Source organism: Nyctereutes procyonoides, unplaced genomic scaffold (assembly GCF_905146905.1).
Source record: "Nyctereutes procyonoides isolate TBG_1078 unplaced genomic scaffold, NYPRO_anot_genome, whole genome shotgun sequence".
In the NCBI taxonomy this organism is placed as follows: Eukaryota; Metazoa; Chordata; class Mammalia; order Carnivora; family Canidae; genus Nyctereutes; species Nyctereutes procyonoides.
This window is the reverse complement of record NW_026575082.1, coordinates 20,871,128-21,015,306: the sequence shown is the minus strand read 5'-3', so window position 1 is coordinate 21,015,306 and position 144,179 is coordinate 20,871,128. Positions and strand designations below refer to the sequence as shown.

Here is a 144,179-nt window from a genome sequence, read left to right as displayed (position 1 = left end):
TCAGTTAAGTGTCCAACTGACTCTTTTTTTTTTTCTTTTTTTTCTTTTTTTTCTTTTTTTTTTTTCTGTCCAACTGACTCTTGATTTTGGCTCAGGTCATGATCTCATTGTTGTGGGAATGAGTCTCATATTGGACTCCCCCCTCAGTGGGGAGTCTACCAGAGATATTCTCTCTCTCTCTCAATCTCTCTCTCTCTCTCTCTCTCTCTCTCTCGCTCTCCCTCTGCTGCTCACTCACTCCCTCTCTCTCACACATAAATAAATAAATCTTTAAAAAATAATAATATAAATAAAAGTAAAAGTAAAAAATAAAAATAGTCATGATTCCTTCTGCTACCATCTACTCTGAAAATATACTTTCTATTTTAGCCTCAATCTCAAAACCTACACGTTAATATCCTACCATATATTCAACAACGACAAGGTGTAGTCTGACTTCATAAATATTAAAATGTGAAAAGTGACTTGTCTTAGAATCAGTGAGATGTGATATTTGAGATTTTCAAGCAAATCAGCCACAACTCTAGAAATGTTACTAAACCTTGGTGGCCAGTGTACTCCTGAGCCTACTATCTCATAATTGTTCTAGCAGAATATAAGACATTTTTCCTTAAATGCATTTTCTAAGCCCCAACTCTCACCAGGCTGATTTTGAAAATTAACTTGTCTCTCTGGAACTGCTTCTGAATTAAAATTAATGTTCCAAGTCTCTTTGACCCACACCCAATCACTCATACACACAAATGAGAGGACTCTAATGCTACGGAAGTATTTTCACACTCGGAATTTAAAATAGCATTACCTCAACATTTCCAATTACAGACAACTCACCGCAAGAAAAAAATAATAATAATTGGATGCTTATCCTGAAACAATACTTGGGACTGATTTAAACTCACCAAGTCTCATTATTTTTACCCTTGTCCTAAAATATAATAGGAGGTGCCAACACAACACAAGGAAATCCTTGAGAGGAAATGGTAAATCATTCATATTATGGCAGGGAAAGATTTGCAGGTGTAATGGAAAAGCATAAATTTAGCAAGTGCAAGATTAAAACATAGTATATATGAAGTTCACTTAGCATTAAACTCTGAGCTTAACTGCAAACAAGTATGTTGAAATTGTTAACTCTATAGAGATTGAAGAGTAATGGGTTACCAATGACAAGCAAAAAACCAGTTTTATATCATACCCATAGCAGGAAAACGTTAATCAATATACATTACCAAATTGTTCATGGTCCACAGTCCTTCACACAGGGAGAGGGTGTAATGGGAAATTAAGAGTCGTACGGTACAGCTTAGCAGTTAAGAAAACCAGGCTCATTTTGTAAAATTCCCTAGGTTCAAATTTCAGCTCTGCCACTTACTAGCTCCAAAAACTTTAATGAGATCCTTAATCCTTATGTCTCTTCATCTGTAAAATGGAAATAAAAATAGCACCTAATTAATACAGAGGATGGGAATATTTTAGGAAATAATGCAGCTAAGATACTAAACACACTGCCACGCATATAGGAACTTCTCAATGAATGTTATTTCTTTACATAATAAAAAATACATAAACTTTTCCTCAATAGCAGAAGTTTGGAAGAAATGCGTAAGTCATTTATCTAAGTTTTTTGACTCAGATTTCACTTGTTCTTGCCTATCTACATACCACCAAAGTAATCTCAAGTTAATGGACAAGTAGCTAGTTAATCTATAGCGGTGGTTCCCAAACTAGAGTCTTCATCAGAATTACCTAAAGAGTGTGTTAAAAACACAGATTGCTTAGCCTTATTCCCAGAGTTTCTGATTTAGTATTTCTGGAGCGTGCCTGAGAATTTGCATTTCTAACAAGTTCCCAGGTCCTACTAGTCTGAGAACCACTCTTGGAGAGCCCCTGGTCTACACAACCCTACCTCCACGACCACCACCATCTTCCTCTTCAGAGCTTTACTCCTAATACTCTTTCTGATCCCAAGGACTAAGCCTGGTTGCTTCACTCTAAAGGCGGGCTATCATTCTATTCTGATGGGTGGTTGATAACATGTTACCTCACCCATACGGAACTACCAGAAAAAGAGCAGCCACCTTCAGACTCCCAATCTGGATCCTGAGCCCAGGGCAACCAGGCCCCATGACCTGCTAGGAATGCTCACACTTCCCTCAGCAAATCCAGAGAGCCCCCACATGCCCGGGAATCAAGGCAGCAGAACCTGATTTTCTAGCACTCCCAATCAAATGCTCCTAGGTGTTTCCTTCTATGACAAGGTGACAATGTCACAGTGGCATGTTTCACATGCACACACGTAGGTGAAATGAATAACACTGTTTGTTAAGTGGAACGTGCTTGGAGATGTGACCTTAGGAGCAATGTTTCCTAACTCCCCTCCCCCTGACAGGACTGCTATCACTTCTTAGAATCTAGAGAGACACACGCATCAGCCAGAAAATCCCTTACCCAAAGATTACTTTTCTATCTACCACTGCCTTTATCCTTTGATTTGCTTTTAAATAAATTCCTTAAGGGCACTCAAGTGGTTTAGTCAGTTGAGCATCGGGCTCTTGGTTTCAGCTCAGGTCATAATCTCAGGGTCAGGAAATCAAAAATGATCTTCTTCCTCTCCCTCCCCCTCTGACTCCCATGTCTGCTTTTTCCTTCTAAAATAAATAAATAAAATCTTTAAATTCCTTAATAATAGGAAAACCAGAGTAACATACCTCTTTAACATTTTACTGATTCCGGCTCAGCAAGAGCACAACAAAATTTTTTTTTTTCTAGAGAAAGCATGTGCATGTGTAAACACTGGCAAGGGTGGGGAGGGGTAGAGGGAGAGGGAGAGAATCTTTTTTTTTTTTTTTTGAGAGAGAGAGAGAGAAACAGAGCAGGAGGAGAGTGGTGGAGGAAGGGAAGGAGAGGCAGATGGAAAGGGAAAGACAGGATCTTAAACAGGCTCCATGCCCCGCATGCAGCCTGATGTGGGGCTGGATCTCACAACCCTGAGATCATGACCTGAGCAGAAATCAAGAATCAGATACTTAGCTGACTGAGCCACCCAGACACCCCTAACAAAATTCCTAACAAAATTTTTTAAGTGCAGGAAATGTTTTAGTTGCCTACAAACAAGCATTTTTTCTGTAGAAAACTCTACTGGAAACCCCCAATTAGTTTCTATCAGTGCCTATATTATAAAACCTTCTCAGCATGGTGTTAGATGACATCCTCACCCTAGAACTGACTTGGGCTTCAGGGGTCTCTATAATGTCTGACACAGGAATATCTGAGTAGCCATCTCACACTGAGCCCAGCATACTTGAACCCACAACCCACACCTTTTGCTCAGATTGAACCTTTAGAGGTTTAACATTCAAATCTATCTGAAAGTGTCTTGAATTTGCCATCCACCACTGGATTCCAGGTCCAGTGTATGCTTCCAAGGCTCTCATCAATGCTCTCCCAGCAGCCCACAGAACAAAACTTGGACTCCTCTCTTCAGTAGTGCTCCAATAATCCCAAGACAAGGCTGGGTCATTATAAACACACATAAAAACTGATGCTATATAATTCCCCTAGGTCATTGTTTTCATGATAGTACAAGACTGAAATCATCTCACTCTTCTACCCCACTAGCATGGGGTAAGTCCTTGAAATACAGAGAAATTACCATTTATAAGAAATTATATCAATAGTTTTTATAATACAAATATTAAATCAGAATACACACACACTCAGACACATAGTCCAAGGAGTGGTCCTTTCCTCCATGCCACTGAATTTCAGACTGTTTCTTTTTCCTAGCAGCCAGTCAATAAATACTGTCTAAAGTTGATAAATCAATAAATAGATAAGCATGCTATTTAGAGCTACAATAATAACCAGGAGAACAAAGTTAAAAATCTATTTTAAGTGATCAATACTAGGGAATTTGATATGAGAAATGAAGAGTGGAAATGAGTCATACCAGAGATTTTGCTTTATATTTTATACTTTGCTGAACTGCCCATGTTTCTTATTACATGCATATATTATTTCTATAATTGTAGGAAACAAATATAAAACAAGTAACATCCTTATTAATAAATGTATTAGCCAAATAAATTAAATTAAGTATATGCTTGCATGTTGGTTCACAACCATGGGAGTTTCCTGGGTGAAATCTAAAGCTGGCCGCCATACTCAGAGAGCAAAGAGAAACCAAGAAAGAAATTGGTAGGTGACAGTTTTAATAAGCAAGGAATTTACTTACAAGGCTTGTCTGGGGTGGCAGGATGAGGAATAGTGGGAAGAATGCACATTCCAAGGACATGGGAAGGGGTGAGGAGCCTCTGAATGCCCCAGTCGAGCTCCTGGGTGAACTGGTGGTCACATGTCCTCTTGGTGACCTTCTCCAACAATGCCATGGAACACCATGCAGAGACTAACAAGGAAAAAATAGCACAATATATATAGTGACATAAAAAGATAACCTTGGAATGCCATTAAATTTTTAAAAATAGTTGCAAACAACTATAGCCTGGTTCAACTGAAGCAAAAACTACACACACGTGCATACAGGCATGCACAGACACACAGAGAGATTGTATAAGCATAGGGATACCTGGGAAATTCACCAAGCTATTAGACTTGGGAAAATGGAGACAGGAGGTCCTCCATCTTTTTAATTTTCTATGCTTTTGTAATTTGTGAACTTTATATGATGAGTAGATATTACCTTTGCAACTTAGAAGGTGAGGGTCTTTAAAGTAAGTATACACATGTGTGTGCTTTTTGAGATCAATACAAAGCAGAGGCTTAAGTGATGTTTATAAATTCACAGAACCTTGAGAGAAAAGGAATCTTAAAAGGCCCAGAGATGGGGCCTGGGTGGCTCAGTGGGTTGGGTGTCTGCCTTCAGCTTGGGTCTTGATCTCAGGGTCCTGGGATCTCAAGCCCCAGGGTCTACTTCTCCCTCTGACTCTGCCCCTTTCCCCACCTCCTCATTCTCTCTCTCTCTCCCTCTCTCTCTCTCCCTCTCTCTCTCTCTCAGCCTCTCTTCCTCTTTCTCAAATAAATAAATAAATAAAATCTTAAAAAAAAAAAAAAAGAGGCCCAGAAAAAATGAGTACCTTGCTCAGAATCACACTGCTAGAAAGTGTCAGACCACGTTTAGACCAGCAGAGGAAGACTACATTAGACTTCCCAAGTTTTAGAGTAACTCCTAACCACTGTGCCTTCTCACTATTCATTTATCAAATACTGTCTTAGTTCAAGCTGCTATAACAAAATGCCATAGACATTTATTTCTCATAGTTCTGGAGCCTGGGAAGCCTGAGATCAGGGTGCCATCATGATTGGATTCTGGTGAGAGCCCTCCTCTAATTTGCAGACATCTGGCTGCCTTCTTGCTGCATCCTTACAGGGCAGAGAGTTCTGGCATCTTCTTTCTCTTAGAAGAACGCTAATCCCATCATAGGGGCCCACCCTCATAACCTTATATAAACCTAATTACCTCCCAAAGGAGTCTACCTCCAAATACCATAGTATTAGGGGTTGGGGTTTTAATATATGAACTGGGGGTGGGGAGGGGACACAAACATTCTGTCCATAATTAATGCTTTTTCATGTAAACAGTAGGCAGAGCCAGGTCTCATCCATTTTACAGATGAATAAACCAGTGTCCAGAGAGAACAGAGACTCCCTCCAAAGTCATGTAGCTATGAATCAGCAGAACCAAGTCTCATCCAGGTCTGCTCACCCTTGATTGAATCTTGTTCAGCTACTACAGCATAAAATCAAACTTCCTTTAAAAGCAGAATATTATCCTATTCTGACACTACCCTTTCCTAGAAAAAAAAATTTTAATGAACCTTGAAGGAGAGTTTCCACTGAAGACATTAGGATATAGAAAAGGAAGAGTATTTTACAGGTTAAGAGGCAAGATGAGAAGCCTAATTAAGCCCTGATTTGCTCACAACCTCTCATTTTAAAAGCCTGTATCACTAAGCCCGTCAAAGTGATCTGTCATCCAAGGAAGTCTGAGGATTAATAAATAAGACTGAGGCCCCATCACACTCAGAAGCCAACAGGCTACCTTGCAGGTGGCCCTCAAACACAGTCCGGCTCCCCAGGGTTCTGGAGAAAACAGAGGTGTTTCCTACAGCTTAGCCACCTGTCAAGGGCTCAGTAGCCACATGCGACCAGGGGCCAAAGCACTGGAGAGCACAGCTCTAGAGCTCATCCAGGCCAGAGATTTTCAGACTTTTAAAGAACAGATGCTTACCAATTCCTGTGCTGGACCGCAACATGTAAAAGGCAGAAGCAGGCAGGAAGACTGTAGTTGCAGCGGGAGGCTGGGACACCCCCCCCACACTTGGGCCCCTGCCTTCCGATCTGTCCTGATGCCCCCAAGTGGCATGAAAGCCTCCCTGGGAAAGGCTTCCAGTCCAGGGAACAAAGTTTGAAAATCATTCCACTGTCACTCCACCCCCATATCTTAATGTGAGGGAGCTGAGAACCAGGTGGCTGAGGTGGCTGGCCCAGCGAACCTACTGCCTCTCAGCCCAGTTGTGGAAGGGGGGCGAGTCGGTCAGAAATAGTCAGGTATCAAAAAGACACCAATGTTCCTCCCCAACCAACAGCTAAAACCATCTCCACTGTCCATTTCAGAGAGGCAAGCACCAACACAGAGATATTTTCTCAGTTTTTGGAGGAAACAAATAGAGGAGAAAGAATAGAGTGAAAAAAACAAATTGGTGTCCATTCATATAAAATGCTTCATTTCAAGACACTATAAAAGAGGTCAAAGGAAGTACCATTTATTAAGCACTTACTATATTGGCTGGGAAGGCAATGTGGTTGGAGGGTGTTACTTCCTCCTTCCTCATCATATTGCCCCTCAAAAGGCCAGTGCCACAAAACTGCTGGTCCGTATATGAAATAGAGGGACCTGCTGTGCAGGAAAAGCCACATATGCCACACGCTCTCCTGTTCCGTGCTTGGGGGCTGTAACATTGAACCAGGACCTCCTTGCAGGTCAACCCTCCTGCGCTCTCTCATTTCTTCACCTTAGGCGGGGACATATGGTAACGAGATTGACAATTACTGGGCAAGGGAAGGGATGGTGAAAGAGAAGCCAACATGGGCCTTGAATCCAAATCACAAGTTGTCACCCAGATTAAAGGGTAAGCCTCCTGTTGGGAGACTTGGGAAACCACTGGCGATAAAAATGGCCCATCTATTCACTCATATATACTAAGTATCTATGAAAGATGTGACAACTCGGTAATCGCCACCCCCACGGAACTGTGTGCTCCATGTAATTATCTCCCTTAGGAACTCATTGAGAGGGAGAATTAAATGTGGGGCAGGACAAAAAGATTCCTCAATTCCTTGCCATAATTCTCTCATGATACCATGAAAACTCCACCATATGATTCCTGGTACTAAACATTAATTAGTCACTTTGTTAGCATCACCTGGTTAGCCCTTATAATAATCCTCTGAAGTAGGTATTAGTACCCCACACACACACATTTTAGGGATGGGAAAAGTGAGACACGGGGAAGCTAAGTAATTTGACCAAGTTGGAACAGCCAACAAATGATGAAGACAGATGCGACACTAAGTCTCTCTGACCTCTGACATTCCTGTGACTTCCCTTTTACCACACTTTTGTGTCTAGAACATTAATGATCCAAGAAGACACGCCTCCAAATGTAATCATTTCACTAGCTCCCAAAAGAGAGTGTTGCTCCCAAAGAGAAAATTGCACTATTAATGAATAGAGAATATAAGCACCTCACGAGGTCTCGCCAGGGCCATGACTGCAGGCCCTCAGTTCCTCAGTCCACACAGTGGCTCACACTTCTTACATGCTCCCCACCGCGGGGCTCTCCGGTATCAAAATGGGGGCTGGTTCCCTCAGCATGAAGGCAGCCTCTTTGTGCCACACACCACCAGTGGCCACTAAGTAAGCCCACGGCTTAGAACAGCCAACAAAGGAAAAAATAAATAAAATAAAATAAAATAAAATATAATAAAATTAAAATAAAATTAAAATTAAATAATAAAATTAAAATAAAATTAAAATTAAATAAATAAAATAAATAATAAAAATAAAATAAAATAAAATAAAATAAAATAAAACAAACAGTGAAAGTTCTAGGGAACAAAAGGAAGTCATGAAGCTCAGATTTGCTAAACACCTGCTCTACTCTACCCTATATCTTTACTATCCCATCGAAGTGGTTCATTGGGACATTCGTAAAGCTTTGTTGGAAATCACAGGGATCCAGAGCAGTGAAGAGCCGTGGGAAGTGCTGGCTGTAGTTCAGATGACACCACTGTCATAAGAAATAATGCAAAAACTCTAAGCTGAATGCATGCCCACAAGCTTAGGCATGAAAGCAGGTCCTCCTGATTCTGAATTAGAGGAGAGCTCTAAGTGAGCCCAAGAGGAACCCATTAGGTGGTTGAGAATAATTTCAACTAAAATGTTAATGACTGAAGAGAGCATAAGGAACATGCATACAGGAGAGGCCCCAGAAGAAAGAAATGCTTTCTGGGAGGGGTGCGCGAGTTCCTCCCCATTCCCAACAGCTACACCAATTGCTTGGGAATCTACTGCAGCACCCTCTTCTTGTCTTCCCAAGCCCCCATTTTCCTGCTCCCTCCATGGTATGAACATATCCAATTAACTAGCACAGCTCTTGCCCTACATCCAGACGAATCTGTGTGTTAGCTGCTCGTTCAACACGTATTTCCACGTTGCTTTGACTTGCCTGTTGTGCTGACATTCGCCATCTCTGAATTACCGCAGGTTCTTATAACTAATATCCAAAAATCCTACCCTGACTTATTATTTAGCTTCTTTGGGCAGGAAGCCTAGGTTGTGCCTTCCTGAGGTATTCCCCACAGCGTCAGCGATGGGCTGTCTGTGGATACTGGTGTGTATGTGCTGACAGAGTAGGTAACAGGGGGGGAAGGGGTCCCCTGAAATGCTTTTTTGAGGGGTGTGACATTAAGACTTATGGTAGTGGATGCAGCACCGATGCTCATGTTTCCAATCCCTCAAATTAAACTCAGCCCAGTCTCAGACAACCCAGACTTAGGTTCTAGCATGCTCTCTCTGAGAATCATTTTGTCTCAATTATCTTCGTTTTGTGTCGTGTTTCGGTTCTTGCCAGTATTCCCAGAGACTATTCACATTTTAAGAACCTTGGAAAATACAAGACCAAACACCACCCTGGAAGGATGTAAGCCCTATCATGGTCTCCCCTTGGAGGAGGATAAACACATTCGAACAGTCTCTTTGTTTCCATTCTGTTGAGTTTTGAGGCGAAATTATTCATTCCCTGCATCACTGAGGACTAACAGCAGATCCAAATGAACACCAGCTTCTTATAACACATTAACCAAATGTACGCGTTGACCTTTCCTAGTTTCTCTTCCTCGTACGTTCTTTTGGCTTACATTGGAACATTCTACGTAAAATGGAAAGCTTGGTTTCAAGCCTCACCACCTTCCATACTCGGTGTAATATGAGGCTGCGAGTTTGCACAGTGGCAAACTGCGGTGAGAGCTCACCTTTCCCCAGGCAAATTGCCCAAAACTCTACACCATAGGGAGGGGCCCCACCCTGAGGGCTCCCAGAGCACACCACCTGGGATTGCCTCCTCCCCACAAACCCATTATCCTAGGCAAGTCCCTGCATTGAGAGCAAACAAAGTCTCTTTACATTATTTTTCTCCATGTACATACAGTACAGAGCTGAAAAGCAAGCTGGAAGGAAAATTCTGGATTTGGTAATCCTATACCAAATCCTATATGATTTGCTAATCCTATAACATTAATAGTAATGAAAGAGAACATCTGTTGCACCCTCAACATGAACCAGGCTTCATGCTAAATGCTCTATTTAAGTAATGAGAATTTGAAGAGTCTCTCTTTGTTGGTTTTGTTTTGTTCTGTTTTGGTTTGTTTGAGGGGGTTGGCACTTATTTGGTTTTTCTGCCACAATTATGCTCTACTGGACTCCCCCATCCCCATGAAGTAGTAGAAAATCTTACCAATATCTCAGATTTACCCCTTAACTTCCTTAAGAACAATCTGTGTCTGGCTGGTTCTCAAGACAGACCTTGTCCTTTCATTTAAAATTGTAGACCCGCTTAAAACTAAAGCTCTCTGCTCTGCAGCCTGAATTTGAGGTTCCAGCAGCTGAGGGTGAGGGGTGCTGACCCACTCTCACTGACTTGCTCCTCACTCTTCCTGGGCTCGCCCCATAGGTGGGTTAGGGTAAGAGGGGATGGAAGAGAGGAGGCAGGTCTCCCTATGATGGCGCTGCAGTGTGGTGGGGTCTCCTCCCTACTGTCCCCGCCTCTCTGGGGATGGCCTTCTGGCAGGTGTTCAAGGCCAAATCTTGTCGAGGGATACCTGTATCATCAAGGAGTCCTTGGGCCTCCCGCTACCCAGGGCCTGACCTGAAGACCCCCCCCCATCCCCCCAGACACCACTTTTGCCCTGTCAGGGCAGCCCACACCAGGGATTCAAGCAGAAAGGCTCAAGCGTCACCACTTCCTTGGGAAAACTGACAATGGAAGAGAATAGGGCCATTTGAGGAAAAACTGGTGAAATATGGAAAAGGTCCAGAGCTTAGTTAATAATAATGAAACCAATGTTTGTTTCTTAGTTTTGGCAAATATGCCATGGTAATGTAAGTCGGCAACAGTAAGGGAAACTGAGTAAGGGGTATACAAGGATATTGTATCATTTCTGAAACTTATCTAACATTATTCTTAAAACAAATATGCTATTTTTTAAAGTTATCTAACGTTATTTTTAAATATGTTATTTTTTAAAGTTAATTAAAGTGAGGCTCAGTTGGTTAAGCAGCCGACTCTTGATTTCACCTCAGGAAATGATCTTGGGGTCAGGAGACAGAGCCCCACGTCGTCTCTGTGTTCGGCAGGGAGTCTGCTTGGGATTCTCCTCCCTCTCTCCCTCTGCCCCCCTCCTCGTGTGCACACACATGTACGTACACACTCACTCTCTATCTCAAATAAATAAAATCTCCTTAAAAAGTTGAAGTGAAAAATCTCCAAAGATAATGCATACATTCTTAAATACGCTATTTCCTCTAAAATACATATGTATTCATTACCTATCTTTAGAAATAAAACTAAGATAATTTCTTCTAATATGGATCAACTGACTGAACTGCATTTCTGTTTTCTTATATGAACTAAACCTAGATGATAATTAGTCATCTCTAATTTTCAATTTCAGTTTCTTTAAAAAGACATCACAATCTAAAAGGATTAGAAAGCATTCTGATGACAATGTTCCTCTATATTTAATATTTTTTGCAACCCTTTATAGCTAACATGTTATACTGAATAAGATTCTTTTCAACATTAATTAAAACTCATAAATGTACACAAAAATAGAGAGAATGTTAAAGTGAATATTCATGAACCCATTACTGGGCCCAGTAACTATCAATATCTCACCAATACTCATGCACATTTTTTCCAAAATATCTTCAGGCAAATCCTAGTCATTTGCCTTCCTACCCATACTTCTGGAGTATCTCAAAGTGATAAGGATTTTTTTATATATATATAACTACCATGCCCTTATCACAGCCAACAAATCATCTATAGTGCCACATCACCTAATTCTCCCTGTCCTGGAGAAGATGGGGGAGGGTAGAACTGAGAACTAGCAGAGGGAAAACTTTTTGAGAAACACTAGGATCCCTGGATCCTTCCCCCTTCATGCTGCTGGGGAAATGATGCTCACCCTTCCTAGATGAGATCTGGAGGTTTAAACTCTAAATTATGGTCTACGGTCTTGAGAACATCAGGTGCAGATTCTTTTAAGCATTCAAGAGGAAGTTCTGTTTAATGTTTTAGTTGCAAGAAAGAATACTTAGCAAATGAATAATTCTCATTCAGATGTTCTTCAAATGAAAAGATCTATGATTTTTTTTTTTGCTTATGACCATGTGACCAAAAGCACGGATGGTACTACTGTGGTTATTTATGTCCTTGGCTCCTTGCCGTAAAATTCATGGAATTTAAGTTATTCATTATTTCTATGTGTGAATTACCTTTGATGCAAGCATCAACTCTGACTTGCATCAACTCTGACTCGCATCAACTCATAGGCAATCTTTGGAGAAATGGGCTTATCTTGCCTGGTCACATCATTCCTTTGCCTGAAATCCTCACATTGTTGCCTTTATGCCTAGCAATATTATAGAATCAACATTGTTTGAATCAAGCTCAAGACCCATTCTTTCATGGTATTTATTACTTTTCAACCATATATATATCTGTTTGTCTCATTCCTTCTATCACCCACCCATCTGTACAAGTATGTACACATTTATAATAAAATATATATATTTAGACATATCACTTATTTTTATTCTGTCTGCAGTTATTCCCTAATTATTCCATGTGTACTATTCCTTGGTCCTCTGTCAAAATGTAAACTATTTGAATCCAGCGATCATGTTTCACATATCTTGTTTTTCCCACCATGCTTAGCACAGCTCTAAACTCACATTATACCAATATTGCACAAAATGTGGTGGGAATTCCCTGCTTCAAAATCACCAAGGGTGTTGTTTAAAAAGCAGATTATTAAATTCTAGAGATGGATAGTGGTGATGGCTGCACAACAAGGTGAATGTACTTTATCGAGCTATAACTTAGAAATGGTTAATATGGCAAATTTTATGTTATGAATATTGCCACAATAAAGCTTAATCTTCTTAAAAGCAGATTATTAAGCTCAATGGATCAATGAATAATAACCTGAGGGAATGAAGGGCACATGGGTGGCTCAGTTGGCTAAGCGTCTGACTCTTGATTTCGGCTCAGGTCATGATCTCTGCCCCTCCCCTCACTCGCTTTCTTAGAAAAAGGAAAAAAAGAACCTAAGGGAATGATACCTAGAAGTTGCATTTTCATAGTTCTTCCCCAGGTAGTTCTTATGTAACCTAGCTTGAAAAACCATCACATTGGATAGCCAATAACTACCAATGGTTTTCTCGTGTAATTGATTAATGGGAAATTTAATCTACATTTAGATTATATCTAATGCTGATTTATAAGTCAGGTCAAGTGGTTCAAGAGGCTTAGTAAAGGCCCAAGACAAAAAAATCTACCTCTACTGTCTAGAAATATTCTTTATAAGCCCTTTTTCTTTAAAAAATCCTTTTATAAGAAGAGCTTCCTGTACATATTCTCTAATTCATGAAGAGTTTATGAGGAATCATGGAAGAAGTATAAACTCTATAAAATAATATGCAACATAAATTATCAGCAGCATGACTATAGGCACCTGACATGCTCCTGCATGATTTTGACCAAGTTCACCAACCTTCAAACATTCAAGAGAAATGTTCTCAATAGGAGCAAAGCCATTCAAAGGCTCACTTATCACTCAAATTGCTATCATGAGTGCCACATGAGCAGTGGTTTGTTGAATTGAATGATCATAACCAGAAGTTTGCTGAATTGAATGATTCAAGGTTTTCTGAATATGCTCGATGGAGATTGACTACTGTATCAAACCTAGCATCTACTTTAAATGATTGAAGACCCTGAAACAGTGCCGAGACCATATTATTCTCCATCAAGCATATACTCAAGGCAGGATTCCATATGTTTCACTTTCCACTAGGCTTAATTACTTCCAACTGCTAAGAAGACCAATCTCTGTCAACGTGTGGCTGTAGGAAATGGCCTCAGACTACACCTGAAGAAGTCTGGCATCCCAGGATTCCTAATCAAAAGCCTTCAAAGGTAACCTGGGAAAATACTGTGAAATTCTGGGCCAGGTTGCCACCGAGGTTGAGGTAGGCAGAGTGATAAATATTGTTCTGGAAAGCAAAATGATGAGACTATTCAAGACATATAACCAAACAGTTACTTGACATGCATGATAAAGTCAGTGTGGGAGCTGAAGATAAATTGCAGAGATATGAGTTGAGAGAACTAGGTGAACAGCAGTATTGTGTATAGACCAAAGGAAATGAGCAGAAGGTGGAGGCTTAAGTAAAAGAATAATAAGCTTATTTAGAAATGGAAAGTAGAACGGTGGCCACCAGGGGCTGGGGAGAGAGGGGAAAGAGGAGCTGTTCTCCAATGGGTATTGAGTTTTATATTTGCAAGATGAAAGGGTTCTAGAGATCTGTTGCACAATGATGTACATACAGCTAACATTACTGTACTGTACACTTAAAGATGGTTAGGTGGTAAATTTCATGTCATGTATTTCTCACTACAATAAAAAAATAAATTTGTACATAGATTGACTTAGGGACAAGATACTGCCTTTCCACATGTACTATAATTCGGTATTCAACAGATTGATCTTAACTGCATAATATGCTCTGAAAAAAATAGGCAATTTTATATTACTGTGGTCTGACAGGAGTAAACATTTAGAAAAATAAATTCATCCTCATTTTCCACAAATATACTGAGCATCCACAGAGGTGTGACCATATATTTAGTGATATTGGATATATAATATTTGATAGGTAATAGTTCTGCCCGATAAACACTTAAAAGATCATAATTTTAAAAGTCATATTTTACCATTTGTCTGGCTAAAATTATAACTCATCCTGGACTGTGGGTTAAGTTGGCCTGAAATGAGAAGCCCCTCTCAACCAATAAACTCTCTCAACCACATCATTCCCACTTGAAAGAGATGTCTTGGCTGAAAAATATTCATGGCTATGTTCAAGTATTTTCAAGCACTAAACCAAAAATATTTGTGAGATCAGAATATAGTAATAACCCATGCCTCTATGCCACTGTTTGCTAAATTTAAACCCTTTGTTTTATAAACCTCAATGTCAATAAAATAACCAAAAAAAAAAGATCATAATAGCAGAAGACATAATTTCTTGACCACTTACTAAGCCTCACAACAACTCTTCAATCTAAGTATGTTAGGGATTTATCCATCTTACAGGAGGAAACCGAAGTTCAGAAGAACAAGTAACTTAATCAAGTCTTACAAGCCTAGAGACAACAGATCCCAAACTGAATGAAATTAGATCTGCCAAACTTCAAAGTCTATCCTCTTTGCATTTCTAAGCCCTGCTTAGATAGAAGTCAAAACCCTCAGAATCATGCATAGTGGATTAGGGCCAATAAGTATGAAATAATTTTTTATATCCATAAAACACCTAGTCATTTAAAAATTAAAAACATTTTAAACAATAGCTCAGAAATTGCAGGCATTGCATTCTTAAAATTGACTGAATAGTTTACGATCCATGTAGGTCTCTTCGCTGAACTTCGTAGTAAATAGAAAACTGAGAACCAAGAAATCATTCTCATGTATGTTGACTACATGAATCCCCTGTTACTTTAACTCAGTGGTTACTTTTGACCATGCACTCCCTTTGGTTTAAAAAAAAAAATAGCAAACTACTCCCATACTTAGTGCCTTAAAACAACCACCGAGTTGTTATAGTTCATGATTCTGTTGGGCCTGAACTAGAATAGGTCTCAGTGGGTAAGTCTTCTACTTCTTTGACTAGGGTCTCTCAGTGAACCTACTAATGGCTCAGCCAGACTGGCCTAAAGGATTCAAGACTGGGATGCCTGGATGGCTCAATGGTTGAGCATCTGCCTTTGGCTCAGGGCATGATCCTGGCATGATCATGGCTCAAGGCATGATCACTTGATCCCAGGATCGAGTCTCACATGGGGCCTCCCTGCAGGGAGCCTGCTTCTCTTCTCCCCCTACTTATATCTCTGCCACTTTCTGTGTCTCTCATGAATAAATAGATAAAATCTTTAAAAAATAATAATATTGTCACAGGGCATTCTTCAACACATCATTTGTATTGCCCTATTCATCTGGATGTTTTTGAGATACACGGACATAATCAAAACCTCTCGAAGAACCATCAACAAAGGGGAAGAAACAAACTACTTCCTTCTTGTTCCCACATACAATAAAGCCTGAAGTCATAAGTAACCCTCTTTACTTTCTTTTTTTTTTAAGATTTTATTTATAAGAGAGGGCAAGAACAAGTGGGGGGGGGCAATAGGAGAGGGAGAAGCAGACTCCCTGCTGAGCAGGGACCCTGAGGTGGGGCTTGATCCCAGGACCCTGAGATCATGACTTGAGCCAAAATCAAGAGTCGGACACTTAACCAACTGAGCCACCCAGGCACCTCTAACCCATCTTTACTTTCTGAATCTGCTGAGAAAAAAACTTGACAAAGTGGAGTTTGACTATAGCGTTACAATTAGAGATAGAATATTAGTATCATCATCAGCCTGTAGTTACTGAGCAATTAGAGCACTCAAGACACAGTGTAGCTATAGGCATAATAAAATTCTTGATAGAGTTAAATAGCAGAAGGAATTACTAAGAATGGTCCTTGAAGATCTTTTAGAGCAGCTTAGATAAGGCATCTGTCCAAAGTGATTTAAGTGGAGCCCTGCTTAGAAACAGAAGTGAAATGCACGGCGTTTCAGGACACCATCCTTGTCTCTAATTCTATTATATTTATACAGAGTAAGAAACAATTGTTGCTTTTAGGTCTGCAGGGGACATGAGAGATTATCATTCCAACTCTCTTCTCATTTCATGCTAAGGAGACAGAAGCCCACCCAGGTGAATTCACTTGCCCAAAGACACATGGCCCAGGTTATCAGATCTTCTGATACTTATTAGTTTCCCCATTTCCAGCACCAACTACCCCAAGCTGAACTGAGTATATGACTTTGAAGGATGCTAAGACACCTAGACTCTAAGAAGAGTCCTTACACTTGAGCAGAGTTTAGCACATATAATAGTCACCTCCAGCCTCATAAGACCTTCCTAAAAAACCACAGAACGTGCCTCCTAAGGAAGCCTGTGCTCACTTTTTTAGAACCAAGCATCATCTTAAATCTTGTAAGTGAATAACAGAATCTAAATAAATAGGTATTGTGTTGATAATATCCTAATAAATGTCTTTACATTCTCATTTTTTTATGGATTTCATGAGTGAGGTATCAATATACAGAAACCAAGTCTACACACAAACACACACACATGCACAAACACAGAGAGCTGGAAACCATTAAAAACCATTTAGCTCATTAAGTTTACTCAATTGTGAGTTAAGAAATTTATAAATAGGAACTATTAAGCTATAAATCTACAGCAATGGCTATAAAATTTACCTACAAATGTATCTCAAAAGCGGTTTGGGGGAAAATAGAAAAAGTGAATTATATCAAACAATTACTTTGATGATTCTTTTCAATGTTTTCTACCATTCAACCAACCATGTGCTTATTTGTTAGTTTTTTACATAGTTTGGATTTAGATTCAATTTAAGGTCAGTAATACACCAATATATCTACTGAACAGTATTTATAAAGAGGCAGGGAATTTCGAGGCTTTTTTTTTTAAGCTTCATTATTTTTCTTACTTTTAATGCTTTTAGAATATTTTCACCTGACTTTTCTGATTTTCTAATCAGTGTTAGCCAATGTGATTTTGCCTGGTGTTCTTTTTCTCTTTGCCTAGTTCCCCATTTAAACCACTAAGCTACTCTGTGTTTGTTGCCTCTGGGAAGGAATTTAAAGGCAGAAAACATAGTGGAGAAGGAGTTTCTTATTGATTTTTGAGTTTTGAAAGCGTATGGATTAGGAGAAAAAAAAACTCATGGTAAGAGTAAAACATTTAGTAGAAAATACAAATAAATCCCCCCAACCACTCCCAACTCCCTCTCACCACCAATCTTGATACAGATGCTAGACTGGAGGCAGGTGGGAGACGTAGGTCGAGCCCACAAACATGGTCCTGGAAAAGTGGAGCAGAATCAGAATTCTCAGGGCTCCAGTCATTCTTCACCAGCACCCCCCCCCACCCAACTCCACATGCTCTGAACAGTATCCTTCCAGTGGACATTCAACCAGAGATTTCCTACCACTGCAGCCAACAAAAACAACACCTGTCTGCACTCTAAGATTTTGTTTGATGCTCATCTGACTTACCCTGTGTGAACAACCTCTTGGACCAATCAAATGCACTTATAATTTCCAGAAGAAGTAAGCAGAATCCTGGACACCCGGTGGGTGTTAAAGGGAGAGGTGAAAGAAGCTGAATGGAACCAGCTCAAGATTCTCCTCTCATAATCAAGACCGTAAAATATATACATCAAGATAGCTAAGATATTAGGGACACCTGGAGGGCTCAGTGGTTGAGCGCCTGCCTTCGGCTCAGGGTGTGACCCCGGGGTCCTGAGACTGAGTCCTGCGTCGGGCTCCCTGCATGGAGCCTGCTTCCCCCTCTTCCTGTGTCTCTGCTTCTCTCTGTGCCTCTCACAAATGAATAAATAAAATCTTTAATAAAAGAAAGATACCTAAGGTATTAAGGGTTTTACCATGTTCTCTGGTACAATATCTTAGTTATTTTAGGATTTTTTATTTTTGAAGCTTCTTGGATGGATTACCAAGGAGAGAAGCATTTGGGGGAGAATCTTTTGCCGTTGGTTCTCAGTAAATTCTCAAGACTGTTAGGCTTTAATGTTATATCACTAAAAAGATTATCAGTGAAGCCAAAAGCTTTATTTAGGCCCTAATTCCTTTCCCTTTCCACCAAACTCCCATAAAAGTCTGCAAAATATCCATTACTGAAAATAGAAGATACTTTCTAGCAATACTCAGCTCTATTTGAATAAAAGGAACAGTAATTACAAGTTACAGGTGAACTAAATTACCAAGATTGTTGAAGGTAAAAACTGAATGGTCTCTAAGGTTCCTACTGGCTCTAAAACTCAGTGACTCTAGTAAGAAGTCCCATAATACTTTGCCTTAACAATGTAAAATGTTAATAAAAGAGAGCTTTAACTCTATTTTTTGAATTGAAAACTTTGAAAGCAAAACTGACTTTCTCTTTTCTCAAAAAAAAAAAACCTGCTACCATTTTTTTTCTATTTTATACACTTCCCTTACTTTTACTCCTCATATACAGTATCCTGCAAAACTTGCCAAAGATCTACTTTCTCCCTTCTTTCCATGACCTCACTGAGGCTTTCATTATCTTCTGTTGCATCATCTTTCACTCAAGCTTTTCACTGAAATCCTGGAAAGAGGGCACCTGGGTGGCTCAGTCAGTTGAGCATCTGCCTTTGGCTCAGGTCATGATATCAGGGTCATGGGATCAAGCCCCACATTGGACTCCCTGCTCGGCAGGGAGCTTGCTTGTATTTTCTCTCTCTCTCTCTCTCTCTCTCCCTCTCTCTCTCTTCATCAAATAAATAAATAAAATCTTTAAAAAAAGAAAAAAGAAGAAAGAAACTCCAGAAAGACTTCATTAAAAAGTAAGAACCATGTACCAGGCTGAAGGCTGTGTCCTAAGAGTAAAGGCAATATCAAAATAGACTCATATCAACAAAGCCTAAAATGAAAACTAGACAGATCCACATGATCCAGCCAATAATTTAGTTGCATACTAAAACAGTAATCAACATTCTTCAGAGAAACAGAATTCAGAATCTATTGCGTATCATTTACAATATCTAGTATGCGACCAAAAATTATGAGACATGTAGAAAAGCAGGAAACTGACTCATAATCAAAATATAAGGTCATTGATAGAAATATTCATAAACCTTCAATACATTTGAATTAGCAGATAAGACTTTTAATATAGTTCTTAAAATGCATTTAAACTTATATAAAAAGATAGATATAATAAATTAAAAGATAAGTGATTTCAGACGGATAGATAAAGAAGCAGTAAAGAGGAGCCAAATGAAATCCTAAAACTAAAAAAAGAAAAAAAAATCTGAAATAAAATATTTTCACTGCATGGAATTAAGATTGCACACTATAAGATAAAGAAAGGGTCAATGAACCTGATAAAGGGACAATAGAGAATATCAAAACTGAAACATAAAGGAAAAAAGATTTAAAAACGATGAACAGAATACCAATAGTCTGTGGAACAAAATAAAACAGACTATCATATGTGTAATTGAAGTTCCACAGAGAGGGAGAGAGAAGAGACAGAGAGAATGCAACAAAAAATAAATATTTTAAGTAACGTGGATTTAATTTTTTACAAATTTTATATATATATTTAACTCCATAAACCCCAAAGAATGGTAAATACAGAAAAAACTCACAGTAGGCATATCATAGTCAAACTACTTAAAACAAAGATAAAAGAAAAAAGCCTAAAAGAAGTCAGAGAAAAGGGACACCTGGGTGGCTTATCAGGGTTGAGCGTCTGCCTTCAGCTCAGGTCATAATCCGGGGCCCCTGCTCAGCAGGGAACCTGCTTCTCTCTCTACTTCTGCCTCTTCCCCTGTTTGTGCTCTCTGGTGCTTTCTCTCTGCCAAATAAATAAATAAAATCTTTTTTAAAAAGAAGTCAGTAGAAAAAAACACATTTCATACATGTAGAGAAATAATAACATACACAGCAACTTCTCATTAGAAATAATAGAAACTAGGGATCCCTGAGCGACTCAGTGGTTGAGCGTCTGCCTTTGGCTCAGAGCTTGATCCCAAGTTCCTGGGATCAAGTCCCACATCGGGCCCTCGGCAGGGAGCCTGTTTCTCCCTCTGTCTTTGTCTCTGCCTCTCTTTGTGTCTTTCATGAATAAATAAATAAAATCTTTTTAAAAAGAAATAATAAAAACTAGAAGGCAATAGTATGATATTTTTAAAGTATTGAAAGAGAAAAGCACTGTCAACCAAGAACTCTATATCCAACAACAAAAAATCCTTCAAAACTGAAGATTAAATAACAATATTTTCAGATCAGTTGAAAGCAAAAAGAACTTATTACTAGCAGATATACTCTATGAGAAGTGCTAACCAACGTACTTGAGGCCAAAGTAAAATGATATGATATGGCAATTCCAGGACAGAATAATACAGAACTGAAAAATTATAATAATCTTTGCTAAATCCATTTTCTTAACTTTTTGAAAGACAAAGGACTTTTTAAAGCAAAAATAATAATATCATAAGGTGAGGTTCATAACATAGCACAGAAAATATATGAGCTCTAGAGGGGATAACTTGAGTTATACTATCATAAATTTCCTATACAAGTTGTATAATATATACATTCAAGGTAAACTATGATAAGTTAAGGACACTTGTTGTAATTCCTAATCACCAAAACATAACCCTAATGTGTTTTTTTAAAAAGCAAATTGAATAATTATAATGAAACACTAAAAAAATACTCAACCCAAAACAGGAAACAAACAGTACATGAACTAAATAGAAAACAGGACAAATTCAAATATGTCACCAATTATATTAAATATAAATGCACTAGACACTCCAATTAAAAGGCAGATAATATGAGATTGGATTTTTTTAAAGTAACACTCCCCTATATACTGTCTACAAATAAACACTTTAATTGTAAAAACACAGGTAGGTTGAAAACAAAATAATAGAAAAACACATCATGTAAACACTGAACAGGAAATCTGCTGTGGCTCCATTAAAATCAAACAAAGTAGACTTCAAAGCAAGGAATACTAACAGAGATAGAGGAACATTTCATAATCATAAAAGAATCCACTTCATCAAGACATCGCTCCAAAATATATACGCATCAAATAACAGAGCTAAATTTAATAAAACTAAAGCAAGAAATATACAAATCCATTTTACATAGGCAATTATTTGATTAGCTTACTGAAACCTTAACTATGTTTACACTTACTGATGAGGTCTCCCAGCTACTATGATATCAAAGTTCCCATAGCTTATTATACAAATAAGACTAAGCATTTACAAGAGGAAAACATATAAATAAAACTAAAGCATGTAGTCTACTCATTGCTTAGGCAGAGGTGGTGATTGTGTCTGTAAAAAGCCTCTATTGATCTCATACAGATATAGCCTCTGACAACTTTATTACGGAAAAAAAATGGATTTAAACTACCCCCAGATTTTATTTCTTGGAATAAAACTTGTTATTTTTCAGCAATTCTTAAATATCATCACCATTTGAATAGGAATCTCAACATAAAATATCTTTTAAATCACCCTCCTTTACCCTCTATCCAGAATCTAACACACAATCACCACTGCTTTATACTATTCATAATTTGGAATAATGTACCATTCAACTCCATTTATTTTATATGATTTATTAAAAATACCAATACCATCAAACTAATTATTTTTTTACATTTGTTTTTATTTAAGTTCAGTTTGCCAACATATAGCCATCAAACTAATTATGAGAGGCAAATAGCTTAACCATACATTAATGTACCCAGCCTACCCCACCCCAGGTTAGTTATTATGTAGATTTAACAATTTTTTTCTTCTTGTATAATCACTTTCAGACGTGTGAAGGAACATAATTAAAAATAAGTAAAGGTTGGAGTTCTGAGATTGATTCATATGACCTACTTTTCAGTATTATTAGATATTTCTTAGTCTCTCTAAAGCTAACAGGACCTTTACGCAAGCAGCTTTGTGACAGATGGCAATAGGGCCAGCCCAAGGCAAAACTCTTTAAGCTCATCTTTCTACCCTCTTTCCCCCACTGTTGGCACCCCTTTGTACTTTTTCTCCTTCTCAGAGGGCCAAATTCTTCCACAAACATTTTGATTTATGTTACTGCTTGCAGCCTCAGAAGAGGGAAAGCAATGTCCTGTAGGATGAGTCCCAGGGACACAGAGAGCATCCAGTTTCCATTCAGGGTAAAGGATCTATGCAATGGTCACACTTACTGCTCAAAATTTCACTTTTGCAAAGATGTTTGTGGCAAGCTCATTCTAAACACAGCCATAGAGAAATGAACTCCAGTTCCCCAGCTACGGGCCAGCTATGTGTCTGTGACAGGCTATTTAACCCATCATCTGTAAAATCTGTAATATCTGATCTAATTCATTGATGTTTGAGCAAAACCAGTAGGAGTTATATGCTTAATCAAGAAGAAAACATCATGCAATGTAAAAATTGCATTACACAGCAAAGGAAGTTATAAAACCCTGTTACTTGAGAAGCTTAAGGTGATAGTTGTATAGTTATATCTACCCTTCAACAACCATTAAGATATTTTTTCTGTGCCTTCTCTTTGTTCAATTTTGTTGTAATCAAAGGAGTATGAACTGCAGAGTCAGGCAGACGGAGTTTGAATTTCAATTCTTACTAACCCAAACTGTCATATTGTAAAACAAGAAAAATAATCCCAAACTTCCAAAGTTATTCCAAGGATGACATAAGTTAATGCGTATAAACTGTCTAGCTAAAGGTCTGACATACAGCAATTCTGAATAAATGTCTTCCAATAGTATTTTCATTTATTCTGTTTCACCAACTTTAGAGTAAGTAAAACAAGGATTTTATCTTAGTCTTCTTTTAAAAATCTTAAGCTTTTGAGGAGGAGGGGTAGGGAGTAGTGGGGGAGCAGATGGAGGGGAAGACAGAAAATCTTTTTTTTTTTTTTAAAGATTTTATTTTATTTACTCATGAGAGATACAGAGCGAGAGAGAGAGAGGCAGAGACACAGGCAGAGGGAGAAGCAGGCTCCATGCAGGGAGCCCGACATGGGAGATCCCAGGTCTCCAGGATCACACCCTGGGCTGCAGGAGGCACTAAACCTCTGCACCACCGGGACTGCCCAGAAGACAAAATCTTAAACAGGATCCATGCCCACCCAGCATGAGCCCAAAGCGGGGCTCAATCTCACAATCCTGATATCATGACCTGAGCTAAAATCAAGAGTCAGATACTTAACCAACTGAGCCACCCAGGCCCCCTGGTCTTAGGCTTTTTTAGATAGCCCTCCAGAACCTGGAAAATGCCAAGACCACAACTGGTATGAAATAAATTCTAGGAAAAAAATAGATGGAAAAGGATAGAGAACAAAGGTATTAATCTAGAACATGAATTGGCTTTAAGGTAATGGTAACTAGAATGTGAAGACTTGAGGAAAAAAACGGAGGCAAAAAGAAGAAAAAGAGTCCAGAAGTTTCACTTTTGGTTCTAATTTCTTTTTTTCTTTCTTTTTTTTTTTTTTTTTGTTTTTTTAATGCAGCATGCTAAAAAGAAATGAGCTAGGAAGCCAGGAAAAGACATGCAAGAAACTCAAATGCATATTATAAAGTGAAAGAACCCAATCTGAAAGACTACATACTATACAATTTCAGTTATATGACATCTGAAAAAGATAAAACTATGGACACAGAAGAAAGGTCAGTGATTGCCATGGTTTGGAAGGAGGGAGAGATAAATAGGTGAAACATAGAGAATTCTGAGGGCAGGGAAACTATCCTGTATGATACTGTGATGTGGATGCTTGACTCTGTATATTTACTCAAACCCATCACATGTACAACACCAAGAATGGATTCTAAAATAAACTATGGACTCTGGGTGACAATGACATGTCACTGTAGGTTTGTCAATTGTAACGAATGTACCATTTTGCTGGGGGATTTTGATAATGGGGAAGGCCACGCATGTGTGGGGCAAGTAGTATATGGGTAATGTCTGTACCTGTTGCTCTATTTTGCTGTGAACCTATAGCTGCCCTAAAAACTAATGTCAATTTTTGAAATGCAACTGAAAGCACAATTTCTTGCTAGTCTCCTTTTATTGTTGTTGATGTGGACATTTAACATCTTCACCAGGGCCTGATACTTTATTTAGATATTTTAAGGCTAATTGTCTGGTTAAGATACAACAGTCTGAAAAAAATTCCCATGCTTTTTCTAAATCAATTCCTTATTTCCATTGCCTGCAGCAGAATCTGAGTTAGATAAAACTTGGGGCTGACCCAGGGTGACGTTTCTCAACTTGCCAAAGTAAAAGTTTCATCAGGAAGCAGATGCATCGGCAGGTCATTTAGTAATAGGAAGAAGTGTTCCAAGTGATGTCAGAAAAATTATTCTTCTCAAATGAGCGCATAAGCCGAGACCGCACACCACAATGCCAAAACAACTCACTAAAAACTAAAAATTAAAATTGATCAAATTGATTTTTTTGGCATAACTAAAGGACACACCCAAAATAGATAATCCCTCAACTGAATTCAACTACCTTCTAATGAATTGATTGAACACACCAATTTTGTTTTTGTTTTTTTATTGGACTTTAATTTGCCAACATATAGCATAACACCCAGTGCTCATCCCATCAAATGCCCCCCTCAGTGCCCGTCACCCAGTGGACACACCAATTTTGTACCTAGAGCACTCTTGGTAAACTTACCTGGAAACTTCAAGAAAGGAAATATAAATCCTATAAATGCCTTAAAAATATATATTCCAGGTCCTTGGGTTACTAAGTCTATACCAATCCCCATAAAGTCACATAGTGGTTTGTCAAAATAATGAGTTCCCCAGAAATTATTGACACAACTTCTGGATATTTCAAGCAAATGATTTTTAGGCTTAGATTATCCTGATAATTACTTCAAAATGCATTTTAGTTTTCAAAAAAATACAGAAGTTCATCCTAACATCCAGTTTGAATTCAACCTATCATGATCTGTCTGTTTTATCCTCTTTGTAGGAAAACAAGGAATGTTATTTCTAACATCTTTTACTGCAAGGATCACTTTTTATATATTATCAGATTTCTAAGGAAGTAATTGATTCATTTTCCTATCGTTTGTAACAGGTAAAATATTCAACTTAGGCTGACTTCATCAGATCCTAAAAATATCTATTTTTTCCCAGAATTCTTTATGCAGAAATGTCCATACAATCTACCATGGTCTGATCTCCAGGTACTAGAAAAAAATAGCAACACAAAAATACCTACAACTGGATGACTACAGTTGTATTCTTTTTTTCTTTAAGTTTTATGTATTTATTCAAGAGAAATACAGAGAGAGAGGTAGAGACACAGGCAGAGGGAGAAGCAGGCTCCCTGAGGGGAGCCCGATGCACCACTTGATCCCAGGACCCCGGGATCATGACCTGCACCAAAGACAGATGCTCAACCACTGAGCCACCCAGGTGCCCACTACAGTTGTATTCTTCAGCTTAAGAAATTCCTAAAAGGCAAATGTCTTTTGGAGAGAGACTTTTTTGAATTAGTGCTTTCAAAATTTATCATGCCTTATGTATACCTAAGAAATTTGATAACCTTTGGATTTCCAGGATATCCTGATGGAGTGAGAATGGAAATCTGTGTTATCAGCAAGCCTCTTAAATAACTCTAATGTAGATTGCTGTGGGCTGCATTTTAAGAAATAAGACATAGTATAATTGGGATATGGGTCCATTCCTGATGGCCTTTCTTGGGGAAAAAAGTAGAGGGAGTACAGCACCTCTGTGTTCCTACAGAGAGGGGAAAAATGGAGCCAGTAAGACTGGACAACGATTCAAAATTCAGTCTGGAAGAGTAAGTAACACAAATTTTACCCACTTCATAAGCTTGCCTCATGCTGGTGACACCCACAAATGGAGACCATATCAAAATTCCAAGAGGCTGACCCTTAAGACTCATACTGTCTCTCACACCACACCCTTCATTTCAAATTTAAAAACTGGGACATCTTAAATGCCAAACAATCTGGCACCCAAATATAAAACTCTGCTAATAAAAGTCCAGAATTTATAATGGTTTGGCTTCCTACATTAGAGTTTAGCACTAAATACCTTCTAGAATCCTAAGAAGCTTCTTATTTATGAAGAAAAATATAGATAAACAGAGGGACCAAAGTTGTGGCCAAGACAGTCTGCAAGTAAGATTTGTTTATGGAAGAGGCCAAATCTGCCTAACTTATTGTCCTCCAAACGCAACAATATTTACAGCACTACTCATGTTTTGCAACTAATAAAAATGACCGAGAAAGCATCCTGCACAGAACCCTATATTAATGTAAAGTTATTGGTAAAAAGCAAAGTGTAAATGAGTTAAGAAACTCAGGACTAGACAATAGCTTCAACAACACCTGGAACTCAAATATTGTGTCCCTTCTTTGGGTGGTTTTAGAAATATCTGGGCTTTGTACACAGAGAGATACCATATATCTTCTGCAGGTAATTGTGAATGATTGCCAAAGTAAAACATAAATTCAGGGGAAGCCTGGCTGGTAGAAAGCAAGGATTGTAAATCTTAACTTCCTGACAACAAAGGTTGAATTCTCAGCCATTGTATTTCATAGATAATTTTATAAAGAAAGGGAGTTATTTTTTAAGTTTCTTTATTAATTAAATACTTTAAAGTATTATAATAATACAGTAATTCTGTAGTCTGGCAACTTACTTAACCAAAAAAATACAAAATCAAAGGACACTAAGAATCTCAAAGAGTCAATTCAGGAATTCTTGTATGGATTTCTTCTATCAAAGATGAATGGTGTCCTGAAATAGGTGAGTCTGGAAACTAAACACAAAGGGTCTGCTTCATTAGTTAGCAGGCCACTGCCATAACATCTACTGGTGTGTCATTTGGTATGGGCAGCACTGAAGTTTCTAATGCAAAAATTAGAAGAGCTACTAGTTATCAAGACTTACTATTTGCCAAGTAAAGCACTAAGAGCTTGATAGGATCTACCTTAATCTTTGCAACATCTCTAGAAGAAAGAAGGTACCATTATCTTCTTTTTCTATAGGAGAATACTGAGCCTCTGAAAATGTAAGTAAACCTGGTCAGGCACACAAATATATATTTTTTTATTTTTATATATATTTATATATATATTATATTTATATTATATATATTATATATAATTTTATATTTAAATATATTTATATTTTATATATTTATAAATATAAATATATGTTTATATATGTATATATATATTTATATACATATGAAATTATGCTTCCTCAGTTTAGGGAAGCCAATAGTGCAAGTTTCACAAGCCCTTTAAGTAAATGCTTGGGAGGAAGAGCAGAAGTGCAACAAAATGACACAATAAATGAACTCATCAACAACTAAAAGCTGCATTTATACCTACAAACATTAAAATATGAACTAAAGTGGGGCATCCTAACAGAACTATGGCCATTCTTCCTCACTGATTCAAGATTTTGATACCTTGCTAAAGTATTTAACTCATGCTCAGCCATCATTCTGAGTGATTTCATTGTCCATATGGAAGGCCCCATGACTTCCCTGTTATTCAACCTCTTGCTCCCCAGTGACGTCCTCCACCATGGGTCTTCAGCCAACCATTTGCATGGTCACACACACCCTTAACAGCTTCACTTCCAAAATTATCAACTCGAATACACCACTCTGATCTCACCTCTTCTCCATGTAGTTGCTTCCACTTCAGCCTCCAAAGCATTGACACCCGCCCCTGCTTCCTCTGATCCATAAACCCTCTTTTTATTTCACTTCCATCCCTCCCTAGCTTAGATTATGTCACAGATCACTTTGATAACATCCTTGAGATGATGCTAAGTGCTCTGGTCCTCTCTTTTTCACTGCGTTTATCTAACAAAGTTCCAACCCTGGATGAACACAAGTACCCAGTCTACCCGCACCTAGTCCAAGCATCTGAATGCTGCTGAGAAAGTTTCACAACAAGGGGGACCAATGCAAAATCACCCCACTCAAAGCAACCTCAGCTCTGCCCTTCAATCCTATGATGCTAGACTTCATATACCTATTTTTAAATTTCTTTGCTCCCTTCAAACCTCTGAACTCTCTCTCCTCAAGCTCTCCTTTTACTTTCAACATTTGACTCAGCTGCTTTATAGAGCCATTAGAAGCCACCAGGCAAGACTCACTCATCCTCCAATAGCAAATAGACAAACCAGCTACATCCTATCATTCTTTTTACAGCCCCCATCCCACTTCCATTTGGATCCCACTCCCACTTTCTCAGGAATTCCACATAATAATCTGTTTTCTCCTTTATACATTCATTCAGCCTCTTCCTCCTCAACTATATTTTTTTCCTCAATGGCTTTCAAATATTGCCTATTGTCTCCAGTTAAAGAAAACTCACTTGGACTATTATTCTTGCCCCCAGCCTCAGCTTTTATATTTTCATTCCTCTTCAGGCCAAACTCTCAAAATAATTGTTAAGTATTCACAGTCCCTCTTTCATCATCTCCCACCCACTCCTCAAACTACCCCATCAGGCTTCCAGTCCCATTATGCCACAGAAACAGCTCCACATAAGACTTATCACTTAGCCCTTTACGAAGACCACACAAAGTTCACATAAATGCATGTTCTCATTTCCCAGGCTTCCAAAAATTATTGCACTTTCTCTTTATTGAAACACTTCTCTTTTAACTAATATGATACACTCTTTTGTACCTTTCCTCCTAAAGTTTTGACCAGCTTTTTCTATCTTCTTTTTTGATGCACACTCCTCTCCCTGACCAAAAAAAAGTACAAGAGTTCCTGAAGGATAGGTCCCAGGTCCTCCCTTCTCACTCTACATTTTTTCTCTCTGGGTGATCACATTCGTGTGCATGGCCCAACATACCAACCTGTATGTAGACAGATGAGTCACTATCATATTTCTTTCCACCTCCAAAAAGTCCACTCTAAATCCCATTCTGTCCAATTGCCAACCATTCACCTACACTTGAGTGCTTCAAAAGCACCTCAGACTCAGCTTTTTCAAAATGAAGGTCATGGCATATTCTCGATAATGTTTGTTGAATGAATGCTCAAAAATGACAACACCTATGAAAAATTCTATCCATGCAAGAAAACTGAGCTGGGTGGCTGTGTCAGTTAAGTGACTGGCTCTTGATTTCAACTCAGGTCATGATCTCAGGGTCATGAGAGCAATCTGGGCATGGAGTCTGCTTAGGATTCTCTCTCTCTCCCTCTGCTCCTCCCCCCACCCAGCCTCAGGCTGTCTCTCTAAAAATAATAATAATAATAATTTTTAGAATTAAAATTTAAAAAGGAGGGAAAGAGCAAGTTGCAAGAATCAACTACCAAAGATCAACCAAAGCAGTAGATCTCTGTGCACAAAGAAAGTTTTTAGACTAAACTGAGTAATGCATACACATCTCAATTTAACGAGAGCAATAAACTGATAATAAAAATGATGCAGATGAGGTAAAGGGGAAATGAAGGACTGAAAAAGAGACTGGATCTAGAGAAAAGAATAGTGTCCAGCTAAAGATGGGAAAGCTTATTGATATCACCTGATAATCACAAATGAACTTCCAATTTATATTAATCAACTGATACTGGCATGACCTATGTTAATTTAAAACTATTTTCATGGGACACCTGAGTGGCTCAGTCAGTTAAGCATCCAACTCTTGTTTTTAGCTCAGGTCATGATCTTGGAGCATTAAGCTCCAAGCTCAGAACTCAACAAGGAGTCTGCTTGCCCTCTCCCTCTGCTCCTGCCCCTGCTCACTCTCTCTCTCTCTCTCCAATAAATAAATAAAAATCTAAAAAAAAAAGGCAAGAAACTGTGTGGCATGTATCATACATCTGAAAACCACCAAATGAAAACACACACACACACACACACACACACACGTATGTGCATGCATATCCATACCTATACTTCCAAGCTTTATCCCCTAAGAAGGCAAGAAGGAGTGACATCCCATTAGCAAAAAGCATGTCTTGCATGGTTTTAAAGATCATTCTCCACCAAAATGACCCAGGACTCCTTGAAGAAAGGATGGTTCCGGAGCTGAGCCAGGGAAAGTACAAAATGCTCCTGAAACATCTTTTTTGTAGAAGAAAGTAAGGAATTGCTCTAACAAGGTCAAAAGGATGGAAATCTGGCAGCAAGGAGCTCCCACTAGCCAGATCTGGGATAATTGAGGGTCAAAATAAAATAATGATAGTGACTGATTACAATTCATTGAATAAACTAGGAATGAGTATATAGTGATACAGCCCTTCCTCATAGTAGGCTCCAAACTAATGACACTGTTTAACAGGTACAGCTTATGAACTTTGCAATGGATAAAACGTGAAAGACCCCATCCCCTGAGATGACACAGAATACATCCTTTCTGCAGCGCCCCTGACAAAAATGCATAATCTCACTCCTGAGGAAAAACAGATAAACCCAAATGAGGAACATTCTAGGATGTCCTTGACCAATACTCTTCAAAAAAGTCAAAACCATCATAGATAAGACTGAGGAACTGCCCCAAACTGCCTCTTAGTCAAGAGGCATCATTGCTAAATGGAGTGTGTAACCCTGAGTATGATCCTGGACATCATTAAGACAAGTGGAAAATTTTGAATGGGTTTAGTGAATTAGATAATAGCAACGTATCAGTGTAACCGGTAATCTTGACATCTGTGCGGCAGACAGTCCTTGTAGAAAATCTACCCTAAAGTATTCAGAAGTGACAAGCCGCACACTCACATAATTTGAGGAAAAGGAGAATAATGATACGTATATGTACCTACAGAGAGAGAGCCACAATATAAAGCCAAGTGGCAAAAAAAAATGGCGACAGTGGAGAATCCTAGTGAGGGGCATCCTTTCTGTAAGTCTGAACTCTTTTTTAAAAAATTAAAACAGCCTGCAAAACTGATATGAACAGAAATGTCAACCTCCAGTTCACTCCAAGTGAGATGGTCCCATTCTTGACCAAATTGGGTTGAAACCTACTTTAAATGACAGGAGAGAGTTGGTGTGTGGCCTTGACATTTCATAGGAAGTGTGAATTTTAGGCAGGATCCCGATGCAAACCTAATTTCTTTTTTGTTGCTGTTGCTTTATGCATTTTTCTTTTAACTTTTTTTCCTTTCCCTTTTTAAATTTTTTTACCTGAATATAGCTGACACACAGTGTTACCTGAACTTGATTTCTTTTTAATCATGGATAGATCTCTTCCTACCTAGATTTATTTCCAGGCAGAGCGGTAACGGTATTACTGTCATTAACATTTAAATGCTTACCCTTTCCAACTGTGAATCATAATTTGGAAAAAAAAATTTCCTTTCACACATTTTCCACTTATTAACAGTTTAATTCTGTAGCAGAATATGCAACATGCTACAGACAGATGGAAAAGTCATTTTCACTGTGGGCAGAGAAAGCACCTAAACTTCTCTCATTTTTAGCAATGTTATCATTAAGATTTTTCTTCTCCTTTGAGGGGAAATAAATATGTTTCTGAAAAACAACCCAAAAAGTACACATGCCGCCAACTCCTGTATATCTTGATGATTTGCTAGAGTTTTCTCCTAATCATATAGACAAATTTGTTCATTCTGCTTGCCAAAATAAAGGTTTATTATGACTTGCAATGTAGTAACTTTCCTCCAAAAAAATTTTACAGCCTTGCCCAACTATACATCTTTATGCACCGAGCAAAACACAAATCACTATCTTGGGAGTCACTACATAGAGATGTTAACACACCGGGTCACAGATACAATTGACTTAAGTATTTTTTTTTAATCTGCCTTGTAGATCCTGCCCTCTTTTTTATGCCCCTGTATCTGGAAATCATGTTCCTATAAATTTCAAATCCTGACATACACTAAGGAATAAAATATGCACACATGCAATTGTGATTCACTAGAATAGCATCTTAGAGGGGAGTATTTCTTTTTGTCATTGTTATTGTTTTGATTATTATTCTTAAGCTGGTAACAATTAATATACACTAAAGTTTGGAGCACCTGGGTGGTTCAGTTGGTTAAGCATATGCCTTCAGCTCAGGTCATAATCCTGGGGTCCTGGGATCAAGCGAGCCCCACGTCCAGCTCCCTGCTCAGCAGAGAGTCTGCTTCTCCCTCTTCTTCTGTCTCTGCCCCTCCTCCCTACTTGTGCTCTTCTCTCTTTCAAATAAATAAATAAAATCTGTTTAAAATATATTTATACACACACACACACACATATTCTGAAGCTTCTCTGTCCTTCAAACATTCTGCTCCCCCAGTGTCCCCAGTCCCAGCAAAACTTTTTAACCAGTTGCCCAAAAAGAAAGTTGGAAGTCATATATCTTCTTCCCTCTTGTCTATGGCCATGTCGTGAAAGGCTAATATCTGTTGATCTGTCTTCACAAGAGCTTTTTCATCTAGACTTTCTTCTTTATTCCCCATTGCCCTGATTTGGTCCAGATACTCATCATCTCAGCTCTGCATTAGCCACATGTCTCACCTTGTCCCAGCTGTCTGCCCACCCTCCACATTGGGGTCAGATTTTCTGTATTCTATTGATCACCTCAGTCCCTTACTTAAACATTTGAAGGAAGGACCCCCTTTCTCTACAAACCACATACTCCTTACCTGATATAATCTTATTTCCATTTCCCTCTCCAATCCTGGTTCTTACTGTATACAAGACCTTAAAGCCCTATCCCCTATGCCCTATGTATGACCTCAGCCATAATGAATATCTTGCCTCTTCTTGAATATGCCCTTTCCATGCTGTTAGTCTGTCTGCAATGATACGTTTGCTTTTTGTCTTAAGTCAGGCTGCTATGATAAAAGTACCATAAGTGGGGTAGCTTACAGAAAGAAAGAAGAAAGAAAGAAGAAAGAAAAGAAAGAAGAAAAAAGGGAAGGAAGGGAGAAAGGAAGGAAGGAAGAGAGAAAGAAAGAAAGAAATTTATTTCTCACAGTTCCAGAGACCAGAGGTTTAAGATCAGGATAGCATGTTCGGGTTCTGGCAAGAACTCTATTCTGGCCTATATACTGCTATCTAACTATGTCCTCACATGGCAGAAAAAGGGTAAGAGAGCTCTCTGGGGTCCCTTCTATAAGCTACTAATCCCATTCATGAGAGCCCTACTCTCACGCCCCAGTTCCTTCCCAAATGCCCCACCTCCTAATACTATCACATTGGGAGTTAGGATTTCAATACATGAATTTTGGAACACAAACATTCAATCCATTACATCCTTCATCACCAACCCCAGTCCATTTATATAGTTTTGTGTTACACCATTTAGTCTACTTTATTGCACCTAGAAAGTAAAAGTATCTTATCATCACTTTTTAATCTTTACTACCGATAACAGTACCTGGCATCTATTAGTCATTCAACACAGATATGCCACATCAATAAATTCTGGATCTCAAAGTCCAAGCTAAGCGTTCCCTAAGTGACACTAGTGCCAGGTGGGAATATAGAGAGTGGCCGTGTTGGAGGCACTAGAGGTGTTCAACCAAGATAACAACAGGACACCTCAGTCAGGAGTCGGGGCACCCAGGGATAACAACTGAGAAGTTTCAACTCGACAACAGAAGCCCAGAAATAGTAGCCAAGGACTTTGCCAGGCAGAAAAATCAAACAAGAAAGCAAGTAAGATGCATGTAAAGGACAGAAGCCAAGGGATTGCACCAAGCTGGGAGGACAGCCTAGACCACACCGAGCACGGGACAAAGCTATGAACTGTTTAAAGCCAAGAACCAGGAAACTGAGGGAGGGAGTTGTCCAGAGGCAGCAGAAGGGACAGAGAACCTAAAGACAAAGACTTCTTTTGAGGTGGTGATTCAGAGCAGTCAATCCCACCCAATAACCCAGCTCAAAAAACCTTCACCTCAGCTCTGGCTAAATTACCTTCAACATGAGGATTGGATCTTCACCCTTGGAAACTTCCTCCCTAACTTTGCCTGGGATTATAATACGCTGAGAAACAAAGTCTGAGTACTTACTATCACAAAGTGTTGTGCAAAGAAGCTTCCCCTTGGAGAGAAAACAGAGAAGTATAAATCTAGTTGGGGAGATAAGCCATACACTCCTACCTAAGGAGATTGCCCCACAAATTCCAACCAATAATGATGAACGACCATATCCATTACCTGTTGCCACAATAATGATGCTGCACAAACCACCCCAGAACACAGTGACTTTAAACAACCAGCATTTATATAGCTCCCAGAGTGCTGGTCAGCAATGTAGACTGGTCCCAGCTGGACTAATCCCCATGTGTGACCATCAGCCACAGGTCAGCCATTCCAGGATGGCTCCTCTGGGATTACTGGGGCCCCCTGAACCCCCTTCATGTACTGTCCTCCAGCAATTCTCATGAAGGGTGCAGGGGTTAGGGGACAGAAAATCAAGAGAGACCCCCAAAATACAATATGTGCCTTCTCAAGCTTCTGTGAACATTCCATTTGCCAAAGCAAATCACATGACTGAGCTCAGATGGAAGGTAGGGAAATGGACTCCAGCTCTGTGGGGAAAGGTCTGCAACCTCATGTAGCAAAGGGCTCAGAGACAAGGAGGGAGACGAACTGAGGCCTCTGGGAGATCAATGCAGCCCAAGAGTCAATGGTGGCCATACTGGAATGTTTGAGCACTGTCAGTGCGCAGAGCTCTAGCCTAAGCAGCTCACATAGTCTCAAATAATTGTCAAAGCCATTCTATGGGCCAGCCGTTACTACCCCATTCTATCGGTGAGGAAACAGGCCTGGAGAGGGTAATTTATGTAGCTGGGTTGATGATGGAGCAGCAAATGGCAGAGCGGGATTTAAACAAGGACATACCTGACTCCAATACTTTTTTTCCCCCCTATTTGGGCTTTAGTGAAAATTATTTAAGAGAAAAATAAGAGGCTGCTTTAAAATTAAAAATAAGTTTGAAAGACTATGAAATTTTGTATAAATTCCCATCATAAGCTCTATATTGTAAGAAGAAATTTCACAGCTATTCTGTGACAATATTTGATCAATAGACCAGCCATTGAGCATCTCTGTTGGATATAAATACATCACCTTATTTGCAAAACTCCTAATGAGGATTCATGAAAACAATAGTAAACCTAACCTAAATACCAGCTCTTGCTCGCTCACTCTCTCTTTTTCTAGAAGCTAGAGACTTCCTTAAATTTTATGATCTTGGCAAATGATTAAAAAGTGCTTTGACAGAATGTGCTGTCTAGTATGGTTTTGCATGTTCAAATTCAAAAAGATATTACAATTTCTCTTTTTAAGCAAGAGGAAAGCTTCACGAGTGATTAGAACACCGCCGCGTTGAGTGGAGAAAACCGTAAGTGGGACAGTCACAAACCGTGTCATTTGCCAACACAGTCCATTACATTGTGCTCATTACTGCAGTGCATTTATTACCAAGAGTAATAAATCATGGAAAAGTCCAGGAAAATCTGGCCCCTGAAACAGAGGCAGCAGCAAGATTCAGCACAAGCTTTGATCGAGACCGTCTCCACAGCTAAGAAATTGTCACTCCCGTCAGCAAGAGTACACCTTGGCTTCCCTTCCAACCTTGTGTTCCTTGCAGCTCCTAGCTGGGGTTGTCTCACTCGGATGCCCATCAGCGTCCACCCCCAGTCTACCTACCAGTGGGGGGAGGCGAGAAGAGGGAAATCCGAAGAGGTGTGCATTCCTGGCCTGGTGAGGGGTGCTAGAGCCAGGCAGGGGCAGGCAGGACTTTCCAGAAAAGGAGTAGGGCACCGGCTCCCTGCTTGGACACCTGCTTAGGCAACAGCTCGGGTGAGGAGCGCAGCGTTTCGGACAGCAGGACAGGAGCAACTTGGCTGCGGAGCAACCAGCATTCCCAAGGTCTAGAAGAACCAGGATGAGGGTGCCCTTGGGCACGGTGGGCAAAGTTGGTGCTCAGGGGAGACAGCCTGAGCCATCCTGTCAACACACCACCCAAGAGGGCTGGGCGCCAGGCAGGTGCCACAGAAACACCTACAGAGTAGACTGCGGCCTGGGGCGCCCGACAGGCCACGGCCCGCTTCACTAAATCTCACGGAATCCCCCAATGACTCCCATCCTGGGTCTGAGGGAGCCACCCTGGGACGTCACCAGGTAGACGGTGTGGAGTCAACACCCAACACAAGGCTGCACTCCGCTGACTGGTTAAGTAAACAAAAGAAATGGGTCTCCATGCCCTCCTGCCACCCCAGGGGGCAGCTGTGACCCCAGGAGCCAGCTCCCCAGAGGAGGGAGGGGCGCAGGTGTCCTCGGGCCCACGCTCCCTTCCCAGGTCCTGCCAAGCAAGCCCGGCCCGGGCCACAGGCAGAGCCGACCCACAGGTAAAGTGTGTCAAGATCACTTTAAACCAGCTGAGACTGGACGTAAGTTCCAGAAAGCCTGAAATGTGGCAGAGGGATGGGGACAGGAGCTCGGCCAGAGGCAGCGGACAGAGGAAGAGAGAACTGCACGGCCAGCCCTTCCCAAAGGAGACTTTTCCGTATCCTGGTTCCTCTCCAGGCCAGACTTTTCTCCTCTGGTGTTGGGAGCTTTCCAGTCCCAGGACGCTCTCGCAGCCATGCTCTCTCCACAAGGGCTTTCATGCAAAAGGGGGAATTCCAACGCTCTGGGCCATGGCTGCAAGAGCCACAATCCATTGCCCAACTGGGGCTCCACTGCAGTCAATGAAGCCCCAGAACCCACGTCCAGAACCACCAGAAATGAGCCAAGAGCGTTGGGCAGTGTCTACATTGGGAGTGTGAGGCCCTCACCCAGGGGTCAACAGGATTACCCTTGGCCTTGCCTTAGAAAGGCAGTCTCTTATTTTTTTTTTTTTCTCAAGTCAGGTCAATATATGTGATAAGGCTTCTGACAGCAGTTTACCAGGTACAGGGACGTTCACGGTGCTCTGGTTAAGTCGCTAGTAATACTTGCTGGGCTGAGGGTTGTTGCAGGCCGTGTTTCCAGCCTTCGGTGGGAGGGAGCTCATGATAAGCCAGGTCTCCACGCGTCATGAACAGATTCTTGATGACTTCGGCCCTTGTTAACCAGAGGGGGAGACCAACCATGAGAGACTCTTGCCTATAGGAGACAAACTGAGGGTTTCTGGAGGGGAGGTTGGTGGGGGTTGGGGTGACTGGGTGCTGGGCACCAAGGACGACGCTGATGTGATGAGCACTCGGAGCTGTACACAACTGTTGAATTACTGGACTCTACACCTGAAACTAATGATGTGCTAGATGTTGGCAGTTGAATTTAAATAAATGAATGAACAAACGGTGACAACAGAAATTCTGTTGGGACCCTTTTACTGGTGGGAGCATAGAGCTTTTCATGGAGAAGTCTAGCTAATGGGACAGTCAAGTAAATACACTCGTGGTTGTGATTTAAAGGAATCCCATGATGGGCACCTGAGTGGCTCAGGAGGTTAAGTGTTGGCCTTCAGCTCAGATCATTGTCCTGGGGTCCTAGGATAGAGCCCTAGGAGCAGGGAGCCTGCTTCCCCCACTGCCCTCCACTTGTGCTCTCTCTCGCTATCTCTCTCTCTCTCAAATAAATAAATGAAATACTTTTTTAAAAAATAGAAAATATAAGGAATTTCATATTAAATTCTTTTATTTTAAAAAATCCCTAGTTTATCTTCTTTTCCTAAATCCTACTTCCCATTCATTAAGATGGCAAAAAAAAAAAATTAAGTTCAGCTGATTTTTTTTGGATGCTCCATTCTTGATTGAGCTAAGACGCACCAGCACCTTAACTGCAGAGGACATCGTTCTGCAGCAGGGGTGCCCCCCAGGCTCTGAGGGGCCTGAAACAAAGCACCCTGAAAGGACAAGTCTGAACTGTGTTTGCTTTCCCAAACCTGAAGCCTAAGAGCTAAAAAAAAATTTTTTTTTAATAAAAATAAATAAATAAATAAAGCCTAAGAGCAGAGGAGAAGTTCATGACAGCTTGGAAGACAGAGGTCTTTCTTTAGAAGGTCAGTCTTGGAGCAAAAAGCATTGAAGGTCGTGGCCTTAATGAAATAGAATGATTCACTAGATGAGCCTCATGTCAGGGTAAGCGTGAGAGTCTTTTTTTTTAAGATTTTATTATTTATTTATTCATAGAGATGCAGAGAGAGAGAGAGAGGCAGAGACACAGGCAGAGGGAGAAGCAGGCTCCATGCAGAGAGCCCCACGTGGGACTCGATCCAGGGTCTCCAGATCACACCTTGGGCTGCAGGCAGTGCTAAACCACTGAGCCATCGGGGCTGCCTTAAGCATGAGAGTCTTACCAGGCTGCATCACGAAGGGACTCAGAGAGCAGGGGAATAATCAGGCCCTCGTTTCCGCTCGATATATTGTGGTGCGTGAAACAGCCCAATTTGTACGGTGATCTAAATTTTTCTTCCTTAAAACTCCAATCTAAATTATACTTGTTATTTAAGCGGACCTTGATTTACTTCTTGCCATTTAAGCAAGTGGTAATAGACTCTCAGTACATTTTTATTGAATGAACAGTTCACTCAGCCCTAGGACCTGGGCCCAGAAAACTTCTGGATAAGAACTGGAAGAGAAAAGCTCTGTTTCTCACCTACTGGAGCGAGCGAGAGCCAGTCTCCCACATGCTTACCCCCTGCACTCTCAGGGAAAAATTGTCTTAACCCTCAAAGGTCAACTCCATCAAGGAATTCATGTGCCTCAGTGAGTTGCAAACATTTTCCAAACACGTAGCTAGGATAGGTAAATTTTTTAAAAGATGACATGTGCATGGTACTAGGCCCGTGACTCAAGAAGCGTCCATTCAGGCACAGCAGGGGATTAAGAAAATCCTCCTCCCTGCATGTGATGTACCCTTTACTGCTATGAGCTCAAGGAGAACATTTCCATCCAGGAATACCAGAGAGTGTCCGCTCAAGACTGTCCTCTTATTGTCTCTTTTTCAGTCTCCCTGGGTCACTCTGAATAGCTACTCGGAAAGTATTGGCACATCATCCAGACCATGATATCCAGGTGCTACTTTTCAATTACCTTAGTAGGTGAGGCTAAACCAATTGGAGGCAGGTGGCCAGAGAAGGGGGGGGGGTGGGCAGGAGGGCGGAGGAGGATACTGTAAACACAGAGAGAACCAAGGAGAGCTCATCCCCTTAAAAGTAAGATTCTAAGTGAGCAAGGCAACACCAGAGATCCTACGAACCAGAACCAGCGCAGCTACTGGATGTCCAGGGCAGTGGACTACGGCTTCCAGGACTGTGTTGCTAGACCAGAGGTTACCACTTGGGGTCACCCTTTTGCTCCAAATCTGGAAGGACAGCATCAAATGGCCCTCGAGCTACAGTTCTGGGGACTGTGGTTCTTGCCAGCCCGGAGTGGTGATAACCAGGCCTCCCCCAAACACCATGGACACGTCAGCCTCATAGGCTTCTCACTTCCCAATGTAGAAGCTTCCAGGCCATAACCACCCATCTCTACCAGAACATGTGCTCTCTCAGTGTGATGTAAAACCAATCTTCCAGGCGCACCTCACTGACTCAGTTGATAGAACATGCGACTCTTATCTCGGATGATGAGCTTGAGCCCCACATTGGGTGGAGAGTTTACTTTTTTAAAAAAATGTAAGTTAACTTAGGGGTGCCTGGGTGTCTCAGTCTGTTGAACATCTGGATCTCGATTCAGGGTTGTGAGTTCAAGCCCAGCGTTGGGCTCCATGCTGGGCATAGAACCTGCTCAAAATTTTAAAAATTAAAACTTTAAAAAAAAAAAACTAACTTAAAAAAATAATACTAAAACCAATTTTCCAAAGCTTCTCGTTGATTTTTCAAAGTGAAACGCAAAAACATAAGCAGTAAGCCCATCATTCAACACTGGTAATACATATCGGGAGTGTCACATCTAATCTGGGTAAAAGCCACACTTCAGCGGGATCTGCCTTGAGTGCCAACAAAACAGAGTTGAGTTTTATAGCTGGAGAGGACATCCTCATTCCTGTGAGTGAGAAGCCCATATTCCACAGGGGTAAAGAACGGTGTGTGCTGCAGGAGAACTGGAAGTCTGGTTTATGCTCCATCACCCCTAAATGCCTGCCACCATTCCTGGTTGGCTCCCCCTGTTCTCCTGTTAGATCACCCCCTTATTGGTTGAGATGTCAGTCTGTCTCCTAAGCAACCTCGTCCTGCCCTGCAGTATATCCTGAAAGTCACATTATAGGGTCAATCCCTCCTTCCATGTCCCGTAGTCACATTTCCTTAAGACTGTACAGATCAGTGCCCATACACTGAGAGAGGAAGGAATATATTTGATTTCACTCGTTCCTGACCTGGCCTCACCAGATTTTTCACAACTTCGTGATTTAGCAATACATTCACAAAATTTTCTTTCATTATACTTCATCATGACCCTTGGGTTCAATGAATGTGAACACTTATCCTGATTAGGTTGTCATTTCACATGATAGTAGGTCTCTCCAACTCATCTCAAGTTAATACTGTTCCCAGACTGACCTTGTTCCGGCCTTATCTACCCAACTTTTCTGGTCTGGTATTTTTTCTTGGCACCCCACCCAGATCTCCTGGGTGTACCCGGGTAGACCTGCCGTCATCTGATACACCTGTCCTAGGCTGATCCCCCATCCTAGCTGCTGAGAGTATCGAAAACTAACAGCTCACACTTGTTCTTTGGATAATTACCCAGGAATAAGAGCCTCTTCATCTAAGAGGTGAAAGGGGAAGGAGAAGAGGTCAGTCCAAAGCCAGTGACTGATCGATCCAGTGGGTGAGTAAGGCCAGCCTATGTACCCCAAGAAGGAACGATGGTGATGTGTGACTTATTTTCTCAGCCCTCTCCCCCACCTCTCCCCTGCTAAGACTTTGCCTTAGAGCACATCTACACTAGGGGCCCCTCTCCTTCCCATCCTGCTCTCCTCCTTCCCCCATAGGCTCTTCTCTGAAGGGTTCTCCATCATTAAATCATTTGTCTCCAAATCCCATCCTGGACCCTGCACCAATGGATCTCAACCAGAGATACTTGGCCTTGAAAATCAGTGGCCTGCAGGGCCCACACATCATGGAGTGAGCCTGGGAGGGATTTAGGTTCAAATCCACTCTGGGATTTACTAGCTACCTAAAACCAGCCAAATTATTTAATCTTTGTAAGCTTCAATTTCTTCCTCTCTAGAAGGGGGTACTAGGTAGAACTGTTGGGCAGTGAAAAGTTAAAATGTTGCTAAAGTCACCGCTGTAAAAGTTCCTTGGCTAGTGTTGAACACATTTCCTCTAATATGTTAACATAACTAATAATCGGAGCTAATATTTTTTGGACATTTACGATGTCCCAAGCTCTGTGTTTAGCACATTGCCTTCCTTCTTTTATCTAACACTTACATCAACCCTCTGAGATCATTCTGCTTTTACCCCCACTTTACAGATAAAGAAACTGAGACCATAAATTGACCCACGTCTCCATTTTGTGAGTTGCAGAGCTTGGATTTGAACCCACGTGGTCTGAGTCCAAACGGTGGGCTGCCTTTTGTCATCAGCAGCTGTACATCTTCCCTCTTACTTCCATCCTACTCCTGCCTCCCTTATGACAGCCCCCCCCCCCCAGCCGTGACATCTGTACCACTGGCAATTAAACACCCACATGCTCTTGGCCTTCATCCTCCAACAAAGCTCAACACTCCTGTATTCTGTCCTGGATCAGCTGCCTCTGATGGTCCCAAGCTCGCAGCTAGTACATGACTGAGGACAATGGCTTTGTGTATACACCGAGTTCAGATAACCTTCATGCTTTAGGCTCGCCCTTCGATGACATTGCCAGGAGACGTGCATAATGTCATGACATCAGGCATCTTGGTCAGTCAGTAGGAAAAAAATATTTGTGGGCAGGAAGTGCATTCCCAATATCCCATAAACCCTCCCACAGTGATGACTGCCACCTTCTCTCTCAAAAAGACCCAGAGCTGAACCCTGGTCTCAGAGGGATTCCACACGTGATCACTGGGAGATCAATTTTCTATTCGTACCACTGGACCGCTCCCATTCAGGCATTAGTGTCATCACAAACACTATGGGTTCTTTTTATTTAGGCAGAAAACAAGTTCTTATTTCTGAAAAGCACCAGGGTCAGCTGGAAAATGGAAAAGGGGGGAGAGAGAGAGAGAGAGAGAGAGAGAGAGAGAGAGAGATGGAAAATAAAGATTAGATAATAGCCTCCTCCCTAATATGTCTCATTTTATTTTAGTCCACTGGCCTGATGATCTAGATTATGCTTCACCAGCAGAGCTTCCTTCTTTTGAATTTTCCTTGCAGACTTTTACACTACACAGAGGGAAGAAAGGTTAAGAAAAAGTTCCCCTGAACAAATGAGCCTTTAGATGAAACTTTTCATTAGGCACACAGCTCATTGAATCTAATCGGAGAGATTCAAACGAGGGTCACACTTGACCTCAGCCCTCCTCCACCGGGGTGGAGGGTGGGGGCTCAGCATGGCCTTCAATTTCTGAATGTCAGTTAGAGCAGAAACATCCGGAAGACATGTTTACCTGGATTATGCATAATGAAATGGGACCTTTAAATCTGTTTCTTTTTTCTTTTTCATCTCCACAGGGAACACAGCAAGTTTCCCTAATAATCAGAAAATACGCTGAGAATTCAAAAAAAAAAAAAAAAGCATTATAGGATCACATTTCAGACACAATGGCTGAAAAGCACAATAAATAAGCCCAAAAACAGGAGATGCAAGCGAAACAAGAGAAAACAGACACTGAAAGTTAATCAGGTCATCACTTTAGATCATTAACTTAAAAAAAAAAAGCAGGTGCAAAACAGGATATATATATATATATATAATACTATATATACTATATAGTATCATCTAATTTTGATTAAAAACTGCAGTATATACATATGCATTTTTTTAAGATGAGAAAAATATAAAGTGTTATCCGTGGTTATCTCTGAGCAGTAGGAATGTAGTTGCTATAGATTGAATCATCCCCAGGCAGATATGTTGAGATCCTAACCCTAGGACTTCAGAATGTGATCATATTTGGAAACAGGGTCACTGAGGATGTAATTAGTAAAGAAGTCGTCCTGGAGCAGGTGGGTCCATCACCCAATTTGCTGCTGTCTTTATAAGAAGTGAGAGGGACATGGGGCACCCGGGGGAGCTCAGCAGTTGAGCGTCTGCCTTGGGCTCAGGTCATGACCCTGGGGTCCTGGGATCAAGTCCCACATCAGGGTCCTTGTAGAGAGCCTGCTTCTCCCTCTGCCTGTGTCTCTGCCTCTCTCTCTCTCTCTCTCTCTCTTTCTCTCTCTGTGTGTCTCTCATGAATAAATAAACAAAATCTTAAAAAAAAAAAAAAAAGAAGTGAGAGGCACTGAGGAGAGGCCATGTGAAGACATAGAGGAAAAGCCGTATGTAAGGAAGGCAGCAGAGGTCACAGGGAGGTGGCTGCAGGCCCATGCACACCACGGGCCAGCAGCCACCAGCAGAAGCTGGACGAAGCAAAGAAAGATCCTCCCCTCCTGGTTGCAGAGGAACATCTTGCCCACACCTGGATGTTAGACTTGTAGCCTCTAGAACTGTGAGAAAATAAACTTCTATTGTTTTAAGCCACCTCATGTGTGACGCTTTGTCACGGCAGCCCTGAACAGATAGAGTAACACTGCTCAAACTTCTGCTTCACCTTGAGTTTTTACTTTTAACAAAGCATATATATTAATTTTGTACTTTTAAATGGTCATTTTAATAAAAGGAAGGCATGAAAAGGAAAAAAGAAAAGAAAGAGAGAGAGAGAGAGAAAGGAAGGAAGGAAGGAAGGAAGGAAGGAAGGAAGGAAGGAAGGAAGGAAGGAAGGAAGGAAGGAAGGAAGGAAAGTAGTGGGAGTGATTTTTTTAATTGTTACCCACCTTGGATGATGCCAGGGACCGTACTGGATAAAAAAAATAAATAAATAAGAAAAGTGAAGGCTGTCGACAGGAACACTGAGAATCAGCAACACAGTCCCTCTCTCTGCGTCCCTCAGTCACTCCACCCCCTGCTGCGTGAGGGAGCCTTGGCTTCTATTAAATCCCCCACTGCTGGCAAGTGCCCCCCTTTTGCTACTTCCACCTGCTGTACCTCCACCCAGTGCGCCCTCTCCGCTCTCCCAGGGCCCGTAGCCCCAGGGCCCTTCTCTGGGTGCGACATCCTTTTACTTATTCGTTCATCAATCATTTATCGAACATTACTCCAGGCCTGGCGATGGACAGAAGGTAACAATAAATCAGAGTAGCCCTGGCCCAACAGTTTACAGAGTCTGGTGCAGAAAGACAAGGAATGGGGAGAGGGGGGTGGGGGTGAATCGGTGACGGGCACTGAGGGGGGCACTTGACGGGATGAGCACTGGGTGTTATTCTATATGTTGGCAAATTGAACACCAATAAAAAATAAATTTATTATTAAAAAAAAAAAAGAAAGACAAGGAATGGGAGGTTGTGGGAGTGCGGGCAGGGCCATGGGGGGGGGCCGGGGAAGAGGCTTGCAGGGGTGAGGGGAGATGTGTGCTGTGAGAACACAGGATAAAGCCCCTGCACCCAGACTCAGAAGGGGGTGGGGACGAGGGAACAGCCTAATTTTGAAGCACATGTAAGAACCAGTCCAACAAAAAAGAAGAGGGGGACTCGGCAAACACAGGAGGAAGCAATGCTGCGCTGATTCGGAAGTGGGGGAGGCCCTGAGTCACCTTGCAGGAACCTTGGGGTTCACCCGGGCATTGGTGGGGCTCGCTGCAGGAGCGGGGCCTGGGCCCATGGCCCACAGAGGCTCAGACGTGGCAAGATAGGGGCTCTTACTGGACTCTGCATTCCAGCAGGAAATAGGACGGAAGGTTAGCAGGAAGGGTTATATGATCAGGGTCCTAGTTGAGAAAGATTACCCAGGGACGGGGTGGGAGGCCGTTTGCAAATAGTAAGGATGAAGACAGATGGGATCACCAGAAGGCAGGTGCAAGCCAGGAAGGCCTGTAGGAAACTACAGGGAGGCCCAGGGCAGAGGATGGGCTGGAGAAACTGCACGAAGCACAGTGGCTGAGAAAAGGGGTGGCCAGAGCACATCCAGGAATGACCCCTAGACCTCCCTTCTACTTGTCGTGCTAACTGGAGCAGTTATTTGACATCTTTGTGCCTCTGTGTTTTCACCTATTAAATCAGAGCAGTGTAGGATTTACCTCCTGGAGTTGTGACGATTTCTAAATGTGTCAAACGCCAGGAAATTGGGGCTGCCTGGCTGGCTCAGTCGGCTGAGCATGTGGCTCTTGATTTCTGTTCAGGTCATGATCTTGGGGTCATGGGATCGAGCCCCGCATCGAGCTCCGAGCTCAGCACTCAGTAAGGTGTCTGCTTGCCCCTCTCCCTCTGCTCCTGCCCCTGCTCGCTCGCTCTCTGTCTCTCAAATAAATAAATAAATTTAAAATCTAAAAACAAAAAAAGAGCCAAGAAATTGTGCGGCGTGTATTACACGTCTGTAAATATTACTGTTCTTATTCATACACACCCACATACACACACACACACCCCATATGTATCCGAGTCAACAGGCTTTGGGGATGCAGATGGGAAATAAGGGCTAAGGAGCAACACTCGCATAATGCCAAGTTTCAACCTAGGCACTGGCGTTTACCTGCCCTACTCCACTTTGAAGCTAACTTCATTCTGGTCTTATCTTAAATGTGACTTCCTCTCGGAAGTCCTCCTGAATGCTCAGGCCTGGATTAATTAATCCTCCCGTGTATACTCCCATGGCGCCATGCACTGCCCGAGGCAGCACTGCCCACGTGGTGCTGTAATGGCTCTTCTCCTGTCTGAATGCTCCACTGGTTTATCAGCTCCATGAGGACAGGGCCAAGCCCATGGTGTCTGTCACGGTGATCCTGGTGCTGCCATGGTACCATCATGGAGTATAATCATGATGCGGGTATGAGCAAGTGAGTCATTTAATTAATTAATTAATTAATCTAGATGAAGGGGAGAGGATGGTGAAGTCACATGGAAACAGGTCCAGATTGAGGTGCCTATAAGATATCCAGTTGAAACTACCCTATTGGCAATTGGATATGGGCTGTGGAGCTCAATTTCATGTGTCCAGACTGCAAATAGACCGTCTGCATTAGCAGCCTCTACAACAGAACAGAATAACGAGAGGGCCTAGGAGAGAGTCGTAGACATATTTATTGGAAGAGATTGAGTGAGTGGCAGTGGGTTGGTCTCACATCATTGCCCTCCCGATGTGTTGCCCTGACATTCAATAAAACCACAAACTCTCTTGGAGTTTTGTAGATGGAAATCTCTTGGAGCCCTCAGAAAACACCATGTAGGTTGCCATATCCCCTCCTTGTACCTTAGCCTACTCTGGTAGCTAACACCGGCTGAGTGCTTACCATGCACCAGATATTATCCTGAATGCTTTACTTGTATTATCTCATTTAACCCTTGCGAAAATACTATGCAGCAAATCTAATCATCATCCCCAATTGAAAGATGTAAAAACCAAGGCACTGAGAGCCAGTCGATTGTAGCTTCCTCTTAAACATTAATGGTAGCTCTCTGGGTACATTAGAAAAACCAAACGGCCTAGTTGCTAGAGCCCGCTGACCAGCAGATGAAGAAATTCCCCAAGTTGATAAGACCCATGTGGTTCGTGTAAAAGGTCTGAAGGTTTTATCCATTAAGAACAATGCCCTATCCTCCCTTGACAGAAATGTTCCTCTTAACTTTGTTCGCTGGCAAAGCCTCCCTGGCACTCATTCCTGGCAGTTGATTGAATACATTAAATCAGCCCACAGAAATAAGTCAAACTCTATTAGTCACTCTGTAAAAATGCTAAGTCTATTTATTTATTATGAGTTATTCATAAACATCAAGACTAGACTCCATAATTTAATACCACCTGCAATGATTCCTGAAAGTGGCAATATTTTAACACTACGATCTGATTAATTGACCTGTTCAAACAGAGCTCCAAATCAAGCATAACTTCCCTTTGACAGAAGTGTATTCATCTTCATCTCAAAGCCAGCCTTCTCGACTCATCAGGGGAGAACAAAACAGCTCATCAAAGGGAATCAATTAAAATCATCTGAAATAATACGTACGTTCCACTAAAGAAATATTTATAAGTTCCTAATACTTCCTTTTTAAAAAGATAGACACAAGGGGGGCACCTGGGTGGCTTAGTTCAGCGGCTGACTCCTCCTGATTTCGACTCAGGTCATGGTCTCAGGATCCTGGCATCTTGCCCTGCGTCGGGCTCCAGGCTCAGTGGGGAGTCCACTTGAGGATTCTCTCCCTCCCTCTCCCTCTGTTCCTCCCCCTACTCTCTCCTCAAATAAATAAGTAAATCTTAAAAAAAAAAACACACACATATACAAGGAAGTACATACTTTAGGCTTTCAATTTTATAATGTTTGAAAAGACAGAAATGTAATATTTGGTATCAAAACACGGGACAATGGTTTTCCTTAGTGGCCAAGGTGGGGAGACCCAACACCTGGGATGGAGCATGAGTGGGGCCTCTAAGGAAGTGGACATGTCCTGGGTGCTGCTTTCATGCCTGTGGTCACTTTGTGAAGACCCATCACACGAATACTTTATTTCTACATGTTACACTTCTCTAAAATGTTTGCCAAAAACTAATTTTAAAAAGGAGTAACTCATACTTGGGCAGCAACATCAGCCAGAGATTGAACTAAAAATGATGCTATCCAAACCCTTCCACCTCGTAGATGTGTTGGTTGGGCAAGTCACATTAAATGAGCTTTGACTTGCTCCCTAGTAAAATAAGAATAATGTCCATTTTTTGGTGGGTTAAATAATTACTACATATATAAAACTATATGCATATCTATTTATATATATAAATAACATCCATATGGACAAGGTGTCAGTTTGTAACTTGCTATGCACACTAAGTATTATTGTTATCATTATTATAATTATCACACAACCCTTACCTCCAACAATAATGCATGCCACTCCTCCTGACAAGGAGTCAACATGCTGATTTCATTTTTAACTCCTATTCGAGTCGTCCACTCAATCGTAAGAGGGTTAAACTAATTAGATGCCACAATTTTGCTGTTGTCTACAAACCCTGAAATCCCACGGTCCGTGAAATTCCCAGGCAGGGCCAGGAATGAGTCAGCAGCCTCCTTGTACAGGGGTCTTTGCCTCATGCCCTGAACTAAAATTCAAATGTGAGTTCTGCCTTTGATTGACAGTAGAGACCACTGTTCATAACGCAGTTACCCCAAAGAGAGAATCCAGTAGACTATTCTCAGCCATCAACACCTTTTCTTAAAAGACCAACTTCTCCAGACACTTACCAGGGAAGCAGGATGCTGGGGGAAGGAAGCCTGGAAGGGCAGTCTCGTATCTCTAGGATATCAGACACTCCACCGCTGAACGCGGGATGTGTAGGGACACTGTGTCCTTTTCATTCTTAGCTCCTCTGTCCACAGGGACTCACATCCAGTCTTGATAGAGAACGCTGTCAACTCCTAGGCTCTTGTTTCCCATCAGGAAAAAAAATCACACATTTAATGTGACATGAGTCAGTTCTCTTCCAAGGTGTCGCCAAGAAGGCCCCAGGTGAGGCAAGTGCTGCCGGGAAGGGGCCAGCACTTGGTGAAACACTAGGACCTTTGAAGGTATCTAAGTGTGTCCCACATGAATGATTCTGGGAGACACTGAAGTCCCTTGACGGGGACGACTCTTGGAGACATTGGTAGGATCTGAGCCTCCATTTTGAAAAAACAGTAAATGGTTTCCAGGAGCACCCTAGGGCATTCCCCAGGCCTTGGGAGAAAGACTCGAAATAGGTAAAAACAGACAGAAGCCTGAGGTAGACACTAAAAGGGAAGAAATCATATGGACAGTAACCCTTGCCCTGCATGATTATCCCACTCACCCTTTACGTAGTCACACCAGAATCAAATGAGGCTCAGTACCAAATCGGGGCCATGGGGGCAGGAGGGGCGGAGAAGGCATCATATGAATTCAATATTTAATACAGCTGGCTGGCTTAACACATCCATCTCATATGGTGGAAGCATAAATATTCAAACCCCACATTCCTCTGCATTAAATTCCGATAGGAAGGTAGCCTTACGCTTGGGATTAGAAATGCTCAAAGGCCTAAAAGTCCTTCAGAGGAGGCTTGCCAAGGAGGAGGGGGAGATTACGCAAACAGGTGTCCCCTACTCCATGACTCGCCCTGAATCTGGCCTGGAGGTCAGGGAGGCAGTCACTAAGGCACAGGATTCCAGAAGCTAATGGATTTCCCACCACACCTGAGATGCAGAAAATAACCTTCTCCTCTAGTTGATTTTTTCAAATATGCTGGTGAGTCCCATTAAAGGAAGGAGCTATTCATTCACTTGAATGAATTTTCTTATTTAAGAGCAATTCCATGATCCCTCATTATTCTACGTAAGAGTTTTTCTATCTAACAAAGAAGACCTCACACACCATCTACCCCCTGTTTATGGATTTGATTGCAACCACCTAGGAGTGAAATCAATTCAGTAAGTTTCAATCAACATTTTTCTCTAAATGAAAGAGACTAGAATGGAATAGATAGAAAATATCGGGGCATCAGATAGACCAAGAATAATTTTCTTACAAAATGTTTATGTTTAGGTATCTATGTATATATGTGTACTGGATAATAATGTAAAATGTATGCTTTACCGTGAGTTGTAACTGGAATTATTTAAAAGCTAGTTATTTTAAAATGCTAGTTATGATTTAAAAGCTAGTTATTATCAAAATGCAGCCTAATGCCTCTGTTGTATGTATGTATATATTGAAGCCCAGAGAAGTAAAGCCACTTGCCCAAAGACACACCACCAGTGAGGGCCAAAGCCATACTTAGACCCCAGCAACTCTGAATCCTTGTTCAGTGCTCTTGGCACAAAGCCAACTAATTTTTGTTCAAAAGCAAAATTACATCTCATCTCTACCTTTTCAAATGCACATCCCTGATGATAAGACCTGTTCAAAGATGGATGTTCAATAACTTGCTGTTCATTGTCTTAAACAAAACTCTAAACAAAATCCTTACGTTGTGCTTCGCTGAGATCTATGCCAGACAGAAATGGAGCCTGAGGCAAAACCTGAAGGTATTTAATTTTTTACCTTGTAAACTTCCTCACTAAATATGACAGACGGGCATATAGCCAGAAGCACTGTAAAATTCCTATTAAACAATGTATCTCTTAAACAGATACTGCTTACAAAATAAACCTTACTGTCCCATTTTCTCCTTATGATCTAATTTTCTTGTCAGCAGAGCTTAGGTATTTTTTTTCCCTGAAGAAGAAAAGATTACTTCAGCTGCAGTAGTGACCTTACCCCCCAACCAATGAGAGCTTGTTATAAATAATAACAATGTGATTCTCGAGTTGTATAATAGCCTTTAAATTGCACAGCATACTCTCAAGGGATTTGGGTCAGGAAAAAAAAAACAGAAAACAGTATTTTCAATTAAGCTACATACTAGAAAAGTTGGTAAAGAGGAAGAAAATAGACATGAGTTTTCTTTGTTGTTGTTGTTTTTCTTTTTATCTTTCTCTTCTTTCCATCTTACAAGTAATAAGACAAGGAACTTCAAGTTATTTACATTGAACTCTGAGCCTACCAAAAAAAAATTATATATATATATATATATACTCATGCTTCTGAAGAGAATCCCCTAAAACAGTAACTGGCACATAGGAAAATACATGCTGACAGGTGTTTCAAAGACAACTTTTATTTTTGTTTTGTATTTTCCCTGCAGGGCAACTTTGCGAGCCATCATTTCTCTTGAAAGACTTCTCTCCCCGAGGTGTTCCACTATATACTATAATAATAAAAAGAAACAGATGCAATTCAGAATGTATGTAAGAGAGAATGCGGAGAGAATAGATCCTGTAGGATCCCGTGGCACTGGCTTGAGTGATGGGGAGACTTTCCACTGAAATGCCCTAGTCCTCTGAGTTCATGTTATGTCCGGAGGAAAAAGAACTGTCCACCTACACATCTCTCCTGTACCAGTTTGTGGACCCACCAAGCAATTGGGTTACTTAATATGGCAAGATGATTTTGTATAAGTCACTTATTAGGCCCTGACACAGCTCTGAGAAAGGCAAGTCCTGACTTACCAACATTCACCTTTCACATATTTGCCTTTTAGTTCAACTAGGACCTCATTTTCCCATTTAAAAAAAAAAACAGTATGGTGCTCCTTAATAATCATTGTAATAATAATTAATACATATTACTTTCTTTGTGTTGACCATTGTCCCAACTGATAAAGTAGATGAATGTAAGTTCTAAGAAGGAAAGATTTTTCTCTATTTGGGGTTCACTACTTTATCTCCACCATTTTAAATAGTTCTGGGCATATAGTAGATGCTCAGCTATTGCTGTTGGAAATCCCCATTATACAGATGAGAAAATGAGGCATAGGAAAGGTTGCTTGTCCAAGGTCACAACAGGTAGGAAGTGGCAAAGCCTCTATGTAAAATGAGTCTGCGATACATACGTAATGGCTCACGGTGTTAGTTAGTGGTGGCTTGCTGTTAGTTATTTCTACATGCCGTGTTTTTCAGGGAATCATTTGTAATGATATTTGGGTTTTTCTAATTTGAAAGTTCTCATAGAAAATTTTTTAAATTCTGAAGATACAACAGAAAATTTTAAAAAATTGAACCCACTAATTGACAGGTAATCACTGCTAACATTGTGAATGTTTTAGAATCTCTGATAAATTTCTATGGATGTAATTACTAGATTAAAAGATATCATCTGAAAAATATATAGTCTGAGCTCAGAATTGAAATGACAAAGCATTCTACCCACATAAAAAATGCAGGGATAGCCCTGCCCGGTGATGATGCAGAAGGTGTTCAGTTGCCAATAATTTGCTAAATGTACATGAGATACGGTATTGTAACAAGATATTATAATTATATAACAACACAGTGTCTCATGTTATCATGTGTTCTGTCTTATGCAAGAAAAGGTATCCTCTTCTGTAGTCAGACTCGCTCTCCCCCCAACCATTCATGTGTAGAAGCCATTTTTTAAGATTATTTAGAATGGGAATACTTTGTTGACAAATTTAAATAATGTGAAAATGCTTTTTCAGTCTCTTGCCTAAAAGGACTGGGAAGATCCGATATATCAGCTGACAGTTGGGTGCTTCTGACTCCAGACCCAGTATTCTTCCCACGATCTTGCTTTATTTTACTATCGGATTCACTAGTACACAGGTTAGGGCACTTGGGAATGAGGCCCAGATACACTCTGATGGGTATCAAAGAAATCAAAAATGAGGTCTAGTGCTTTGAGATTTCCACAGTGACCAAAAACATGACAAAGACCTGGGAACGGCTGGAGTGATGAGGAGAGCAGGAAGGAGGGGGAGAAGCATTTTGCTCTAAGCGCTGATGGCCCTAAGCAGAGTCCCGAGTGTGCACAGCCAATGAGTAAGAAGCTAAGGGCAACTTTCAAAGGCAGAGATTAGCACCCATCCAGAATGTTCAACCTTCCATGACCCACCTCACTGGGAGGAGCTAAAATTGGATGGCCAAGTAACTGGATTCAAGTTACAGGAAAACTGAATCCGTACAGAGATATGCACTGAAGTAAAGGAAATGCCTGAGAATGCTCAACACCAGATGGCCTGAGACAATGAGACCAGTGGCCTCTATTTTTCTTTATTTGTCACCATTACCAAGAAAGCAATTTAAATATCTACTTCGGGGAGCCTGGGTGGTTTAGTCAGTTAAGCATCTGCCTTCAGCTCAGGTCACGATTCCAGGGTCCTGGTATTGAGCCCCGCGTCGGGCTCTCTGCTTGGTGAAGAGCCTGCTTCTCCCTCTCCCTCTGCCAATTCCCCCTGCTTGTGCTCTCTTTCTCTTTCTCTCTTGTTCTCTCTCAAGTAAATAAATTAATTCTTAATAAATAAACATCTTCTTCTAATAGAGGTACTTTTATTACAACTTGCGTACATGTATTACTGTAGTCATATATCATAAACATCATAAACCATATGCAAAAAAAGATGTTTTTAATGAAATAAAATTAATTTAAAAAGAAATGTTAATATTCTTGTTCCACCCATCAGTGGATCATTTCACATCCTGAACCACATTCACTCTTCTATTTGGTAAGTTGACTGAGGCAGCCTATGTTTCTAATTATTGTGTCTTCTTCTTCTTCTTTTTTTCTTTTAAATTTATTTACTTATTTGAGAGAAAGAGGAGAGCATGAGTGGGGGAGGGGTAGAGGGAGAGGACAGAGGATCTTCAAGCAGATTCCCCAGTGAATGTGGAGCCTGACACAGGGCTCAATCCCAGAATTGTGAGACCATGACATGAGCCAAAATAAAAAATCAGACACTTAACTGACTAAGCCAACCAGGCACCCCAATGTACTTTTCTCTTTTTGACTTGCCATCTTTGTCTTAAGGGAGCCTTGCTCATGCTGATAACTGAAGCTTAATTTTTTTTCCTGTTCACAATTTTGCCTTATCTAGATTTTTTTTTCACATGATAGTCAACAAAAGATAGATAAAACCAAAAAAAAAAATAAAAATATATAAATAAATAAATTTTTTTTCTTTTAATTTTTATTTATTTACGATAGTCACAGAGAGAGAGAGAGGCGAGGCACAGGCAGAGGGAGAAGCAGGCTCCATGCCGGGAGCCCGACGTGGGATTCAATCCCGGGTCTCCAGGATCGCGCCCTGGGCCAAAGGCAGGCGCCAAACCGCTGCGCCACCCAGGGATCCCTAAATAAATAAAATTTTAAAAAGATAGATAAACCCCCAAATGTTATGCTGGGTTTCACATCACAATCTCATTTCATGCCATTCCCCAAAGCCAGAAGAGATGAAGAAACTTCTCATTTCACAAAACAAATAAATAAATAAATTGTTACAGATATTAATAGGCAGTTCAAAAAGAAAGAGAAATAGTCCATGAAATCATGAAGAGAATAGCTAAAATGATCTTGAAAAAGAACAAAGTTGAAGGATTCATATTTTCCAACTTCAAAACATACTACAAAGCTACAGTAATCAAAACACAGCAGGGGTGCCTGGTTGGCTTGGTTGGTAGAGCAGACAACTCTTGATTTGGGGGTCATGAGTTCAAGCCCCACATTGGGTGTAGAGATTACTATATATTAAAAAAAAAAAAGACAATATGGTACTGGCATAAAATGGAATAGGATTGATGTCCAGAAATAAATCCACACACTTACAGTCAATTGACTTTCAACAAGGGTGCTAAGAAAACTCAGTGAGAAAAAATAGTCCTCCCAAAAAATGGTGCTGGGACAACTGGATATTTTACACTCCAAAGAACGAAGTCATATCCCTCCCTCACACCACATAGGATACAATCAAATTAAATTGGCCCTTAATGTAAGAACTAAAACCATAGAACTCTTAGAAATCATGGAAAGGTACTTAAAATCACTAATAATCAAAAAGTAAAAATTGAAGTAATTAGTAACTATTTTTCACTTCCCTAATTGATGAAAGATATTCTGAAGACCAGTACAGACTAGGTGTGGAAGAAAAGTACCCCGATGCATTTTGATGATTACATAAATTGACACCTTCTAGAAAGGAGTTTGGTAACATAAATCATGTTAAAATGTATATACAGTTCACTCAGTAGTTCCACTCAAGGGACATCCTTTTAAGAAATCTAATAAGGATTCACAGTTGTATGTGCGAAAATGCTTAGAAAGCATTGCAAAGAAGAGCAGAAAACTGGAAGTATAAATATAAAAATTTATATAAATACGTAAATGTCCATCAGATAGTTTGGTAAAAAACATACATAACGAAATAACAAGCAGCCATTAAAATTGTTGATGGATATATATACTTTATTGACATAGAAAGACAGGGACAATTTATTATTAAGGCAAAGAAGAAAGTAGGCATCCCCAGGCCAGATGAGAAATACAGAAAAGGGAAATTAATACTCAAAAGGAATACCCAAAGTGCTAAGGTTAAATTTTGTGTTCCTCTCTGCTTTCTCATAGATCGGATCTGGCTGTATACTTCCTTCCATATGCTGAAGTTTGATTTTTCTCCTATAAATATTTCCAAGAAGTACATCATGCACTCCAAACAGCTTCCTGGCCAGAAACAATTTGGACATTGGAAATGGCAATTATAGGCTAATGTAACAGTTCTAAATGGGCTAATAGATGTTGAGAAGCCTGGAAGCATCATGAGACAGCTTCTTCCAATGACTCTAGACAATGGCAAGAGGTTCTGATCTTTGGATAATTGGGATTGATAACTCTGAGTTACTGGATAAACCCCCAAATTCCAAATCCTTTTATGCAAAAGAAACAATAACAGCCAGCATTCCCAACTAATTAGTAGTAATCTTTGTAGTATAAAACGTGAGTCTGAGGAATCCTTCCATCTTCACTCTTAGTTAGAACACTCTGGGAAAAGGACCTGTCTGACCCTAAGGTGTATTTAATCTTCCCAACAAGTTCTCTGGGAACAAGCATCTTAAACCTAACCCATCCAAAATGGAACGAAAGTCACCAGCTTTGCTTCCCAGCTCCTTCAAGATGGTGCTTACAGCATTATAACAGCCCATGAAAGACAAGAGATCAACTGTTTTATCTCTTGTCAACTGCTTGAGCCACTTTTCTTAACAATTGCGATCACACCGCCATTAACCACAAAAAAAGTTCCCTAGACACTCTACGTTATGCACAAGTCCATGGGACCAAGCAGTTTGTAAAGTCCAAGTGAGAAAATGCAGAGGACCCAGTCATGCCTCAAAAACTTCCCTTCCCTCGTTGGTCCCAGGCCACAGCTCACCTCTCATCAACTAACCATGCATCACCCACACCAAAAAGAGATTGACATTCCAGGAAATCAATCAAGTGTGTATTCAATTTCACTTCTGAAATGCTCAGTGAAATGTGGCTGTAAGCCCTCAAAATTAAAAACAACAACAATCGAACAGGCTTGAGTAAAGTGAACGATTCCAGCAAGTCTCACATCTCCGAGCGCTAGCTGCTTCCCAAGGAGGAGGACGAGGACTACCTGTCATGAAACTCCAAGAATCACTAAGGAAGAAACCTTAACTTTCTATTCTGTCCCATTCGCGAGAAATCTGGTGCTTCTAGACCAATGCTAACGCCAGCTCAATTGTACCCCCACTATATTTGATCTTCTTCTGCATTTTGCTCTTCTGCACTCTTGCCACCAACTCTATTTTTGAAATCCTGTGGGATCGGGATGTCTGGGTGGCTCAGTGGTTGAGCATTTGCCTTTGGCTCAGGTCATGATCCTGGAGTTCCGGGATTGAGTCCTGCATCAGGCTCCAGCGTGGAACCTAATTCTCCCTCCACCTGTGTCTCTGCCTCTCTCTGTGTGTCTCAAATAAATAAATAAATAAATAAATAAATAAATAAATAAATAAAATCAAGAAAGAAAGAAAGAAAGAAAGAAAGAAAGAAAGAAAGAAAGAAAGAAAGAAAGAAACCCAGTGGGATATAGGGTATGGTGTTTTTTAATAGAATCACTCCTTAGCTGCTGTAATTAGGGGGGGACATTTTAATGTCACATGGGAAGCACCTGGGCATGTACATTTCTGCCCAACAAGGTATCCATTTTGAGCTCTCACTCTGATCAGAAAGTTAATTTTCCTGTCAACAGTGGGAAATCATCTCCCTCTGAGCACTAAAGGGTAGATCATGGAAAACACAAGGGCAGATGGCCAAAGCCTGACAACAACTGGAGTAGAGGATGAGAAAGCTAAGGGAATAAACAACCCACATCCCATTCTTGGGAAAATAATAATTATCAAAAAATGACAGTTTTGCTGGAAGTAATAGGCTTCATGATGAATATAGTAGATAAATACTATAAATAAAATAATCTTTTTCTTCTTCTTTACAAAAAAAAAAAAAAAAAAAAAGCCAGGGGATGCGTGGGTGGCTCAGCAGTTGAGCGTCTGCCTTTGGCTCAGGGCATGATCCCCGGGCTCCCTGTGAGGAGCCTGCTTCTCCCTCTGCCTGTGTCTCTGCCTCTCTCTGTGCGTCTCTCATGAATAAATAAATCTTAAAAAAAAAAAACAGTATTTTCAGCCAATTGGGGCCATGATAGAAACAAGTGAAATCTCTGGCTACACCAATATGGAAAATTAGCACTATAAAAAAATACTTCAGATAGCCACAATTTATGTAATTGAAGAAGAGACATCCTACAAGACAGGAACAGGGCCCCTTCTGTTTACATCCACTCATCATTTCCTTAAGAGGAAGAATTATACCAGAACCTGATATCACCTTTAATTTGTTGTACATAATTATTTTTCTAAGTGTACAGAAAATTTGTGTAACTTTCATCCCAAAGGATGAGTTCTATCATTATGAACTAATATATCTTCACAAATTTCTGAAATAAAGACCACCTCCGGATAGCATGGGAAGGAGAGATCTGAAAATGGTGGGTCCAAATGTTGACAGCAGGCAGGACTCAAAAACCTGGCTGGGAAGTCACTGACTACACAAAGAACGGAACCCTGGAAGGCCACCTACCTTCTCATACGTCACCTCATCAGATTTCTCATGTGCCTGGAAGTACTCTTTCCATTTACTTTGCTACTTAAATGACAAACATGTGATTCTGATTCTTCTTCCTAAGCAAGACCTAGAAAAAAGGAGTCCTGGTTTTTTAAAACTTTATCTGTTTTTATTAACAAGCAAGGTAGGTTCCCAGCAGAGTTGACTTCTTTGTTCTGACCTAAGAAATGCCTCAGTTCACCAATAGGATTAGCCAGAGGTGTAAGAGGATAGTCAAGTTTTCAATGACATAGGAATAGTGTTCCCCCTCCCTGCCCCCCTCGCCCCTTACTTTTCCATCTCTTCTTTTTCCTTCTCCTCCTGTTCTGCTTCCTGTTGTCTTTTGGTGTTTCCAAAGCTTCATAGTTCTTAGCATCCAAAAATAGCCACAGTTTCTAAGCCAAATACTAGTGTTTATTATCTACTATTTCAGATGAATCATGTTACTGCTGCCTTGGTGAAAAGAGGCAACTAACTGATCAGTATCTGCCCCACTTTCTATAGATACTTTATTCAGATGTCAAAATCTTGCTCTTTCTAAAAGTATCAGTAATCACGTAGTAGATTACTAAATCTTTCTCTCAACACACTTTCATGAAATACTGTTATACGGTGGGCACTGGATGCATAAAGGTGAAAAAAAAAAGCAAAGCTTCTGCCCTCCAAAAACTCCTACAGGAAAAACCAAAAACAGAGCTCGCACTATAGAAACCTAAGTACAATTACAGAGATGTAAGCAAAGGCCATGAGAACACGAAGGACTTGGTGATTTGGGTTGTTGTTCCAATGTAGTTTACCAGTTGTCGATAATACCTTGGGGCCTGAGGAACATTTTCATGCTATTGCTCAGTGTTCTGCAGGAATGGATCCACTTGTCAGGGTTTTACTACCACAGAGGATCTTACAGGCTCAGATCAAATACAGTACCACTATTACTATTCATCAGGCTAAAGGGTCATTTTTCCTTGGATTCATCTCTTGGTATCTTCTCCGCTAATTCAAGCTCAGTGGAGTCCTTGCTTCATAGGAATGTGAAGCAATTGAGTTACATATGAGTTGGTAGATGAATAAAAAGAAGTCATTCCTCATCGTAGACTTAGAGAAATTAGAATGAAATGGGAAAAAGAAATGAGGAGGGTAGTCAAGGGCTCTTCCAGAAATTTATTAATAATATGCCTAAAACTGCTATCTCTGCAATCGTGCCTCCATTTATGTATTATGTGCCATCTCAAAAATAGGATTGTGAATCAACATTCGAGTCAGATTCTATTTCAAACGTATCCCAGAGCAATTTAAAGAAACAATTTAGTAAATTTCCTTGTAAAGCAGAGACTATTTTACAATGTGAATAATCACTCCCTTGTTTTATGTCTTGTAAGTTGGAGTTTTATCAAAGTTTGCTTAATGCAAGGCAAGTATAGGTTCGCACCTTATACTGTATGCTAAAAGAAGTATAAAGAAAGTTCAGTTAACTGGCAGACTTCATGTCCATATGCATTCTAGTTGTCACGTTCATGACATCCGTGGTTCTGCTTTTGGATAACTTGCACTGGGTAGACCAGTATCCCAGCAAATAGGCAGAATGAGAAAGGGGCAACTTTGCTCTACAGCACCCTGGTTGAGAGAGAGAGAGAGGAATGATAGATGATGAGGATAGATGATAGATAGATAGATAGATAGATAGATAGATAGATAGATAGATAGACAGACATCTAAGCCAACACTTCTCAAAGTTTAATGCACACATGAGTCACCTGGATTTTTTCTTTTTAAATGCAGATTCTGATTCAGGAGGTCTGGGGTAAGGCACAGAAGCTCTGCATTCCTAACAAGTAGCTGGGTGATGCCAATGCTGCTGGTCCATGAACCGTATTACATGGCAAGAATCTAAGTTCCTAAAATAGACGCTTAGAAGTATACCTTGCAGCATATGATTTGTCAGCAACCTGAACATCCAGGCACAGCGTCTTTGAGGTCTCCAACCATATCAGGGAGGGGAAAAGACAGAGAAAGAGGAACCCCCCTGAGACAATATTTCCTGTTCCTCATGTTTCCTTCCAGTGCAACACTCCCATCCACCTCCACTTTTGCTTGGGGGGGGGGCAGTGGGGAGGGGGGGCGGGTTCTGTTTGGTGCAGGGAGTCAGCCAGCATTACATTTTCGGCCGAGTCTTTGTTATTTCCTAACAGCAATGAAAAAGCAGGACATACTGGAGATGGTCAGAGGTTTTAGCTTTGATCTCAGGCAATACCGTTCCACTGAGCCACCCTATGTTCACTCTTTCAACAAAATTAACGTAATGCCTTTACTCTGGCTCCCTTCCTCTCTTGAGATGGTCCTGGAATAGTGTGGATATGTAAAGTTTTTCCTTTGAACTAAGGCAAAGGGAGTACATGAGCCCCAGAACACCTGTGGGCTCTGAGCACTGGATCAACTTTGAAACTAACTGTGAGACAACAGTTTGATATTTTTAGCAACACATATTTACCAAAAAATTATAGATAGGCCATTGCACCAACTTTTAAAAAGCAATGGCCTAAATAAAGGTATATAAAGAGCTTCTCTTTTGCGGGGCCTCGGGATAATTCCTACACCTTTTCTCAGCAGCCAGAGAGAAATCCATAATAGCACGTACCTCACATTGCCATTATAAGGCTCCCATTTCTATGTGGTTTAGAGAATTCCCTGAAACCACAAATTAGTCATAACATTCACCAGGATTCAACTCCTTTTCAGTTGGGGTAAATCAGCAAAAAGGATCCTCTAGTGCCACCTAGAAATTGCAGACAGCTCTTCTCCATCTGATAATAAAAATCCTGAAATAGAAATAGATCCGTATACCAGAACTGTTGTTTCAAAGACACATCAGACGAAAGTAGGGTATGACATCAGAGGTTCTTGCAAAATGCCATGCCGTCCGTGCCAATTAATTCTACACTCATCTCTTCTCACAGTCTCCTTTGTGATGTATGGCTTACGCTTCCGAGGAAACCTGGCATAACGTGAAACACTTCCTCTTGCTAACTACCCTGTCCGTTCCATAAAACCACGATCAGTGAACGTTTAAGTTAAACCACTCACAATACACACACTCGCTTAGGACAGATAGCAACACTCTATACACCAACACGCCCCGTAGGCGCTTGTGGATATCAGGGATGTGCAGAGAAGGACACAGGAACATAATTTTTATGTCACCACTTGTACTAACGCGGTCTTCATTGTGAAACATGGCCTGAGTGTGTTTCAATAGACGTGACATATCTGCCCTCTGGTGGAAAGACGGCTCGAGCCTCTCCGGTCTCCCCGCTCTGCTTGCGGCCACGGAAAGCGGCCTGCATCTTAGTTCTTGCTGAACTGGCAAGAGTATGGGTCCATCCTGATGGTGTTAAAGACACATCTGGGCGTGTGCTTCCAGGTAGTGGAGTCCCCTCCGCAGAGGCGTCGTTACAGGAGACAAGGAGGAGCCCTGCGCAGGGGGCACCCGGGAAGCTGCGGGCCCAGCCTCTTGGCCCCATGGCCCCGACCGGGGATCCGGGGGTCCTTCATCCAGAGGGTCCCTGGCCCAAGGAGCTCCGGGCTGATGTTAGGGTTTTAGGAAGCCGATCACCACTTACAGACACCAGGTCTATTTTTTACTTCCATTGTTACTTTAGAAGCAGAAGGTCGCACTGCCTTGGAACCAAGGGGGGGTGATGCAAAACTGGGGGAAAGACCATCTCGTCTTCCGGGTCACCACGGCAGGCCACTGTCCCACGCAGGGAGCCGGGCAGCAGCTGGCTGCAGCACAGTTGTGCCTTTAGCCCCAGGCTGAGGGCCCCGTGGGGTAGGGGGCACAACCTCGCAGCTTTGGCCAGGTGGGGGCGGCAGCAAGAGCAGCCCCCCAGGAGCCGTGCTGGAGCCAACAGCATCACCAAGAGCCTCGGCGGAAATTGCCAGAAGATGTTTGTCAGAGAAAAAGGAGATGAGAATTGCCTTCCCTGCGGGGGCTGAAAAGGTTATTCTCGTGAGCAACTTGACATACTCTTGGAAGACTCTAAAAATAACCGGCTTTTGGAGATCCTCAAATTGGGGGACAGGAAAGAACCAGAAGAAAGAGCATGTGTTGTCACAAGCATCTTCCTCAGCCCAAGCTGATGCGACCCGATCAGGATGGTTACATCAGTCTCGGGCATAGTCAGGAACCCTTAGACGGTGTCCGCGTCCTGGAATTAGGCCTGGTCGCCCCTCATCAGGAGGCACCGTAGTGCTGCCAAACCAGCAACAGCTCTGATGAAGGAAGATAGACCGAGAGCTAAGGAAAGGGAAGAGAGAAGCTGGTTTGGCAAAGAATGGAACAACCCGGGGACGCGGGGGGCTCAGCGGGTGAGCGCCTGCCTTGGGCCCAGGGCCTGGTCCTGGAGACCCGGGATCGAGCCCCACGTCGGGCTCTTGCACGGAGCCTGCTTCTCCCTCTGCCTGGGTCTCAGCCTCTCTCTGTGTGTCTCTCATGAATAAATAAAAAAATAATAATAATAATAAAAAGAATGGAACAACCCAGACTCCACAGAGATTAAGCCCTCGAGGATCTTCGACTGTCTACATCTCAAAGACACAAGGAGCCTGTCAGCGCCTCACTGCGTTTTCTTACTCTGGGCCCTGGAGCTCACGAGGGGCGCCCTGCAGTCGGCCTTTCCGGCGGGAGCTCACCTCTCTCTTCTCCAAACTCTGCACCACCACTCGAATGAGGCTTGGTCATGGGTTTCCACCTGCGAATCTTTCCCTGGCACTTTTAAATGCCACTTTCAGGGCGCCTGGAGGGCTCAGTTGAGGGTCAGACTCCTGGTTTCAGCTCAGGTCGTGATCTCAGGATGGTGAGAGGAGGCCGGCCGGAGCCCCGCCCTTCCGTGAAGAGTCTGCTTGAGCTTCTCCCCGCCCTCCTCCGCCGCTCCCCCTCCCCGTGCACGGGTGCAATCACTCTGTCTCGCTCTTTCAGAACAAAAATGCCATTTCCTCCACAGTACCTGGCACCGAGTAAGCAATCCATAAGTTTTTTTTTTTGCAACCAATAAGTCTTAAACATATTTTTGAGTGAAATATTGTCTAAAGCACAGAAGGCAAACCATTTGAAAAACTCGAACAGAAACCAGATCTCCCCTTCACCCCTCCTGCGGTTGCCATTTCTTCCTTCAGAATGAATACGCCATTGGGAACATCCCAGGAACGGGACATCAAAATCACAAGATGCCTAAATTCTTACCCATAATTTCTGCATCATCCAAGTTTTCTAAAAAAACCACTTTTGACATCAAACCAAAGGCAGGGCAGCCCGGGTGGCTCAGCGGTTTAGCGCCGCCTTCAGCCCAGGGTGTGATCCCGGAGACACAGAATCGAGTCCCACGTCGGGCTCCCTGCATGGAGCCTGCTTCTCCCTCTGCCTGTGTCTCTGCCTCTCTCTCTCTGTCTTTCACAAATAAATAAAATATTAAAGAAGAAGAAGAAGAAGAAGAAGAAGAAGAAGAAGAAGAAGAAGAAGAAGAAGAAGAAGAAGAAATCAGATGTCAGCATTTTTTCTTCAGAAATTAACCAAAATCTGTCATCAATACCATCCAACGAAACAATGAGTCAGCCACCAAGGAAGGAAAGAAATGGAAAAAACTGAAATTTACCCTAAGGAAGATGCTACAGTAACAGAAGATCCACATCTGACCAACGCTGACGGAGATCTTCCCCTTTGCAAAGCCTCGGGAGGCTCACACACTGATAAAGGACAGGGGCAGCACCCCCGTTCCCCGACGGATCAGCTGGATCCCTTCTGTGCATCAGCAGGTACATGCTGTAGCCCGAGAGCCCTCTTATCCATGTTTGTTTAATGCTACGAGAGCTAAAGAAATTCTCATCACTAAGGGCGAAATAGTTGCGTGTGCTTCCCAAAAGGCAAGAAAGAGGTTGTTCAAAATACTAAAGAGCAGTTAAAAGGAATGTCAGGATTCAGTTATGAATCCATAAGAATATCATCAATATTATATGATAGCATTTTCCTCTTCCACTGATGGCGACAACCACGCAAACAGCATTGCCACATCACACTGGAGTAGGCCAGAGGACAAAGATGACGCCTGACTCACGCGTTTCATTTGGGGAGTGGTCTGTATTTGCATTAGTGTGTCCAGCACACCCCTGAGCATGTATTCAGGCGAAGGAATACAACTCTCTGAAGCAAAATACGGAAGGATCAAAAACGGAGCGGTTGCTTCATACATGTATCTGACTTATGTTGACTTTAGAACTTAGTGATGCATGGAACACGAGGCTACTCTTTTGTTTGATCCTCTCAACAGTAAACAAATCCTTTACTGTGTTAAGGTTTTTTTTTTTTAAAAAGTGAAATAAATAAATAAATAGATGTGTTAAGATGACCAAGTCTTGATCTTGAAACGGTGGAGTAACGCTCTTCAACAGACGAATGGAGAACGGTAGATAAACAAACATCCAAGGGCCATAAAGGAGTGAACTTATTCTCAACTGCGTTATGCTAGGTGGAGGGAGCTAGTCCCACACCGTTCTACCCTGGGTGATTCCATTCCTGTGACATTCTGGAAAAGACAAAGACTATGGGGAATAGAGAACAGATCAGTGGCTGACAAGGGTTTAGGGTAGGGAAGGGGTTGACGACCAAGGGTAGCACGAGGGAATTTGGGAGGGTGGTGGTGATAGAGCCTCCCCCTATCAATTATGGAGGTGCACATGTTCATCAGTCAACACTCATGGGCCTGTACATCAAAAAGGTTGAATATTAGTGCATATGATTCTTTAAATCATTATTTTTTCAAAAAAAAAAAAAAAAAACAACAGAATGGTATGTGACCTTCAGGCACGTGGGGGCACTACAGAATTCTCTACCCGCCTACTCCCATTCACTTCTGGTGAGTAACATTTACCTGAAGGGCAAAATAAAAGCTCAGATGTCTCCATAAATCCTTTTTTTTTAATTTTTTTTTATTTATTTATGATAGGCAAACAGAGAGAGAGAGAGAGATTGGCAGAGACACAGGCAGAGGGAGAAGCAGGCTCCATGCACCGGGAGCCCGAGTGGGATTCGATCCCGGGTCTCCAGGATCGCGCCCTGGGCCAAAGGCAGGCGCCAAACCGCTGCGCCACCCAGGGATTCCCATAAATCCTTTTTTTAAAATAAAATAAAATAAAATAAAATAATAAAATAAAATAAAATAAAATAAAATAAAATAATGTCTCTATCTTCACACCAAGGTTTGGCACTATGGACATTTGCGGGTGCTGTTCTGTACCTCGTGGGATTTTTAGCGGCATCCCCGTCCTCTACTCATTTGGCGTCAGTAGCAACTATACCCTCTTCCTTCTCTGTAACAACCAAAATTCTCCAACGTTGCCAAACGTCCTGGTGGAGGGAGCTGGGGAAGTGGGCAAAATCACTCCAGACTGAGAATCGCTGCTTTAGGCTGGTTTTTAGAATTACTTTATGGAGTTGTATATGTCAAACTACATATGGCATACCTTATAGGAGATTTAGAGTTTTTGAGGGTAACTTTGAATATATGTATTTTCACTTTTTTTGATGACTTTGGGACCTCAGGACCCCCCGGATGTGATAACTCCATTGTAGAAATAATTCACCAAGACTTCTGTTCTCCTGTCCTGTGGACTCACTGAGGTGGTTTACCACTTTTACCAGAGTTGTAAGTACAGAACCAAAAAAAAAAAAAAAAAAAACTAATATGATATAGATAAAAGGATACATGTTTTAAAAGTCTAAAAAGTGTTAAAGGTAGGAAAGACCTATGACTTTGTAATTGCGGCAGTCATTATTATTGCTAAAGTTTAATGGAGACTATTGCCTTTTCTTTCCAGGAGGTAAAGTGTTTGCAAGATTACTCAGTCTGTGGCCTTGGTTGTTTATTCTTATGCCATTTATTTGCTCCAGAGTAAGAAAAAAGAAAGCAATTATGTCTTAATTATCCTATATAATTTGTGAAGAAAGAGCAGCAGAGAGATTCTTTTGCGTATTTTATGCGATGAGTACTACGAGGTATTCCCACGTAGTAGTAAAAGTAAAGTTGAAAAATAAGGCGTTAGTGGAACGGCGCTAAATGCTAATTGCTCTTTAAGGATGATCGTTTTCGAATACCTAAATATCATTTTGATTATCAACAGAACTTTGCTGAAGATCCTGGTAATAACCGAGTTAGTATCTGCTACCACAATACTTAGCACGAAGTGTATGGTAAAGAATTTGGCCTTGACCGAAAAGGACTAGGGGCACCTGGGGGGGGCTCAGTTGGTGACATGTCTGACTCTTGGTTTTGACTCAGGTTGTGACCTCAGGGTCCTGAGATGGAGCCCATCAGGCTCTGTGCTCAGCTCAGAGGCTGCTTGGGATTCTCTCCCTCTCCCTTACCTTCTGCCCCTCACCCCACTCTCTTGCCCCCCCCAAAAAAAAACTTTAATAGAATTCTTAAAAAAAAAAAAAAGACTAACCATGGCTTCATCTGGTGGCATACAATGTATGCCATCCCTGATAGGAGGGTCTCTATCTTCGCTAAGGGTTTTAGCTGGGCGTGTCCACAGGGAAGCTGTGTGGACCAACGACAAGGTTGTCACCTGAGGAGTCAGACCTGGTCCCACTATAAATGTGACTTGGAGCATCAGATAATCTACGAGGCATTTGAGAAAGACCTGGCAGCAATATTTAAAATGGCATGAGGCTGGGCCGCCCAGGGGGTCAGTGGTTGAGCGGCTGCCTTCAGCCCAGGGCGTGACCCCGGAGTCCTGGGATCGAGTCCCGTGTCGGTCTCCCCGCATGGAGCCTGCTGCTCCCTCTGCCTGGGTCTCTGCCTCTCTCTGTGCCTCTCATGGATAAATAAATAAAATCTTTTTTAAAAAATCAAAAAATATAAAATAAAATAAAATAAAATAAAATAAAATAAAATAATAAAATAAAATAAAATAATAAAAAATAAAATAAAATAAAATAATAAAATAATAAAATAAAATAAAATAATAAAATAAAATAAAATAAAATAAAATAAAATAAAATAAAAAAATAAAATGACCTGGGGCTGGCAAAGGGAGCAGAGAGGAGCCACTGTAGTCATCCAGCCAGAGTTCTTAGCAAAAGCCTACGACAGGAGTAACAGAAGAAAAATGATAAGGAGACAGAAACCTTGACAGGACTCCTGGTGACCAGCTGAATACTGGCGCGGAACGCGAGGCCTGCACTTGGGCGTGCGGGTCAGCAGGTTGGCAAAGGCTTTGAGAGAGAGACAGAGAGAGAGCTACGCTCACTGCAGGGTGGGGTCACCGGGTGGGCCGACAGCTCTGCTACGTCCTCACCCCCCACCCCGCACCTGCTGGTGCACCTGCTGCGTCCCCCTCCCCACACCTGCTGGCGCACCTGCTGCGTCCCCCTCCCCACACCTGCTGGCACACCTGCTGCATCCCCCTCTCCACACCTGCTGATGCACCTGCTGCGCCCCCCCCCCCCCGCACCTGCTGCGTCCCCCTGCCCGCACCTGCTGGTGCACCTGCTGCGTCCCACCCCCCTCCCCCGCCCCGCACCTGGTGAATGCTCTTATTCATGCCCTAGATGCCTGTGTAGACACGCCCCATGTCAGAGCCGCGCTCCTCCGGGCCTCCCTGGGACCAGCTGCGTCTTGCTGCCAGACTTCCCACAGCATCAAGCTCATGAAGCAAAAAGCCAAAAGTACTACAGTAGCAGAAACTGCTAACCTCCCAGATAAAAATAACTTCCAACATTCCGTGACTAAGTAAGAAACTGCACCTGTCCCCACTTCTTATAAAAGAGAAGTAATCCTGGTAAAGATGGCTCAGCAGAAGAGATCAATGAAACAGCTTTGACTCTCCCCACATGGAAGTAGGGTTCCTATAAAGCAGCACTGCCCTATATAAGCTTCCAGGCCACATTCGCATGGTACTTAATAAACCAAACCGTGTTGTTTTCTGTCACAGAAAGAAATGCAGCTTGAAACCTAAGTGAGGAAGAGCACTGGAAGGTTGCAGGGCATTCTGGAAACAGAAGATCTCCCAAATTCCCTTCTCTGCACCTTCCTGGCTCAAGTTGAGCCATTTAACTTGTCTGCTTCTTGGACTCCTCAGCTCTTGAGCGGGGATGACACGTGCATGTAACACAGCTTAAACTTACTAAATTAAAATTCCAGCCCGGCACGAGTGGGCGTGAAACTGCTCTATAAACTATGAAATGCTATATAAATGAAATAAAAACGCGTCTTCCAGCTATAAAAACAAAAGCTGAGTAATTGACAAAGTAACTTACCTGTGTCCTTCTAGAGAAATCAGCGTGCAACTTAAATTTTTGAAGTCCCACCCAGACCCTTTGAGACATGCAGACTGAGCTCCCGGCTCCAGTTCCCAACCCCAGTTCCCAACCCCACAGCTATTCCTAGCTAACCCTGCTGCAAGTGACCAGTGGAACTGGAAGGGCAGCAGAGGCCACATCCGCATCCCAGAAGGGACGGCAGGTAGGATGAGCGAGCTAGGACAGCTCCAGCGGGGTCTCGGGGCTGTGGCCTCTCCAGGTCTAGCGTGGCGCGTCTCTGCGTCTGTGTCGACTTTCCGCTCAGTCGACATCCTGGCATAGGGGGGAGCAACTGTCTCAGCAAATGAAAGTGATGTCACCGAAAAGCTCCGAGAGCTTTGGGGACCCAAACCCCCATCTAAATCCCCTCGTGTCCAGGAAACACAGGCCAGAGATGTCCCTCACGGATCAAGTCACTGAAGATGACTTACACAAACATTTTTAAAGCTTCAAAATTTATTGCTGTACATTTTCGCATAGCATTTACTATGGAAATACTAATAGTGCAAATATTTATTTTGGACTCGGTAGCATTTGAGAGATCACAAAGCTTTTTGATGTCTTTTGCAATCATTTACGAAGATCTATATTATTCAACTTATCTTTGAAATTCAAACAGGTAATCTTATATTCAGAGAGATTACATAATGCTTTCTAGATCTCTTTTCTAGAACAAAGAAATACACTGGAAGCCACCATGGGCATTCCTTCCCTTGATACATCCGCCTCGTGACACTTGTCCAACTGCAAGACTCTTTGCTCATTTACAGATTCATTCAACGAATATTTCCTAACAGAACTACTACGCGCCGGGCACTGTGCTAGGCTGTGGGGTCCTGAAGGAGGAGAGGCGCCATCGCTGCCCTCCCGGTGCTTACAGTCTCCAAGTAGAAACAGACACGCACACGAATTTACAATGCGATACAGTAAAGTGCTTCCACGGAGGTATTTACAAAGTACAGTGGGAACTCGGAAGAGGGAAGAACGTCTGCCTGGGAAATGAGGGGCAGCTTCACAGAGGAGGTGGCCACTGAGCTGAGACTCGACCAGTAACCCGGAATCTGCCGTGTAGACAGGCAGGCAAAGGGAACGACAAGTGCAAAGACACGGAAGCCCAAGGGGGCACTTCAAAGGACCAAGTAATGCGGTTTTTCTTGAGCTGAAGGTGCAGTGGGGAGTGGCAGGATGAGCCAGACAAATAGGCAGGTATCAGATCATGAAGAGCCTTTTGATCATTCATCCATTTATTCAACAAACATTTATTGAGTGCTTACTGTGTGCCAGGCACTAGGCTAAGTGCTGGGGTCATAACAGGGAACAAGACAGACACATCCTCGCTCTCACGGAGCTTACATTCTAGTAGAGAGAGAGACAAAAAAAGTCAACAAATAAATACAGATTTAGAAGATTTCTATAAAGGGAAAAAAAACAGAATGCTGAGGCAGAAAATGAGGATTGTGGGGGCAGAGAGCAGTTACAGTTATTAGAAAATGCCTCTTGGTTGTGACATAAAACGGACACCTGCAGGGGTTATGACAACGGCAAGCCCCAACGGGAGCCCTCACTGTGCACCAGGCACTGTGCTACACACTTTATAAACAGTATCTCATTCAGTCCTCATGACGACTCTATGAGGTAGGTATTATTATTCCTATTTCACTGAGGAGGAACAGGCTCAAAGAGATTAGGTAACCTGACAAGTCACACAAATGGCAAAATCAGGGTTCAAACACAGGTTCTCTTCATTGCAAAGTGCTCACTCTTAAAAAAAATCATTTTTAAAATAATTCTTAAAAATTACCCAGAGAAGTGAGAAATTTCGAAAATTTTGGAAATTATACGGTCACATTTGCTTTGAGGACCATTCTGATGGCTACATGGAGGAGAAAAAGGAGAGGTGGAGAGAGAAGGAAAAGGGAGAGAGGGAAGGATGGCTGGGTGGGTGGAAGGGAAGGAGGAGGGAGGGAGGGAGGGAGGGAGGGAGGGAGGGAGGGAGGGAGGGAGGGAGGGAGCCACCCAGAGTCCAGAGGAGAGGAAAAGGAGGTTGGTTGCAGAAGGCAGGGATTTCAGGGAATGGAGAAGAGGTATGGGTGTGAGAAGTGCATTTAGTAGCTCTAACGGGACTGATGGGACAGTGGAGGGAAGGGGAGGAGTAGCGTATGGGATCACTCACAGGCATCTGCCTTGAGCAATTGGATCAGAGGATTTAGGGGCTGCAAGATGGTGGGAGATTCAAGGGATAAGATAATGAATTTAATCCTGGACATGTCGTCCTGTGGAAATCTTGGGAACACCTGGATTTATGGGATGGTCCCAGCTGGACACCATGTAATGGCTTTCACACCTTGTTCTCTACCTGAGCAAAGTACATATGAACAGAAATCAAAGTTGTGTGTGTACGCTGTGTTTTTGCTTTTACAAAAGCTGTTTACAAAAGCATGTGTATCTTGGTTGGATAGCTTTGTAAAAAGAACATGTGATCACCAAGGTGAAGTTACCCCAAGCTTGAGTACAAAAGAGAAATCTTGGACTTAGGGGGGTCTAAGAAAAGCCTTTGGACATCCATTCTAAAGTAGTCACACCAGTTCTTACAAAGAAATCAGTATTAACTTCCCACTGCCACCCCGGCTGGGGCAGTCTGAGGGGCCAGGCATCCTTGGCCAACGCACAGCCCAGAGTCTACAAGCATCCCTGCTCATGTGCCAGCAAGACCCCTCTGAGGGAACTGGTGGCCTAAGGCCCAGAGATCAAAGCTGAACATAAATCAGGAATTCTAAGAGGGTGTTATTCATGTAGTTTGGCTTTAAGTCCGGGAAGACAACAGCCCAAACCTCGCCAGTCGTATTGCTTTGACTACTTTTCTTTCCCTTCCTCAGGAACTGGAAGGGTGCTGGAGGTAGTGGTAATACAATGTCCAGGTGACATTTACATGGAATTGGTCACATGGGTGACCACATCATTTCTGGGTCTAATTTTAAAAGAACTCAGAGTGAAGAAGTACATAAACCCTTCCCAAAGAAAGATATTATTTCTCAAGATGTGTTTCAATTTGATGATAACCACTCCCTCCTTTCCTTGGCAGCAGATTAATTTAAGTATGTTTTGATTTTAAAATTCATTTAATAATGTGCCAGTTTTAGTAATTAGGTATCAAGGAATTTAAGTGGTAATGAAGTTACACTGAAGAGTTTCAACAACAACAACAAAACGTTAATACTGTGGAGGGCGGGTACTGATTAGTAAAGTATCACAATCTGGCTCATTTAGCACCTCTGCCTAGAAAGCTGCCTCTCTCTGTGGCAAAGGGTCTAACCTGCACCTGTTCTCAGCAGAGTCAGTGGACATTCGAAAATGCAAAATTTCCTAGAAAGAAAAAACAACAATCATGGACTCCAGTGCCATCTGAAGGGTACTTGTGTACCTAACTCACGCCCAAGGGAAGAAAATGCTTTATTTTTATAGCACTAACAAAAGTACTAGTCACAGGCAAGGAAAAAAAAAAAACAAACAAACAAACCCAAACACATGCTAGATGGCAACTTAAGAATTCAGGAAAAGGCGGCATGGTTTCCACGCTTTCCGGAGGAAACTGCAAATGTACCAGCTATTCTCCGCCACCTCCATTTGAAACCTAAGGCCCAGGGGTCACAGCTGACTGAAAATCAGGAATCCTAAGGAGGGGGTGGGGGTGCTATTTATTATCTGTGCTCTTTAACAGAAAGAATTCCAATCAGTCTGTGAATATAATCATTTATTTGTCTTTACAGTGATGATGGAAGAATGTACAGGTGTCCTCTTTCAATAAAGTATAAAAATCTGTTTATATACAGTGAAGTCACAATAATCTTTAATTGGGAGATTTATTTGGTACTCCTGATCGGTTCATATTAAAACAGGGGGGAAAACAAATATTTCACGCGAAGTGCTACATTTCCAGTAGATTGCACCTGGCATCGAAAGCTCAGCTTCATCTTAAGGGTCCTGCTTGATATTACAAAAGTCTAATTTTAAGTCCGAGGACTCAAAATAAACATCATTTTTTGAATAATAGATATATACATCAAAAATACATCTAAAAAGGCATTGGTTAGCGCTATTAAAAAGCTCTATGTGCTCGGGTACTTTTTTTCTTAACAGGCAAAACCCAGTGGAAACGCTTTTGTTCAATTCTAGAAATTTGCTCTTGGGGAAAGTTGGTCGAAAGTTACCTGTAAGGAAAAACAAACAAACTTAAATAATGCAATGGTTCCTCAGGTGAGGTCAGCAGAACTTTAAAAAGTAGTTAGAGGCTTAATTTCACTTAGAACCACACTTTTAAAGCCTTGATTAACATTTAGTTACAGCACTTTGTACATTAAAAACATGCCCAACATATCCCCTCATTATTTCAAGTGCTTTGATAATAAATTTATACTCATTTCATTTTCAAAAATATCATGTACAGTTTTGTATGCTAACACAAATATTTTCTATCTTTAGTCAATTAAATATGTATAAAAAGAGAAATCATAGGGCATACAAATAAAAAAAAAAAAACCCGTAAGAGACACAGCCAAACCCAAACATTTTTGCAAAAATGTAGAAAAACTTCTACAACAATGATTTATTTTACTTCAGAGTATTTATAATAATAGCACACATTATTATTTAATCTAGCTGAAGCTGTATGGCGCAGTTGTGGATACAACTATTTATATGTCTGATCCTGGATCTCGTTTGTAGCTAAGTATTTGACACCTTTGTTTTCACGGTTTTCACCCTCTTGCAAGCAGCCCTAAAATTCGGATAGCCCGAGTAGCCCTCCGTGATCGTACAGTTTTAACCGACGCAGTAAATCTGTCATCGAGGACATAGATGGATAAGTATAAGGGGCCATGCTGCTAGTAAGGGACGTGAGGGACAGCCGCAGCACGACGGGGCTGGCAGGCCTATACCACGTGCTGCAGGTTCCATCTCTCACCAGCCACATCAAGTTGGCCACCGCCTACCCTTTGGTCAAGCCACGTTCTATCTATTCTACAGGTTGTTAGGAACCAATTCCATCGAGTGGGGCAATGCTCTGGTTTATGAAACACTTCAGGTGCAGAGGGGGCGGAATGAGGGAGTCAGCCGAGTTTAATGCTGGTAACAAGGGCTTCTAATTCCTCCACGGCCCTCCAGTCCAGTAGGCTGGCCTAACAACACCATGTTCAAGTGTAGGATATGATACACACACTATGACTCTCTCTCTCCCCAACATACCAAAATAATGGCTCTTTTAAGTATGTATTAAAACCCTAATCACTCAATATTAACTAGCTTGTTCCACCGCTAGCTGCACTTGTGCCAGGCAATGCGCAGTGCCAGCTTCCATCTGAGCCTAGTGCCCAGTCCCCCCACCCATGCTCGCTCGTGTACATGAGGGCACCGCTGCCCTGAAATCCATCTGCACAGTCACCTGTGAAATAAGCAGGGCTCTAGTGACACCTCAGTTAGATGACCCTTGATTATCTTAAACTGTTTTCTGAAGAAAAGTCTGAAAAACCACCAAAAGCTAAAAAGCTTTCCTAGAGCCGGTCGTGAGCAGCCCAGACGCGACCATCCCGGGGCCCTCCCCACGCTCTGGAGACCAGGTCACTGAAGCCCTGAGACAGGAGACGCGCCCCAGACTGTGGCGACCACTGTGTCCCCAGGACTGGCACCGATGCAAGAACGACTAGTGGGATGAGGTGCAGGTCCCCAGGCCAAAAGGGCCGGGAGGACTGGTTCAAAAACAAATAGAGTCGATTATTATCCTAGAAAATGCCCTGCCCAGGCTCTCTGCATCAAGCCTATTGCCTACTTTACAGCCATAATTCTGGGGGGACAACAGACCCCAGAATAGCAGTTGGGGATGAAGCCACTTCCATCTCCTGCAGCCACTGCCCCCCACACCTGGCAGCCCTTGCTCTCTTCCCCTGAGTTTTTCTAACAGCACCTTGCAGGTTTTCCACCTGGCGTTAAAGGGAGGTTAGAGCCCTTGCAAGTGGCGGCAGGGCTGTGAAAGTCTTCACATCAGGAGGACAAAGGATAGGTAGGGTCCTTAATGGAGAGGAGGCCAAGCGACAGCACCTGCTACCTCTGCAGAGGAAAAGATTTCCTTACACCGCCGAGGTGGGCCACAAGGAGCAAAAGCTGGGGACAGCACAGCGGCAGCTGCAGCCTCTCAGCTTACCTGATCATACTCTTAGGCCTCATCTCCACTGTCCATTTCAATGTCCATCTCTTCCGTATCAGCAGCTCGCGACAAGATGTCTGCCATCAGGGCTTCTTCCAATTTTTTGCGTACTTGCTGTACTCGCTCTTCCTGTTTCCTTTTACAAAAGAGAGTAAAAGGACACTGATAATCTGGCAATTAACGGAACATGCAGCTGCTACTACAGTGTATCTGGAGTTCGAAATCACGAAAATTCCTGAGAAGAAGACATTTCCTTCGCCTTAGACTTTGCAAGGCTTCTCATACACCCACAAAACCACAGTGCACAGGAGCGGAGCCCTGCCAAAGAGAGGAATATTCAGACAGGCAGGTATCTCACGCCTCACAGAGAATTCTGGTAGGACGACATTTATTTCAATGACTTTTTCTTCAATTTCAAACCTTTCAAGTATGTGCAGGTTTGGGATTATTGCTATAAAGGATATTAAAAATAACCTGAAAGCAGGGATAAAAGAAAGAAGTTATACCGAAAATAGAGAAGGAGGGCAGCCTGGGTGGCTCAGCGGTTTAGCGCTGCCTTCAGTCCAGGGCCTGATCCTGGAGACCCGGGATCGAGTCCCACGTCGGACTCCTGGCATAGAGCCTGCTTCTCCCTCTGCCTGTGTCTCTGCCTCTCTCTCTACCTGTGTCTTTCATGAATAAATAAATATTAAAAAAGAGAGAGAGAAGAAAAGAAAATAGAGAAGGAGACGAGATTTGTACAATGAAGCATAGAGAGCGACGGAGGAAGTGTGGGCATGATAAGGGGGGCACGGCGGAGCCTGGCATTCTATGGCTAGGTTAAGGGAAAGCCAGACGGAGCCCCTCCCGGGTTCACAGGCCTGCTGGCAGCAGGCCATCCTGAAGAAACCAAGACCACATGATCCGATGTACCAATGAGAGATGAGCGGAGTAGTTAAGAACATGCCATGAGTTTCTCTGTGTCTCGGGGATTGCAGTGGGACCTCAAAAGTGAAAATTAATAAGACCAAGTCATAAAAAAAGGTTCTGAACCATCTGATGAGAAACAAAGCACAGAAAGAAAGTCTACTGGTATGTACTCTATGTTTAAAATTCAGAAAAAAATTCAGAATAGCTCCCTGACAGTACAAGAGAGGATTCCTAAAACAGTTAGGAAGCCAAGACGGTAAATGGAAATTCACATCCAGAGCCAAGGGGAGAGGCCAAGGCTGAAGAAACACAGGGAAAGGAGAACATTGGTAAGTAAGAGTCTTAGAAAAAAAACACGAAAGGGAAAGCTGCACAGGTGCAGGTGGAAGGGTTAGCCTTGACTCAAAGCAGGACAAATCACCTCTTGAGACCAGAGGAAAGGTGGTTAGGATGGACGGACAGAGGGAGATGGAACAGCCCAGTGACACATAAGAGACACAACGATACGGAGGGCTCTGCAGGCTGGAAAAGAAAAAAAGTGATTTTTCTCAGAGTGCAGCACTGCCTCAAACCTGGAAAAGCAGGAGGGTAGTAGGAAGACAGTGTCTTGGAGGTCTATGCTAAGCTTCACCGACTATGCACTTCCTGCGTACTCGACCACTTGTAAAGTTACATTTACTACATGCCAGCCGACGTGTCTCTCTGTCTCCTGAGACTGTGCCCGCGGTGAGAAGCTAACATAAATCGTACAGCCACCCAAACTGTAGAGGTCCTCTTTACTAAAGTCCAAAACAACACAAGAAGTTAAAACATATTAGGGCTTCCATTTTTTTAATGAATTTTCACGGAGAGAGAGAGGCTGTCACTGAGTCAGTGTGAGCTCTCCAGCCTCTGTCATATGTCTCGAGCATTACTTCCCACACTGAGGGAAGCTGAGATCACAGCATTTACCCATTGTGGCAAGCAGAATTCCAATGTAGTCCCTGCCCTGGAGAGACTCCTTGTGTAATTTCCTCCCCTTATGAACAGGCCGAGCTTGTGAATGGGCTCAGGTGTCCCTCCATGATTAGGTTACTAAACAATGGACCTTGAGTTGATCAAAAGAGAGAGAGGTGTCCTGGTCGGTTAAGAAAAACTCTTAAAAGGGGCTATGCCATTCCTGAAAAAAGTTGGAGAGGAAATGTGGAGCGGACCTTGGGGCAAGGAACTGCTATCAGCCTCTCAGGACCACAAAGAACAGCCCCCACACACACACATCCAGCAAGACACCAGGGACCCCAGTCCTACAACTAAAAGTAAACGAATTCCGCAACAATCATAGGAGCTTGAAAGAGGACCCTGTGACGCAGAAGGGAATGCAGTCTAAGCCACACTTTGGTTTCAGCCTTGTAAGACCCTGGGCAGAGAGGCAGTCATGTCCGGTCCCGGCTTCTAATCTAAGAACTGTGAGCTATAAATGAGTGTTGTTTTAGGCTGTTAAGTTTGTGAGAACTTGTTACACATATTAAAAAACAAATACAGGGGCTCTTGGGGGACTCAGGAAACTCTTGATTTCAGCTCAGGTCTTGATCTCAGGTCCTGATATCAAGCCCTGCCTCCAGCTCCCATCTCAGCAAAGCGTCTACTTGAGATTCTTTCCCTCTCCCCCTACTCCTACCCCTACTCACTTGCTTGTGTGCTCTCTCGCTCTCTCAAATAAACAAATAAATCTTAAAAAAAAAAAAAAAAAGAAGAAGAAGAAGAAGAAAAAGAAAACAAGTAAGGGGGTGCCTGGGTGGCTCAGTTGGTTAAGCATCTGACTCAATCTCAGCTCAGATCTTGATCTCAGGGTCATGAGTCCAAGCCCCTTCGGGCTCCATGCTGGGCATGGAGACTACTTAAAAAAAAAAAAAAAAAAAAAAGAAAGAAAAACCCTGAATACATCCATGGATGAAAATATTATCAAATATACTGAAAAAAATGTACTTAATGTTGAGACCTTTAGTTGAAGGTTTAATATAAACAGAATATTGGCTGCACAATTAGAGAAAGGGCAACAATTCCATATGCAGTAATTTATTTTGAACCTTCACTAATTCAACGAGAAATATTTGCTTAATAATTTGTTATGACAATTAAATCAAATGGACAATTTGTTAAACAAGTTTACCCTAAAAGGATATCATGCAGGTCTGGCTGTGCCACAGTTTCCTCTACTATCAAAAGACCTGCTGCAGAAGCCACCAGTACTCCCGGGACACCACTCAGAGGCCCTCAGTCAACACCCATGATCACCTGGAAGGAGCCCTGCTGATTAACTGGGTGTTCATTCCAACACAGGTAAGAGTTTGTCTCCAGAATAATTTCGTTCCTTGAGGATAAGAATAATCCAAAGAGCAAGTTGATTCCTCCTCTTGATTTTACATTTTGTTTTTCTTAAAAAATAAAGCTGATCATAAATTCCATGCAATCAAACACACAAATCCAACTTTGAGCCATTTTACATCTTTGCAAAAGGAACTACTTTAAAACCCAGGACGGGCTTTCCAATTACAAACCCAGCTAGACTCATTCATTTAAAAACATTTTCACACAAACTTCTTATGGATTTAGAAAAAAAATACAAATATAAAACATATTTTAGAATTATATGATTCAAAAGTGCCACCTGCTGGTTTTGTCTAGGAATAATATCCAATAAGACCTGATTTAACATTCAGAGAGTAGAAATAGTGAAGTGCTACACATTGTCCTATTGTTAAAGAAAATACACTACAGTCTCATTATAAGGTAATGATACTTAAGTTCATAAATTCCATAGAAGAATTTCTTTCTAGTCTTAATATCTGAAATAGTCTGCTTCATCCGATCAATGGTTTGCTTATATTTTTCTGCGCATTATCAATCTGAGTTGCATGCTTTCTTTCCACTATTTCTAACTAAAAACCTAATGTGTGGCCCAGTCTTAGAAAGTAAAAGATGTTATGAGATGCAGCTTGGGCCCTGTCCTTACTCCTGACTCTGTTGTATTGCTTTAGGGTTTACCTTTTGCTTGATCTCTGCCATTTCCTTCTCATCTGGCTTGTGTGTGTGTGTGTGTGTGTGTGTGTGTGTGTGTGTGTGTGCGCGCGCGTGCGCGCACGCACGCGTGTCGATAAAGCCACCTTAAATCTTTACTTGAAACAAGATGAAGCAGAGATAAATTAAGTCTAAACTGAACTTAAGAGAATAAACATAAGATAAGCAAACTGAAATCAACACAGCTCAAAGCAGCATGATTCTGATCTGCTTTAAAGAGAGATTGGTTTGCAGACAAACCAACACAGGAAGCAATCACAAAAGGCATCACTGAATGAAGAGGATTCTTTAGAGCAGAGAGGCCACACCTGAAAGTGCAAAGGACACTGCAGTAACAATGTGTAGAGAGTGCAGCTGATGTGACCTTCGGACATGACTGTGATACTTCCACCTTTTTCCAAGCTTGTATTTGTTTTACATGTTCTGGATCACCTTCCATTAATTTTACAGATGATCCATTAAAAAAAAGTGTAGCTCTCTGACTGATGCATCATTTACTAGATGTGCCACAGAAACAAAGAGGCAGTATAAAATGTATCCAAGGTAAAGAACAAGTTTTTGCAGTTATGTTAGGCTGCCTTACCTAATGTCTTCATCTGTGACAATAAAAGGCTTGCAGAGGGGTTGAGATGTGTTCAGCCAAACGGCAGGATTCTTTTCCACAGCAGTGGAGACCTGCCCTGTGATGGGTGCAGAGCTTGTGTGCAAAGCACTGGCAACAGCAGATAAGAGGGTCTCATCGTTACTACCTGGACCAACTCCTGTAATTAGAAATATATGCCAGTTAAATTTTAGGAAATTTCTAGATGTGCTAAGCCAATCTTATGTAGCCTAACACAACTGATATTTTTATGTTTGTTTGGGATCATCTATTTAAAACTGACAGAAGCCAAAGTAAAGGATAATATCGTATCCACTTCACAGTTGCTGTATACCAAAAAATTAACACTTAAAAAATAGAAACAAGAGACGCCTGGGTGGCTCAGTCAGTTAAACATCTGACTCTTGGTTCTGGCTCAAGTCATGATCTCAGGGTCATGGGATCAAGCCCCATGTCAGCTCCATGCTCTACACTGAGTCTGCTTCACTATCCTCCTCTCCCTCTGCCCCTGCCCTCCTCTAAAATAAACTAACAAGTAAATAAATAAATAAATAAATCTTTAAGAAAAAATTGTAACAAAATGGCCAAGCATTTTAATAAAACTTTACCACAACTTCAAGATGCCTTTTCCAAGGTACTAAACTTTTTAAAGTTGGCTACATTTCCTCAAGCAAGGTCATTTATTTTAATGATCTAAGTCCCTTCTAAAGTCACATTATACTCAAGTTTCCCTATGAATGTATCCCTGGAGTCCTAGAATAGCTCCTCTTACAGGTTTTAACATTAATTTCTAGCAATATCTCAACGCTTTCCTTTGTTTTGGGACTTCGACAGAAAAACCAATGCAAGCATGCTCTACCTGCAGCTTTCACATCTTTTTCAAATACCTAACAAAATATCCCAGTTAACAGAATTAATAATTGCACGTCTTGGCTACTTGTAGGAGACTAGCAACGTGGCCAACATTTAAATGCATTGCTTAAAGTCCTACACTTATTAAACCAGTTAGAGCAATAATTTCCAAGAACATAGAGGGATGACGCAATGTCCCAACCATGAATTATGAGAATTTTGAGCAATCCACACTATACCAACAATTAGAAGCCAAAGTTATAATACCTGAAGAATAATGCTTCTCTAGAATTGGAATTAACATGTGATATGACAGGCACACTAGTTAACTGAGTTCTATACCCCAGCCCCCACTTGCTGCTGTTCCTGAACCAAAGTGCATCTGTCCCCAGTGCTACATGCAGCAGCAGTGCATGCAGCAAGAGGCAGAAAAGTGGTTAGCGGTTCCTTTGGTAAGAGGAAGGGTGAAAGAGCGGTTGCTGGAGCCAAATGCTGCTGTGAGCAGGAAGCTTGAGAAATTCTGCTATTTGGTGCCACTGGGTTCTAAAAGCAGCACATGGGCTAATTTATATGATGAACCTAACCTAAAGCCAAAATTTTTAAATAGAAAAAAAATCTAAAACATCCTTGCAACAAACAGCTTTTCAGGTACATTTTCCCTGGGTTTACTAAAACACAAGGGGGACATCATCCAGCAAGGCATACAATCCCCCCAAGTAAAGACCCTGTCTTAATCATTTCTGACTCTACAGTGTCTAACACAGAGCCTGGCACACAGCAGGTACTGCTCAACTGAATTTGGGTAATACCTTGAAGACCTTTAGGTAGTTCCATGGTTTTTATAATTTGTTCTGTTACATCTGATGCACTAAGTCCTTGTAGCCTCTTCTCCCAGAAAAGCTGTAAGGCAAAACATCACTGTTAATATACATTCTTGGGACAAGAAAGTAGCGCATCGATGCTGCTGAATGATGAAATTGAAATCATTTCAATAGTTTCCTAATTTCCCCATTTTTTCCTTACAGACACTACATGACACTCCAAAGATGAATTATTTCAACACATCATAATTCTTTCAAATGATATTAATCAAAAAATGGCTTATTTTATGCAATCTATCACTTGTTACAGCACTAAGGATTTTTATATGCTATATACTACACATAGTACTTTAAAAGGTAGATTCCAAAGAATAAAGCTTGAATTTTTAAAGATTTGGTATGAAAATTTAATGTTATAATTTATCAGGGAAAAGAAAACAAATTATATTATGTAACACTCTTTTATCCAGAATCATTTAGGGAAAGAGCTCCTCCACCTAGGTGATATTTCCACAATACCGAAGTTTAGCCCTTTGGCATACTTTCAAGGGGTAAAGAGCCAGTTTTAGTGGAAACGTTCCAAAATGTTTTGCCTACTTCCTTGCTCTTGAAACAGGGTGTCACGTTCATGGGCGACTCTCTCCCTGTTTTGCAGAGCCCAGATCGCTCACTGGCCCCACGTCTTCATTCTGGGCATGAGTCAGAACACTGAAGGTTCCTCATGCTCTATGGGGCCACTGAGGTAAGCAGTTGCTTAGTCAAATACTCAATGTTCCAAGACAGTTCTGCTGTCTGATTTTTATACCCTTTCTTATACTTTGTTTTTCTCTCCTAGTTAGCTATTACTTCTCAGTAACGTCATTCATTCATTCCACGTGTATTTCCTGAGCTCCAGCCAGGAGCAGCCCTGTGGATGCGGCAAGAGATGAGATACACTGTGTCTTTGTCCTCAAGCCTTATCTCTTTTCTAGGCTATCTCTTATTTACTGCAGCCCCCCAAAAAACAGATACAGGAATTCCTTAGGACTCTGTATATCTGTCTTTAATCCCGGATATCTGGGGCCGGTCACAAGGAGGTACTGAAAAAATACTGGGACTGAAAAAAATATTGAATGCCTGAATATGGGAGTAACAGGACTCAGAATGAAGATCCTGAGGGACACACAAACCCAAGCTGAAACCCCAGCTCTAGATGTCAAAACCTGCAATGGCCTCTTCTGTAAAAAGTGACAGCAATGAGCACAACAGGAGACTAATGTGGCGTTTAATAAGGCAATATACGTAAAGTGCCTGTCATGGAGAAGGCACAAGGTTTTTATTTACTTTCAGCAAATTTTGACCACATTGAGGGCTTATATTTTGACTTCTAGATGTATGAAAAGTATCAAGTAATTGCCCTCCAGACTAATGAAAGATATAAGAAAATCTGTTATTGGCCGAAGAGTAGTATGTTGGATCTTGAATAACCTCAATGCTAACACCAAGAATAACTCGCAATAGAAGGCTTCACTCTCTTTTGAAGACCTCTGGTATACGGCGACTCCTTACATCTCCCTATAAATTATGTCACTGGCAGAAAATATGGTCAACATACATGAGGACATGAACGCATTAATCATCATGGGTGAAAAACGGTTAGGTGAAGGTAACAGCTGATAAATGTGGTAAATGTCCCAAGAAACCCCACCTGCTATTTCCTTTTTGTGGGACATAATATCTATGCGCTGATTATCACAACTATGGGGAAAAAAGCAAGGAAAACAAAAGCCAGTTAATTCCTAACGAAAAAAGGAAAAAGTATTTGGAAAAATCAGTGGATATGAGATTAAGTCCTTTTATAATAAAATTGTAACTTAACTTGCAAAATAAATCAACACTACCAAAAAACAAAGTATAGAAGTTACTTACAGATATGATTACTAATATTTTACATATTAATGTTTTACATAGAAATTCCAATTCTAGATATCAAAAGTTTAATTTTTTACATTCTGTAATTTTTAATTCTCAACTTTTAAATTCCTATTAACTTGAAGGAAAATGGTACAGAATTTAAGAGGAAAACTTGCAAAATAAACCTTGGTCTGAGAGATGAGTGTATGGCTCTAGGTTACAAGTCCTGGTATCATCACATGCCATCTGACAGCCCTCAACTAAGTCTGAAGTTAAATCAGATATGCACTGATGATCTTTGTGTAAATGAAATGCTTATGCCACGAAAATGGAGATGCACAGATTTACGTATGTGTATGTGCCTAAGTCCTCACTCAGCGCTCCCCAGAGGAGGTAGGGGATGTGGGAAAGGTCAGAGAAGGACAAAAAGGCTAGTTTGATAAAAGAAAACACATGTTGGGTACAGGTCACCAGTGCCCCACTCTCCAACCTTTCCACCACTCATTCAACACTGATCGGCTCACCTAATTTCCGTGAGAACTGAAACAGTCTTCATGAGATAAACGTCTGTTTACAAATCCCTATGTTCCTAACTCGCCTTCCCTATGTTCATCTTCTCAGGCCCCCACCTGTTTTGTGTGTTTGTTTTGGGGCCAGGGGCTTCTTTGCCTTTTAAAATATTTTTTAAATTGACATAGGCATTATGCCAAGTGAAAGAAACTAGTCTTTCATATACTGTATGATTCAATTTATGTTAGTCTTCTACACACTATGTGGTCCATTTATATGATAGTCTGAAGAAGAAAAAACTATAAGATGGTTGCCAGGGATTAGGGGTAGAGAGAGGGGGGTCTGACTACAAAGGGTCAGTGTGAGGGAATTCTTTGGGGTACCAAAATTGAACTCTTGTTTTTTAACAAACACAAACTTTATCCAGCTGCTAGAATTACCATTTTCTTTATGCTCCAAGCCAGTTCCTCAGGCAGTGACTGATTCACACTAACTCCAGCCCCCTGGCCCATTTCAACTTGATCACCCCATCCCTTTCCCCATCAATCTTCACCAAATTTACTCTAGGAAGTAGCTCCTCTCACCAGATTCAATGACCTTTGCTTTTTCTCTCTGATCATTTTATAACCGTGACACTGTGGAGAGGTAAAGGGAGGGGAGAAGTCTCCCTTGGCCTAAATGTAAAATTCCCTGTTTTGCTCATTTAAGAATTCCATGTTTTTACTAGGTGACAAGTTGTGGCCATCAGGAATTCTTATTAAATTACTTCTCCAGCTTTTAAAAGTCTAAAGGCAAAAAGAAAAGAAGAAAAGAGTAGTGAAGCGAAGCGAAAAGAAAAGAAAGAAAAGAAAAATAAAGAAGAATCTCCCTAAATTTGTAAGGATTCTCCCTCTACAATAGCTATCGGGTCTCTTGCACCACACCTTCATAAGCACTCTAGCTTTCATAATACCTGACCCACCCACTGAAAATCTGACTTCACCTGCCAAGTCCAATGATATTCTCAGAGTAACACTGCTGCCCGTGTGAGGCCAAAGAGTCAATGTAGCACTTTTAAGGAGCAGTGATTTCATATTTGGAGAAACTCCCAAAATGTGCTATCACCCCCAGTTATTATATCCCTTCCTAATCCCCACTAATTAGATCCTCCAGGTGCCTCTAACACCTCATTCTCTGTCACCCTCCAGTACATGAGAAAATTGGATCCCTTCCTGTGTGCATTACATTACATTGCCAAAAATCTGAGCAATGTCCTATCCAGTTGACTAGCTGATGGAGAAGCAGCAGCTGGGATTAAAGGTCATCCCAAACCACAGAAGTGTCTAAAATATCAGTGACAGGAGCAATCAGCTTCGCAGGGACCACCTTACTGGACACTCGAGCACATCTCTGTAACTTTGCTCCTCATATGGATGTAGGAAGTACATCCACGACATCAGGCAAGTGTGGATGCCTGTACTTCATCAGAGTCCCCCGGGCCCAACGGCATCTTGTGTTAGGAAAGCTGCTGCTTTAGTGAAATGATCAATCTGTTTTCTGAAAATAAACCCAACCCACGATACAACTGTAGTAGCATTTTCTCATCTTAATTGCTGTGGACTTAACTAGAGATTTGGGGAATTTGTTCAACCCGTCTTACAGAGGATATCCAAAGAAGAGGTTGAGGAAGAAACAGGGATTGCAAAGCAACTCCTCACAACCACAAGCACACATCTCCGTGTTCTGATGCACCAGGAACTCGGGCTAGTCATGTTTATCAGTACTCTCCTCCATCACCCTGAGCTTGTACTTCCTGAACTATGAAGGAATTTGTGCTTTTCTGGGGAAGTCAGGGTAAGACATTGTACTGGAAAAAACTAATCAGAGGATCGATTCAAATTCAACAAATATTCTTTCATTGCCCATTATGGGCAAGTATTTTGCTAGGCACCGGGGATAGTTATTAGGGTAACTGGCAATCACTGCCCTCTCAGAGCTTACTGTTTGGTGGAAAACTAGCAAAACGCTACAAGACAGACAATGACAACCACAACAGTGAAGATACAAAATTAACTTCAACTTGGGAGAATCTGGGAAGGCTTTTAAGAAGAGGCAGCTCTTTTAAAAAAAAAAAAAAGTGTGAGAATTCTACAGAGCAGCAAAGACTACTGCAAGGCAAGGAAGTAGCTTAAGTGGGCAAGGAGGGGAGACAGAGTACTGGTCAGTATTTCTAAGTGTTTTAATGCAAAGGAATAACCACAGTGCCTTACTTTAAATGTATATCCCATGGTCTCAGCCCTAGGGATTCTGTTCAGTAGGTCTGGGATATGTGGCTAGAAGTATTGATGTATTTTATACGTGTCTTAGGTGATTGTGATGCAGGCCCAGCAATCTCAGTTTGAGAAAGACTGGTTTGGTTTGTGTTGAAAGAATGGCAGTGCATACACAGGGCTGGTGTATACTGAGCACCAAGGTTGCCAAGTTTCATTCCTGATTACACCAGAAAAGTAAAAAATATATTATTCCATTCTATCCTTGCAGAGGACCAGAGGAAGATATCTTCCTTTCTCTTTTTCACTGCAGGAAGACATGCGGCAAAGTATATTGAAGAGTATACCAAACTGTGTGGGCATAAACAGAGAAAGAGCTAATGCCCAAGCACATTCTCCTGGTGGAGTAAGAGGAGGAGGAAGAGGGCAATCTACCATTTACCCACCATACCCCCTTTCCAGAGGCCCAGCACTATGCTCAGTGCTTTGTGTATAGAAACCGAGTTAATCTTCCCTACAGCACTTTGAAGAAGACGTTATTAGTCCCATACACAGTCACTTACCAAAGGTTGCATAACTAGTCAGTGGTGCAGCTGGAATTAAAACTCAGATCAATGTGATTAAATAAATGGTCCTCAGCTTAACACTAAAAGCTCTGGAAGAGTATTTCCATATTTGGCTCTGTGTTAGGTGATTAAGGTACCAGGCCTCAGACCCTTCCACTCATGACATCAAAGGCTGAAAAAGTTTAATAAATGTGACAAAAACTGTCAAGTTACTCTTAATCCATTTGCCAATAACTAATACTGTGTCAGCCTTCAGTTGTAGGCAATCTGTGCTGATGCCTGTCTCCTCCTCATGCAGAATTAAGAGGCCCAGCCTTGTAATATGTTTAGACTAAAGCTACCATAGAGTTTTAAGAAGGTATCAGACCACAATTTGGGGTAGCTTCCAAGATAAAAAAACCAAAGAATTGATGTAACATATATTCCTTGCAAATTAGCTTTCTTAGAATTGCAAATATCGACCCCATCGAACACCAAATTTTTATTTGCTGGGTGGAAAGTAAAGTCTGAGACCCCCTAACCCAAGAAAATGCTTTCGGATGAGTCCCACTAACAACAGAGCAGAAGTAGGCATTTCATCAGGCAGGAGTAGGGGAGTGTTTTACTGAGCATACAAAACTGAAGACTTTTGAATTTTTTCTATAAGAATACTATTTTAGGTTAATTATATTAGTATCTATTTCTCATGAAACATTGAAAAACATGTAGATCAAAATACCAGTATTACATATTCATCCATTATATTTAATTTGAAAAGCACTGATCCATCTGTGTAGTGTTCAAAAAAAATTCACTGATAAAGAGAAATTGACCTATTTATATTCATAACATCAACTTGACAGTCAACTGTCAAGAGTAGGAAGGTTAGGAAGGTTTAACTTTTGAGTAGCAGAGTGAATGACAGTGGGCTCGAGTTCAAATCCATGCTTTGTCACTGGTTTTATGAAGTTAAATAATTTAACCCGTCTCAATATCAGTTTCCCACTCTATGGAAAGGGACAATAAAAACAACCTCAAAGGGTTATAGAAACTAACTGAGGAGGTTTTACAAACACTTGAACATGCCCAGTACAAAGCAAGTATCATTTTACTACATTTTTCACCCATGTCTTTCACCACACTGATCAAACAACAGCATTCAATAAGTAACTGGTCATCTTATTAAAATTAACAAATATAAATAAATCAAAAAGCAATCAACTCTGAAAGGTGAGTATTCATACATGAAGACAGAGCACATGCACACGCATCTGCCCTTCCCTCCCAGGTTTTCGGCTGGGATTTTCTTGCTACAAGTATCTTAAAACTCTTCCTTTTCATCTTCTCATCCTAGCCAGGCTGCTTCTCGCCTAGACCAACGTTGGTTGGAAGAATTCTGGTGAACAGGACCATCCACATAATTTGCAGGACCCAGTGAATGAAAATAAAAATATGGGGTCACTAGTCCAAAAAATATTAAGAATTTCAGGATCATGGGATCCCTGGGTGGCGCAGCGGTTTGGCGCCTGCCTTTGGCCCAGGGCGCGATCCTGGAGACCCAGGGTCGAGTCCCACGTCGGGCTCCCGGTGCATGGAGCCTGCTTCTCCCTCTGCCTGTGTCTCTGCCTCTCTCTCTGTATGACTATCATAAATAAATAAATAAATAGATAGATAGATAGATAGATAAATAAATAAATAAATAAATAAATAAATAAATAAATAAGAAGAATTTCAGGATCACAACAGTGAGCATTCAATGAGGCCTGGGCCGTTCTAAGCACGGGGCCTGTGCACCTGTGTTCCCATAACTTCGAGGCAATGGTAGGAAGCATAGTGAAGGGGGAAAAGAGGAGAAACTAGTAGAGAAAGGAGATCTTCATGCCATGCAGTAGGACTTAGGAAAATGCTGTGATATAATCTCATTCAGTGGATTTCATAGAAGGAGGGAAACACAAAGTAGCTCTGGCTGGATATATGCACAAAGGGAAGTATTTATAACCTTCCCTTCGCTCCATGTTAAAATAACCCAAGGGCTTTTCATCCCTCCGGCCACTGCTCATGTGGAGGACCCCGAAAGGATCACTGCCAAGGCTCTCCACTGATGAGTAGTATGACTGAGGAAGGAGGGGACTCAGGGAATGAGAAAACCACAATGGGAAGAATGGTAGGAAGCCTAGAGAAGGATCAGAATTTTGTTCTATTTAAAGGCCAGCAGATAACATGGGTAGCTTTTAATTAAGATTTCCTGAAACTGTCATTTTCTTGTTATTTTTACTCCATCTGTTTCCATGTTGTGAGGACAGTAAATCCCTTAGAAAACCGCAAAAGGGCTCTGTGCTTATTTCAAGAATAGAAGGTAGGAGAGAATCAGTGAACACAAACTACATTTCTGCTCTGCAGTGAAATAAGAGAAAGGGGGAGAAGCAAACTCGAACCAGGAACTATGGTTTAAAGTAGTTTCCCAATCTTGGCATTATTAACATTTTGGGGTGGATAATTCTTTGTTGTGATGTTTAGCAGCATCCCCGGCCTACACCTGCTGCGTACCAGTAGCACCACCCCAGCTGTGACATTGCCAAATGTCCCTGCATAAATGGGGGAAGACAGGACAAAATCAGGTCTAAGAGAGGGCCATGGTCCAGAGAAAGAGAAAGAGGGTCGGGAGGAGGTTTACAATGCTAGGGGCCCAAATCTCATAGGCGAAACACATAGAAGAGCCCTCTGTTGGCATATGCCATGAGTGCAGCCGCTCCTTTCTCAACTTTTGAGTCTCTATCCCAGGTCCTCAATGCGGGCCTTGTAAGAACTACTCTAGGTGGCTTGGAGCTGGGTGCCTCTTTTGTCAATGCCAGATGACGGTGTAAGATAAAGCAGAAGTGGGAGAAACATTCTTACCCTAAGAGTTGAAATTTAAGTAAGGCACTTCCAGATACAAACATGCTTATAAACAGTAATTACTTTTAATAATTCACACACACATAAGATAAAGTGGTCTTTTATAGGCTGATCTGAGATGCTAGAACCATTTCTAATATCATTTCTGCTGGAAGATGTAGAGTTCCAAACAACCATGACATTTATATCCCAATCTGTAAGTTAGAAAGAATCTGTATGTATAGATGTTAGAAGGAGCTGTCTATTGCTACCAAAGGATCAGAGACCACAGGCATGTGCAAATCTGCCACTGACTACTGAGAAAGGCACATCTCCATGCAGAATGATTTTAGGTACTCAAGTACAGGTAGAACAACAAAATAGAACAAAAGACTGTGGGGCGCCTCGGTGGCTCAGTCACTTAAGCGTCTGCCTTCAGCTCAGATCATGATCCCGAGGTCCTGGGATCAAGCCCCATGTTGGAGTCGGAGTCCTTGCTCAGCCAGGAGACTGCTTCTCCCTCTCCCTCTGCTGTTCTCCCTGCTTGTGCTCAATCTCTCTCTGTCAAATGAATAAATAAAATCTTTAAAGGAAAAAAAAAAAAAGAACAAAAGGTTGATCTTGAACATTAATTTCCATAATTTCTTAATGTGTAGCTATTGTCCTAACAATCAATATTCCTTCCACAGTAAATTCCATCTGCACCATTAACCCTTTCCTCACTTATCTCTTGTCTCAGAGGAATAAGTATCCTGCTGCCTTTCTCGGATTTATCTCTTCACTTGGCTCTTGGTCATATCTTTTGTCTCCTCCTGATCTTGTCCGAACAATTTGTCCAACTTCTCCTCCCACATTTTCCATGTTCCTTCTTCCTTTCATTGGGCTTCTTCCTCTCTTTGGGCTTCTTCCCCGGAAGAAACATATACTTCAACACTGATTACTTTTAAAAATGTCCCTATACACTCTACTTCTCCCTCAAACCAGCTCTATCTTCTGCTTTCTATTGAAAGAGAAACTTTCTCTGTTTCCTCACTTTCCATTCATTTCTTCCTTCTAAATTAAACTCTACTCCTATTATTCTGTTAACACTGACCTGCCCAAGGTCACCGTAACCTTGCAATTACCAAATCCAGTTCCTGATTCAAGCTTCTTTTGCCCTACCTCACTGTTGAAATCGCCTACTGTCAGAAGACTTATAAAAGTCTGCCCTTTATTTTTCTGTATGCTTCTGTATTTTCCATTACTATTAAGCAACAAATTAAAACTAATGGTAAGACTCAAAGAAATTATACTATGAGCAGTTTTATCTAACAAAAACAAATATTTAAAATATATAAATGTGATAGACCTTTTGTGGTATCTGAGGACAGAAGTGTTAATATTTTGTAAAAGAGAAGAACCAAAAGTTACCATTAAAATTTCACTACTTAAAGAGTTTTAATCTGCAGTCTTCATCTCTATCAAGAGCAGGATGTAAGACACAACAGTGGAACTAAAATGTTTTAGAGATGAATTTGTGGCTAGGTAGGAGTACAGGGTAACAAAAAGATACTGGTTTGGAAGCTGAGTGCTTCTGTCTCGACTCAATTATTAAATAAATGTGATATCTTACTTAGGCAACTGACAATCTCCTTGGATGTAACTTCATTAGTAAAATAGAAATACCAATCATTTATCCATCTCAGAAGGTCATCAAAACACTAATTTAACAGAATGAGAAAATGCTTTGAACATATACAATTTTTATCTAATTTCTCATTTTCTAATGTTAGAATTTCATAAATTCGATGAATATTTGATTCACTTCTCTAAGGCTTTTACTAAATCTAATCAAAGAACAAAGGGCCTTGTTACGTATTTGTAGACTAAAGCAAAACCCAGAAAATGTGCACTTTATATTCACTGACTCATGAAAAACTAAATATGCCAGACACTGGGTTAAGGCTATACAGAGGAATGATGTTTCCTGCCCAGAAGGAATTCACTGTCCAGTTTATAAAATGCTCTATTTCAAATCAATCCCATATGATATCTGAGTTGTCTAGTTCTGGTCAGCAAAAACAACTTAACTTAAATACCATGGACTGCAAACATCAAAAGTCAAACCGTAGCTACCTCCTTATTTTGTGAGAGTGGCCCAGAAAGAAAGGGCAAGATCAGGACAAGAAAATTACTATGTAAATCAAGGAAAAGTTTGACTCATGTGGCTGTGCAAACTACAGTGAGATGGCTTGTTAAGGCAAAAGATAACAATTTGGGCTAAAGAAGCTGGGAGAATGAAGCAAACAGCAAAAATCAGGGGTTGAGGGAGTTGAGGGGGACGGACATGCAGTACCATCTGCTATAGCTGCTTGTCTAGATTTTGTCATAAGCACTACACAAAGTGGGCATACAATACTTGTCAAAATGTTATGAACAATCTTAAACCACTAAGTTTGAAAATTATGAAATATACAAATTCCTAGAAAACATATTCTCAAATTTGATATAAGAAGAAATAGAAAATATCAATACTCATCCACATGCCTATCAAATAAGTTGAACGTAATTTCAAGCATTCCCATTTTTAAAAAGGGCGGGGGTAGATGCCTCACAATTAATTCTTCCAAACATAAAAAGAAGTGTACCAATTTTACACAAAGTCTTCAGGGAACCTTAAAAGAAGGACCACCTCCCAGCTTATACTAAAAGATTGAGAAGAAAATTAGGAGAAAAGAAAAATGCAAGTCAATCTCTCTAGGGAATATAAGTGCAAAAATCCTAAATCACATAACAGCAAATCAGAACAGCAGTAACAGTGATAATACATCATGACTACATTGGGCTTAATCCAGGAATTCAATATTTGTGTAACATTCAAAAGAATCAAGCAGTACAAACTACCTCATAAACTAAACACTATAATTTGCTATATTAACAGAATAAAGAATAAAAACCACTGCAGCTTTTAACTAGGTAGAGAAAAAGAATTTGATAAAATTTAATACCCATTCATGAAAAATATTCTTAGTAGACTAGGAAAAGAAGTAAATTGTATTTCCTTAATTTGACAAGAAGTATTTACCAAAAAACCCTACAGCAAGTATCATATATAATGGAGAAATATTACATTCCCTGGTAGCATGAATGAGAGAAGAATACCTGTTATCACTCCTATTCAAGATTATATTAGAAATCCTAGCTAGTGAAATAGAAAAAAAAAATCAAAGGTTTAAAGGCTAGCAAGAAAGAAATAAAACTCTCATTTGCAGATGACATGCAACCTTATACAGATGTTCATGTATAAGGTTGAAAAGGCTCACTGTTAATAAGTGAATTTACAAAGATAAGTGAGTACAATCTACAAAATCAATTTATTTCTACATAATAGCAACAGATTACTAGAAAACAAAAAAAAATTAATGTAATCACTTGGAGTAGCATCAATATACATCAAATATCCAGAAATCAATTAAAGATATATAAGATCACTAGACTGAAAACTGTAATTTTGATATAATTTTATATTTTAATGGAAGGATATATAAGATTTATGAACTGGAAGACTTAACATTGTAAAAATGATAATTCTCACCCAAATTGTCCTATAGATTATAATCCTAGCAGGTTTTGGAGAACAGTAGACAAGATTAATCTAAAATTTATGTAGAAATGCAAATAGCCATAAACCAACCAAGATAATCTTGAACCAAGAATAACAACGGTGGAAACATACACTACTAGATGGCAACACCTTTTATAGGGATGCCTGGGTGGCTCAGTGGTTGAGCATCCACCTCGGGCTCAGGGCGTGATCCTGGGGTCCTGGGATGAGTCCCACATCGGGCTCCCTGCATGGAGCCTGCTTCTCCCTCTGCCTGTGTCTCTGCTTCTGTCTCTCTCCCTCTGTGTCTCTCATGAATAAGTAAATAAAACCTTAAAAAAAAAAAAAGTCCTTTTGCAAAACTATAGTAATGAAGACAGTAAGGTATTAGGAAACAAACAACAGACCAATGAAACAGACTTGAGTGTAGAAACTGATTCACATTTACAAATAGACCAAAAATAGAACTGGGAGCCCAAAAACTAACTTTCATAAGACTTCCACACTTTCACGTTTCATTTATGACATGACCATGCAGAGCAATGAAAAAGAATGGTCTTTTCAGTAAACGATGCTGGGGTCAAACCTGATTGTGTCCAGAAAGAATAAAGTTATTTCTAATGTGCAGGTTCTTATTCCCAATATATTTTATGAGAAAGGTACTGGAGGATTAGCTATAATTAAGGGCGTATATAGAGACAGAGGAAGACAGAAATCCAGGAAAGTCCAGTGCAGAAGTACAGCCTAGGAAATCCCTAGAGCCACAGCTACACAGCAGGACCAGAGAACGAATCCAGCCTAAGGCCGGTTGAGGTGACTCCAAGAAAAATACAAGACGGAATCCCATGGATTTCAGCATAATAAAAATATTATTAATGGGCCTGTGGCAGAAATATTAAAGCATTATGAAAGATTAACTATAATCATAAAGAAACCTAGCATACAATTCTTAAGATTAACAACAACAACAATAAATTATGAAAACCATTCTGATGATGATAGGGCATTATTTGCTCTACCCATGAATATTTTCAGTCATAATAATGTAAACCCTGACTATACTATTTAACTAAAAACATGATACAACTATGTTGGGAACATGAGAACAGAGAGAACTATGTACTCATCTACCATTGTGAGAAGTCAAATGTCAAAAATTAACAAATAAAGAAATAGCATATTATTCAGAAACACAGAGGTAATTATAAAGGAAAACAGCCAGAATTAAGAAAAAATCCTTCTGGAAATTAGAAGACATAAGAAGTAGAAAACTACTCTTTGAAACAGAACATTTTTAGTATTTTTTTCATCTATATTCCTGTGTTACATAGATATTAAAATGTCAAAAACTGTCATGGATCTCCCCACATGATAGCTGAAATATTTTTAGATGGACCAACCACAAAAATACATGATGAGTAGAGGTTACTCTGAATGAATAACCCATGGATTCATTAATTTTTTTAAAAAATTTGTATCTAACCTCTCAGCTGTGACTCTTACCTCCATAAAGACTGACAAGTCTTCAAACCACAGTTTTCTCTTATGGGCTCTAACCCATCGTCTTTTACTACCTGGAGATCCCATGATTGCTAGAAGGGTACAAATTTTCTAATACTCATATTCATATTTTATTATAAAAAGAACTGAGCTACCCCTCAGTATTTCCATATTCCTGTCAATGGCATCATTCTCCCAGTTATCTAAATTCTGAGACTCCTTCTTACAGGCATGGCTGATAAGTCAACAAATTTTGTCAATTACTTTATGACCAACATGAAATAAAGCTTTCATTTTTGCCCTAATTTCCTATAGTTTCTTCAGTGTTCTACTAGCCTTAAGTCATTCCTCATATTACATACAGTAACCAGATTAATACCTCTATCTAGAATGTTCTCAAAAAAAAAAAAAAATAGAATGTTCTCCCCATACTTCTCTGCTGTTGAAGACCATGTAGGCTCTCCTTTCCTTTGCTTTTTTTTTTTTCATTGCATTTATCACACCATGATAATTATATACGCGTTTGTCTGTCTCTCTCCCTGTTACATTAGGAGTTAAGAGCCATGAAGTCAGGAGCTGTTGTTTTGTTCACTGCAGTACCCCCACTACTTAGGTAAGTATCTGGCACAGGTTGAAGGCTCAGTTAAAGATTTTTTAATTTAAAAAGTTCATTAATTCAACAAATGCATATTAAGCACTGACATAATGAAGATACTGTGGATAAAGGATGAATAATTAATACAGTTAGATCAGAAAAGAATAAAGGAGGGATGCTAAGGAGGATCTCTAAATCCAGATTTTTCTGAACAGGTAAAGTGAGTTCAGACTTGAAGGAGGAGTAGAAAATAGGTAATTAAATGTAGGAAAGAAAACAGCATGGAATATGACCAGAGAATGCAAGAGCAGGATGTGGGCATGGAGTGGGGAATGAACAGCACATTCAAAACTCTGAAAAAAGTTTCATGTGATTTGAGTGTAGAACAAGGAAAGAAAGTAAGGCCAAAGAGATAAGTAAAAGCCAAATGATGAAGTACTTTGTAAGTCATGTCAGGTGTTTTTTATTTTGTACAGCATTATTTAAGGTGTTTGGGGTTTTTTTTCCCTTAAAATTTAACAGGAATCATTGAAACATTTTCAGAAGAATAGAACTATCAGATCTTCATGTCAGATGGAGTTTCTGGATGCAAAATGAAGAAAGAATTGAAGAGAATAAGACAGGAAGCAGAGAGATGAGATGAAATGACATTTACCTGGTATGGAGGAGATACAGCAAGTGAGTATTTAAAGAGGCAGAGTCAATGGGATTTGTTAGCTAATTACATGTTTCGAGTAAATGATAGGAAGAGTCTAGGATAATGCTGAGTCAGTGGGAATTTCACTGGGAAAAAGCACATAGAACAGGCCGGTTTGATAGGATGATGAAGGAGACTATAAGATAAATTAGAAGTGCTGGTAAGACTTCCAAGCAAACAATGTTAGTAGGTGGATTGATACAAACAACTGAAGCTTAGGATAAAGACGTAAATTTGGAAATCATTAACATTTAGATGATAAATGAAGCCGTGAGAATGAATGAAGTCCTCCATACAGATACAGAGAAGAATGCACTGTATTCCCTGGGAAATCTCACAATTCTAAAAGATGGAGAGAGCAAAAGGAAACTAAGAAAGGGAATCAGGAAAAAAACAAGGAAGGAGGAAAAGCAATAAAGTACAGTGTCACAGAATAAAAGAGTATTTCAGAATCCAGGAGTAGCCACAGTTCCCAATGCTAAAGCAGGTCATGTAGTGCAATTTAAGGACTGAAATTTATCCATCCAATGTAATAAGGATCATCAGCAATCTTCATGATGAGAGTCATTCAAATGGCAGAGCGGAAACAAAAGTGGTATTTCAGAGATATAAAAACTAAGAGGGCAGCCTGGGTGGCTCGGTGGTTTAGCGCCGCCTTCAGCCCAGGGCGTGATCCTGGAGACCCGGGACTGAGTCCCACGTCGGGCTCCCTGCATGGAACCTGCTTCTCCCTCTAACTGTGTCTCTGCCTCTCTCTCTCTCTCTCTCTCTCTCTCTCTCTCTCTCATGAACAAATAAATAAAATCTTAAAAAAAACCCTAAAAGATAAGGTGGATATTAAATACACACCTACAAAGTCTAAGAAGTTTGATTGTAAAAGGAAAAGAATTGGGGAAGAGGCTGTTTAGAGAGAGAAGACAACGGTGAAATGTAGTGGACATAATCCATTGGGCGAGATCTCTGAGAAGGTAGGAGGGAATGCATCTGGGGAGCACAGATGTTTGAATTAGCTTTAGGCCACAGGGAGGTATGTTCACATTCGGTTAAGAGGGGTAATAAAAAAGCTACTTAGTCCCTTATTCAAATACCTCTAAACATTTCTCATTTGCAAAGTTAAACACATGTTTTAGTTTGTTCAACTACAGTAGTATTCAAATAAATGCAAATTTTAAATGAAAAACCATTTTTATATATTGAGTTAATACTCAATGGCAATAAAGGTAAGCTAAACTGGAATGCACATAATTTTTCCATAGACTTTTAAAGTGGTGTAACCCTTTGGCAATCAATTTGCCAATATGTATCAAAAATCGTAAATATTCACACTAATTGTATTTCTGGAAATAAAATAAAATCAGACTAGAGTCTGATGAAACAATGTAAAATATAGGAAGGAACTTATAAAGAGACTCACTGGAGTACTACCTATAATAGTGAAAAACTGAAAATAACACTAAGTTAATAGTCAAGTAAATTAGATGCTAGCATAACACACAATTGTTGGAGCAATATAAATGAATTATAAAATCATAGCACATAAACTATATAAAACATGGATAAATGTATATAATATAATGGCATGTGTACATATTAAAGTATGTATATACATATATTCTATGACCATGTTATCAAAAGTTGCATTAAAATATTGAAAGAATATTTAAAAATGCTAAAACACTATTGTAATTGCATTATAAAAAAGGAATGAGAATTTTTTTCTTTTATCTATCCCAAATTTCTTTCTCTTATAGCAAATGATAACAGTTTTAAAACTTGTAAAGATTGACATTTAAGGAAACCCATTATAACATTCTCAATTCCCACTCCTTCCCATGAAAACCCTGATCTCCAAATTTATCCTCTCATTCCTTGTTCATTCCCATTATAACAGCTTTGCTAACACTACTACTTTCCCTAACTGGAATGTCCTCGCCCTCCCATCTGATTTTCTAAATCCCACTCAATCTGCAAAGTCCAGCATATGTCCTTTATCTTTTCTCAAGATTTCCCCAACCGTCCCAGCCACAGTAAAACCACTCCCTGGAACACCTACAGCACTGGTCTGTAGTATTTATATGACCCTTTGTACATGGCATCTTTCCTCCATCACCCAGAATAATATTTTTAAAGTTAGTAGAGGACAACATGTCACCTATTTCCTCTGCCCAGGCAGCCAGTTTTTCTAGCTAGAGAAAAGGAATATAATATCTTCCATGGAACTCTATGCTTTAGCTTATCTTTTTCTCAATCATAAGAACATTAAAATAAGACTATACTAGAAATAACCCGCTAAGGTTAGGAAAAGGTAAATGCTGTTAGAATATCTAGAATGAAGAGTAATCTTATGGGTGAAAGTAATTAAATACTGAAAGATTTTACAAACTTTCATATATAAGGTCTTCAGACATTTAGAGTACACATGTTTTTAAAATTTAATTTCATTTTGAAAGTTTCTTCTAACATTTTAAAATATTCACTCTTGGTTACTATCAAAAAGACAAGAGATAGAGCTAGCAACAATGTGGGGAAAAGGGAACCCTCATGCAATGTTGGTAGGAATGTAAATTGGTACAGCTGCTATGGAAAACAGTGTGGGGGTTTCTCAAGAAATTAAAAATAGAACTCTCATTTGATCCAGCAATCCCACTTCTAAGTACGTATCCAAAGGAAATGAAATTCCTGTCTTAAAGAGGTATCTGCACCACCATGTTCACTGCAATATTATTCACAATAGCCAAAGCATGGAAACCACCTAAGTATCTACCAACAGATGAATGGTTAAAGAAATATTACCAGCCATAAAAAAAGAAGGAAATCCTGCCATTTATAACAACATAGATGAATCCTGAAGGCATTATGCTAAGTGAAATAAGTCAAGCAGAGAAAGACAAATACTACATGATCTTACTTTATATGTGGAATCTAAAAAAACTGAACTCATAGAATCAAAGAGAAGACTGGTGGTGGCCAGGGGTGGGGGTGGACGGAGTGGTGATGGTCAAAGGGTATAAACTTCCAGTTATAAGATGAGTAAGTTCTGGGGACCTGATGCACAGCATGGTGAATGAATACAGTTAACAATACTGTATTGTATACTCGAAAGTTGCTAAGAGAGATCTTAAACGTTCTCACCATCACCACCACCACCCCACCACCACAATTATAGGAAGTGATGGCCATGTTATCTAACCTACATTATCATTTTGCAATGTATATGTGTTTCAAATCACCATTACACTGTAGACCTTCAACTGATACAATGTTATATGTCAATTATATCTCAATAAAGCTGGGGAAAAAATCAGTCTAAAAAAAAAAAAGGCTGACTGCTAGAAGAAAGTAAAGTTTCGTATCTTTTGAGAGAAGAATAAGCAAATAAAAGAAAAAAATCTAAGATTAAATAGAACATTTAAATCCACTTTGCTGATTTTCAAATATTTATTTTTCAGTTAAAAAAATTTGAATATTCTGTAAGGAATGTAATTAATTCTCAAAGACTATTAAAAACACCTACAGCCTATTAGCACCCTATAACATAATAATTAGAAGGAAGTATTAATGGCTCAAAGATGGAAGTTTCTTTGAATTGAGGATAAAAGAAAAAGCAAGAGACCAGAAAGTGTCAAAGATGACAGCATCAAGGACGTAAGAATGAAACAGAAATGTGAGTTCTTCAAATATTGAAGGAAGAAAGCTAGGAAAGACACCTTAACAGCAAAATCATAAATCAATTAGGTTAAAAAGATTTTTGGACATGATCTTACAGTTTGGGATAATAGTCTCATAGTTGGTAGAGTTCGCTTCACCCCACTCCAGATTTCTTTTTAATCTAATGAAAAGATAAGCACTTATCAAATATACTGAGAGTATATATATAAATATCTAGCTATTCACCCTATCAGAAGGTTTTACAAATTCCATCTCTACCATATGGCTTTAATTATAGGCAGAAATCACTGCTGAATTCTGTTTACTGCACTTTTGATTACATGCCCTAATTTGCAATTTTAAAGTTAAGGCATTTTTCAAGTAATCAATACATTAGAAATTTATACATCATCTACTCTGTAAATTCAAATCAGACTGCCATATAATGACGCAGGCATAGGATGTTTGTTATATATGACAGAATTATTAATTTCTATGATAGCTTCACTTCAACCTAACCTATTCAAGGTAGAACCTATTAAAAATCCAAAAATCTAATCCTAGTTCTAGGTCTCAAAATTCAACCCTCTAAAACGAATTATAATACCACTAGTTTGAATGCCTTCTTAAAAGACTGTGACATGGTTAAGAAATAAAAACATTTATATCTACAGGAGTCTCAAAAATAGAAACCTCTTTGTCTAGTTTTTTTACTGAATGATCAAAATAACTTCTCCAAATGGAATATCTGGCAATTTATACTGCCAATCTAGTTCAACGAGGCTGTGTAAAAGCACAGTTGGAAGAATTATTTTTGTCTATTTTTTTGGTCAACTATCTCCTCAACAACAACAGTTGATTAGCACACATCTGTCAAAATGTAATTTAAATCAACATCTTTCCTTTACTTAGAAACCTGAACCTATACTGGAATAATCAGAATGACAGATTGTTTTTTTAAAACAGTAGTATAAAAGTTGTCTCTGCTATTTTCCTATAGTTGGCCAATGCCCTGTCCTTTATTTTGAAATCCTATTAGTGAGACAGAAGCCAAATATTACCTCAATTCTTATGTTGAAGGTAAAGATAGGGGAAAGACAACTAATGCCTTGGTATAATCAAAAACAGCAAAAACTGTCAGGTGACATGAGGATAAAGGGGAAAACAGTTCAAACTTTTGGAGCGCTGACCTCCTAAATAATTTTAACACTTCCTGTCTATGCAAGCTAAAAGGAAGATAAAATCCTCAAAAGATCTGGGTTAAAATGACATAAGATTTGGTGCGGGTGGGGAGGGGAGGGATTTAGCTTTTCTGACATGCTCTTTTCATCTGAGAACAATGCCACAAACTTTAATAAAAGAAGGAAAATGTAAAACGACTCAATGTATCAGTGAATAAGGAACACCTGATCTGATTACTTCAGCTTTAAAACTCTGTTACCACTGTTCTCTAGAGCCAGGTAAATACCCAGCAAATACAGTTAGTGCAGTTGTTAAAATCCGTAACTGAACTTAGGTACAGAAAACAATTAAGTTACTGTTTAAATCACCATAATCTGCTACTCAATTGGCCTGTAAAATATGTGCGTTTATAGACTATATTGAGAATGATTTGGCAAAGAAAAGATGAGGATAAAATCCATCTACTACCTATTCTCAATAAGACAACTCCAGTTTCCAGTATGGAACTATTATTACTAGTTATTCCACTTTATCTTTTGGGCTTTTTTGAGGCAAACTGTCTTACCCAATTACATGCTTTGAAAATTTCAACTGATAAAAATCTGTACAAGGAAATGATTTTAAAATCACCAAAAAGCCAAAGGACAAGATGTTCAAGACTTTAGACAGTATCTAAGAGAGAATACAATCAGGGAATGGCTTTACCAAGGCGGGCAGAGGTCAGAATGGCGGAATTCCTTCCCTGTTGTAATGAATATACTAAAACCACCAGCGGTTTGGTGACTATCCCTGGGTACAGTAGTAAAACAGAAGGGGAAAGCCTGGTACAGAAAGCTGAATGGCCCAGAGAAAACCTAGGTGGTGACAAGAGCCTAAAGGCACATGCAGGTACGCATCTTTTATATTGGATGTGATACACTTACATGGCCCCTGTTGAATCTCTTGGGGACCAACAGTAAAGCAAGTTTAGAACTTCAAATCTTGAGACATCTATAGCAAGATGCTGATCCAATGTGGCTCCAAATATCTTCTGTTTTCCTGGCTCACCTGAAGAGGAAAAAACACTACAGAGGATGTGGGAACTGAATTTCTTTATGTAGTTTCTTCTAGAGCAACTGTCTGAAAGTTTTGGCTCAATCCTTTATGAAGTCTGGAGATGAGACACTTGAGGGACTAGTGAAAAACAAAATTCAAATGAAAAGGTGGAGTGAGGCATCTAAATGGGGAATACGAGAGCAAAAGATAACCGTCGTAGGTAAATCAGCATTTCTACTCTGTAAGTGGGAGGAGGCAGAGAAAGGAGAGAAAAAATATGCACAGATGTTTCTCCCTCCACTCCCTCACCCCAATTGCTACTAAAAATTTCCGAAGTACCTAAACTTTTTGACCACAATTAGGGAGTGAATAAGCAAGGTTATTTGGAAAGGTAAGCATTTTGTCAAGTCTCCCTCCCCGGGCTATGTGACATTATTAAGCAGTAGGGAGGCCTCTCAGATAATACTTTTTTCTAAGAACAGATTCTGGTGTAATACAGCTTGAAGCAATAAGAAAGAGAAATATAAACTCAATTTCTGCAAAAATGGAAGTCACAGGACAATATACCATATTGACAAAGTTTATTTAATTCTGTTTTTCAAAAGGGGAGGGACGGCTTTCATATAATAAGAAATCAGAACAAAAAGTAATTTCTATGTAATAGAAAATATTTTTAAACTAGGCAACACAAACTGCATGCTTCATCCCCTTTGGAAATATTATCCCCTGGAAAGATAATCTTAAAAAACTAAGATTAGCAAAAGCAAATCTGATGTACATTACCACACAAAAGCATAAAAATGTAGTCCATAATATTTAGATTCATTTTAGTAACTTTTTTCTTAAAACATTTTACCTAAATATTATTCTCCAGCATTCATGTAATAGCCTAGAACATAAAACAATTTTCTTTCCAAATATTTTCCATTTTAACCAGTTTACTTGAACTATGTCTAGTAAAAATACCAGAATTTACTGACAAATAGGATTGGAGAACCAATTAGATCCTTACCTGACGTGGCTGCTCATTCATTCGTTGTGGGTCTGATTTCACTTTATTACTAGGATGATTTGTGACTTTGGTTACTGGTTGTTTGAAAATTGATGCGGTTTGTCTAATTGGCAATGTTGTATTCAAGTCTGGTTTACCCTGTGGATATAAGCATGTTTTCATTAATAGATATTACATATAAATATAATTTGGTGAATTTTTTATTAATCATCCATTACTTTTAAGTTTTTATTTAAATTCCAGTTAGTTAACATACAGTGTAGTATTAGTTTCAGGTGTACAACACAGTGATTCAACATTTCCATACATTACCCAGTGTTCATCACTAGTGCACTGCTTCATCCCCATCATCTATTTAACCCATGCCCAAACCCCCTCCCCTCTGGTGACCATCAGTTCTCTCTATAATTAGTCTGTTTCTTGGTTTGTCTCTTTTTTTCCCCCTTTGATTTTTAAGTTTACTTATTTAAATAATCTCTACACCCAATGTGGGGCTCAAACTCATGACCGTGAGATCAAGAGTCACATGCTCCTCTGACTGAGCCAGGCAGGCACCTCTGTTTTGTTTCTTAAATTCCACATATGAGCAAAATCACATAGATGGAGCTAGAGATTATGCTAAGTGAAATAAGCCAGAGAAATACCATTATCCATTACTTTAAATCATATTATACCAAACTTCTCAATCTCAGTATTATAAATACTCGAAAGGACACTTTTAGCACTTCATTATACAAGACATACATGAAGTTTTCCTATCATAAAAAGCTTTATTTTTTTTATAAAAAGCTTTCTGTGTATTTTAAAATGTAAGGAAATTATCTATACATAATTCATGATTAATTTGATTAGCAAGATATTCAGGACTTTTAAATGAACGAATTGTGCTTGTGGGTAACACAAAAAGGAGCATTTTCAGAACAATCATCAGGACAGCAATCATCTCAACACTTGAGAATGGAGGAAAATATGGTATACTTGGCCTTTAAAATGTGAATAACCTGGTCAGCTACTAGGAGGCTAGGTTTACATAAAACCATATAAGTTAAACTTCACTCTCATATAAAAAGATAATTAGAAATGGAAGTTCTAAAAAATAGAACTCAATTTAGCAACAAACATATATTTTAATCAACCAGTAAATAAAATCTAAGATGTGTTCTAGTAAAGTCAAAATGTGGCAGAGTTACTATTAAGTTCATTTGCAATGGAGGAACAGAGGGGCAAGGAAGGAGAAGAAAAAAAAAACCAAAATGTGATTTAATCATTGTATATTTCTGATTCTGGCAAAAATATATATACATAAACAGACATCTGTATCTGAAACAATAGACATCTGGTATTTTTGATAAATACGCTTGATAAATCTACAGGATATTCAATGAACTTTTGTCTTTACAACTATCCCCAGATAAAAATTGTACTATCAACTTCCAGGCTCCAAAAGAATGGTTCTCAAACTTCAGCACACATCCCTACCACCCAGAGAATTTATTAAAACATGATTCCTGGGCCTCAGCCCTAGAGATTCTGATTCAGGAGAGACGAGGTGAGGCCTGGGAACTTGCATTTCTATTAAGCTTGCACACAATGCTGATGCTACTGATCCAGGGACCACCTGGAGAACCACTACTCTACAACAAAGATTGCAAACTGGTTGCAGAAGAACCAAGTTTAACCCATAGGTGTAATTTGTTGTTTTTAGTGTATTAAAATAAGTGAACATCTACAAGATCTGGAGATTTCACATAAAATCCAGATTCTAGCTTAAAAACTCAAAGATCTAGAAATACTGGACTTGATTTGGCTACAACAGGCCATAATTAATTAGTAATATCTGCTCACAAGGGTTCCCCTTTAGCAAAACTCCTCAACAACTCAGTTTGCATTACCCGGCTAAGCCTGAGGTGTTGAGCTTATGACCTCTGCTTAAAGAATGTTTTATCAATGCAAGAAAGGTAAGCAACAGAATAAATCAAACTGACAACTAGCACAATCATGGTATTACTTGGACACATTATGTGTCCCCTCCCCACATCCCTTCTTTTCTGTATGTATTGGGCATGCTTGACGTTCCTTTATCTCACTCACTTTTCTCCGAATGTACGCGCTCACCTTTAGGAGATAGATTCATCTTGTTTGTTTGCTTTTCATAATCTCTACAGCTAACATGGGGCTCGAACCCACAACCCCAAGATGAAGAACCATCTGCTCTTCCAACGGAGTCAGCCAAGAAGCCAGGGACATATTCGCCTTAAATAAGACTAACAATATTTCTCAGGTATTTAGCTTCCTTTATAGATTTTCAAAAAATTTTGATTTAGAAGTGAGCAAATTTGACCGACAGGCTACAAAATAACCACTTAGGATGCCACTTTAAAGGTGTGAAACTTAAGAATGTGTATTTTTAAAAGCTCTCTTGGATGGGGCACCTGGGTCGCTCAGTTGGCTAAGCATCTGACTGGATTTCTGCAGAGGTCATGATCTCAGAGTCCTGAGAATGAGCCGACAAAGGGTTCTGCGCTCGGCAAGGAGTCTGTCTGCTTCTCTGCTTCTCTCTCCCTTTGCCCTTCCCACAACTCACATATGCATGTGTGCGCTCTCTCAAATGAGTACGTAAATCTTAAAAAGAGAAAAAGAAAAAAAAAAGCTCTCCTAATAATTCTGTGATGCACAGAAGGCTTGGACACCTCTGATTTATGACATCTAGACCATTCTGAGGCCCTAAGTGAAGCCATTCAAATTATAAAATGTTTAATATTCAATCCTAAAGAAGCTTACAGAGAACTTTTCCTATCACTAGTTATGATTATTATCACTAAATCATACTTTCTTTGGTTTTTAAATGTTTTCATTCTTAATAAAGAACAATATACTCTGCTGGTATTAACAAGATGGCATTAGTGGACACTGCCACGGTTTCTATAAGTCTCTAAGATTTTCATTGTTACAAAGGATGACTAGAGACAGTGGGGACTATTCTAAATGAATCCTGAATCTACAAAGACTGGAAGGAAGCATGAAACATATAAAACTATTGGTGCTATAACAGGAAGATTGCCTTTTTTTAATTAACTTATGTTTTTGGTGCAATAAGTAAAAATTAGAAGAAAAAGCTGGCTTAAAATATTCAAAATACACAATTCCCACTGTCTGAGACAGTGCATTCCTCAGTGGAATGGAGTAAGAGATTATTTTGACTTTCCTTGTTTTCTCCTTTTAACTAACTTGAAAGCTCTGAAGAGAGAATTTTTTTACTAATTAATTTTGTATTCCAAAACAGTGGCATGTAATCTGAAAAACTGGCCTAACTGGTTCTCCCAGAAACTGTCACAAAAACACTAAATTGTATTAGCACTCTCACCTGAGGAGTGCCAAAGTTGTGCCCAGTTGTGTCTGAGTCCTTGTAAATAACTATCAATCCTCCATAAACTTAGAAGTCATAAAGGAAACACTTTTTTAACGGGCAAGATTAAAACTATTCCTGTAGTTGTAATCTTCCCTTTCAGTGTCAGAAAAAGTAAAGCAGAAGTTTTCTCTGTCCCTCTTGGATGTAAGTCCCAGGAGGGCAGAAATCTTATATCCTTTATCACACAATTAAAATGGCAAACACACACATTCTAATATTAGAAAGAAAAAGTTTCCAACCTTGATAAATCTTCTCAGTATACAGGCTATCCCTCAAATCAAAATTTAATGTATTTTATAATAATAGGTATATTAAGCTGGAAGTACTCAACTCAATTTTTGAGACTCTTCTACCCCATTAGGTGCTAGGAGGAATACAAAAATAAATCTTTAAATTAAAAAAAAAAAGACATTTATTTCATCTCTTTCCAATAAATATCTGAGGTGGATCTATGTATACTCAGAATGAATATGCAATAAAAAATCAATTTTTAAAACAAAGAATCAGTGACAGGGAGAAAACATATTTCCTTTTGAAAAGATTAATAGTGATCAATACTAGAGCTGAGCATCAAAAGTGGAGCTGAAATTTCTAGAAGCCTGGGTGAAAAGAGAAGCATTAAATCATGTAGGTATCAGGTCAGAGAAGAGGAAGCATACCAATTAATAAGGAAAACAAAGTGTCCTGCTATTAAATCTAGAAAAAAAAATTAAAGACACTGACATACAACAAATATTAAGCAAATTTCAAATGCTTTTTCGTTTTCAGTGACCTTCCTTAAAAGCGAAGAACATATAAAGGAAAATTAGAGAAGGTGATTCATAAAGGGACTAAACACCAGTGTGGTCTAATTATCATGTACCTTTCAGTTGACCTAAGTTGACTAAGGCAAGAAATGAGGATAATTAAAGAGGTAGACGAAGAGCGTATGTCATAAACAAGTGATTTTCAAACATTTCTGCACTCTCAGCAGCTAAAAAACTTTTGAAAATATGTATACCTCACCTACATTTCAAAGCTGACATCAAACTTTAATTGCAAAAAATGCACGTACTACAAGTTTAAATACTGACACTTTGATAATAAACATACCACTTAGAGATGTATCAAACAGAACCTAAATATACCCACCATCAATATACCCACTTACACATGAACAAAATCTTCAACTGTTACATTTTATTTCCCTTTCTCTTTGAATACTTCCATTCCCAAAGTTATTTCCTATTTTTAAACTTGAAAACCTTTAATTGATCATTTATAGATCATGACATGATTTTTTTTAAACCTTTTGTGACCACGATTTTTTAAAAAAATAAATTTCTGGTTTACTACATCAGTAGTATGTAACTGCCCCCAAATAGTAAATTACATATTAATAAATGAAATAAAAATTAGACATATTAAAGGAGAGAGTTTTTAATTCAAAATTAACTTCATGGTCTTGGATGAGTATCACTAGCTGCTAGAATGGGTCAAGATTTAGTACCAATTCTGTTCCTATTCTTCATTTTTTATAGATGGAACACCAAGAAATCTTGTTCACATAAATGAGTAAATAGAATGAGTTTTACTGTCAGTCTTTCAATTTCTTTTGAGTTATATGTCAAAATTTACATAGTGAACCATCAAAATTTTTTAATAATCGACATCTACATTAAGTTCTCTATAAATTTTAGATAATTATATTGGCAGAAAGACTTGACTATTATCAAGTAATTCATTTTCTTAGCATCAATACCAGTGTTTCAAATTATTCCTTAACTAGATCTCAAACATTTTGCACAATGGTAATAAGGCAGACAAAAAGTGTGCTCTTCTGTAAAACGGGAACTGAGGGAAAAAGAACCTGTACCTCCATCTCAGGTGCATGCTCACATCAACTGCAAGAAAGAGTATACATGAAAGTTAAGGATACAGTAATACTCCTTTAAAATCATCCTTATTGTATACTATGTAAGGTTATAAACAGCAGGAATTTAATTTTTTATTCTAAGTGTCACTTTTCCCAGCCTGGCTTTGAAATAAAGCTGAGTAACAGTTCGGAATTGTACATATTCTATGACAAGAGTCAAAAGGAGCCATTTTTATTTTTAAAATTCCTGCAAATTTTGCAGTTTAAAAATTAGCTGTTTGTTTTAGTGTAAAAATGTTGCCCTACCTACCCAAATGCTCAAATAAAATGGATACTTTCAAGTATCATTTTAATTCTTTGGCTTCCCATATAGTACATACCCCCACAAGAGATATTCATGCCCCAATCTGAAAAGCAAGCACTTTATTTTTCTAAGGTCACTTTCCTCATCTGTAAATGAGGATAACAATAACCACTCGTAAGATTCTTACAGAGATCAAACAAGATAATGCATGTGTGATGTTTCTGCCTAATGCAGCTTTTGATCACTGAACAAATCCTGAACAAATTTGCCTACTGTGTGCCAGGCACATGCTGGGGATACGGTCATCATCAAAACACTAAAGTCCTTGCCTCCGAGCTTACAGTCTGGGGGTAGAAGACAACAATTAACGTAACAGGTGTGTATTTTATAGTCATGTTAGCATGTAAATTCTGAATAAATAGCTATTTCTATCATGAGCATTAACATGTTTTTGAGCATGCTATTGAAATTTAGGAACTTAAACCTATTAAGCTTTTCCAGGAGGAAAGCCATCCCCTGGTCCACAGAGAGGGGAGACTGAGTGGCGTCTTCACAGCAAACCAATATTATCGTCAAAAAATAATTTCAGGTTTGCTCTAGAATATGTACAGTAGCCTATAGTTAAGGCCTTTTCACAAAATCAAAAACCAACAATGTAAAAAGTGCTTGACAATCTTTCAGATTTTTAAAAAATTGAGGTAAAATTCACACACCATAAAATTCACCATTTTTAAGTGCAAAACTCAATGTTTTTTAGTATATTCACAAAGTTGTGCAAACTCCATAGGCTTTCACAAAAAAGTAAAGAAAAATATCTGAGATTTTTTATTTTGTACTGAAAATCCACTTAGTGGAATATCCTAATCTTGAGAAACAAGATTTTTTTAAGATCAATGAGATATTTTTAAAAAATTAAAAAAAAAAAACAGGTGTACTACACATTGAGCTCATTAAAAAAGACTTGTAGTTAAATGAAGAGATGGAGGATTAAAATTCATCATTGTACACAAGTTTTGAAAAGTTCTACTTCAAAAACAACTTCTTGCAGCTTTAGTGAGTAGAGGGTCATTAAAGGACTTATGGCAAAACATAGGAATGGGAGTTTCAACCCAGTACTTAAGAACAGCCCTACTCAAATTAAGACAGCCACTATGTGGAACTCATTATCTCCCTTTACATCTGGTTATCACTAGCTGTGTACACATCCTTGGGAGAGTTGTGGAAATAGTCACACAAATTATTTTCTATAGGTTTCTTTTGCTGACCTACAGTCTACAATGTCAGGGAACTCTTCAGGACCCTATATAATAGTGAAATAGGCCTCGATTGTCAACAAAAACCTAGGCATCCAAAAGAAGTCTTGCCAAAGCCATAGCATAGGCAACTGTGTCTCCAAATCTATCTTATTAGCATGAAAGCCAATCCCAACCCTCTCAAAAGGGCCTATCTTTCATACTTGGATAAATTTAAAGCACTAACTTCTAATGATAAACCTAGTATCATACTGAACAGATTATTCTCATCAGCAAGCCTTTTTGCCAACATGTAAAGTTTTTCTGTTTACTTTTTGGTCCCCCTTAGCAATCTTTGTCCAATCAATATCTAAATACAGATGATCCCTGAACAATGGTGCAGGAGTTAGGGGCACCTAAATGCCTCACAGTCAAAAATCCACATATAATTTTGATTCCCCAAAAACTTAATAGCCTACTGTGACTGGAGGCCTTACAGTTAACATAAACAGCTGATTAATACATATTTTTAGTTTATATGTGCTATATACTGTATTCTTACAAATAAGCTAGAAAAAAGAAAATGTTAAAAAATCATAAGAGAATACATTTACAGTATTGCACTGTATTTATCAAAAGAAATCTGCATATAAGTAGACCTGAGCATTTCAAACCTGTGTTGAAGGATCAACTGTATCCGCTGTCAAATTAGCCAAAAGAGTAGAATGGTGTTGTTAGCTAATAACTTTTCCTCACTTGTTAGCTTTATCAAGTATGTTTCTGCATATGAAAAAATTAGAAGTACTCTGGGCAAAATACTAAAGGGTTCTGAGATGAGAGTCCTTTGCTTTTATCCTTTCTTCCTTTATTGATTCACTAAACAAGCACGTCACCATCATTCCTGCCTCAATAAATACAACAGCCTCCGAAACTGGCACCCAACTTCCACTTCTGCACCTCTACAAGATATTCTCCGCACACCGGCCAAAGCGATCCTATTGCTCCTTACATGGAGTCTGAAAACAGCATCCCATACCACTCCTTGTTCTGGCTTGACAAGCCTTGTGATTAGGTTTGTCTACAGCCTTGACCTCACCTAGACCCCTCTCCCACTCACTAAACTCCAGCCACTGTGGCCTTCACTGCCCTTACAGGCAAAATGTATCCTGCCATAGTGATCTTGCACTGGCTAGCTATTCCCTTTACGTGGCGTGCTTTTTCCCTGTGGTTTTTGTATAGCTCACTCTGTCATTCATATGTCAGCCAAAAAAATCACCCTCTTGGAGAGACTGATTGCTCAACCTAAACAGCCACCCAATCAGTCTCAATCACCCTTACTTAATTCACTGTACCACATTTAATATTTATACTGTGTATTAGTTTGTAATGCCACTAGAATTAAAGTTCCATAAGCACAGAAACTTCCTTTACTATATTCCCAGGGTCTGCAATAACACCTGAGCATAGAATATGCTAAAAAATTTGTGGGATAAATGGATGCATAAAATGTCTACTACACATAAAGTCTTGTTATGCAGACCCTACCCTTCAATAGTCTCATTTTCTGCTTTAAACTTACAGGTGCTACATAGATGGAAAGTAGAATTCAATACAGTCTACAATATCCATCTCGAAACTATTAGGTAAAGAATAGAGTCATCTTTATTATCTGTCTTGAGATTATCAACATAAGAGAAGCAGTCCCAAGACTTACTCCATTTATTACTATTCAACGAATACTTATAGGTATCTGACCAGGGTCTTCCTCTGAGTCACAAAGACAGCCCACAGCCAGGACCATAATATTTTAACTGTGTACTCTGTTCTAACAATTATCAAAATTAATACCACTGCACATCACATTCCTATCTCAGTAGTAACCAAATAGTTAAGTCCCTCCAATCCTACATTATCACCCATCACTCATCCCCGTAATATTCTTTACATCCACTCATCTACCCCATTGTCCAGTGGCTTTCAAACTTTTTTGACCCATCCCATCCCCAATCCTTACACTGTAACTCCTGATGACTGACCAAACTTTCCTACATCCTCAATATTTTCTCTGAATATTCTCTGCAGCTCCTGCACTTAGTGACTTGGCCATCCCTTGAAGATACTATCTCCCCTCAAAAGGTTCTCTCAAATGAAGCTTTTTCTCTTTCCATCCCTCCCTTCCCACTTCCCCTTTCTCCTTATCACTCTCAACTACATATCTAAAAGCCAAGAGATGGTAGTTTTCTCCTTTCTCCCATTTTTCTCAAATAATTTCTCCATTTTTGATCCTTCAAAAACACCAGTTCTTTGAAACTCATGTCTGGCTGTACTCATGTCTTCCTCTCCTCCCTTCCTCCTTCATTCACTAGACTTTAGTTTCCCTTACAGTCTTCCTTTCCATCCCAACTCCTGTCCTCATTCTGGGAGACCTCAATATTCATATGGATAACTCACCCAACATCCTGAGTCCTTTCACCTAATCGTCCACCCACCTTCACTCACCTAACATTATAGGCACAGGCTTGTCAACACTAGTAACTACGTCATCTCCAGTATCTCAATCAAGCATCCAGCTCTCCAATTCCTACTTCCTATCCTTGCACTTTCTCAGAACTGCCCTCTGCACTTCTTTCACCCCAGCTGTTATCTCCTATTCATTGTCCTATTTTCTCACTCTGCCTTAACCCCTTTCACATTCCTCCCTATCCAGTACAGGTTCTACGTCCATCATTATAATGCAAATGTGCTTAACTTTCTTGACCTCTGTGGTTTCTCCATTTGAGCTACAGACCCCATTCTTCTTAAATTTTTCAAAGTCGTCTAACTTGGGAGACTGTCTAAATCAGCATCTCTTTCACCTACCATGCAGTGATTCTCTTCTCTATCCAAAAAAAAATTATTGAGTGACTTGTCCACGCTAATTTTATCTCTCACTCACTTTCAACCCCATCCAATCTGGCTTCTGTTACCAATGTAAACCAAGGTTATTAATTAGTTTCGTGTTGCCAAATTCATGGAAGTTTCTCAGTCGTCCTCCACTCAACCCTTCAGTGGCATCAATACAACTAACCAGTCTTCTTTTTGAAGCAGTCTCCTCTCCCTTGTCTTTCCTACCTTACTGGCTGTTCCTTATCAATCCACTTTGCTGATTCTTTCCACTCTAACCTAGTTCTAATTATTGAATATTTTCAGAGCTTGGTTCTGGATCCTATTGCCTGGGTAATCTCCTTTGGTCCCATTACTTAGACTACTACCTATGTGATGACTTTCCAGTTGAGATCTCTCAATTAGCACACTAACTGCATACAATACATATCCATTTGGATGTTTAATAAGCAACTCAACCTCTTGCTTATTCAAAACTTATTTTATCCATCCATATGAACTCTCCTAAGGTTGACCTCAGTGAACGGTAACCCAATCTACCCACTCATCTAAAAACTAAGGTCTTGGGACACCTGGGTGGCTCAAGTGATTGAGCATCTGCTTAGGGCATGATCCCAGGGTCTTAGGATTGAATCCCACATCAGGCTCCCCATGCCTCTGCCTATGTCTCTTTCTGCCTGTCTCTCATGAATAATTTTTTTTAATTTAAAAAAATAAAATAAAAACTAAGGTCTCACATTTAAGTCTTCTCTTTTCTGTCATCTTCCCCCACCCAATCAATAGCAAATCATGTAAATTCTACATTCAAAACAGATCAAGAAAAAAAAAACAGATCAAGAAACTGCCCACCTCTCTCCACCACACATCCAGACCATCACCATTTATTAGCACACTACTATAGGTACTTGCTGCTCACTTCCACTTTTGTCCGTTTCATTTCAAATTATCAGAAACTAGACTCAACAGTGGCCCACACTTAAGGGAGATGCCAACAATCCCTTATAAGGACTCGAAGGCCTAGAAATACTAGTTTATCACCTGTGATCTGCTCACTCTCCCTCTCCACCCTAATTATATCCACTAGAGAGATACAAGAAGACACTCCATTCAACAAGTACTTAATACACTGATAAAGAGGACACCAGCAAGCACCCTTGGAAAATATCTTAGTTACTTTCTCTACAAGCCAAGAACATTGGTAGAAGGAATGAGATCACTATTTTCAGTGTGGATGGAAAGAGTCTAGGAAGAATCCAAAGGGCAGTTTGGATAGAGCACATAGTGTGCGCTATCAGGAGCTTGTAATCAGAATTGATCCTACCACAGAGTTCATTAGTACTGGTTAGTACAAGCTCCCAAGGACAGAAATAAGTCAGCCCAACTAAGATACTATCTTCAATAACTGAAAAATCCCTAATTTGTTCAACAAAGGCCTAATTTGAGCTACAGCAAGTAAGTGGGTCCCTCATATCTTGCCAAGGCCTTGCTTCCCCTCCTGCTTCTAAACTGTGGTTATTAGCTTTCTCAGCTACATTTTCCTTTGAGAATTTGATAAAGATAATAGACTCTCTCCTCAGAAAAAAAGCATAACAGAAACTACTGCACTCAGTTCAAAGGTTCCTGGAGGCCTTCTGAAGAATGTACTCTCAGGCTGGACACCGGGCGGACTTCTCTATTGGTTCTCTATTGGCCTCTTTCATCCATCAAAGGAAAAAATAATAATGATAATGTTCTTTAGTAATGCATTCTCTTCTAAATACTGTCCTTTCTCCTCCCTCCCTCATTTAAGCTCTGTAAGACTAGTCTAACCATTTTTATGGGGAGAGAGGTTAAAAATGCACATATATGTATGTACATGTTGTAAATGCACAGAAGCTCTGGAAGGACATACAAAAAAAAAAAAAAGATTAACAATAATTTCCTCTCGAGAAGAGGACCTTAACAGAGAGGCTGGAGAGGGAGGGAGGCTTTTTTATTGAATATACTTTGACCCTGTGTACAAATTACCTAATCAAATAGTAACAAATCAAAATTTTAAAACTTTTAAATAAGCAGGCTACATTTTGCTTCTAATTTCTCATTTCCCAGAAACTTTTCAGCATTCTAAATAAGACTTCTGGTTCCTCAAAATTGGTTATGAAAGGTCACCAGATGCCTTCTAATTTGGAAATCCAATAGATACTACAGTCTTTAGCCTCCTTGATCTTGCCATGTCAGTTAACAAAAGTTTTCTTTCTTAGGTTTTTAGTACACTACATTTTCTTGATTCTCCTATTACCTTTCTAGAAGAAGTTCCTTCTTACTCCCCACAAGACTAATTTATTTCATTTATTCACTACTAACAATGTGACAAGATACTTTTCTCCTATTTGCCCCTTTGTTAGGCAATCCTAACAGTTATGACAAACCACAATGAAAGGACTTCTCAAAGCATGACCTGGGAGTTCCTGGGGGAGCAAGAGATCCTTTCAGAACTCCAAGAAACAAAACTATTTTAACTCGGTCTTCTTCACTTCATCCCCAAACTTGTTCTTCCTCCCCTAGCATTTATTGACCTTCACCTCAAGTGACTCAAGCCAGAACTGCAGCAGGCATGAACACTTCTGCCTCTCTAAAATCATCAGTACTTATCTACTAATTTCTCAGTTGAATCTCACACCTTTCCATAACCCCTGCTATAGAATTAGTTGCCATCATTGCTTTTCTAGACTACAACAGCCCAACCACTATCCCTAATTCTAGTGTCATCTCCCAAATCCATTCTTCATACTGCACCCATTCTATATCTAATAGTCAACCTGATTCCTACCACCAAAACCACCACCACCTATTCACTTAAGTTCTCAAACTGCAGAAATTGCCCCGAAGACATACTAGCTCTCTACAGGAATTTTTTTTTACTTTGTTGAGGATAATTAAAATTATCATTTTAATTTTATCATTTTAGATCATTTGGTTACATACCTAGGTCACAGACACATAGAATCCAAGGCTGTGTTTATAAAATCACAATAGCATACCATACCATAAACCAAAGTAATTCATGAGAAATGAATAATGGCAGACTTTTACAATTGATTCAAGAAAACAGGATGCTCTTTATCTCCAAATGTACCCAATCTGTGTGAATAGAGAAATGTGATGAAAGAACTGAGTCTTTCCAAGGTATTAGTAGCACTGACAAGCCAACCTAAAAAGTAACTTATCCCATGCCATATTCCTATTGTGAGCATTTTATAAAATATATACATTACATTAATGTTAGGGAACTTAGATATTATGAGTTTTGTAGATTTATGTTTAGTGTTGTTAAGGACTAGGACAAGGAATTCAGTTTAATGTTTACAAACCTGAAACACTGAAACAATAGGAATTGCTGGCAACAAAAACAAACTAGCAGAGTTCCCAAAACATAGTTTGAACTCAGAATCACTATACTCTTTTTTATCCAATCCTAGTCTTTCCAGTTACATTTTTTAAAGAAACTTACCTTTTTAAGAAATTAGCTTCATTTTTAAAATGTTGAGGATCATATCTTTGAAACCTTGGAACATCTCCCCTCTTTAAAAGATCAAAGCCTGCACGAATGCCTAAATATTTAGCTCTCGGGGCACCGGGGTGGCTCAGTGGTTGAGCGTATGCCTTTGCTTCAGATCATGATCCTTAGGTCCCGGGATCGAGTCCCACATCAGGCTCCCCGGAGGGAGCCTGCTTCTCCCTCTGCCTGTGTCTCTGCCTCTCTCTTTGTGCCTCTCATGAATCAATCAATTAAAAAAAAAAAAATTTAGCTCTCAAAGCAAAGGTTTTGTCTTATTTACATATGGAGAGGCATAGCTCTCAATGCTGACCAATACGGTAGCCACTAGAAATATGGGGCTATTTAAACTTTAATTAAATAAAACTAAAAATCAAGTGATTCAGTCTCACTAGCCACATTCCAATTACTCACCAGCCAACCACAGGTGGCTGCTGGCTAAAACATTTCTATGACTATGTAACTAATAATTTCTCCCTTCGAGTAAGCTTTAAGAAAGCTGCTCATTACTTCAAACTTGATGACTTCCAAATCTTTGTCTAGTCTTTTTCCATTAACCTAATGGAATATCTTCAGTAACCTACTTGAAAATACTTTATCAGTTAGAAAGATGGAGGTAGCAACTAGAAATAATTATGGTAGTAGCAAATCAGTAAGGTATAATCAAGAATGGATCAGATTTTCAGGGTAAGGTTAAGACTGAGACAAGCAGGACTAGGTACTGTAAATAGCAAATATTAATCAAAAGACAAGGCCCACTCCACTGTACCTGCTCATTCTAAAATAATTACCACTTTGCAAAGATCTTCAAAAGATATTTTCTCAACCATACCTGAAATATTACATACCCAGTAAACTCACTTTTGATATAGAACATGTATTAAGGTCTCATTATAATCAGTCATTATAAACTACAATTTAACCTGTTTCAAAGTTTATTTTTGTTAATTACATTTCAAATTCCTTCAAGGGTTTTTAAAAACCTCAAAAACAACACAATCAATAATGCACTTCAGCCAAGTTTATAACTATACAGCAAAACTAGCTAACATTCCTTTTACTAATGGAGTGTTCTCCATACTACATTATTTTTTAAAAAGATAGAATACATAATTAGCCACGAATACACGTTCTGCTTTATAGAGATATTAAATGTTGACATTACTCCAAGAGAGCTTATTTTTAAAACTGCAAAATTCCATTTTTGTGATTGGTTCATTAAAATAAAATCAACTGCAAATATAAGACTAGGGCCCCTCCCCCCCAAAAAAAATTCAGATAAACTTCAGAAAACAATGACAATGAAAGGCACTTTCAAAATAACGTGTGGAATATTAATTTATTCAATAAATACTTATGGCCACTATAAAATTCTGGAATGAGGTGGATATTAATGCAAATAAATATGAAGCAAACATTTACTAAGTACCTACCGTGTGCTAGGTTTTACACTACCTATACAGAAAAAACAAAACAAAACAAAACAAACCAGACACAGTCCCTTGCCCTCGTGGAGCTCACAGTCTAGTTGCAGCAGACAAACAGTAACAGGTACAAGGGCAAAGCACTAGGGAGGCATTATGGAAGGAGGGACTGGTTCTGCCTGGAGAACGCAGGGGCAGGCTTCCCAGAGGTGGAGACAATGGAGCTGGGCCTTGGATGAGGAGCTCACCAGGTGGAGGGGAAGGGGGGAAGCGCATTCCAAGCAGAGGAAACAGCACATGAGCAAGCAGAATCTTGAAAGCACATGCCATGGTGCAGGACGACGGGCGGTCCAGCGCAGCTAGAGCATAAAGGTGCACACGAACTAAAGAGACGAATTAGTTTTTGGTTTTTAGTGAATCATAACTATCAGGAATATATCTTCATATTATACTTAGTGTAGTTTAACTCTGACACTGACAACAATAAGGCAGTTTGAAAGCATTCCATTCATTTCATAAATATTTGAGCCTTTTGGATAGGTACCCAGCGTTGTGGTTAGAGTTTTTTAAAAGGCAGTTTTAGAAAACTAAATCTTAATTTTCTTCTGTATATTTAAGCAAAATGAACCCAGAATAAAGGTTTTCTTAAACTGAATCACAGAGCTATACACACTACAAGTCCTCACTTTCAGTATCTGAGCTCCCTTCTAGCACCACTATCTTTTACCCTTAACACCTTCATAGCTATCGACCTAAAGTAACCCCACTGTTAAGCAACAGAGAAAGCAATTTCAGCCTTCTCTTCCCATTCTGCCTATAAACAAGCTATTTGACACTGTCCCTGTGACAAATCGATGCATGGTAACCAATGCAACAGATGAAAAAACAATGTACTCTGACCCCCATACAAATTTTTGGAAATTAAATGATTAACAAACCATTAAGCTGAATTCTGAATAAAGAGAGATACGAAGCAGAGACCCATATCCTTCAGGAAAAGTAAAAAGATACAGAGGAAGAGATCTTGGGTCAAAAAATGTCCGTGTACAGTGGCCACCAAGCAACATTGTTCACCAAGGAAGCCTGGTGCTTAGGAAGGTACAGGGGGGAAAGGAAAGGAACTCACATGGGTCAAATACTTTATTAGATGTTTTCATATAAATTCCTATTTACTCCTTGCAATAATGCAAAGGGAAAGAGTTCATTACCTTAGTTTTACAAATGAGAGATCTGAGACCATCGAGGCTAAAAGAGTTACCCATGACTGCCTGAGCCAGTCAGTAAGTGGTAGAGCCAGTATATCAAATCATGCCTGCCTGGTTCCAAAGCCCATCCCATCCTACACACTGCCTCTGGGTTCCTAAAATGAACACAGTACTCCCAAGTGGCATGCAAGGTTGTATCAAGGTTATATCTGCCCTGGAAAGGAAAGCCCTTACTTTTCCCTCCACTATTTTCACAGTCAATGTGAAATGACAAGGGTGGCAATACACATATATCTCTGAAATTTAGAGGAAGAAAAATTGAGGCAAAATGGTTATATGAGATTAGTTGTCCTCATGGATGTGGGAGAAGCTTTCTTAGTAAAGATATTGGGTGCTCTAATACAATTAAATTAGCATAATAATTCAAATGCTACTTGTTTAAAAAACTGCCCTTTCTCAAATCCTAATCCTGAAAATTGATAGGCAAGCATAAACTATGTGGTAAGGATATTTGCCACATTAAAATTTTGCCTCTTTTTGGGCAACGGGAGCTATTTTAAGAAAAAAAAAAATGAGGCAAGTAACATCACACAGAAATCTTTTGTAAACAGTCCCAGTGGGCCAAAAATGTGGTGTTGGCCTAGACAGATCCTGAAATACTATTTTCAACTGTGCACAATTTACTTATGCAAAGTACTGCCAACTACCAGAAAATTAATCAGATTTTTAAATCCAAATGCTTTGGGGGGGGTGGGGGGGAGAGACTGGGACATTCAGCCAGCCAAAATCCTAGTGACATAATTACAATGTAAAATGCTTTGTGGAGAGCTTCTGAAATAGCATCCATATGCTCTAAGTAAATTCACCAACCTTATTTTGATTGAGAGGATCATTCCGCAGTCTCTGTTTGTTCTTCTGTAATTTACTAGGCATCATCTTTCCAGTTCTGAAGTCAAAACTGCTGAGGTCAACAGTATTTCCCAGGTACCTTGCCAACTGAGGTTTGCTTCTGAACTTCTTACCACTTGGACTAGAAGAAAGAGAACATTCATTGTACAAAAGATAACAATGTTTCCTCTAGATCTCTACATAAACCTTTCTTCACATTTCTTTCTATCCCAATTGTTACACCACATTTTTACTTTTTTTTTTTTGAAAGGTATGGTAAAGGTTTTTTTTTATTTTTTTAAAGGTTTTATTTATTTGTTCATGACAGACAGATGCAGAGGGAGAAGCAGGCTCCCTGCAGGGAGCCTAATGAGCAGGGACCCGGGGGTCATGACCCGAGGCAAAGGCAGACACTCAACCACTGAGCCACCCAGGTGCCCCAAAAGATACGGTAAAGTTTTAAAGGAATGTCATAACTTCCCTGTAAAAAGAGATAATGTGTCACTGAATTATTACATTCCACTAGGTACCCCACTGGAGTACATAACAGATGTTACTGCAGATTATCCCCCCCTCCCCGCCCTGTCACTCAGCAGCCTGGGACAGAAACCCCATAAGAACTGCATGCACAGCACAATAGGCACACTACAAATGTCTTCAGTATTACAAACTTATTTCCAAATTGACTTTTGAAATGCTTGGGGGGAGGGAGATAAGTATTACATATACACAATGTCAGTAGTATTTAGAATTTCAGAAAAAACTCTCTGAAGTCAACAATCCTTATTAAACACACACACACACACACACACACACAAATACTTGGAATCCATGTATACTCCTCGGATTATCAATTTGAACTCTGAATATTTACAATAGAAAAAAATATTGAATTCCAACAATATTTAAATGGCTCCCTAATGAAACTACTTAAAGGAGAAAACTAAGGCAAACATTTGCAACTGTTTTTATACACTGCTGACATGAGTTTTATTAGCCAAACTCTGACCTTGGGAAAGCTTATCAAGAATTACTTACTTCTCATAAGAAATACTGTCAAAGCTGAAAATTTATAGAAGTGCCAGAATTATACAGAAAGCTAAACCATTCCTTCCTAAAACTTTTTTTTGCCGTCTGGCATTGGCATTGCTCTATAAGAAAATTCTTCTAGGAAAAATGCCCCTGTCTTATCTAATAAGTTTTCTGAGCCAAATGTGCTAAAATCAACTGTTAAAGGTCGACACAGATATGTTTCCAGAAGAAAACTGTAAGAATTCTAAAATATTTCTCCAAAAAGCCAACGTATCCCATTTAGAACTTAGCCTTGTACCAATCAACCACAATAAAAGAAAAATAACTGAAGACGACGACAATGGAGAATTTTAGCTGGGAAACCAGCAATAAAATACTGCCCTGGAAGAACAAAACTTCTCTCTGGGTCAAATCCAAAGCAACACACCACACTTTGTCACAAACTCTGGTATTCATTCTGCCACCACTGACTTTAAGACAAATCATGATCAAATCAGCATTTTTTCCACAATCACATAATGTAAGTGTTCCTGAAACACAATTCAAGTTCTAAAATTCAACCTACAGATGGAAGTAACAACTGACAGTTCTCAAGCAGCCCACTAATAAGACATCTCATTAGTGCAGTAAAAGCTGAGCTTAAGAGTGAATTTAGTTTCGATATACTAGTGTTCCAGAAGATGAAAAACTAAGGTAGCAACTTCTACCAAAAAGATAAGCACCATTATTTTTAAGGATATAGCTTAGAGACAACTAGAAAGTCATTTTTTAAAAAAAAAATCAATTGGGACGCCTGGGTAGCTCAGCGGTTAAGCGTCTGCCTTTGGCTCAGGGCGTGATCCTGGAGGCCCAGGATCGAGTCCCACCATCAGGCTCCCTGCATGGAGCCTGCTTCTCTCTCTGCCTCTGTCTCTCTCTCTCTCTCTCTCTGTCTCATGAATAAATGTTTTAAAATCTTTAAAAAGAAAGAAAAAAAAAAGAAATCAACTGATTAATTTTGCAAATGAGCCCTACAATGAGTCATTCCTAATGGAACAGTTGGAATGCCATTTCCAAACTGCTGTTGAAAGCATACTATAGAGCCTCACTACGACATTCCTCCATAGAACAAAACTCATTAGAGATCGGTTGTAGACACTACTCCCCAAATTAAGGAAATCCAAATACTTAACCCAGTTAAAAGGCCATACTCATGAAATGTGATTGCCCAATTTATGATCTAAATTAGTACTGTAGGGGATCCCTGGGTGGCTCAGAGGTTTAGTGCCTGCCTTTGGCCCAAGGCACGATCCTGGAGTCCCGGGATCAAGTCCCGCGTCGGGCTCCCTGCATGGAGCCTGCTTCTCCCCCTCTGCCTGTGTCTCTGCCTCTCTATCATGAATAAATAAATTTTTTAAAAAAAATAAATAAATAAATTAGTACTGTAATATGGCTGAAATTGTTCCTATATTTACCGATTTAAAAAAAAAATCAAATGGAAACTGAGAAAGGCCTTGAGACACTCACTAATAAACTTAATCAGTAATGAAGTAAGAGAGGTGGAAATCAAGTTTAACTATTAACATATCTCAAAAAAAGGTGGATTATCAACTGGTAACCAACCAGTCATTCATACCAAATCACTGTGCCCTGTCATAAAGATGGAATTCTACGAAGCATCTATATTGGATAGCTCCAAGTACTCGTCATACACACTGCTGCCTTTAGAACAGTGGTACAAGGCATTGTCTTCTCTGTAACTGCTGTAGCTTGTGCTTGATGCTTTAAGGAAAGTCTACCTGGCTGCCCCAGGAGATTTTAAACAAGGGCTCTTCCTCTGCACCAGATGAAGGCAAGTGCACAGAAAGGTAAGGCCCAGCGGAATGGTTCATTAAGAACTCTGCCCATCAGATCTAAGATATCTGCGTAGCACCAAATGATCCTGGAAGTGGCAGATGAAATAATGCTAGATGAAGAAATGATGCATGTCATTTAAGCTCTGGTCTTAACCCAGAGTGCCTAAGTTATGTCAGCCCATAAGATGGCTGCGGTAGGTCCCAGTCTCACACACACCAGAACTTAACGTGACTAAGCTTTTATTCTAAAAGCAATAAATTATAACTTAGGGAAATTACTTTCAAAAAAAAATTCTACTAGAGTAGGGAAGGATATTAGTCATTTTCTGTTTTCTCTAACCAAAAGTGATTACTTCTAATCCCAGTAATGAAATACTAATATTTCACTTTCAACCACAAAAAAAAATTCCCTACCAACTGCCCCCTCGATATGCCAGCCCTGAACCAACTTGTGATTTCACCTTTAACTTCTCCTACCCTCCAAATACCCTAAAGTCATGATTAAATGAAAACCAAAGACATGAGTTTTATTTTCATATACGAACATTTCATCATTTGAGCTACATGTCTTTGCCAGCTTTCACTCTGGTTGAACCGTCTAAAGCACTTCTTAAGCCTAACTCTCAGAGGTTTCTAACTATAGATTATCAAAAAGAAAGAAATTTTATTTGGCATCTGACTTTCAACTCTACGAAACTTTCATTGAGATACCAGAAACTACTTAGATTATGGTTACCTTAATTTAGTGACATTCACATTTTATCACTCTATAAACTCACCTATAATCATCATTCCCTGAGCTACCCAACTGTAACATGCCCTGCTAGTCTCCACGTAAAAATTAATTCTTCTGAGAACCTGTGGCTTGCCCGTGCACTCTGCAAACTGCACTCGGAAAACCCTCCTCTAACAGAGCAGAACCTATTTTTTCATGTTACCTGGGTAACATGGATCATCGTGACATTTAGTCAAATATTATGAGGAGACCAGAGTCTGAGCAAACACAAGTATATTTTCAAGCCAGTTTCCAACAGGATGAACTGTGGGGGTGGCAACAGTCCGAGTGCAATAAGGTGAAGCTGGCCTATGAGGGACGAGGAGGAATATGGACAGGAGACGGCAGCTATGTAGCCAAAGATCATATTCCCAAGGGCATCACCCTCTACTTTGTGAGGAACAATAAAAACCTCCACACTAAAAATTCTCTAAGCTACAGCACTGGAAAAGTTGTGAGAATAAAGAAACATCAACTTTCTATTGTTTTCTGCCTCTTTAAATGTTACCGCTTACTTGTTAGTTACAAAGTAAGTATTGGAAGAAAAAGATTTCTCAAGTGTCTCCGCAAGCCAAGTTTTGGCGGAGACTAAGATCTGAAATTGAAATGATCTTTTTGTACTTCGGTATAAAAATATATCATCAGAAAAGTGCCATATCAATTAATTCAAATAATATTTGCCACTGCTTCGAAGCTGTGACCCATACGCACAGAGAAATCTAATACAAGTTAGCTCCTAATCCATCTTTCTCGAATTCCTTTCCTCCCAACCCTCACATGCAGGCCTTTCCCAAAGGGACTCCTCTGCAGATTTTATCTTCTCCTGTCGTACTGATATCCTCCCATCTCCTGTCAGTTATTAAATCCAGTTCCTTCATATTCACCTCTGAATTCATCCTTTTGGGGCGCCAGGGTGGCTCAGTCAGTTAAGTGGCTGCCTTCGGCTAGGGTCATGATCCCAGCGTCCTGGGATTGAGCCCTGGGTGGGGGGAGTCTGCTTCTTCCTCTGCCCCTCCCCACTGCTCATGCTCTAATAAATAAAATCTTTAAAAAAAAAAAAAAGAAAAAAAAGAAAAAAAAAACCCACCCTTCCTGTCCAATGCCATTGCCTAAATCAAGTCTTTATCAGCTTGAGTCTAAATCACTAGGACAGGCTAACTCTAATGGTCTCTGCATTCTCCACTATCCAAATTACACTTCCTACAACACCACTCTGACCATACGGTTCCAGTTTAAAAGCATTTAATGACTTTACCCCATTAGCAAAAGGGAACCAAACATCTCAGCCCTGCATTTAAGATCCTTTTTCATCTAGCCTCCTCTGAACCTTTAAACCCTACTTTCCACTCCTCTTACCCAGTGACCTTTGCTCCAACTATACTGGCTTATTCACTCTGTTCTGAACAGGCTGGACGGTTCCCCTCTTGAGCCCTTTGCAAATCCTATCTTTTAACCTGATCTATAACGCATGAGTCCAGCCCTAATCCCCAAGAGCCCCGAAACACCAATGCACATTGTATCTCCTCCATAAGCCTTCCCAACTGAAGTAGTGAAATGTCTCCTTCCTCTGAACCATAGAGCAATTGCTGCCAGTATCAGGTAAAGAATCATGAACTGCCCGCTGGCATCTCTTGGATTCTAGTTTTGAAATACTGAGCTTATAAAACTTCTACAAGTTTAAGTCTTCGCAAACAGCGTACTGAAGTAATTATTTATGAATGAAACTATATGATGTCAGATTTGCTACAAAATAATGAAAGTTGAGTCGGGTAGTGGACTGGGATATAGAAGAAATAAGATGAACAATTGTTGAACTGGATTCTTAGTAATTTCTTATATGATTCTCTTTACATTTCTATATGTGTTTGAAAATTTCTATAAATAAAATGTTTAGAACATAAACACTGAAGTATACAAACAGGATATACTCCCTGAAAATTGGAAAGTAGATTTAAAAAAAAAAAAGGGGGGGGGGAGTTTGGGCAAATTTGAGCATTAAAGAATTTCCTTAGCAGTTGGGGGAGGAGTAGAGAACTATTTTTAAAGTATCATTAAGGAGAAAAATTCACTATTTGGCTGCCGGTAAATTGTGACAACATTCCACTTTCTCCCTTGACATAAATGTTTAAGAAATCATCAATGCAGTTTTTTAAATGGTATAAAAGACCTTAAGTATAATTCAAATTCTGTACCAATCATTCTTATGCCATTAACAATCACTTATGTAACAAAAATTACATGCAAACAGTATATCACTGGTAGATTCTATTATCTCTATATCATAGTTTAAAAAATATAAGCTAACATGATCCACTAAAAAACAGAAAAGTGAATAAATGTAGAATTGTACCTAATCCCATCCTACTGCCTTAAGGCACTCACTTTTTGAGAAAGGAAAAAGGAAACACACTGGTTATTTTGGTTGAATTGGTGACTGGATACTGTTAGGGTAATGTCAGAAATTAAATACACCTGGGAATTATTTCAAACTATTAACAGGAAAAGGGGTTTATTTTTTTTAATTTTTTTTTATTTATTTATGATAGTCACAGAGAGAGAGAGGCAGAGACATAGGCAGAGGGAGAAACAGGCTCTGCACCGGGAGCCCAACGTGGGATTCGATCCCGGGTCTCCAGGATCGCGCCCTGGGCCAAAGGCAGGCGCCAAACCGCTGCGCCACCCAGGGATCCCGGGAAAAGGGGTTTAATACTGATGAAGTAAGTTTGGCCAGGAGTTGATAACTGTTAAAACTCATTGATGAGCAGATGAGAGGCTCATTATACTCTTCTAACTACTTTTGCTCTTGCATTTGTTTGAATTCTTCCATGATAAAGAAAATAGGCAGTAAGTATACCCCCAAAACAGACGATGTTTTGAAAAAAGGGCTGGGGGTCTCTGGGAAAGGCCTTTTTTAAAGAGATGAATACAACACTGCGTACATGTTAAAAATAATTTTAATAAGGACACTTATCCTTGCTCTAATCTATGGATTCTTCCAGTATAAAAAGAACAAAGAAGAACATAAACACATATACACACAGGAGGAAGGCAATGTGTCCAAATCTTAACACTGATTCTCTTTAGGACTATAAGGCTGATTGTCACTGCTCTCTCTACACTCTTCCATATTTTCCCAGTTTTCCACACTGAGCATGGGTCATTTAATAATCAGGGGAAAAAATTAAATATTTCTAAAAACTCTGATGAACATGTACAACAACCTAAGATCTGCCATAATCACATCTCAAAATAAAACAACATACTGTGAATCTCCTCATAATTAACAAGCACATACCTCTTTATGTTAAGTGAAGGGAAAGAAACTACCATCTTATTGATCTACTGACCATCTATTACATGCCAAATGCTTTACATGTTTCATTTCGTCTCAAAAAATTCCATGAGGTAGATTTCTTACCTTTGATTTACATATGAGGAATCAGGGGCTTATTTATGGAAGCTTATAAATCTGTCCCAGTTAAAACAGTAAAGCAAGATTCAAGATCAAGTTCCAATTCTCTGACCCAAAAGTCTCCATTCTTATTCTAAGCCAGTGCAACACAAGTGTAGTGTACTGACAGGTTACTGGTCTTCAAATAAGCAGAAGTGGAGAGAAAGCATTTAGAAACTGCTATGGTAATCTGACAGGTAAGCTTAGGACTGTAGGATCTAGCAGTAAAAAGCTGCAACATGTATTTTGTATGTCTACTTTTACATTATTTTTATCTTTTATTATAAACTTCCTACCAGATACTAAAACAATTTCATAGTTACAGCACAAAGAAATAATAAATTAGTTAAAAGTAAATAGAAATATATTATCCTCTCATGATGATACAAAGGCAATTTTTGATGGTAGATGTTTAAAGCAACGGATAAAAGGATTTTTTTTTTAATATGAAAAGGGACACCAAAAGCCCTATAGAGATCCCTCCAGGTCTAAAAATCTATATACAATATATACACAAACACTAAACACACGTAAGAATGTTTACTTCAGCTATCCAATATTTGCATACCTGGTATAGTGCAAGACAGACAGGCTGCTGGGCGGCAACACCACCAAAGAGATGGTCTTGGGTCTCTATTTACAGCCAGCAGTAACCAGAAGTTTTTTGTATCACTTAGAAAAATGTATGAATTACTAACTTCATTCAGCAAGCAACTCTTAAGAGCTTTCCGTATAGCAGGGACTGTGGATGATACTAGAGATTTAAAAATGAATCAGACTCAGCCACTGACCTTGAGGAGGTTCAGAATCTGGTGGTCAGCAAGACAGTCAACCATTATAGCAAAAGTGGTAAAGGTCAACAGAATTATGCTTAGCTCAAAATGCCACAGCACTTGCCCATTTCTGCTAGAGGCCCCCAGGAAAGTCCTTTTTAAAGAGATGCATATATCAACGTATAGATGTTAAAAATAATTTGAATTCAGACTTTCATCCTTGCTTTAACCGATGGATTCTTCCAGTACAAAAAGAACACCAAAATATACCTCAAAAATCTGTAATATGTTCTTCTTCCTCTCACTTGTAAATAGCTCATAATTATACCTGACAAATGTGACATGCTGTTTTAAAATCTAATTTTTATATTTACTATTATTTATATTCATTTACAGCTCATGCAATCAAATTCCCAAACAAATGAGTTTGAATTTATATTGTAAGACAAGGCAAAATCATAAGATCCACAGATATTCGGACACCTGGGTGGCTCAGAGGTTTGGTGCCTGCCTTCGGCTCAGGACGTGATCCTGGAGACCCGGGATCTAGTCCCACGTCGGGCTCCCTGCAGGGAGCCTGCTTCTCTCTCTCTCTCTCTGCCTGTGTCTCTGCCCCTCTCTCTGTATCTCTCATTAATAAATAAATAAAATCTTTAATTAAAAAAAAAGATCCACAGATATTAACTTAAATCATTCTATTCCATACTTTTAGTCTTCTTTGGGAAGTTTTAGTTTTTAGAAGTTCTGATAAGGTTAAGCAAAACTTCATTTTACAATTTGCCTAGTCATTTCTTAGTGGAAATGGCAAATAGCAGTAAAAGACCAATAAACAGGGGATTCCTGGGTGGCTCAGCGGTTTAGTGCCGCCTTCAGCCCAGGGCATGATCCTGGAGACCTGGGATCGAGTCCCACGTTGGGCTCCCTGCATGGGGCCTGCTTCTCCCCCCCCCCCCCGTCTCTCATGAATACCTAAAATCTTAAAAAAAAAAAAAAAAAAAAAGGACCAATAAACAAGGGCTGCAAAGGAAATGAATACTCCAAGCCAAAAAGTCCATAAAATAAGAATTGGTGATTTATTCATTCATTCGAGACACAGAGCGAGAGACAGAGACACAGGCAGAGGGAGAAGCAGGCTCCAGGCAGGGAGCCCGTCGTGGGACTCCATCCCGGGTCTCCAGGATCACACCCTAAGCTGAAGGCAGACACTCAGCCACTGAGCCACCCAGGCACCCCCTGGTGATTTACTTCTAATTCATCATGCAGATCTAAAAAGATCTCAAACACAGGCTAAAAAGTTGTGAATTTCTATTAGTCCTACCATGAAATCTAAAAAAACCAGAGACACAAAAACACAAAGTATCACCTCCTTTGCAAATCACCAGCTTCTGTTCCATTAATTAAAATCATGAAAAATTAAATTATGGCTCTTCATCTCACAAAAGAAATTTTAAAAGCAATCTGACAAAATCATCAATTTCTGTTTGAGATTATTTTTAGAACATGTGTATCGGTTCCTTCTGAGCTATGTATTTCCTCTACTACAGGTATTATGGGTGTTCTGGCAGGTGAGACTTTGCATGTCAGATTTAAAAAATCAGATGTAGGACAGATGGCAATGTTGCACCCTAACAAAGTTTCCTACAACACAAAAAACTGCAACGGTACAGCTGAGAGAGAATTATCAGAGCACCATCTCCACCACAGCTGCGTATCTTTTATTTCCAGATCCAGGCTTCAATCAGGTAATATCAAGAAAAAAGACTAAAAGCAAGTCAAACGTGCAATTATGCAGTAAGCACTTAGTAATAAACATTACATTTCATTCCTCTCAACTAAAGAGATTTTTTTTAATTGGTCTGTAGGGCACATTTCAATTGTACCTCAACTATGAAAGAAGTACATGAGCTTTTTGCAGGAAACACATAAAAGTATCTGATAAGCTACAATTTAGCCCTCAAGTTACAATTTGATTTCTTCTAATTTAAGTGAAAGCCCTTAAAATGAAGATGACCTACAGCTTGCTCCTTAGGGAACATGCTGCCTCTATGAATGGGCAGCCCGGGTGGCTCAGCGGTTGAACGCCCACCTTCCACCCAGGGTGTGATCCTGGGGTCCTGGGATTGAGTCCTGCATTGAGCTCCCTGCAGGGAGCCTGCTTCTCCCTCTGCCTGTGTCTCTGCCTCTGTGTGTGTGTGTCTCTCATGAATGAATAAATAAAATCTTAAAAAAAAAAAAAAAACAGAAATAACAGGGTCAATCCTCAGTTAAGTTAAACAAAAATGGAGACAGCAAGCAAGAGAAAAGGCAGGAAACATTTCTGAACAAAATGAACACTTCTATTACTCAGAATAAAACTGCTTTAATTTATTTATCGCAATTTTTCTATTTTTTTTCTCCAATATTATATTGAGCTGCAAGATTATCTTTTGATAGAACAGCTCCACCACCAAATAGTATTTAAAATTTACCTTTTGTCAACATAAGGGTGCAAGTATAATAGTAATAACTAATTACATCATTTCAGTAGGCCACCGAGCTCAATAAAGTAGATGAGGCATGAGATGTTGCAGTATCTAAGAGTCACAAGTAGAGATCTCTTTGGGAGGTAGCAGAGCAGGGGGGTAAAAGTTCTGGGGTTAAATCCCCTGCATCAGGATTCTAACTCTCCCCTTAGCAAAAGTACAACCTCAAGCATATTACTTAACTTCCCTGTCCCAAGTCCCCATCTGTACAACGGAGACAACTGTACCTATAGCTAACAGGGTTAAAAGAACCCAATAAGATAGCACTTAGCAAAATAATACTAACAGCGCCAAGACTATGAGAACTATGACACAATACACAACCAGAGGGGCACCAGCGGGGAGGGGAGTTCAGTCGGCTGAGCATCTGCCTTTAGGTCAGGTCATGATCCCAGGGTCCTGGGATGGACCAGAGAGTCTGCTTCTCTCTTTGCCCCTCTCCCCGCTCTGATCTCTGCACATTCTCTCTCTCTCAAGTAAATAAAATCTTTAAAAATGAAAAAACAGCACAAAGAATTAAAACACATAAGACCCAATACTAAAAAAGACCCTTTACTACAAATTCAGTGAAATTCAAATGTTGATTTCTCACTTGTATCTATCTTTGCACTATGAGCATTTTACTTACCATTTCACTATATCTCTACAATGCTTTCCAGACTTCTAAAATATCCTCAACATTAATGATGAAAATAGGGAACTGGAAAATGTTTGGACCGAATAAAATATTTCAACCAATTTCATCCCAGCACACCACCAGATAATTTAAAGCAATAGCTAAAAAGTAATTTAAGACTTGTTTCACAAATTTTTAAGAGTCACATCAATTGATAAACACTTACTTAATGGCATCTATGTGTTCAGGATTGTAGCTGGGGGGGTAGGGGGGGTAGAGGGGGAGAAGCTATAGGTTCTATGGAAATACACAGGAGAGTAACACAAAAGACACCAGGCTGAACTACATAGGGACAGCCAGAGAGAAGATATTAGGGGAAAAGAATTTATTGAAAGCCAAAAAGACTTTACTTTTTAAGAAATGTGACAATGAATCTCTCCGTGGGTCCATTCAGCTAGTTTTTTCCAACAAAGACTATACGGCAGAGTAAAATTTTTTTTTAAGGCAAAAGACCAAAAAAAAAAAAAAAAAAAAAAAAAAGAGGGAAAGGCCTGGCTGAACTCTGACATCTTCAATGATTCAGAATTCATACCCTCAAGGCACCATACCAGCCTTTGGTAACAAGTCAGATATACCTAACACGTTTTTTTTTAACCTATTCATTATTATGTTCAGCCCATACAACTTGATTTAATGAATTGTTTTCCTTAATTAGTCCTTAAACATATCCGAAGCTTCAAGAGATCTCCGTATTCATTTTACTGATCTGAAATTGAATCCTTGTAACACTATGTAGTACAGGTAAAATCATGTGCACTTTACAAACCGACAAACCACAGGACCAGGAAGTGTGAGTGACAAGCTCAAGGGTGCACCAAATGGTTAAGCGCAGTTAGAATAGCACCAACTCTAGCTAGACCTCCTCATCCCGGAGCTCTGCTGCCTTCCCTAGAGACTTCTGCGTTTATCCTAGCACTCATGATTTACAGACCTCGGTTACACTGCCTCTGAGTCCTCTTCTTTCCAGATCAAAGCGAAATAACTTTAGTCTCTCTTCATGCACCTGTTCCCTACGATTATTTAATTGTTCTCCAGTTCCATTGTATCCTTTTTTCAGGGATGTGATAGGGTACAAATGCATCATCATTTTGATACAAGAATCAAAAATATTTACTATTATGTTTCCAAAATCCAACCACCTATTTCAAGGCAGCAGCTTAACAGTTTACCATGACTCCCAGGTCTTTAACCCTTATTATAACCAAAAATCTAAAAACCAACAAGTTTAGACTTGATAAAAACGGCATGAGTTGGTTTCTACAGGGTCCTATGCAGAGGAAAATCATATTTCAAAAATACCAGTCAGCAAGTACAAGGAACCAAAAACTAGAACTGACAAGAGTCGAGGAGGCCAGTTAGAAAATCATTGTTCACGTAATGGGTTCATAGGATGGCAGCAAACTTTTCAGAAACTATTACCAAGGATCTAGCACTTTATCTAACCACACCTTTTTTAAAAACACACTTTGTATGATAATACATGAACTGCCACAACGCTATCAGTAATCCTGACAGAAGGCATAATTATATTGCTTAACTGGCAACTCGAGGCACGCCTTCCTACTAGTACTTGGCAGTCTCAGGAAACAGCCAAAACACCATTTTACCAAAATTTGAGGCTTTCCTAATGAGCTTCATTTCAGCCCAATTAATAAACGTAAGCCACACCCTACGTTAACAGGCACAGATTTGTTTAATCTCCCCAGGGGCAGGCTAATTCAGGACTTAGCATTATTAGAATCTGTGTGAACAAATGGGTGCAGGTGTTCACATTACCAATGGGAACGTTAACTCTTAACCCACCTATTAACAGAGATGGCCCGTGTTTTGTGAGCTACTGGTTTTTTAACGGGCGAGGCCTATATGGGGATGCTGATATGCAAAGCTGCGACAGTTTGACTGAAAAATAACGTGTTCACCTTCACTAGGAGTAGGTGCCCTCCATCACTCGTCACCGCAAGCAGAAGTCAAAGTCAGAATAACTGCTGTATCACAAATACGTCATGCTACCCTGCGACCCAGGACTTCAGAAGGTAACGTCTCAGAAGGTAATCAAGACTGGAGGTTACAATCCTGAAAAGTAACTAATATGTCCCAGGTAGTCCATGAACATTTAGGCAACATTCCTTCCAACCCTACACTGAGGAACACCCGTGGCACAAATCTGTTTGTTCAAAATGTCTTGTCATTTTGTATAAAGGAGTAAAAAGCAAATCACGCTGCACTAATAAAAAGACTCTAATCTGGAAAATAACTATCACTACACTGGTTTTTCATTTATTGAGAAATGAATTTGTTTGGAAAGTTCACTTTAAAATAATTATATTAGCTTTTCTACCGTAAAATACTTACTGAGTTTACATTTTAAAAAAAATTAAAAAACTTAAAACACATTTGAAAAAAAAAAGGGGGATGACAAATCAAAACGAGCACTACACCAAGATGACCTTTTGAAATAACGTTTCCAGCTACTGAAAGGAAAACAAAACAAAACAAAACAAACTGCAATAACCCAAAGTCAGTTTGAACAAATGCGTCATCCCAAAACCAAACAAACTATATCCCAGGAGAAATGACATAGAGAGTGAAACTCAAAGGCTAAGATGCTCCACTGAGAATAGACTAGTGTCCTGTTCCTCAAGGAGTTCAATCCCCAGCACAGACAACTCTCCTAAAACACGACTGGCTACGAGGCACCAGCACACAGCTCAGAGAGAAGGCAGCGAACTACCTGCTTAGAAAACAGAACTTGTTAAAGAAAGAGCGCGCAAAAGTGATTAACTGAATAGCACTAAATGGAACACGTGACCTTGAGGAATATTAATCTGTTCCGCAGTGACCCTTTCAGCGTCAGTGGAGTAAACTTAATATTTAATAACGGGGAAACAGAAGATCATTACTTTTGAATATTTATAACGTCTGCCATCGTACCCTCTAAGATCTCAGAACAAGTGGTCTCAGATCAACTGACAAAATAAGTTCTAATGCAACTCCACTTTCACTTTTTTTTTTTTTCCTTGAGAAGATGACAGAAGTTTACGGAAACCCTTGTCCCGTACGTGTGACGACGGGACGATCAGGACATCGGGGCGACGTCCACACTCACATATTACTCCGGGGACCACATCCTCACGAGGACACACACACACACACAGACGGTCGTGTATTTTTCAGACCGTTTGCAAGCCCGGTGGGAAGCACAGCGCGGGCTGCGGGGTGCGGGGTGCGGGCTGCGGGCTGCGGGGCGCGCCGAGGGCAGCGTCCCGCCGACTGGCACCCGGGCCTCCAGCCCGGAGGGCGGCCCCGCTCACCGCCGGACAGCACGCTCACGTTCTATCAACTAGATGCTTTATGTTTTAAAGTTAGCGAGTTCGGGGCCGCCCGGGCGGCTCAGCGTGGAGCCTCCGTCGGCCCAGGGCGTGACCCCGGGGTCCCGGGATCGAGTCCCGCGTCAGGCTCCCTGCAAGGAGCTTGCTTCTCCCTCCGCCTGTGTCCACGCCTCTGTCTCTCTCATGAATAGACAAATAAAATCTTCTAAAACAAAAAAAAATAAGTAAATAGACGAAGTGAGTAAACGTGTCAAGGAAGTTCCACCGGAGTCCACAGCCGCTGGCGGGGCCGCGCACCCCGCGACCCCGGAGCCCCGGGCTTGACCCGCCGGTGACCTGTGGGCGCGGCACGGGGTGCGGCGCGGCCGGGGCGGGTGACGGGCCCCCCCGCTCGCCGCCCTGCGCCCCCGCTGCGCCCCCGCTGCGCCCGGCCCGCGGGGCGAGTCCGGGGCGGGCCCCCCCGCCAAGACCCCCGGCCCGGGTCGGCCGCTGACCCCTGACCCCGCCTGACCCCCGACCCCGCCCCGCCCCCCCCAGGGCGGTACCTGAAGTAGTAGACATCGCTCTTGCCGGCGCTGAGCCCAGATTTTCGGATCACTTCCTCCTTCTTCCATCCGGGGGGGAGGGCCGGGCAGTCCATCCTCTTCCCGCTCTCCGCGGCCCGGGGTCCCCGGGGCCCCGGCCCCGCGCTCCCCGACGGGAAAGGGACCGGCTCCCGCCGGGGGGCGCCGCCGCCACCGCCGCCGCCGCCGCCGCCGCCGCAGCCGCCGCCGTCGCCGCCAAGGCCGCCGCCGCCGCCGCTCGGGGGACGGCCGCGGCCCCGGCCCCGGCCCCGGCCCCGTCCCCGGCCACGGCCCCGGCCCCGGCCACGGCCACAGACGCCGCCGCCCCGGCCCGCCTGCTTCCACCGCCCCCGGCCACGGCCGCCGCCCCGAGCGCCTTCCCTGCGCACGCCGCTCACCGGGGACGGGGCGAGCGCGCTGCCCTGGCCCCCCTGCTCTATGGCGGAGTCGCCGCCAGCGCCGCTGCCGCCCGCCGCGCTCTCCCCCTCCTCCTGCTCCGGGCAGCAGCGGCCTCCCCCCGGGTGCGCGCGCATCCAGCCCCCTCCCCAGCCGGCGCTGCGCTTCTTCCGTAACCGAGCCCTTGGAATCCCGGAGACCCGCCCCGCCCGCAGCGCGGCGCGCGGGGGACGCGCGCAAGCATCATAGAGCGGACGCGCACAGAGCGGCCCTCCCGCCCGGGGCGTGGCCGCGGCCGCCGCCTCTCAGGTCCTCCAAGCGCGCCGCGCAGCCTTGCCGGCCCCGCCTCCGGACACGCCCCCTCCGGCCGCGCCCTTCCGGTCCCGCCCCCGCGGCGCGCGCGGCGGCCGGAAGGCGGGGCAGCGCCCGAGGGCCTGCGGTGAGGCGGCTTCCGGCCGGTGGGCGTCCTTCCGGGCGTCGCTGCGCTTCCCGGCCGCTGAGGCCCCGGCGTGCGCCTGCCGTCGCTGACCCGGCCGTTGGCCTGAGCAGGCGGTGGGAGCCCGGCGGCGCCCGCTCGGCGCGACCTCGTGGCGCCCCCGGAGGTGAACGTCGCTGCGCCGGGGTGCGGCTCCCTCGGGGTCACCGCCTGGGGACGTCTCCCCTGCCGCCCGCACGTGACTCCTGGCGTCGCGGCCTAGTTGGGTCGAAGTCCCACGACCCTCCGGGGATCCGCCGGGATCCGCCGGCTCGCCCCTCGGGCCGCAGTCGGAGCGGATGCCACAAACCGGATTCAAATCCGGCAGCAGCGCGCTTCGCGTGCGACGCCCCAGAGCCCCGGGAACGTGCTCCTGCGAGTGAAGACGACAGCGTGCGGCACGTCGGGAGGCCGAAGGGCGTCGTGCACGTTCGAGCAGAGCGACCGCAGCGATGGATGGCGCCTTCCGGTTTTTAGACACACAGGACCTAAAAGTCGAGGGCCGAGCTTAATGTCTAGAAAAAAAAAAAATTGTGATAGAAAACCCAGATTTCTCTGACGGGCCTTTGCAACGCGCGCAGACACGGACTCCGCCCCACGCTCTGGCCGGTGTCCGGGCCCGGCCGCAGGGCCCGTCTGAGGTGTGGTTGGCGATGTGCCAAACGACGGCCTCCGCGGGGAGGCGGCCCCGACACGTGCCCGCAGAGCCGAGAGCCGGGCCCGCCGCGCCGTGAAGGCAAGTCTGCAGGCAGCCGGGAGCCCCGCTCCCGAGGAAGCACCTACCTGGTGATGACGATCGTAACAACGATGATTTTTTTTTCCTTTAATAAAAATAAAGAGTGGACCAAGAATTTAAAGCTTAAGGAACACCTGCATTTTGGCTCAGGTGAGGGCGTTAAAGTCAGAGAAAAAAATGAAATCAACGTTTGGATGACAAACAGCCTGTTTCTGTTGTTTGTTTTTTCCCCCCTTTGTGTAAAGGCTTTACTGCTCATCTTGGGGAAGACAGAAAATAATAAGAAAGTAACAATTTGGGAAAATGGTTGAAGTTCCAGAATACCCCGAAGTCTTACAGGTTTCATTTCCGTTATGGGGCTACTGACTTCCCAGGACGCACTGCGTAAAAACCGTGTGATTTCTTGATCTATTGTCCTTAGGTGACTCCTCCTTCCCCTAAATTTAGCAGAATTCTTTAGAGCCCATGAAAAAAAGAGTTATAAATGAATGCACACCCAGCTCACAAATAAGCGATTTAAGTCAGATTTAAGTGAAGGACAACAAGAAGAGCTCTTATTTTCTTTGCCATCTGGGCAGGAACCAACTTCCTATTGCTATTACTAACATTAAAATTGTACCCACAGGGGTGCCTGGGTGTTTTGTTTTAATATTCCAGCATTTATTTGATCAAAGTAAAATATATTTTCCATCACTACCAACTGAGCACAACGAGATACACATCCATATTTTTATGACGTGCCAACATTTTGCATCCTACGTGAAAAACATTTGGTCTGAAACAAATCTTAAAGTTCTCGGTCTCGTTTCCTATCTACTCTCCTGTTGTCTCCCATTTTCTGAAGATATTCTGTACTAATTGTGTAAGATTGATTTTCCCAGACGCCTAAACAGTATGGAGGACAGCAAGGAACAGCACAAGATATCCTGTGCATGAGATGGCAAACCCAACTTTGACTAATGGCATTGAAAACAACCCAGAAGGGCAGGCAGAGAGGTATTCCAGGAGGCGGCGGTGAACCCAGATTCCCACTTACCAGAAGCAAACCTGGAAGGTTTCACACATAAGAAGCCGTTGGAAGTTCAAGGCTTCAGACACAATCACTAATAAAACCACCATGCATCATGAATATCAGTTCGCTGTGTAGTGTGTAAGTGTAAATGACTCAAATATCCACCTCTAGTATCTTGACTCTGTTATTACAGTATAGGGATCATTTGTACAGCCACCAGACCTCAGCAACACAGGTTAGTAAATACTGACTTGCAGGGAGAAGGAGATAAAGTCTTTAAGGCTTTAAGAGAAAAGGCCTTCAATTTTCACACCTAATTACACCTACAGAGTAAACAAGAGCAAAAATCTCAGTAAAAATGATCGTCGAAACAATACATGGGAAAAGATACACTTTTGGATTGTTCACCCGTGCTCTGTCATGGAAAGGCTATATAGATCAAGTGATATAATGGATACAAAAGCACATTTAAAGGAATAAAATTACTATGAATCTGGGATCCCTGGGTGACGCAGCGGTTTAGCACCTGCCTTTGGCCCAGGGCGCGATCCTGGAGACCCGGGATCGAATCCCACGTCGGACTCCCTGCGTGGAGCCTGCTTCTCCCTCTGCCTGTGTCTCTGCCTCTCTCTCTCTGTGTGTGTGTGTGTGTGTGACTATCATAAATTTTAAAAAAAATTACTATGAATCCAACGTAATCACTTTGACTTCTGCCAGATTCCATTTACTAGATCATAGTTTAATGTTCCCTCCATTAAGAGAAAGCTCACATAGGTATTTCAAAAGCTTTCTTGGGGGTCACACTTGTATTTTCCTTGCTCTGATACCATAAACTAAGAAAAAAATTTTTTGATTTTTTTAATTCTCCCAAAAGAAGAAAGAAATCTAAATAAGGAAACATTAAATTCTTACAGAATCTAGACTGAGACCCTAAAAGTATTGAGAACAGATTGCTAAATACCTGCAAGATAGCTCACTTTGTTTCCCTTAAAATGTAGGACAAATAATACACCACTTATACTAATGGGGAAAAGCATTTTATTTCACTCCTTGATGAATGGCAGCATTGTTTTTCCTCAAGCAGTAGGGTTGTGACCAAATTTTTCAGTTTCATCTCTCTCAAAGCGGAAAAGGTCTTGCTAGCCTTACTTTATGGCAAGTGAAAAATGACAATGGGCAAGAATTAAGTATGAAATCGGGTCTATTAAACAAACAATAGAGATTTAACCACTGCTGATCTCCACTTCCCAGATGTAAAAGCAGGTACTGAAACACCAGCTGTCACCCCTGGAAAACTATCCATTATTTTCCCCTCTATTGTGTGCCTGGGAAAACTGGGATTAAGTCCTTAAAGAAAAAGTAGTTCCCGAGAAAAACACCATGCGTGTTAGTTTGTGTTTCCATTAAGAAAAATAGAACAAATTCGGTGAATGAAACTAAAAAGACCTGTTGGGAGGTAATGCCTGTTTTGAGACCTGTATATTTTATTGACAAATGAATAATGTACTTTTGAATTTATGAGTGTAATAAGATACCCAGTAAAAGAAGGATCTAAACGTCGAAAAACCTTACTTTTTCCAAGGAGCATATTTGGATCAAGTGACGACAGGGGCAACCACTTTCCTCTTTCACAGAGTTCAAGCAGCATGGTCAGAATTTGTCATAGTATTAAAACAGGAGGCAGGGCATAGCCAAAAAATATTTTCCAACTCCAATTAGCAGGTTTTATGATTCACTGAGTTGGCCCAACTACTGTTCACCTAATTCCCAACCAAAATGAAATGCTGTTGGCATGGCACGTCAGGAAGCTGATTGACACTTTCAAGTACATGCAGTATAAATAAAGATTTTTTTAATTGCTTTCCACTTGGAATGACTACAGAGGAATCTTACACTGCATAGTTCAAACTAAAAAGAGGAGAGTTAATTACTTGGAAAGCAAGAGAAAACAAGGAGAGGTAAATTTTGAACTGAGAAGATTTATTTCAGAACACAAATTTTTCTGCTTGTTACATTAGCTATAGGCAAGTGGCTAGTGTTAAGTGTTCAGGATTAAGGGATGGAGAGATGCTGATTTGATTTAACTTCCTAAAAATAGAAAACACAGTACTATCGGTAAAGAGAAAATGCTCTTTGGGTTTCAGAGCCCAAGGTACCACGTAACACACTAAATAGTAGTTTTTAAGCTTAATTCGGGCTGCAGAACACCAAACTGCTAGGACACGTGATCCTAAGAGAAATAAGGGCTGAATGTGGCTGATATTCACCACAGGGGGAGGGGCAGCAAGCAAGTAAATACATAAATGCCTCTTGCCAGGAGATTTTGTGCTGTAAGTGGCTTTCACACGTTTCTGGAAGTAGCAGAGCTAGGACTAGAACCCAAGTCTCTGCTTTCTCACCCTGGAGTTGGCTCCTTTGTTTCCACCTCCACTCCTACCTCTGTGCCTCTCTTTGGCTGACTCCTACGCATCCGTGAGGTCTCCTCACCTTTGATACCACCCGTGGGCTCTGTGCTACCATTAGGTATTAGCCCTGTCCATTTATTATAATTGGATGTTTCATTGTCTTTCCCCCTACCAACCTAGAAAGCTGTTCTTCATATTCACCCCAGCATCCCCAGTGCAAAGAAAAAAGTGCTGTTCTAGTTAGAAAATGTGATTAAGTTTCCAGGTCCCAAGAGATATTTAACAATAAATTTGACTTAATTAAAGGTGAGGCTTAAATTCACTTTACAAACATGTTTGATTGTAAGACAGTTTAACAATTTCATTAGAGTGGTCTCTTCTACATGAACTGAAAGTAATTTTATTCATCAGTTCCTCAAAAAGATTGTGGAATATGTACCATAAAAGTCTTAATCACAAAATGAGACTGTACTTCTAAACAACCATTTCTGAGTTTGTATATTTATCTACATTTATGTCTGCTCCCTGACTACAAATAAGTTGATTCCTACTGTTATCTGAAATAATATATTTTGTTATGGTGGAATCTTTTTACAAAGTTTTTCTCAGAGTATTTTCTTTTCGGCTTCACTAATTTCTAATTTACCCCTAGTCTGTGGTTTTAGCATAGCTTAGAAAAAAAAAAAACTAATAGAGAGGAGTGCCTAGGTGGCTCAGTCGGTTAAGCATCTGACTCTTGGTTTCAGCTCAGGTCATGATCTCATGGCTTTGAGACTGAGTTCTGCCTTAGGTGTCATACTCTGCAGAGAGTCTGCTAGAAGATTCTCTTTCTCTGCCCCTCACCCAAGCCACTCGCTCACTCTTGCTCTCTCTCAAATAAGAAAATAAATCTTAAAAAATAATAATAAATAATAGAGAGCCCATGATTTGCCCTAATGATCCTATTCTGAAGTACTTTCAGACTTTATATCCCAAACTTTCATCTATCTCGACTTCCCAACAAGTTCATCACAATTGCACAGTTAATCTTGAGTGCTCTTTTTGCTTATTTCCAGGATCTATTATGTATGTCACATATTCTTCCACATAGCTTGGAAGTCTGCTGAGGTGGAAGATAGGAAGAGCAGTGATGAGGTAACTTTCTCGGTCACCATCTGTGAGAGACACATTACTTAGTCTAACCCAACACCCATTATGAACCTACATCATAGAGACTAGGAAATCTAAATAGTCACCCTCCCAGTCTAGGTGAGAAGAGGGGAGAGCTGGGAGTGGTTCTGAAAAAAGTTTCTACTTCTCTATTAAAACAAAACAGAGCAGCCCGGGTGGCTCAGGGGTTTAGCGCCGCATTCGGCCCAGGGTGCGATCCTGGAGACCCGGGATCGAGTCCCATGTCAGGTTCCCTGCATGGAGCCTGTTTCTCCCTCTGCCTGTGTCTCTGCCTCTCTCTGTGAGTGTGTGTGTGTATTCTCGTGAATAAATAAAATATTTTTAAAAGCCCACAAGAGGAAATCATTTTAAAAAAAAAAGAAAAGAAAAGAAAAACAAAAACAGGGTTGGCCCTATCCTCTTCCCTTTGTTCCTACCTTAAATATGGACATGATTTCTTAAGCCATGACAGCCATCCTACAACTATGAAGCAGAGATCACAAAGATAAAAGGCAAACACCATAAGAACAGGGGAGCCAGAGGATGGAGAACTTGAATGAACTTCCTGAGCAGCTGAACCAAGTCTTGCAACCATTTATTTCCAGGTTGCTATAGTACATGAGAAACTAGACCATTTTTGGATTAAGCCACTGTCGGGGTCTTAGACAATTGCAGCAGAAAGCATTCTTTACTGAGATGCAATTCCTTCCCTCAATGAGTAGAGTATATCTTACTGAAAATTAGGCATCTCGCAAGCTTAAAACCTCTGAGTAAGAGATTGCAAAGAGTAGAGAGTCAGTGAGAAGGGAGAGAGCAAAAGATCAAAGGACAATAGTTGATAAACTGTGCCCCTAGCAGTAACAGATCAATAACAATCTCCCTTTCACACTCATGGAAGGGAAAGCATTCCAAGGGACACCTCTGTCTCAGCTCTAATTTTTCTTGTCTTCTCATTCAACACTCTCTCCCTTGGCAATGTCGTCTACTCACCAGATTTAGCCACAGGAATTGAGCCCTATCCTGTGATGTTAGCATGGCTTAGGCAGCATTGGCAAGATCATCCTACTATAAATACCTTATGGTGGTTCTTCAGATGAAAAAGAGAATCATACTTGTTGGCTACTTTTGAGGTCTTGAGGGATCCAAAACCTGGAACCTCATCTATCATTCTTGAGTAGAGAATCAAATCAAGAAATATGAAAAAGATGGGCAGCCCCAGTGGCCCAGCGGTTTAGTGCTGCCTTCAGCCCAGGGCCTGATCCTGGAGACCCAGGATCAATCCCACATCGGGTTCCCTGCATGGAGCCTGCTCCCCACTCTGCCTGTGTCTCTGTCTCTCTATCTCTGTCTCTCTCTCTCTGTCTTTCTCTCTATATATGTGTCTGTCATGAATAAATAAACAAAATATTTTAAAAGATTAAAAAAGAAATAAGAAAAAGAATATAAAAGGTGATGTCCAATAAAACTCCTCTCTCACTGAGAAAGCCTAGGTCAGAGGACATATCGGAGTGTGAGAGTTTAATAGGCTTGTTACTGAACCCAAAATGCAATAGACTAACCTGGGAGATTAGGAACAGACTCCATAGAGTCTCTCCCTCCACTCTCCAGTGGTCTGGTCTTCACTGTTCTTTTTTTTTTTTTTTTTTTAAAGTTTATTCATGAGACAGACACAGAGAGAGAGGCAGAGACATACGCAGAGGGAGAAGCAGGCTTCCCTCAGGGAGCCCGATGCAGGACTCGATCCCTGAACTCCAAGGTCACGCCCTGAGCCAAAAGCAGAGCTCAACCGCTGAGCCATCCAGGCGTCCCTTTACTGTTCGTCTTTATAACATGGCCAAGAATAATCAAGAACAAATGGGCTGAGCAAGCAGCAGAATGCCAAGGGGAAGAAAGAGAAGAAGGAGCTGAACTGCAAAGATCCTATTCTTTCCCAAATTTCCCATTCATTCTATCTCTTCTGAGAATGTGAATTTTCTTTGCCAGAGAAATATCATTTTAGACTACTATTTATTCAAAATATACATGAATGGGGGGGCAGGGAATAGAGGGTGTTGCAGGTAGAACTTTTTGCATGTCCCTTGCTGAGATCATTGGATTGTAAAATATAGAGAGAGAATCAGAATACCAAATGTTAATATTCCTTTATTCTATCCGTACTTTGATAATAGTCTTGTCTTCCTAACCAGAGGTAGACCATGCCTATGTCATTTCCACCCCCATAGAAGCAATACAATGCCCAGACTACTGACTTTTCTTTCTTGCTCTAAGGTTAAAATATTATCACTGGATTTTTCAGCCTAACAGTCAATCCTTAATGCACTTCTAAATGTTTTCTCTTGCTATCATTTCTTTTTTTTTAAGATTTTATTTATTTATTCATGAGAGACTCATAGAGAGAGGCAGAGACACAGGCAGAGAGAGAAGCAGGCTCCCTGCGGGGAACCCGACATGGGACTCGATACCAGGACCCCCGGGTCATGCCCTGAGCCGGAGGCAGATGTTCAACCACTGAGCCACCCAGGCGTCCCTCTTGCTATCATTTCAATAACACCACCCCATTCTTAGGCTCTTATGGTTCTTTCTCACTGCATCTTAATCAGATAAGATCTTTCAACTGATTACATTTCAACTGTTTTACCAGGTTGGTCTAAGCACCAACCTCTGGTTTCTTCCAATCCTATTTCTTCTCAAAAGATATTATTTAACTCTTCAGTACTTATCCCCAAGTCTTCTAGGTAAATGCCCTGTTTTCTCTGTATTATACTACTTCTTTATTCTATCAAGACAGTCTTAAAATCTTTCCTGTACAAGAGCACAGAGCTTCTGAACAATTTTCTCATATTTTAGTCTTTAATATGGGCAGCCTAGAATCTCTAGACACTTGAAGAAAACCCTTAAAAATAGGGGAAAAAAAGGAAAAAAAAGTAAAAAAAAAGTAAAAAAGATTTTCTTTTTTGAAAGAAACAGAAATGAGGGATCCCTGGGTGGCGCAGCGGTTTGGTGCCTGCCTTTGGCCCAGGGCCCGATCCTGGAGACCCGGGATGGAATCCCACGTCAGGCTCCTGGTGCAACGAGCCTGCTTCTCCCTCTGCCTGTGTCTCTACCTCTCTCTTTCTCTCTCTCCCTCTCTCTCTGTGTGTGTGACTATCATAAATAAATAAATAAAAAATGAAAGAAACAGAAATGAATTGAATAAGCTTTTTTAAAAAATTTAATTAATATACTGAGAGATTTACTCAGATGTTTCAGGATGAACAAGATGATATTAAAAAGAAAAAAATCAAAAAACAAAAAGAAAAAATCAGAGAACAAGAATGAGCTCTTAGAAGTGTGACTATGATCACAGAATGCTTTTAAAAATCAGAAGTAATGAAAAATTAAGTTAAGAAGATCTTCCAGAAAAATATTGAAAAAAAATCAAACTAGCAAGTCCAACATCTGGCCAATAAGAATTTCAGAAATAAAGATAGAAAAATCAAAAAGTCAAATAACCCAAAAACAAATATTTAAGAATTTTCCTAGGTCATGAGTCTCCAGACTGATAGGTCCCAGCACAAATGAAAAACACAAACTCGCCTCTAGATAGAGTATCGTGAGTTTTCAGAACATCATAGGTAAAAGAGAGGTCTTAAAAACTCCCAGAGAGAAGAAAATCCACACATAAAGCATTAGCAATAAGAATACAACTGAACTTCTCAACAACGCTTAAAGCTGCGAGAAAAAAAAAAGGCCTTTAAATTCTTAAAAAATTATTTTCAAAATAGAATTCTATACCCTGTCAAAAACCGTTTTTCAGGGCAGCCCAGGTGACCCAGTGGTTTAGTGCCGCCTTCGGCCCAGGGTGCAATCCTGGAGACCCTGGATCGGGTCCCACGTCGGGCTCCCTGCATGAGGCCTCCTTCTCCCTCTGCCTGTGTCTCTGCCTCTCTCTCCTTTTGTATGTCTTTCATGAATAAGTAAATAAAATCTTAAAAAAAAAAACATTTTTCAGAACTGCAAGATAAATCTCAAAACATGAATTACCCAAGAGATCCCTCCCAGGAAGCCACTGAAGGATGTTTTACTCAGATTT

General features: G+C 40.5%; 1 protein-coding gene across 1 annotated transcript; it reads right to left on the bottom strand.

Annotated features, from left to right (window-relative positions):
- Positions 1 to 72,217: 72,217 nt before the first annotated feature.
- LOC129514483 (methyl-CpG-binding domain protein 2) lies at positions 72,218 to 134,592 on the bottom strand. Its single transcript, XM_055333071.1, has 7 exons — positions 133,917 to 134,592; positions 118,961 to 119,120; positions 102,244 to 102,381; positions 80,909 to 80,999; positions 79,230 to 79,407; positions 74,678 to 74,816; positions 72,218 to 72,692 (listed from the first exon to the last, which is right to left on the bottom strand). Exons 1-6 carry the CDS (start codon positions 134,465 to 134,467, stop codon positions 74,690 to 74,692), a joined length of 1,245 nt encoding a protein of 414 aa, XP_055189046.1. The 5' UTR covers positions 134,468 to 134,592; the 3' UTR covers positions 72,218 to 72,692; positions 74,678 to 74,689.
- Between the last annotated feature and the right edge of the window lie 9,587 nt (positions 134,593 to 144,179).

Excerpts from the sequence above, each read along its gene's own strand:
- LOC129514483 (XM_055333071.1), bottom strand. The coding sequence starts at position 134,467 with ATGCGCGCGCACCCGGGGGGAGGCCGCTGCTGCCCGGAGCAGGAGGAG. Across the intron at positions 119,121-133,916 it reads AGCGATGTCTACTACTTCAG|TCCAAGTGGTAAGAAGTTCA; the intron begins GTACCGCCCTGG and ends TCTTTCTTCTAG. Across the intron at positions 81,000-102,243 it reads TGAATGAGCAGCCACGTCAG|CTTTTCTGGGAGAAGAGGCT; the intron begins GTAAGGATCTAA and ends TTTGCCTTACAG.